The 121,389-nt window shown below is 38.0% G+C and overlaps 4 protein-coding genes and 4 long non-coding RNA genes across 10 annotated transcripts; 4 read left to right on the top strand and 4 right to left on the bottom strand.

The window, feature by feature from the left end:
- Window positions 1-14,468: 14,468 nt before the first annotated feature.
- LOC149616664 (uncharacterized) lies at window positions 14,469-69,764 on the bottom strand. Of its 3 annotated transcripts, none has more exons than XM_089857441.1 (3): window positions 69,592-69,764; window positions 15,313-15,471; window positions 14,469-15,003 (listed from the first exon to the last, which is right to left on the bottom strand). In XM_089857441.1, exons 2-3 carry the CDS (start codon window positions 15,338-15,340, stop codon window positions 14,672-14,674), a joined length of 360 nt encoding a protein of 119 aa, XP_089713567.1. In that variant the 5' UTR covers window positions 15,341-15,471; window positions 69,592-69,764; the 3' UTR covers window positions 14,469-14,671. The 3 variants fall into 3 exon arrangements, with proteins under 3 accessions (XP_089713567.1, XP_089713568.1, XP_089713566.1); XM_089857442.1 differs by lacking the exon at window positions 69,592-69,764 and adding an exon at window positions 15,644-15,962; XM_089857440.1 differs by lacking the exon at window positions 69,592-69,764 and having other exon boundaries at window positions 15,313-15,962.
- On the top strand, window positions 21,290-71,177 carry LOC149616663 (uncharacterized). The gene is made up of 3 exons (XR_016376083.1): window positions 21,290-21,355; window positions 69,864-69,944; window positions 71,003-71,177. It is a non-coding gene; the product is annotated as an uncharacterized LOC149616663 (long non-coding RNA).
- LOC149616666 (uncharacterized) lies at window positions 34,989-39,233 on the bottom strand. The gene is made up of 4 exons (XM_089857101.1): window positions 39,189-39,233; window positions 38,345-39,094; window positions 35,182-35,198; window positions 34,989-35,071 (listed from the first exon to the last, which is right to left on the bottom strand). The coding sequence occupies exons 1-4, from the start codon at window positions 39,203-39,205 to the stop codon at window positions 34,989-34,991; spliced, it is 867 nt and encodes a 288-aa protein (XP_089713227.1). The 5' UTR covers window positions 39,206-39,233.
- On the top strand, window positions 67,947-68,533 carry LOC149616665 (uncharacterized). The gene is made up of 2 exons (XM_089857444.1): window positions 67,947-68,181; window positions 68,264-68,533. Exons 1-2 carry the CDS (start codon window positions 67,981-67,983, stop codon window positions 68,528-68,530), a joined length of 468 nt encoding a protein of 155 aa, XP_089713570.1. The 5' UTR covers window positions 67,947-67,980; the 3' UTR covers window positions 68,531-68,533.
- A 6,653-nt stretch (window positions 71,178-77,830) lies between the features above and the next one.
- On the bottom strand, window positions 77,831-79,907 carry LOC149616662 (uncharacterized). The gene is made up of 3 exons (XR_016376081.1): window positions 79,721-79,907; window positions 79,076-79,381; window positions 77,831-78,098 (listed from the first exon to the last, which is right to left on the bottom strand). It is a non-coding gene; the product is annotated as an uncharacterized LOC149616662 (long non-coding RNA).
- Window positions 79,908-81,992: 2,085 nt separating this feature from the next.
- LOC149616661 (uncharacterized) lies at window positions 81,993-83,489 on the top strand. Its single transcript, XR_016376080.1, has 2 exons — window positions 81,993-82,912; window positions 82,995-83,489. It is a non-coding gene; the product is annotated as an uncharacterized LOC149616661 (long non-coding RNA).
- Window positions 83,490-84,425: 936 nt separating this feature from the next.
- LOC149616660 (uncharacterized) lies at window positions 84,426-86,615 on the top strand. Its single transcript, XR_016376084.1, has 2 exons — window positions 84,426-84,504; window positions 86,440-86,615. It is a non-coding gene; the product is annotated as an uncharacterized LOC149616660 (long non-coding RNA).
- A 961-nt stretch (window positions 86,616-87,576) lies between these two features.
- LOC149616659 (uncharacterized) lies at window positions 87,577-93,757 on the bottom strand. Its single transcript, XM_089857437.1, has 4 exons — window positions 93,314-93,757; window positions 90,271-90,429; window positions 89,626-89,931; window positions 87,577-87,937 (listed from the first exon to the last, which is right to left on the bottom strand). Exons 1-4 carry the CDS (start codon window positions 93,540-93,542, stop codon window positions 87,768-87,770), a joined length of 864 nt encoding a protein of 287 aa, XP_089713563.1. The 5' UTR covers window positions 93,543-93,757; the 3' UTR covers window positions 87,577-87,767.
- Window positions 93,758-121,389: the final 27,632 nt, after the last annotated feature.

The raw sequence follows: 121,389 nt of genomic DNA, 5'->3' as shown, positions 1-121,389 counted from the left end.
TAATTAAATAAATATAATTGATAATGATTATTTTAATCGACAATAATTTACCTTAATTCTAGTTAAATCGTTGTAAGAAAATTTATTTCTAAAATCACATTAAACATAGCTATTGTTGACGTCTGAATTCTAGCGTATGACTCTCTAATAATTTTTGGAAAGCTAAGGTGTATAAGGCGATTTATTCACAATAAATGATAAGACTTGCATGAACCTTTGGTGGAAGCCCGGCCATTGGGAGCCGTGACGATTCTCGTAACCCTTGCCGATCACCGCGTACTTCTTAATCCTAACGATGGGGGTAGAAGCCAAAAATTGCTTTCTGTGAACACGTTTGCTCCGATTTGCCAAATGCAAACGCGGTGACAGACACACACAAAAGTTCAATGTAATACCTCTCCGTGACGTCATCGTCACTCGGAGAGGTAAAAACTTTCCCAAGTGTTACTGATATCAACCAAGCAGTTTGGTCAAATTGTATAATGAAGTGTGATTCAGACATACAAACAAAGAAACCACTTTCCCGAAATATATATAAAATTAAATTTTATACTTACTGATTCCGGCTGATGGGCTGGCACTGTAATCTTTTCCTTTATAATTATGCCCAGCACTTAGGTAACAAGATAAGATCAAAAACAAAATTCCTAAAGTTATATTTCGGCTGCTGAAATTTTTCCAAGTCATTTCCAACAACTTTAAAACTTTACAACAATCGAGAAAATGAACGTTCGCCTTATCGTATGGTTGTAACACGAACGTGCTGGCGAGATCACGAATGTTCATTTTTATATTGTCCAGTCCACAAAATGCAACTACAATCGGTTCACATTTTTAAGTGACAGTCACATCGATTTTCGTTGTAATTTTATTATAATTCTAACGTTGACATTGTTAAGTCACATCGATTTTCGTTGTAATTTAATTATAATTCAAACGTTGACATTGTAAGTCACATCGATTTTCGTTATAATTTTATTGTAATTCAAACGTTGACATTTATGGTAATTTTCTAGTTTTTAAAATACATGAGAAATGAGTTTATATCGTATTGTCGAAGCAATGACTTTATATTGCAAAGTCAAAGCAATGAGTTTATATTCTAATGTCAAAGCGATGAATATATATTGTAATGTCAAAGCAACGAATATATATTGAAATGTCAAAGCAATGAATTTGTATTGTAATGCCAAAGCAAGGAATTTATCTTGTAATGTCAAAACAATACCAAACTTTGAAATTTTTTTGCATAATATCTTTTACACATTGAACGCATTTTCACTAAGGTCACATCATTGAGTTCTAATATATGTATTTCTAGAGTTTTTGTTGAATTTCCTCCTCGCGTACTCGGATTCGTCGAATTTCATTACTTTATCATTAGTCGTTAGCGCCATCTGTCGCTTTACGTGAGAAGCTTAAAAGAATTTCCCACGATTTTGTGGGAAAGCGCCCCGCAAAATCGCCGCAGCTTGAGTTTGAAAATTAGGCTTAGGAAGAAGTAAAGCGCGAAATATGAAAGTTAGGTAATTGAAAAACAGTAAGTGGAGCCTAATAAATAAAATTTGTTATTTAATAAATGGAATATTGATCAATTTCTTTTTAAATGCGTGTTTTTACTTGGGAATAATATGCTATTAGTTATTAAAGTAACACATAATGTGAAAATGTATTAAATTTTAAAATGGGTCGAAAATGCTCAGTAGAAAAGTGTGTCAACACTGGTAGAAATAAAAATGTTTTGTGACATAACGTATAAAAATTAATAAATATTTAGATAGTTCAACCCTATTTGAACTGTACCATTAAGATTCCCTACAAAATAAAAAAACGGAATTACCAAAACAATGGTGTCAGGCCATTAATGGAATTGAATGGACTCCAAAAAAGACATTTGCGGTGATCATTTTTGTCAAGTTGACTATCACGAAAGCTCAAAAATACATATACTATATCGGTTAATGCAGTTCCTTCTCTGTTTTTACTCGAATCTAGCAATTTACTTCCATTCTCATAGCGGTTTCGAAACATTTCCTATCTATATCAAGAAATTATAGCAGACGCCATAGTAACAAATATGTGTTTTTAAGTGAAATAGATGGCGCCACCACCTAATGATAAAGTTATCCGTCCGTCCCATAATTTCAAAAACGATGGTCGCGCGAGCGCGAAAACCCGATATCCAAATAGAACTCTAGAAGGATATATGTTCTGAACTCAATGGGTCACATGGTCGTCTTATAACCCCCCCCCCCCCAAAAAAATAAATAAACCTTTCACGTCCATTGGAACTTTGATAAGGACAGTATATCTTAAAATCTAAGTCACTTTGGGGTTGAAACAAAGTTGTAGCGAAGCAAAGAAATCAGAAATGTGACCTACCGAATAACAAAAATAAGACAAAAACAGTTCTTTCAGCTTTTTCTTGGGGTTGTAGCCCTTTTTATTTTTGGGTCCAACCTCGCAAATGCTAATTTGCCAAATATTGCCAATTTGGCATAAAGTTGCAATCTTCGATATTTTGTGTAAATGTTTTGGGGTTGATGTGGTGAAGGTCCATAAAGACTTCAATATATGCCTTTGTTTCTTTGAAACTATATTCAATACATAGATCTACTCGTGCTAGAATAATTCTACAAATGGAAAATTTTAACGGTAAAGGAAAGGATAAATTGAAATGAGAGTTATTACTATAATAATTCTAATATATTTGGTTAAATTTAGTTCACTAATGATATTTTGAAACAGTACACTAACAAAATTTTGTTACATCAAGTACACTAATAAAATTTCGTTACGTTTAGTACACTTATAATATTTTGTTACTTGAAGTACACTAATAAAATTTTGTTACATCTAGTACCCTAATAACATTTTGTTACATTTAGTACACTAATAACATTTCGTTACGTTTAGTACACTAATAATATTTTGTTACATTAGGACACTAATAATATTTCGTTACGTTTAGTACACTAATAACATTTCGTTACGTTTAGTACACTAATAATATTTTGTTACATTAGGACACTAATAATATTTCGTTACGTTTAGTACACTAATAATAATTTACTCAGAGCCTCCGAAATGATCTAGGCCCGTGCGTGTCGATTTTTATGTGAGGAAATACCCATTTCATTTCTTAAAGGAAATAATTTCACCCTATATATGTACTAGATGGTGCTTTTATTACCGTTGCGACATCCATTTTGGATTATGTACTATCCTTTTTAGCCACATCGTTTGATGTACGTCTAACGATGGGGGTATTAGTTTTACTTGGTCTGAAGAAGATGTAGATGGAGTAGAAGAAGAAGAAGAAGAAGAAGAAGAAGAAGAAGTAGTAGTATCGTTCGTCTTTTTAAAGGGAGAATGAAAAAATTGATTGGTGATTTTAAAAGGGAGAGGATTATGATTTTTCTGTAACAATGCATTGGGAATGTACTCTGCACATATAAATTAATACACTTAGAGTGAAAAAGGGATAAATTGTGTTAAAGTGATATTTTTCATTCATTTGTGATTTTAAAGGAGAAAGGATTATGATTTATCTATGACACTACTATGCGGATGCTCTGTGAGTATATTAATGAACAAACACTATTATCTGTATGTCTTTTGTGAACACAGAAATTTGTCATATTGCCCTACATAAACTGGCAAATTTCATACTCTCTTTAAAACTTCTCACCTTTCAAGTCATAAATATTCTAAGAACCCTAACAACTTTCTATAAAATAAAAACTTCGGAATATACACAAACAAAGAACTCAAGTTCGGTGTTTTACCGAATTCTTTCTCTTTCTAACGATCCTGGACATAGGTCTAGGCTAATTTAATGGACTTCTGGTCAGTGTTAAAAATTTATAAAATGCGATAAGTAAGCGGTAAACTTAAACTTTCTGCGCGTGTACTAATTGAGCGTTACGTGTGTAATAATTTTAGCACTGTTAAAGGTAACTCATCGAGGGGATAATCACTAAAACTTTGTTTTTCTATTAAGGTTCACTTAGATGTCACGGCTAATCATTTAGGCACTGTTAAAGGCGTCGAGGGGCTATGCACTAATTAAAATTTTCGTTCACTGGTGATTCCCATTGATGATTTTCAAGGGGTTAGGGATTAATTAGTGATTTTCATTTATGCTTTGAAAGGGATAGATGATTTAAATTGGATGAGGATTAGGGGTTATGTTTGAATTACGGTTAATCATCGAGGAGCTACACACTAGAAACTCGTCGATTTGAAACGGAATTGGGATTAAGGTATACTTAGAGGTTAAGGGTAATCATCTTAGCACTGTTAAAGACAACGCGTCGAGGAGCTATGCTTTAATGTAATTTTATCTCATTGGGGATTTTTATTAATGATTTTAAAAGGGAATTTGTTTAAGGGTTACTTAGGGGTTGCGTGTAATTATTTTAGAAACGTACGTTGAATGTAGCGCGTCGAGGGAGATACTCACTAAAAAGTCATTGCCGATTTTAAAAGGGAATGGGAATAAGTGTTATTTAGTGGTTCAGGGTAAACATTTTAGCACTGTTAAAAGCAGCGAGTCTAGGGGCTATTCTCTAATGAATATCACTTCGCCGTTATTGATCTACTTCAGCGTCCATCGTTATTTCGTGTAATCAAGGAGCCATTTACGCCTTTAGCTAAGATTACTATTAACAGAAGCCGATTAGGCTTTACACATGAAGTATGTAACATGTGCCTGGGGGAGCTACACGAATTCTCTAAGCTCCTAGGAAAGAACCTCTCCTTACGCGGAGGGAAATTGTTCAGTAACGCGGCTCCTTCGGATTCATCCAATCCTTCCGCCTAAAGAACCGATTTACCACGTACCTAAATTCGAGAACTACTATAAAGACAGAGTAGGGTGTCTAAAATATTCTTTTGATAAAACTATTCACAATACCAAAGATTATTTGGAAGTAAGGCGTTAAAATGTCATCAATCTGGGTAGCTTTTGCTTGGACTATTTAAGACGCCGTGCATCTGTTTTTTAACGAGGTATTTTGCCTCAGCCGCTGATATCTAGCCAAGGCTTAGTGTAGTTTTCGTGTCTAATTTTATTCGCAGAGCTATTTTTCTGTTGAAATTTAAAGAAAATCTTATAATATTTAGTTGAAGACTAAGTAAATGTCTCAAAAAATGTCGAAACTTGAGCTTTAAAACGTTAAATATTTTATAACGACTACGGAACAATACCGCAAATTCACCTTTCGGGCCTCCCGGCGAGGTCGAGTAGAGGTCCCATGCAAGAAAATAGTAATAGCCGTCGCCTATTGGTCTGGCATTAAAGAGATTATATATGGTTAGGGGGCTCATGATTGGTTAAAAGCTTTTTTGTTCGTCTGCTTAGTTTTTACTTCGGGAATATCATGAAATCCATGGCCAAAGCTATGGAAAAGTGGGACTTACGTACTTTATGTGTGAAGCATAATTCGCTTTTGATTATACACTGTGTATAATATATATGTTATGAAATAAGTAATATTAAAATAACTTTTATATGATTATAATGGGTGAGGGTCTAGTTGTCAAATAAGTAATTAGTCAGATATGTTACAGTATTTAAAGAAAATGGTGAGGTAACATAACATTGCCATGGTTTCGCCCGCCTGCAGACGACAGAGAGCTGAACTTTGCTTTTTGTATTGCTGGGTTGAGAATAAGAGAGATTCTTTTGGCTGCCGAGGGCGTGGAGCACAGTCGCTCCCCACTAATTAATGCGATGTATAATTTTTGTGGCGATCTCCCAAAGTGGAACGCATTAGTTATTTTCAAGTATTCTTTTTTTATCAGAAATAGGACAAGGGACTAGAAATAAAGTGCTCTAGAATTGGTAATAGCAAAAGCGGATTATGCTTCACACATAAAGTACGTAAGTCCCACTTTTCCATAGCTTTGGCCATGGATTTCATGACATTCCCGAAGTAAAAACTAAGCAGAGGAAAAAAAAAGCTTTTAACCAATCATAAGCCCCTAACCGTAGATAACCGCTTTAATGCCAGACCAATCGGCGACGGCTATTACTATTTTCTTGCATGGGACCTCGACTCGACCTCGCCGTCGACATAACCGGAAAGCTCGGAAGGCAAAATACCGTAATCGTTCGTTAGTCGTTATGTTATATTGAACGTTTTAAAGCTCAAGTTTCGAAAATTTTCGAGTCATTTAATAAGTCTTCAACTAAATATTATAAGATATTTTTTTTAATTTCAACAGAAAAATAGCTCTTCGAATAATAGTAGACTTGAAAACTTCACTAAGCCTTGGCTAGGTATCAGCGGAATCCCAATTCCCGAGCCGCCGGCGGCTAAGCTCGCCGTAGCCGCGGGAATAGAAGACATTCCTCGCAAAAAACAGATACACGGCGTCTTAAAAGTCCAAGTAAAAGCTACCTAGATTGATAAAATCTTCGTGCCTTACTCCCAAATAATCTTTCATATTGTGAACCCTTACAAAAATCTTCTTAAGAACTCTTAAGAAAATTCCTTGGGAAATTTCTTTGGAAATCCTTAAGGCGTTCTTTAGAAAATTGGGGAATATTGGCCCCTTTTTCTTTGGAAATTACTTTGGAATTTTCTTGGGAAATATCTTTGGAATTTTCTTGGGAAATATCTTTGGAGTTTTCTTGGGAAATATCTTTGGAATTTTCTTGGGAAATATCTTTGGAATTTTCTTGGGAAATATCTTTGGAATTTACTTGGGAAATGTCTTTGGAATTTACTTGGGAAATATCTTTGGAATTTTCTTGGGAAATGTCTTTGGAATTTACTTGGGAAATGTCTTTGGAATTTTCGTGGGAAATGTCTATGGAATTTTCTTGAGAAATATATAGGGAAGATTATGGGTTAATTCATTTAGTCACTTGAAACGAGGATAGTTCTCACATGGAAAACCATATCCCAATACAGGGAGTGTAGTTCTTATATGCTGAACTACACCCCTTATAGCGAGGGAAGTTCTCGCATGCAGTGTGAAATTGCTTATAAAGTCAGACATTTAATCGACTTAAAAACATCCGTAAACGGCAGGAAGCTTTAAACCTGTCCAATTGTATGGGGTACTAAGTGGGTTTTGGAGGCTTTAATGGCCAAGCAGTAGATACAGACGTTGTTGTTAAATTTAATAATGTATATTCACTGAGAGTTTTTCGAGTATCAGAAACGCGTTTAACCTAATTTTCTCTACAATGTTTTTTAAAAAACATTTATTTTGGACTCTAATTACGCTCGAAATAAAGATAAAACATGCCATAAGAGAATTAAGCAAAAATTCCGACTGACAGCTTAGATTCCCTGTAAATCTAAACATAACGATTTTAATTACTCTTATTTTACTTTTAATCTATTTCATCCTTTACAAAAACACCTCACGGATTATTAAAGGCAAAAAAAGATAGAAAAAGAAAACAATAGGTAAATATAACATTCCATTTCAGCGCTTGCTGAGTCTTATAGCTACGGGACAAGCCTTCGTGAAACGTTTTTAATTATTTTAACCATCAAGTTAATGTATATCTAGGAAAACTTTAGCTAAACAATTAGGGTAAAAATATTGTTTAGATAATTATATGTAAAGCATAATTGCAATATATCTTGCCCTTTGAAATTCATCTCTAAAATTCTAAACTAATTTCGTTGGAAAATAAACCCTAGACCTTCTTTTGAAATTTATCTCTTGAATTCCAAACGAATTTCATTGGAAAATAAACCCTAGATCTTCTTTGGAAATTTATCTCTAGAATTCTTAAAGAATTTCTTAGGAAAATAAACCCTAGAGCTTCATTGGACATTTATCTCAATAATTCATAACGAATTTCTTTGGGAAATTAACCCTAGACTTTCTTTGGAAATTGATCTCAAGAATTCCTAAAGAATTTCATTGGAAAATAATCCCAAGAAGTTCTTTGGAAATTTATCTCTAGAATGCCTAAAGAATTTCTTTAGAAAATAGTCCGAAGACATTCTTTGGAAATTTATCTCTAGAATTCCTAAAGAATTTCTTTAGAAAATAATCCCACGACATTCTTTGGAAATTTATCTTTAGAATTTCTAATGAATTTCTTTAGAAAATAATCCCTAGACCTTCTTAAGAAATTTATCTCTATAGTCTGTCAAACGAAAGAAGAGCCCTGAGAAATTTGTCCAAATTGGTGTCGCCACCATCGACCCCATAGTACTTTATCAACGTGTTTTGTTTTGTCAATAGTCGTCTGTAATATAGTCTGCTATATACAGATAGGCTTAATCGCAATAGAACCAATACATTTTGCAATATATATTTAATACGTTTATGTTTCATGGTTTTTTACGATCATCGAGTATTAAAGAATATAAAACAAAATTAACGACAAGAAACCAGTTTTATCTTTGTTGAACTAGCATTGCAATATATTTTAATGACATAAGTTAACGTATCTGTATATAGCAGACTACATTACAGACGACTATTGACAAAACAAAACAAGTTGATAAAGTACTATGGGGTCGATGGTGGCGACACCAATTTGGACAAATTTCTCAGGGCTCTTCTTTCGTTTGACAGACTATAGAATCCCTAAAGAATTTCTTTAGAAAATAATCCCAAGACATTCTTTCGAAATTTGTCTCAAGAATTCTTTAGGAAATTCCAAGGAAGTCTTTGGAAATAGTTTCTTTAGAAAATTATCCCAAGGGCTCCGTAGGGTTCCAAAGAAATTCCTTTAGAACTCTTAAGAAGATTTTTGTAAGGGAATAGTTTTAACTAAAGAATATTTCAGACACTCTACTCAATATTTATAGTAGTTCCCTAATTTCAACAGAAAAATAGCTCTGCGAATTATAGTAGACTCGACGAAAACTACACTAAGCCTTGGCTAGGTAACAGCGGTATCCCGAATTCCCGATTCCCGAGCCGCCGGCGGCTGAGCTCGCCGTAACCGCGAGAACAGAAAACATTCCTCGTAAAAAACAGATACACGGCGTCTTAAATAGTCCAAGCAAAAGCTACCCAGATTGATAAGATCTTGTTCTTTCCCAAATAATATTTGGTATTGTGAATAGTTTTATCTAAAGAATATTTTAGACACCCCATTCAGTCTTTATAGTAGTTCCCTAATTTACGTACCAGGTAAATTGGTTCTGAAGGCGGAAGGATCGCAAGGATCAGAAAGAGCCGCGTTACCGAATTTTGTTCCTCCGCGTAAGGGGAGGTTCTTTCCTAGGAGCTTAGAGAATATCGTGTAGCTCTCCCAGGCACCTGTTACGTACTTCATGTGTAAAGCCTAATCGGCTTCTGGTAATAGATCCTGGCACTAGTGAACAAATTTGAGGATTTTATGCCGTTTCCATGGCGCCTACACCAGAGAGAAATAAATTGGTCGAGTTTCAAAAAATTTCCTATCCCCTTCCCCTCATCATAAGGACGCAGAACACGGGCGCGGGTTAGGCTTTACACATGAATTACGTAACACGTGCCTGGGGGAGCTACACGATATTCTCTAAGCTCCTAGGAAAGAACCTCCCCTTACGCGGAGGGAAATTGTTCAGTAACGCGGCTCCTTCGGATTCATCCAATCCTTCCGCCTAAAGAACCGATTTACCACGTACCTAAATTCGAGAACTACTATAAAGACAGAGTAGGGTGTCTAAAATATTCTTTTGATAAAACTATTCACAATACCAAAGATTATTTGGAAGTAAGGCGTTAAAATGTTATCAATCTGGGTAGCTTTTGCTTGGACTATTTAAGACGCCGTGCATCTGTTTTTTAACGAGGTATTTTGCTGTTCTCGCCGTTACGGCAAGCCCGGCCGCCGGCAGCTCGAGATGCGCCGCTCGGCCTCAGCCGCTGATATCTAGCCAAGGCTTAGTGTAGTTTTCGTGTCTAATTTTATTCGCAGAGCTATTTTTCTGTTGAAATTTAAAGAAAATCTTATAATATTTAGTTGAAGACTAAGTAAATGTCTCAAAAAATGTCGAAACTTGGGCTTTAAAACGTTAAATATTTTATAACGACTACGGAACGATACCGCAAATTCACCTTTCGGGCCTCCCGGCGAGGTCGAGTAGAGGTCCCATGCAAGAAAATAGTAATAGCCGTCGCCTATTGGTCTGGCATTAAAGAGATTATATATGGTTAGGGGGCTCATGATTGGTTTAAAGCTTTTTTGTTCGTCTGCTTAGTTTTTACTTCGGGAATATCATGAAATCCATGGCCAAAGCTATGGAAAAGTGGGACTTATGTACTTTATGTGTGAAGCATAATTCGCTTTTGATTATACACTGTGTATAATATATATGTTATGAAATAAGTAATATTAAAATAACTTTTATATGATTATAATGGGTGAGGGTCTAGTTGTCAAATAAGTAATTAGTCAGATATGTTACAGTATTTAAAGAAAAGGGTGAGGTAACATAACATTGCCATGGTTTCGCCCGCCTGCAGACGACAGAGAGCTGAACTTTGCTTTTTGTATTGCTGGGTTGAGAATAAGAGAGATTCTTTTGGCTGCCGAGGGCGTGGAGCACAGTCGCTCCCCACTAATTAATGCGATGTATAATTTTTGTGGCGATCTCCCGAAGTGGAACGCATTAGTTATTTTCAAGTATTCTTTTTTATCAGAAATAGGACAAGGGACTAGAAATAAAGTGCTCTAGAATTGGTAATAGATCCTGGCACTAGTGAACAAATTTGAGGATTTTATGCCGTTTCCATGGCGCCTACACCAGAGAGAAATAAATTGGTCGAGTTTCAAAAAATTTCCTATCCCCTTCCCCTCATCATAAGGACGCAGAACACGGGCGCGGGTGCTTGAAACTAGTTCGGCCGTCTACCTCCGCGAGCGTCTCACGTTTTGGAGGGAAAACTCAGAAACCGCTACCAGAGGGCCAACCGTTGGTGTGTTATCAAGAATATTCACTTTCGCCAAGTGAAGAATTTGGTTACCTCAATACTTCTAGTCCCTTATCCTACTTCTGTTGTTATTGATCTCAGGATATCGTTCAACCAGTAACATGAGCCGAAGGTATAAGTAATCTCTTTAATTAAGATTCCCAGTCGGAACGAATTAGTCGGAATAGGCTTACCATTTAAAGCCCCCTGTTTGTTTTTAAAACTTAACGTTGTCACGAAGTCCCCCGAATAAAAATAGGATTGACTTACGTCCTGTATCGGAATCCCCCAAAACGACCGGCCAGTAATTAGTTATTCGGTTACAACATTATACCTTAAAATAACGGCCTTTTTCTAAATATGAATGGAAATATAAAAAAATTATCACTTATTACAAAGTAATTAGCATTTAATTAGTCTTAAATCAGAACTTTGGAGGACTAGTAACTTTAATGGATTCACATACCGGATGTTCCGTCTAAAGCCTACATCAAGAAGACGATACTGCGGCTCTCTTTTTGGAAAGAGTATATTACGTAAACATTACAAGAATTCTATAAGGCTGCACGAAAAGCGAAAAAATGTAGTTCATTTTTTAATCCAAAGCATACGTTCGCAAATAAACAAGCAAAAATGGTTTTACGCTTAACCTTTTTTTCGGTAAAGTAAGTTTCAGATTTCCATAATTAATCTGTTTTCTAACGACAATATCTTTACCACTGGACAGATACCCTAACATAGCCTTTTCGTTACGTCATAAGCAAAGAGAATTTTTGCAAATAAGAAAAGGTGGAAGTAAAAAATATTGAGTTTTTGGGAAATATGATGAATTCAAATTCAGGACGGTTCTGAATCCGTAAAATTCCCACCAAAAATAAATACCAATGTTATCAATTTAGAAGTATTTTTGAAATAGTCTTTAAAATTCCTTTTTTTTTTAATCCGTAAAGTCCCAAAAAACGCCTTTGAGCCTAAAAAGTTACCGTTAAGTTATCACTCAAAAAGTTGTAGAATTCACTTTTTCACAAAACGGGTTTTTCCGACCGTAATAATTACGGTTTTCGAAAACCTAACTGCCAAAAAAAGCTTACAGGGTGCAATTATCCTTGGCGATAATTAAACATTCGTTAATCCAAGTAAACTCATTTAGTTATAATATTTATAAATAAAATAGTAAGTAATAAGATGTGCTACCGCCAACGTGTAGCCAAAATCATACATCATCATTATTCGGATTAAGCATATTTTTACGATAATAGTGACCCAAACAATCAGGACTTTGGTGGACTAGTAACTTTTAAGCCCTACCTAACGTCTTTGGATTCACATACCGGATGTTCCCTGTTAACCCTACATCAAAAAGACGATACTGCTGCTCTCGTCTTGGAAAGGGTATATTACAAAAAACATTACAAGAATGCTACGGAAAGAATCATACGGAAAGCGAAAAAAATATTTTAATCCAAAACATACGTTCGCAAATAAACAAGCAAAAATGGTTTTACGCTTAACCTTTATTTCGGTAAAGTAAAATACAGATTTCAATAATTAATCTGTTTTCTAACGTCAATATCTTTAACCCTTGCGAAATTGTTGGACTCTCTTGGCAGCAATGCAAACGCATTGTCCACTACTGCTACAATCTCCGCCCAAAGAAGAGTGAATAGATCTACATTTTTCATCGCAGGCTTTCCAATTTCCTAACAGACATTTATCGCTAGGTGTGCAGTCGATACCACTCTGATCTAAAAAAAATTTAAAAGGTTTTAACTCGATTGATAGTCATCTCGTTTTGCGTGAAAACGAGTATGGTTTTGAAGATTCTTGGAAGCATAAGCGAATAATCCTCTTTAAATGTCATTAGGTCTTTTATGGAACCTCTCCTGTCCCCTTTCAATTACGTCAAATCAGTGGCGGCTCAAGTCAAGTGGAGGCCCCTAGCGGTAACCATTTTGGGGCCCCCAAACTCAAGATATTGAAATTAAATAGTAGTTGTTAGAAGGAATTTATATAAGAAGGCCTAAAATAGCGTCCGGTGCGCGCGTGATAGTCGACAATCCCCCCTTAATGGGTGTGGGGTGGAAAAGGAGCCGGGACTTAATATTTTATCTTATACCGTTTTTTTGGGGTCGCCTGAGAGTGCTCCGAGATCGCTCCAAATTTACGTGTTACGTCATCGCTCTAGCTCGGAGGACCGAATGTAGCTGCTCCGAATGAAAGACAAAAGTTTTTTCAGAGCAGTTTTGTGACGCTTTCTCTAGACCCGGAGCGGTTGGGATCAATCCGGGAGGAAACCGGGAGGGAGCGACTGGGTCATTGTAAGACGCACCGACGTCTCGGAGCAGCTCGTTTTTACCGCAAAGAAAAACGATATATGTTTTCCACCATCTATTTCTTTTACCTTTTCGTTAAGCCTTGGTTTGGTTTTTGGAACTCACGAAATCATAGGTATTTTGATTCGATTTAGAAACAATTACAGAACGAACGATTTTCACGTAGAGACGCATATTCAAAATCCATCAAGTTATGTATGTTCAAAACCTTTAACTAACTTGTTCATGACAATTAAAAGCAGCCGTCGAAAAGTTTACGCACCGCGGGCAGCCTCCATTTTCTGTTTTCTTTGCTCGAGGTTTGCTTTTTCTCTAGACGGAATCATTCGCGTCCGTATGACCTATCCCCATGAGATCCAATGGGAAAGCGCAGAGCAATGACGGGCATGAAAGGGGTGGGGCTTACTTATCCACTGACACCGGCGTAAGATTAGAAGCGTAAAATCTCGCGACTTAGGTCTTCTTATATAAATCCCTTCTTGGTATAATAGTGAAAGGGAAAATTCTCGTCATTTATTTCCTTTTAAAACTATTACTCTCTTCCATTTTTTACTTTGAAAAAAAAATTGTTAATGGAAGAATATTAATTCTGCTCAATACGGGGCCCCTTGGCATCCCGGGGCCCTGAGCGGCCGCTTAGTCCGCTTACCGTTAAACCCGCCACTGCGTCAAATATACAATTTTTTTCTCCCGCTAGCTCCAAGTTCTCAACCTATGTTTTTTACGCGAATCTGTTAAACCTATTCCCTTAGACTGTAGACAACCTTGAAGTATAGGTTGACCATAGCCTACTTCTACCACCGGGGGCCTTAACAGTACGCTCAATAGGGAATTTCTAATTTTGTCCTCTTTGAACTACGCAAAACGCGTCATAGACTTGTTGGGTAACACCTAAGTCAAATCGACATGATGGAAGGGGTATAGCATACAGATGTATATTCATTGTTCTAGAGCTTGATGATTAAAGAGAAAGGAGGGCAAAATACGAGTCGACTCTAGGCTTCGTCCCTCGTCCATTTCCCCACATGACGCATGTGACCGAAGATAATATATAATAATAATCTAGCTTTATTTCGTGTCCATAACACCCAGTGGGCTGTATTTCAATGGGTCACGATTTCAATGCATCGGGTGGTGGCTAGCCCCTATGCCACAGCTAACCGACAGCGTCCTATACTATCTATTAGAATTAACCTCTGCAGGTTTTGATGGAAAGGAGAAACCGGGTTAAACCGCGGAGGAAAACTCCTTTAACAAGTGGGAAGAGAATTTGCAAACTCTACGCGGAAGGGTTTGTACCCAGTGCCACTGTCCGGGATCAAACCCCGGACCCTCTTGTTGCGAGGCGAAATTGCTAACCACTTCACCACCCCAACCTTGACGTTAGCGCTGCTATCAATAAATTCCTCTAACTGTAGATAATGAAGTTCAGAAATAAGTGGGCCAAAATTTCAGGGAAAGTATACTTGGAAATTACTCAGTGGTTTAGCAGCGCAGACTGTAACATCTGGATATCTCATCAAGTCATTCCTGCACTTCAAATCATTCATCATTCCTTTGCGATTTCCGCTGAAAGCGTCGCCTCTTCTTTGACAAGCGACTCCAGCCTCAACATCCTCTTGGGAACAAAAACCAATATCGGCGTGGAAACACACGCATCGTTCTTTTCCCTTTTCTCGTCCTTTAGTGCAATCTCCCGCCAACTTCGGGTGCAGTTCTCGGCAAGCCTTGTCGCATTTTTTCCACTCGTTATCATAGTCTTCAGTGCAAGTACCTTTCGAGACTGGTATAATCATTCGTTAAAATGTTTCATTAGATATTGTTTGTTATTTCAAAATAGCTTTCAACGTAAATTGGTTCTGAATCCCGCAGTCAGGACTGACCATGTTTCAGTGGTGTGATTAATCAGGGAAAATTTGAGGTGAGAGATATGGTAGATAATTTGGGGATAGGGCGTCACCTGCGAGCACGTGGTCAACGCTGATGGGACTGGCTCATCAACAAGTCCCTTAAGACCCTGGCCAGGATTAAACCAAAACCATTTCAGAGTTGAATCGCTAATGTTTATAAAAAATATTAAGGATCTATTTACGTTTTAAAACTCCTCCGCAAATGTTCATGTTGTCGAATCTTACCAAATTTGAATAACATTCAAAACCCCACAGTTTTTCATTTAACTTTTGACTCCATCCTTCGTCTAGGGTGTCCTTTTTTAAGTCATAGCAATGAGATTGCTTCTCCGGACACACGCCTAGAATAAAAAAGTACAAAGACGTCATGGAGAAGTATTATACGGGACGTGTCTGTTTCCCCTAATTGAACGGCTCCTATATGAAGACATCGTGCAAATTAAAATTTTAAAAGCCCCAGATAGATCGGATGATATACGTTATTTCAAAGCAAAAATATGTCAGATGAGTTACCATTTTGGCTAATATAACATATAAACTACAATATTCGTTCCGATCGGGTCTGGCCGAGCCGGGCTTTCCACATTCGAAAATTTCATCGGGCCGGGCCGGGTCGGGCTTTTCAAATTTTGGAAATTAAGGGGCCGGGCCGGGCTTTTCAAATTTTGGAAATTAAGGGGTCAGGGCCGGGCTTTTCTTCATTTTTCAAAATTCAGGCCAGGCCCAACTTGATTCTCGTTTAATCCAAAATTCAAATGAAAGATAATTTAAATGAGTTTAAGCTTCTAAGAACAAATGTGACGTTGTGACGAGCAGTTATCAAAAGAAATGAATAATAATAATGTGTCGGGCCGGGCTTGGTTAATGCGTGTGACGGGCCGGGCCGGAATACCAACTATATACTCGGACCCGGGCCGGGTTTTGCACTTTTTCAAAATGCTAAGTCTCCGTGTCGAGAAGATTATATAAACTTAAGTATCCAATGAAAACGTCGACCTTTTTGCCCTCATCCTTTCCCGCGCTTTGCGCTTCCGCATTTCATCCTTACTCTCAACATTATGTTCCTCCATTTTACATACAAAAATCAAATACTCACAAAAAGAAGCGGCAAAAACCTGCTGGCTCTTTACACCCACTTAATTTGACTTAATATCCAACTTCCAAACACAAATATTTTCTGGTAGATAAATTAACAACCTACAAGCAAAGAAAAATTCTCAAGAATGGCTCCCGCAAATCTAATAGGTCTATTTTCAACTAGGTTGGCGTATCTGATTAGATTTAAAAAATATATTTTTGAAATTTTTGGTCTGGCTGTTATCTACACCGACATGGTTTTCAGTGAAACAAACAAGGAGCATAAACACAATAGTGGAAGCTTCAGTCTTATTTAAAACATGTAAAACAATTATCACCTCTGCAAATAGCTTACACATGTCTTTTTTACCAATGCCTAACCGTTTCGATTTTTCTAAAGCAATCTCAGCAAAAAAAATATTTTTTGATACAAAATAAATGTTTTATATTCTTATTAAGAATAAAACACGAGGATAGAAAAGGTCTGTCCTCTCGTAATTTTTTAAGCTTTTATCATGATTACTCTATACAACAGTAACAAGGAGTATAAACCCATTAGTGGAAGCAGCATTTTTTTTCCGAAACAATTTCGCTTTTGTTTATCCTCTCTAGACTTCGCTAAAAACGTATTACTCCTACGTAAAATATTAATAGACAGGCAAGGATTCATACCATTAAAGAGGGAGCGCAATATTATCCGTATTTTCATTTCATATACAGAGAAAAAAATTATTATGTTTCTGAGAGGGGCTTCCCATTTTGGTTGTTGTTTTGAAAAGTATATCGAAATGCACGGTCCTTGATAGATATAGGAGGCAATGAATGAAATATATCACAATGCACGGGCCTTGATAGATATAGGAGGCAATGAATGAAATATATCGCATGCACGGGCCTTGGTAGATATAGGAGGGGATGATAATCTCTCTCTTTGCAAGAGAGGTTTATCTTTAATATTTAAATAAATATAATTATTTTTAATTATTTTAATCTTCAATAATTAACATTAATAATAGTTAAACCGTTTAAAATAAAGTTATACCTATTATCATCTCAAACTTTGCTAATATTGACGTTTAAAGTGAAGGGTACCCCTCTTGCCCGCTTTCTTCAAATTTTGGGGTATATATACGATTCGTTTCCATTATAATAGTAAGGAAAAAGCGCAATTGCGAAAACCTTTGGTGGCGATCCCACCTTAGGGAGGCTAGACGTTTCTCGTAACCCTAGCTGATCGCCGCGTATATACTCAAACCAAACGATGATAATGGAGTAGAAGCCAATGATACAGATTGGTGTCTATGTGGAATAGAAGGAACACCAGTGGATGGTGGTGTTAGAAGCCAGTGTAAGTGCAGACTGGTGTCAATGTCGGATTGGCAAAGAGCAGAAGATGGTGGTGATTAGAAGCCAGTAAGAACAGACTGGTGTCCGTGTGGGATGGACAAAGACCAGAAGATGGTGGTGTAGAGGAGCCATTTCCGTGACTGTGAAAGCAGTTCGGAAATGGCGAACACGTTTGCTCCGATACGCAAACTGCGAACGCGGTAACGTGGGTGTAACAACGGACAGACACAGACACACACACAGAAACACACAGACACATAAAGACAGACAGACAGACACACACACACAGACCCGGCCGTTACAGAACCTCTCCTGGACTACGTCACACGGAGAGGTAACAAGTTGGGAAAACCAAAATATTACCTCTCCGAGTCAAGAGGTCTACTACTACAAACTTATTTACCTAGATATGGAATTATTTCTCTTTTTTGAAGTAAAAATTTACGAAATATTAAAGCAGTATTCCAAGCATAGCGAATAATACAGTAAAGCAGACGACATTTTACATCCAATAAGGATAAATCTTGGACACATGGAAATCAGTCAATGGGGAAAAGATCAGGAAATGAAGTCTACGCTTCAGCTGTTTACCGTATATTCTGATAGCTAAATTCACAACTGGTTTGCAGTGTAAACACTATCGTCTCGTCTCACCTCAACAATATTCTTAGTTTGCCAATATGAATGTTAACGTTAAATAACACCAAAGCTAAATTGTAGCTAGACGCACTAATAGTCAATGCGCACCATAAAGAGGATAAAAAGTCTGTAGCTACTACCCGTTTACCATTAGCCCTTTTACTATTCTAATTGCCACCATAATCTTTTCTTCTATTATAAAATCTTAACCTGATTAATTAATAGTGTATTTAACTTTCGGCTCACTCTGAACCGTTGATGTCTCTTCATTTCAGACACGAAAATCAAAGCCCAAAGTTTACTTCACCTCAGGCCTCTATTATTTACTCTTTTTTTCACTAAGCCTATTGCGGATGATACTTAATATACCCGCCGGAGTCTAGGTCTTAGTTTTTTTCATGAAATCACTAAACCAAGCATTATTCTGTATACAGATGTAGTATAGCTTAAGTAATATATAAACAGCCATTTCAAATAACAATATTAAAAAAAATCTTTGGAATATCAAAATGAAACAGAGCTTTAAAGCTACAAAAGTACTAAATGCATCATAATTACGAAAAATACTTCCACATATTCACTTTATATTATGGAAAAAAGGAATATTAAGGTTCTGTATGATTTCTTAACACATCAACACAAGGCTAACTGCTAACGCGACGCATTAGTGTAACAATGGACGGACACACACAGACAAAAACATAGACTGCTTTTTAACTCTTTCCGTATTAATTTTGAGTTGAGAAACAAGATTATCTTTAAAATTTAAATAAATATAATTATTTTTAATTATTTTAATCTTCAATAATTAACATTAATAATAGTTAAACAGTTTAAAATAAAGTTATACCTATTATCATCTCAAACTTTGCTAATATTGACGTTTAAAGTGAAGGGTACCCCTCTTGCCCGCTTTCTTCAAATTTTGGGGTATATATACGATTCTTTTCCATTATAATAGTAAGGAAAAAGCGCCTTTGGTGGCGATCCCACCTTAGGGAGGCTAGACGTTTCTCGTAACCCTAGCTGATCGCCGCGTATATCCTAAAACCAAACGATGATAATGGAGTAGAAGCCAATGAGACAGGTTGGTGTCTATGTGGAATAGACGGAAGACCAGTAGATGGTGGTGTTTAGAAGCCAGTATGTACAGACTGGTGTCCAAGTGGGATGGACAAAGACCAGAAGATGGTGGTGATTAAGAAGCCAGTATGTACAGACTGGTGTCCAAGTGGAATGGACGAAGACCAGAAGATGGTGGTGATTAGAAGCTAGTAAGTACAGACTGGTGTCCGTGTGGGATGGACAAAGACCAGAAGATGGTGGTGTGAGAACTCAAGTAGAGGAGCCATTTCCGTGACTGTGAAAGCAGTTCGGAAGTGGCGAACACGTTTGCTCCGATTTGGAAACTGCGAACGCGGTCACGTGGGTGTAACAACAGACACACACACAAACACACAAACACACACACGATCGTTTCAGAACCTCTCCGTGACATACGTCACTCGGAGAGGTAAAAACTCAGATTCCTTAGCTTAATTTCTCAGAACCTAACTAAAAGTTACTAAACTAATTCTTTTTCGAACCGTTCCTAATCTTTTAATCCCTGAAAAGCTTTGAATGAGGTAAAGTGGCAAAACTTAACACTAATTGGGACCTAGCAATTCAGGAATGGCTAAAATAGCAGAATGAAACTAGTAGAGCAGTACATTTAAAAGAAGGCATAGAATAATCAAATTAGCTATAATTTTGCAAAGGTAGTAGAGAGGGTAGTACTGAGAGGGGGTAATTGTGTCAGATTCCTTGGGGCCTATACTTTTAATGGAGCCTTCATCACGTTTAGTACTGTCCTGATGGGGTACCGCGATTTCTTCAGTTTTCCCGGTGCCCACAAAGTCTCAATTGCAAAACAGGTGTATTAAATTTAGCTGCTCAAACCAAACCTGACTTATCTTCAACGACAATCAGACTCCCTGTTGTATTTATGGTTAGCTGGTTAAGTTTTATTTGGGTTAACTTTAGGTTTGACCAGGTTAAAATAGGCATGGAATAGTTACTTAGTCTATGAAATAGGTTTTGCTGGGTCTTTTAGTTGCTCCACCCTCAATGTAACGCATGGGGAAGAGTAGAATTGGTAAGCGTTTATCTGTCTTTTTACAAATAAGTCCTTTTAGAACATTACTATAGTTGTTTATTGAGATATAAAATTAAAATATCTAGTTTCCTTAGCGTTATGTCTCAGAACCTAATTTTTAGGTATTTGCAAAATGTAATGGTAAATCACATGATTTAATAAATTTACAATTTTGACTTAAACTATGTAGAAAAATCTAAAAAACATTTATTTTGGAAATAATATATAAAAAATTGCGAGCGAGCGAAGCGAGCTCCGCAATTTCGGAAATTCTAGTCAAATGTGATGTCGAGAAAAGAGCAACATTTTAAGAAATTTGACGCTAAACTATACTATGTCAAAAACATAGTATAATATAGGACCTTTCATGAAATTATAGAATAACATATAGGACCTTTCACGAAAATATAGGGTAATCTAGGGTATTATAGGGCCTTCAAGGAATTATAGGACTTAATAGAACAGATTCAAAAATATAGGATTTTATAGGAAATATAGGACCACTGGGCTAGTTGCAACACCCAAAGTGTCAGGGGGGGGAGGGGCCTCACAGAGAATTTGGTTTCTCCGAGCCTCCTATTTGTAGTCTTTGATTGGCGTTTCTAAGGGATTTCAGGTGGTTGGTATTATTTCCAGATCCAGCCTGAAAACTTTGAGCACTTCCGTTCTGAAATTAATCGCGCTATACTTTCATAATTAGTAGAAAATGTTTAGTAGGAATGAAGGATATATATAATGATAGTAACGGCTTTGTTGATGTAAATACAGACCTTATCGTAAATAGTGAAATAGACTAAAATAACTCAATTATTACAAAAAGAAATGGCGATTATTACTCATTACAGTGTCAAAAGAGGGCGTGTGGAGCCCCAGACCCAGCCGACTCACAGTGGCCCTAAATTAAACGCGGCTTCCCGGTGAGGGCTCGGGCCCCCACTACCCCCACATGATCGGTGCCCCTGAGAGAGCAAGAATTCAAGTTTGGCTGTATGAAAATGTTAACCTTAAGAATAGAAGGCCATATCATTGTAAGTAGGAAAGCAGTTTGTGAAACCAAACCGAAATTTCCGCGTTCAAGGTCTTTTTTCTATTGAAGCTTTAGTGTCTTCCCAGTATCTCATAAATGAAATAAGGTTTCCCAGGGTTCCTTGAATTAAAGGGAGGGTGAAAAGGCAAAAACAGCTTAGCTTTATTCGGGTTTCATAAAACCTGGAAAACTCTGGGAAATGAATAGTTGACCATAAGCTCGGGGAAATTTAGAATTTTGCCATACTTAGGAGTGAAATTACTATAGTTTCTTCTTACAATCTATTAGACTTTGTTTATGCGCATGTCTACGGCATCTGTTTGTGCACGGGTGTACGGAATATTTTTGTGCAAATGGGTATGTGATATTTTTGAGCATAGGGGTATGGAATGTTTTGTGCATAGGGGTATGGAATGTTTTGTGCAGAGGTCCATGGACTCTTTTTGTGTACAGGCATTATGACATATGATTGTGCATAAGACTACGACATCTATTTGCGCGCAAGTCTATGACAGTTTGCGCGCAAGTCTATGACAGTTTGTGCGCAAGTCTATGACATCAGTTTGTGCGCAAGTTTACGACATCAGTTTGTGCGCAAGTTTATGGCATCAGTTTGTGCACAAGTCTAAGGGGATATGTTTTAAGTATTAGCGTTTATATTTTCTGGAGAAGCGAGTCGGTAATATCACGTGACTGTCTGTCCTATGCTTAATCGTAGTAAGCCTTGGATCGACTCGGCGCCGCAGTGGCAAGAGGAACCACCTGCCTTTCGTCCCGAGCATTCTTCCCCCATTTTTAGCGTCCCTCCAGACCCAATCGTTTCCAAAGTTACGGCGCGTATTTCTCTCAGAATTCGTATCCACCCCCTATTATCCCTGATTCAATGGAATACCGAGGCCCATTCCCAATGAAATCATAACGCTACGAAATTCACGCATGCTCACTAGAGTTTTATTTGATGGAAGATAATCTTGATTAAAGCCCCGCCCCATACATATAACATTATAGGTACTGGACTGTACATACATTCTCTTTTAATCAAAACCTAGATAGCGGTCGTCTTTCAAGGAATGATAATCCTTGGATATGTATAAATACTAACGTGTTATGGATTCCCATCTCATACGTTCCACAAGGCATTTCGCTTTGGCACCCGTTCAGCAGAGACAAAAATATTGCTTACAACCCCCCCCCTCCCCTCCTCGGAACCTTGTGAGGGGGAAGGAAATTGGCATTTTCTCTGTTTGCGCATGTACGTAGTTTCAAACCCACCACTCAGGATTCTCCGGAGAGATAGTTCCTTTTTCCCACTTGACCTAGCTATTTCCAACTATATTTAGCGCTGTCTCACATTCGCGGGTGTAATGCGTATTTGGTAGCTTTTTGACCCAGTTGGGAATACGTTAGTGGATAATCAGCCCGCAGGATTAAAGAGTTGAAATTCTAGAGGAGGTGATTTGTTTATTACTAGTTAATTTGAGCCTTTGGAGGCCTCTCTAATCTACTTTGAAAGAATCCTGAGAATCACGCGTCGAGGGAAAACACAATAACTGTCGCCCCAGTTGCAAACTAGGGGGAATTATGTGCTGGAAAACCAAATTACATTTTACATGTTTGCACTGCGAAAGCTTTGATCATTAAGAAAAGAAATATTCAAACTATACAAAAGCCTCAAAAGTCAGAAGTATTTTCATCGGAGAGAAATTATTATTTATAACTCAATAATGATGTGCAGCGAAGACAGGTTGAACGAAGAAGCTAAAGGCTGAGGAAGAGATAAAGATTTGATTGGAGCATGTCGCAAACCATACGGAAGAGGGCTTCCATTCACTCTAGCGATTCACTTTCTGTTACTTTTATTTGCCATTGCTAAAACACATTCGTTTGTGCCTTAAACAAGCTTTGTTTTGCAAGTCATGATTCTGTTTATGGAGGATTCGTTTAAATTAACAGGGAACTTGTGCGTTTAATAATAATTACAATACAGAATGGTAAGGTTATTGTTTAGACTGGTAATGTATAAAACATTGATTGCAAAGGTTAAATTAAAACTAATCTAGAGTATATTGGCATCTTTGGCCAAATCGTAGAACATAGAACGTTCATTCCTTAAGAGAGCATCTGGAGAGTCAAATTCCATTATTTGTCCCTGATCGAGAACCATCACCCTTTAAAAAGTTAAAAGATATCAAATTAGCGAATCATTTTAAGCCGGTTTAAAAAGTAGTTAAACTAACTTGTCATAGTCCATGACGGTGTTTATTCTGTGCGCGATGGTGATGATGGTGGAGTTGGCGAATTCCTTCTTGATGGTCTCTTGAATGAGATCATCGGTATCCATGTCGACAGAGGCTGTCACTTCGTCCAAGATCAGAATCTTGGTGTTTCTCAACAAGGCACGAGCCAAGCAGACCAACTGACGCTGCCCGACGCTCAGATTCTGTCCTCCTTCGGCCACGGGATGATCCAGTCCCTGCTCGAATGACGCCACGAAGGACTTCAGGTGCGAGTGTTCGAGGGCGGCCCACAGTGGCTGGTCGTCTTGTTTACCGAAGGGATCCAAATTGAGTCTGAGCGTGCCCGAGAAAAGGACGGGCTCTTGGGGGATGATGGTAAGCCGCGATCTCAAATCGAACAAGCCCAATACCTCCACCTCCACTCCGTCAATGACGATCTGACCGCGCACCCCCTCGATGAGTCGGAAGAGCGCCAGCGTCAGCGACGACTTTCCCGCACCTGTCCGCCCCACCACGCCCACCTTCTCTCGGGCTTCGATCCTGACATTAATGTCTTTCAAGACCAAATCCAATCCTTCTCGGTATCTGGTGCTGTAGTCGCGAAATACGATTTGTCCTCCTTGAGGCCACTCAGCAGGCGGTTGATATTCTGGTTTCTGCCACTCGGCCTCGGACTCCAAACGACAAAATTCGTCAACTCTTTCTATAGAGACGACATTTGATTCCAAACCCGTAAGGGAAGCAATAAAATATTTGATGGCCTGTAGAAGCTGGAAGATCAATATACTAAATTAGAAATTTATTTGTAGAAAATAAATAATTGTTCCACGTGATATTAAAAGCCTGTGCAGTCGTTTTTAAAAATACAGGGGAAATTTCTATTAGCCAATTAGATTGAAGATTATAATATCTTTCAAAGATAAGACCTGACAACGACTTTAACGTATGGATAATGGTATATCACCAAAATTATGCATTAAAACAAAGAGTTTCGATCAAGTAGGGTATATTGTGTCTGGCCATACCCGTTTCCCCAATTTCCTAAAGTCTTACCAAGAAGTATTACACGTGAATTTGTAGTACAATTCCATGGCGTCATCGTCTCTCGAACAAGTAAGAAAGGCTTGTCAATAACACGTCATAAAATGACAAGTAAACGTTTTCTTGAACACGTGCCAGAATGGTGACCAAACTAGCTTTTATGTTTATCGAAAATAAACACCCAAAAATGGTATAACCTAATACAGAATGACATAGTCGCTAAACTATAGCTACAGTGATATTTTGTTTCTCTTCGCTAAATCAATCTTCCATTCAAACCCCATACACAATTTCATCTCGAGATAGTCTTTGTTAATTCAGTAACTATTGGTCATTTTTTTATTCGTCCCACTTTAGCGACGTTTCACTATCACGCTTGTATATCAAAAGATAAACGAAAAACCAGAAGAGATTGTAGTTTGTGGAAAAGAACTTCATTTACTCAGTAAGCGCATATGAGGAGATCAAATTCTCCATCATATCCTCCCTTTCAAGACCGGTACCGAGCTGTGGCTTTATTGGTATCATAATTTCGGACATGCGCAATCGGCGCAACAGAGAGGGAAATGACGTCGGAGAAATTTGTTTACGAAGTTTAAGGGCAGTGCCCCTATAATTAGCAACTTTGTTTCTTGTTTTAAATCTACTGTCCCTTTTCTCTGTTTTAATTTTTAACTTCTCAATATTGACAAAAAATGTGGTTATAATAAAATGTTACCATCGCTGTCGAAATAACTCGAGGAATTTAATATCGTCGATACAGTGTCTCATAATAATAGCGGAAGCATAGGCTGTAAAGCATAATCCGCTTTTGATATTAGTACAATTTTTGTAGCAACACCACGCTGATCGCTGGAGTGAACCTCTAATTGCATAACCGTCTTTTCCTATTTACTCTTTGTGAATCTCCTTCTTGACGAATCACGTGACGATTGGCTAATCTGCTGTACAGAGATATCGACTTGTGCCGATATAGTTACATTCCCTCTTTGACTCTCCTCATACGTTTTCACTGATTTACCAGTTTCATTTTCACAAGGAGCGCTTACCCGATCTGCATTAGCCAAGATCAATCCTGCAAAATCAGCTGCCAGAGTCCCTTTGCTAAAAACTATAAAAATTGCGGTGCAAAACATCAAGCAATTGCCCATGATATTGTAGCGTACTGTCAACCATCTGGAAATAAATTGCGTTTAATTGAATTGCAGAAATGAGTAGCGACTTGGAATGCTCCCTTTGCACACCCAAAAAATTTAGTGTTTCTTTAGAGTGAAAATGGTGTACATTTTCAATACACCTATGTAACACCTAACATTTTCACATGAATAACAAAAACAGTGTTATATTGGTATTATAAAGATGACCATTATCTTATACGGGTAATAATTTTATCGAGGACTATTCACTCTTATTTTATGCACGGTAAATCATTTCAGCATTAGAGGGGTTATCCACTCATTTGGGTAGGGTATAGAGGGGCTATTCACTCGTACGATGTGGCTACTATTACGAGCCCTTGGGTCGTCTTGTTATAAATCTTTTAGTTTTGAAATCAGTCAACAGATTGAAAAATCCATGAAAAAACTTAATTGTTCGTATTAAATTAAATATAACAGCATTTTTAAAGATTATAGTATCTTAAGAAAATATTTTTAACCCTGAGTTAAACTTAGCTAAGAAATTGGTGATCAGGTGGTATGGTAGCTTTATAAAACACTGCTCAATATGTTACGTGACACTTTTAAAAGCGTTACGCGACATTAAAGAAAATATTTTGATCCCTCAAATAAAATTAGCTAAGAAATTGGTGATCAAACTTTACGGTTCCTTTATGAAACCCTGCTAAACGTTTTATGGAACACGGTCAAAAGTGTTAAGCGACACTCTGAAAGGTGTTATGCGACACTCTTAAAGGTGTTATGCGACACTCTTGAAAGGTGTTATACGAAATTCTGAAAGGTGTTATACGACACTCTTAAAGGTGTTATGGGACACTCTTAGAGGTGTTATGGGACACTCTTAGAGGTATTATGCGACACTCTTAGAGGTGTTATGCGACACTCTTAAAAATTTTATTTAAACTCGGAAAGAGGCTATACAGTACCCTTAAGAAATTGCAGATCACTCTCAAAAAAGTAAAAAATAACTTTTTTTTCGATTTAAGAGTTTAAATTTCTTGATTCTCTTGACGTAAATTTGAACTATAGACAAAATTTTCATTAAAAATCCATTAATATCTCAACAAGTTACCGGAACATGTTTATTTACCCTAATTCAAATATAAATTAATATGTTTAAGCATCCTTTTGCAATAATAACAAAGGATATGTTATGGATTATGGCTTCATTCACCTTTTCTATATATTTAGATAAGCCTTCAAATGTACCTCCTTGCAACTCCGTTTTTATCGGAGAATAGTTAGCAATGAACACTTTCGTTAAGTGAAGTCTTTTGAGGCTATTCGCCACTTTTCGAAAGCCGCCAAAGGTTCTAATTTGACCTCCCCATTTTGGTTTCGGTCTGTGTCTAATTTGGACTCATAAAACTACTTTTAAAAGTGTTAAAACACTTGTTTTAAGAGTGTAATATTCCTTTTCTGCACTATTTCACACTTCAAGCCAAATTCATGCCATTTGAAGAATATTATAATAACATACAAACACTTTAAGAACACCTTTTCAAAATATGGTTCTTAAAAGGTGTAAGACAAAGCTCTATAAGGTGTAATAAATGTGTCGGTGGAAAATATTTTTAAGATGCAAAGTGTTGAAAATGGGCCATAAACGCTTTCAGAGGTGTCGGTGTTATTTAACCATATTAATGGTGCTGTTTTTGGACCCGTCAAAATTAAGACAAAAGGTGCTAAATATCACACCTTTGGTTTTAAGAGTGTGCTTTGCATTCACATTGGTTTTCAACCCAAAGGTAAAAATGTACTGTAGATGCCGAAAAGCCGTCGTTACAAAACGTAAAAAACGCCATTGAAAAATGCTGCCTTTACAAAACTACCTTTGCGCCATGTTCATCATGTAATTAGCGCCAGTGCATTTGTCAATCAGTTTCAGGAAGTGTCCTTCGAAGTTCTCTTCAGCCTCACACGCCCTGATGACAGTGCTGCCAGCCACTGATCCTACCACGTGCGAAAACAAGAAGGAATTTCTCAAGCTTGTTATCCGCTTGAATTGACGGTTGCTCGACATCAAAAAACGCTGCGAAAGATATGGGAAAATCTTCAGAAGCGATATTACGAAGAAATTCTGCACGGGAGTGGGCACGAGCACGCCGTTATTAAGATGTGCATTTTACTCCCAAATTATTGTGGATCAAAATCGGCTATCCCTCGCTCGATACGAATTCCGTGTTTAACCACGACAATTAACAACAGAGAGTGATACTGAATAATTACTTATGAATGGAGACTGAAATCAAGTTCCTACCTGAAGTAAAATATATCCAACGACAACAACAATACATGGAATTATGAATAATGGTAAAAATATTGCAGTTGCTAACGGGTAAACAACCAAAAATATCAATCCCCAATTGGTTAATCTTAACATTCCAGGTAATTGCTGGTCGAGGGCGTCGATATCTTGGGAGAAACGATTGAGTATCCTTCCAACAGGGGTCGTGTCGAAGAAGGACATGGGAGAACGAAATACGCTGTCGAGCATTTTCCCATGTAGACAGTTTGCCGCTCGCAGACAGCGAAAGACAATGATGCATACGTTAAGAAATGATAGCATGGCTTGGCTTAGACCAAGAACGACAAAGATCGCAATACGGGTTGCCTTTAAATGCGGGTTCGCTATAAAATCTTCCTTGGAGTCCACGCACCACAGAGACAGCCAGTACACTGACGCGAAATTAAGGACTACTGCACTGGTGATTATTGCTTCGAGGATCGCACACCATGTTAAACCGTAGGCTTTATAATATTGTTTGTATTGCGATACGGATACCTGCAAATGCGCAATAACATTATAACAATGAAAAATGTGTGTAGATAGTATTAGTTCACAACAAGGCAAGAAAAGTCCAAACTCTACTCGTATATTAAAGAGCACGTACCTTTCCTTCTTCGAGTGTCTCTTTAGTCATGAGTTTTGCCGTATCTTCCTCCGAGAGTTTTCCTTGGAATGTACGATGAGACCTTTCAACTTCGATAGTTAGCGTACTAAAACAGTGGCATTATCAAAATTCATAAATTAAGAGGAGTAGTAAGCGAGCTAGCTTTTATCCTCCGCGAACCGATCACAGCCTGAGGTTACGAGGTATAATTCAAATTCAATTTAGCTAAAACCGCTCTCCTATATACAGATAAAACTGCTTTACAGTATTTACTAGGGGTATTTTGTGGGGAATTAAATAACCTGTCGGTGAACCGCGTGTGCCTTTTGTTAGTGGCTAACATTATCTGTCGGTGGTCGCGCTTCGTAGCATTGACAGGAAAACTCTCCAAACGGGTGCAGTGTCCTCGACACGGGAGAAACAAATTTTGCAGTGGAAGGCTATCGCTTACCACAAAGCATCCATGTTTAAACTTGAAAGAATCAATTCAAGAAACGTAAAATAAGCGGTATCTCTACAAACAGTATACGCCACATGACGGTTGTCCACCAACAAATTAGTTCAGTGATTTTGATCAGCTAATTTCAACGACTTTAAGCTTTTTCGCTTCTGTTTCGAACTAGCGGTAAAAGTATAGCTCGAAATTTACTCACGACGGTTTTTCTTTATTCTCGTCGTTCACGTCACTCATGTGTTGCGTGAAATAATCTCTGGCCATTCCCTGACGACTAATGATTTCGTCATAGGTTCCCCTCTCGATGATCCGTCCGTTGTTCATAAAGAAGATCTCGTCCACTTCTCGGATGTGGCTCAAGTTGTGCGTCACCAAAACTCTCGTCTGTAAGAGATTGAATTACTATTTGACGAGCGAGCAAGGAACTGCCAAACAGAAGGAATTTTCAGAAGAGAGCGACTCAAAGGGTTTATTTGCGAGTCACTTACAGCACCAGTTTATTTTGATCACTTTTCGAATCACTAACGGAAAAACCTGATATATACTACATCGTTGATTTTGGGTCGCCACTCACTGTTCTTGTCACGGCTTCTAAGGGACAGATATTATTTATTCTAACCGTTTCATATAACACCACTATTTGTTAAAGCGGTAACATTACGTCATGACAGCATCAACTATTAAAGCGGTAATATTATGTCATGACAATTAATTTCACATGTCACAGCTAAAAACTGTCGATTCATATCAGGGGCGTCAACTTCATTATCTTAACACATTTTCTTTACTTTTTATTTTAGCTGACATTTTTTGAAGCTAAAAATAAATAATTTTTGCCATAACAACGAAGTTATGGTAAAAATGTCAGCCGAAATAAGTTAATGCGCTGATTCGCCGCCGTTCGCGTTCATATTCGATTCTCTCAACCTAGGCAGAGAACCTAGGGTAGAGGGTGGAGAATTATAGCAAACAAGTTTTTTTGACAGCCAATGAATGAATGAAAATAATTTAAGTGGTAAATACGATTTTTACGTCAGGCTATGACGTCACTAGCGTAAATTAAGCCACGCCAGTTGTTTCCAAGATCATTTCACGCCGATTAGGATTTGGCCTTAGCCATTCCAACCCCTACTTACATCCCAGGTGTTACCGATAATGAAACGAATCGGAGAACGACGGAGATACGTGCATTTTAACACAAAGAGAGTCCAAGTCTCAGTGCCTTGGAGTTACGAGAATTTTGAACTCGAGCATGTTGATAAAAGAGATACGTGCATTTTAACCTCATTGCCTTCGAGTTACGAGCATTTTGAACTCGAGTACGTCGTTAAAAGATCCCCCACCATGATATACGCTAGCAGAAGTGGATCATATTACAGCTCCCTAGAAGTACTGGACGATATAACATCGCCGTGCATCAGCATTGTCTCCTAGCACTGAAGAGAAAACGGTATATGCGAAACGCAGCGGCGAATTTGTGAACTAAACCAGAGGAATGATTTTGGCGCGAAAGAAATTTTTAATAAGCGGGGCAAGCAAACGGAAGTAAGTGGTAGCTAATGAGGAAAGGTTTGAGAGAGAAGAGCGCGGAAGGAAACAAGTTGTTCCATACAAAGTGTTGGGTTGTGAATATAATGGTAAAAGTCCACTTTACTTTTCCGATTTTAAAAAATAATTGGCGGTCTATTTTTTAAATGCGGTATTTTTTGAACGCTTGTGTTGAAAAGGAAATTAATATGAATTCAAATTATCAAAATAGCCTTCATAATGCTAGAATATTTTTAATGTATCCCTAGTACAGCACTGAGCTTCCACCGATTTGAATGTTTTTAGCGATGATAGTTGGACCGATTTATTACTAATTATAGGTTATGTGAGTAGACATAGAAATTTGTTTTCGTTTTTAAAGTGTGGCAAATCTTTTCAATGATTTAACGTTTTCTGTCAATATTTTTCTGTTTTACAAAACGTTTTAGTTGCTTACGGTTTAGTGCTTTTAATATCACATAGATCGTGTTCAGATGTCTCTTTAATTTGGGCTTGCAACGATTGCAATTAGTTACATTGATCCTACGCGTATTTTCTAATTAGCAAAGAAACATAAGCCATTCTAAATCAAAATTATAACGCGATAACAAGCTTCACACTAATCACGACACTGACGGTGGTCTGACAGACATTATCATCAACCGGAACTTCCGTAGGTTAACCTAACTCAAGATCCGGGTTAATGGGAAAACTATACTTGTAAAACTGGGCTATAGATGGCGGGCTTGGATGTCTTGGAAGAAAACGCTGTTTACAAAAGCATAACCTACGTCCAGTACTTATAGGGAGCTGTAATATGATTCACTTATGACGCTAGATAGACCAACAATGCAGAAAAACTTACGCTCCTCGCTGATTTTAACAGCAGAAGGCTTATTAACGCATTGTTGTTTATTCGCGTGAAGCCGTAGGGTTGCCATTTCTGCACCTCAAAAATACCTACGGTGAAGGGTCCTATTTGCGGCATAAGGGTTATAAACCAATTAGCCTTTATTCGCTTGAAGCCATAGGCCTGCCATTTCTGGGAACAAAAATATCTACTCTCCCATTTTAAAAATTTGGTCGTAGAAAGGCAGGAAACTCGAAGGACCCGTATATATCAGCCAGTATATATATATATATATATTTATATATATATGTAATATATTTATATATATATAAACGAAACGATACGACGACCACTCATTAATGGATGCTAAGCGCTTTCAAAGAAGATATATAGGAGCTTTATTAACTTTATTTCGAAGAAATCCTTTCGGTCCAATGACTTCGTTGAAGAGATGTTTGGCCACGTGCGAATCAACCGCCGCCAACGGATCATCAAAGAGATAAACATCGTCATCTCGATAAATGGCTCTGGCCACGTTGACCCTTTGTTTCTGACCTCCACTCAAGTTGATACCCTATCACGTAAAATTAGTAAACGAACACATTAATTACTAACAAAATCAGCCATCTATGTACCAATGAATGAAACGGTGCCACGCCATGTTTTTCGAGTTCAGCGCATTATATTTAGTCTATTCTAAACTTCTCCTCGATTGTCGTCGAGGTTTTCGTTCTATAATCTCCCTTAAAAAACCATGGTAAAAACTAGTTTCTTTTGCTTTTTTATGGTTCTTAGAGAGAGAGTACCGCGCTAGTCGTGTAAAAAACACAGGTTTGAGATAGCGGTTGGAAAAAGCCCATGCTGAATAGAGAGACGCTAAACTATAAATTTCACCCAAGAGGTACAGGCCACCCTCATATACACTGCCCTCTTAATATGGTATTGACGCCACTAGGAAAATGACAAGTCACGTAAGTAAAATTTCCGTATTAGCTCGGTCTAGTTGGGGATGGAGAGGGCGTGCTAGTTTCGTATGTGCTAATGTAGTACAGCATTCCTGCATTCTAACTCGCTAAGGTAATGTTCGAGATGGCTGGGGTACGTTAAGGTCCTACCATACCAAGCTAAAAATATCTTTACGTCCATCTAACCTCCACACATAAACCACAAACATACACACTCACAGATCATTAACTTAAAAGCCAGAATGTCTTTCACACTCGTATCTTAAAACCTATTACAACAAGATGATTTACAGGGTGTTTGTGAAATGTCCATTGAATTATGGCGGTTAAAACCCATGTCACGTGTTCAGGAAGTTAGGCTTAAAACTAGATGTCATATTATTAACGAAGTAGGCGGGATGTATGAAAGTAGACGGTAAAAAGAGAGTGCAGTTTTCGGATACGACAGTGTACCTGATTCCTCACGAGGACAGGCGAAACCATGAATTTCGCAACCTGCAATGTTTTAGAATGCAAATACGAGGACATATTAACTCCGATATTGGAGATGAAAATTGAACGCATCGCTAAGCCTTGTCATGGGTTGGGGTTTTTAACGCCATGTTGACTTTCGACAACGTGGTGGGAGGGGAAATTATTTATGTTAGGCTTAAAGAAGCGTCATATCATCTTTCGTCAACGTGTTTGAGGGTGCCATGGTAAATACCCGGGTTCTGAGCGTCATGGTAAATTTCCGCTACGTCGTTGATTGAGAAAATACACCCATCATATCTTGGATGTTCTTCTCGCGATAAGATCCTATAAAAGACGCAGTAGTTTAAAAGATAAGTCATTTTACGGCTCTTCAAGCTTTTCACTCCGGCTTACGATATCCACGTGTCATCACTTAGAAATGGACTTAGTTAAATTGTAAGTATACTCCTAACAAAATAGTTAACCCTTGTATGTCCATTTGTATCCAGACTTATAATTAGAGTATTCGGCTAATTTTTTACTCCATCAGGGACGAATCAAAAGCGTTCTTCGAAACTGACAATACGCCGGACACGCCTTCCTGTCCTATCTGTTGTAGTGAGGATGGTAGAGTGAATTCACCCATTACTTTAGAAGCCGCCGTTAGACGAAACAACTTAAGACTAATTGAAAATTTTGGTGCTATCGGATGGGATAAAGATTACGGAAAATCGAAAGGACTACAGATCCCGAAACGGGGGATTTACTAATAAACCCCTCACCGAATGAAGTCTATAATGTAGACGATGGTGAAGGTTATATATGGCAATACGTTAATGGCCCTAATATAAATTTTGGTTTGAAACACTTAGCGATGTACAGATTACTAACTTCTACAGTACAATTACCCGCAGGGTCATTAATTGACATGTTTGCTAGACAGTTTCCGTGTATCATAAATAAGAAGACCCATCAATTCAAATTGGAAGAATTTGCGGGAGATACTATCCTCGTATTTCCCGTACACCTCAAACCACACAAAATGTACGGAATGCCAAACCCAAATATTTGCCATTTAGGGAGTTGTCATCCCCGCAATGAGGAGGAATGCAAATTTCGCACCTTTTATTACGGTGGATACGAATTTCATTGTCCATACCAGTACATAAGAGTTCTGAACTTAGCTCTTCATATGTGTATGTTTATGGTATATAAAACTAACAAAACCGTAAGGAAAAATTATAGTGATGAAAACGACCTAGCTATGCATTATATATTCAAGGCCCTACAGATTTGCAGGTTAGCCGAGTGTCTGTGTGATAACACTCACAGTTTAATGTTTTACGAAGTTCATTATCACATGAGATCCAATGAAGCGAATAATTATTTCGCGAATAAGTATTTCGCAGACTTTCTTTAATTAATAAAACGTTTGTAAGTTCTACATTTTGTAGGCGAAGGATAATGTTAAATGCTAAACATTATTTGTAGAATCTCGAATAAAAAGGAAATGTTTGAATGATATGGGCTTCTAATAATTTTACGTAGGTTTAATAACTAATATTTTAAACCCTGTTCAAATATTTCTTATCTCAGTTCAAACATTCACGATTTCCCTTCAAAGTTTCACTATTTTTGTTCAACTATATTTCCGTTCAAAGTTTCACTATTTATGTTCAAAGTTTCACTATTTATGTTCAAAGTTTCACTCTTTCTGTTCAAAGTTTCACTATTTATGTTCAAAGTTTCACTCTTTCTGTTCAAAGTATCACTCTTTCTGTTCAAAGTTTCATTCTTTTCTGTTCAAAGTTTCACTTTTTATGTTCAAAGTTTCACTCTTTCTGTTCAAAGTTTCACTCTTTCTGTTCAAAGTATCACTCTTTCTGTTCAAAGTTTCACTCTTTCTGTTCAAAGTTTCACTCTTTCTGTTCAAAGTTTCACTCTTTCTGTTCAAAGTTTCACTCTAATAAAACACGCGCCGGGAAAACAGAGATACGCGTGTGGCGGCCCTCCCCTGGTCTTGAGGTTGACAGCCTTAACAACTTCCATCCATTGGCTGTGGTATATCATCCTCTATTGAAACTACGCGTGTCCACCTGTTCTTGCATTGTAGTTTTTCTGTTCCAAAGGAAAATATGTGAAACTTTGGTAAATTCTATGTAAAGTGAGGTACTCTGCCCCTATTCCACGGGGTACATGTTTCAAACACCACACCGGGGGATATAAACCTGTCATGTCACATTCCCTAAAACAAGGGATTCACTTCACAAGATCGTGAAAGGGTTTTCATTTACAGTCACTTAACAACCATTTCAATCCCATTAAAGATGTTTAATATCGCTTTCAAGTGCATTTTAGAGATATGACGTAACTGTTATTTGTTATGTTAGTCATTTCACAACAATTTTTGATGAAATTTATTCATTTGACAACGTTTTCAAAAACCTTTGATTAGACTAACAACACTTTTATCCACTTTATTAGTCATATTAGTTTGCTTTCAATCGATATTTTTGGTTTCACAGCGTTTTAAACTACATTTTAGTAAATTAACATTCCTTTCGGCCACTTTTTTGGACATACAACTTCATTATCGGTTTTATTTCAGTAATAGTGAACAATATTAAACACATTTTAGTTGAATAGCATGGTTTTTATTAGTCATTTAACGAAACGTAAACCAATTTTTTGGTGTTTCGCCAATACTTACAATCGTACTTTTGTCATTTCATGAACGTTCAACTGATTTTTAGTTCCTTTGAATGCGATTTGATCCACATTTTAGTAGTTTAACAAAACTTTTGATCCACTTTCTTAGTCATATTAGTTCGCTTTCAATCGAATTCTTTCATTTCACATCAGTTTACTTTCATTTCGCATAACTTTCATCCGAATTTTATTAACAACACTTTCAACCACTTTTTCGTCATTCAACTTCATTATCAGCTGTTTTATAATAGTCATATATTAACAATATCAGATATATTTAAGTCGAATAACGAAACGTTTACTAAACATTTAGCGAAACGTTAACCAATTTTTAGTGTTTTGCCGATACTATTAATTGATTTCAACTTCTTTTTTAGTTTCTTGTGAACAAATCTTAATCGCAACTCAGTCATTTGAAAACTTTTTCTGTTACGTGCATACCTATAAACATATTAGAAACCAAACTGAAATAATATCAAAACATAAATTAATGTTAATGAACACACGTATTTTTGTTATTTTTAAATTTAAACTTATATATGACGAGATCAGCCGTCCATCTCAGTCGGCTTCATAAGCATTGGGACACCTACACCATTTAAATTAGTTATGTTTCGGTGGAAGATGCTCAACAAAAAGAAGCATTTTCACCCCCTATGCAAAATATCTGATCAAAGCTGGTTAGATATCTTTCTATGGTTTAAAAAAATTACGTTAATGTACGTAGAGGGGTGATAATTTATAGAGCGTGCAGGCAAGGCTTAAGGGCATGGTACCACGTGGACAAGGCTTAACTTCAATTGGTTCTCACAGTTTTGACCTATTTAGAGATCAAATTTCACACACTGTTGAGATACGCGAGAAGTATTTACATCCTTGCAAAATTTATAAAAATATTAAACACATTACTTACAACTGTACTTTTGTCATTTCATGAACGTTCAACTGCTTTTTAGTTCCTTTGAATGTGATTTGAACCACATTTTAGTAGTTTAACAAAACTTTGATCCACTTTCTTAGCCGTATTAGTTTGCTTTCAATCGAATACTTTCATTTCACATCAGTTTCATCCGAATTTTAGTAGATTAACAACACTTCCGACCTCTTTTTCGTCATTCAACTTCATTATCTGTTAACAATATCGGATATAATTAAGTCGAATAACGAAACGTTTACTAAACATTTAGGGAAACTTTAACCAATTTTTAGTGTTTTACCGATACTTTTAATTGAATTATAGACACTTCATGTCACTTTCAACCGCTTTTTTAGTTTCTTGTGAAGAAAACTTAACCGCAATTCAGTCATTTGAAAACGTGTTCTGTTACGTAAATACCTATAAACATATTAGAAAAACTGCAATAATATCGGAACATAAATTAATGTTAATAAGGAGATGGTATTTCATTGATTTTCTGTTATTTAGTCTGAACTTTGAAATCATCCGTTTTACACTACGTATCTTTCACCTTGAAAATTAGTTTTCCGTATTCATCGCATTTATATTACATGGGAATTTTGGTTATGGAACTTTGAAATTCGATTTCAAAACCATAGAAATTAGTAAAGCGATGTAGAATTTCGGAAAAAGTAATTAAATCGCCGAAATAATATAAATTAGGACAGGAACATGAAAAGCTTGGGAAAAAGAATAAATAAACTTGCAACAAAATAAGAAAAGTTTGATACGTTTCAGCAGAAACAACAAAAGTTTGAAAAGTAATAAAAAACGTATCAGCAGAAATAACAAAAGTTTGAACAGTAATAAAAAAAACGTTTCAGCAGAAATAAGAAATGTCTGAACAGAAGCATGGCAAATTGAACAGAAATAGGGAAGTTTGAACATAAATAGTGAAACTTTAAACATAAATAGAGAAACTTAAAACATAAATAGTGAAACTTTGAACGAAAAGAGTGAAACTTTGAACATAGATAGCGAAACTTTGAACATAAATAGTGAAACTTTGAACAGAAAGAGTGAAACTTTGAACAGAAAGAGTGAAACTTTGAACAGAAAGAGTGAAACTTTGAACAGAAAGAGTGAAACTTTGAACAGAAAGAGTGATACTTTGAACAGAAAGAGTGAAACTTTGAACAGAAAGAGTGAAACTTTGAACAGAAAGAGTGAAACTTTGAACATAAAAAGTGAAACTTTGAACAGAAAAGAATGAAACTTTGAACAGAAAGAGTGATACTTTGAACAGAAAGAGTGAAACTTTGAACATAAATAGTGAAACTTTGAACAGAAAGAGTGAAACTTTGAACATAAATAGTGAAACTTTGAACATAAATAGTGAAACTTTGAACATAAATAGTGAAACTTTGAACGGAAATAGTTGAACAAAAATAGTGAAACTTTGAAGGGAAATCGTGAATGTTTGAACTGAGATAAGAAATATTTGAACAGGGTTTTAAATATTAGTTATATTAAACCTACGTAAAATTATTAGAAGCCCAAATCATTCAAACATTTTCTTTTTATTCGAGATTCTACAAATAATGTTTAGCATTTAACATTATCCTTCGCCTACAAAATGTAGAACTTACAAACGTTTTATTAATTAAAGAAAGTCTGCGAAATACTTATTCGCGAAATAATTATTCGCTTCATTGGATCTCATGTGATAATGAACTTCGTAAAACATTAAACTGTGAGTGTTATCACACAGACACTCGGCTAACCTGCAAATCTGTAGGGCCTTGAATATATAATGCGTAGCTAGGTCGTTTTCATCACTATAATTTTTCCTTACGGTTTTGTTAGTTTTATATACCATAAACATACACATATGAAGAGCTAAGTTCAGAACTCTTATGTACTGGTATGGACAATGAAATTCGTATCCACCGTAATAAAAGGTGCGAAATTTGCATTCCTCCTCATTGCGGGGATGACAACTCCCTAAATGGCAAATATTTGGGTTTGGCATTCCGTACATTTTGTGTGGTTTGAGGTGTACGGGAAATACGAGGATAGTATCTCCCGCAAATTCTTCCAATTTGAATTGATGGGTCTTCTTATTTATGATACACGGAAACTGTCTAGCAAACATGTCAATTAATGACCCTGCGGGTAATTGTACTGTAGAAGTTAGTAATCTGTACATCGCTAAGTGTTTCAAACCAAAATTTATATTAGGGCCATTAACGTATTGCCATATATAACCTTCACCATCGTCTACATTATAGACTTCATTCGGTGAGGGGTTTATTAGTAAATCCCCCGTTTCGGGATCTGTAGTCCTTTCGGATTTTCCGTAATCTTTATCCCATCCGATAGCACCAAAATTTTCAATTAGTCTTAAGTTGTTTCGTCTAACGGGGGCTTCTAAAGTAATGGGTGAATTCACTCTACCATCCTCACTACAACAGATAGGACAGGAAGGCGTGTCCGGCGTATTGTCAGTTTCGGAGAACGCTTTTGATTCGTCCCTGATGGAGTAAAAAATTAGCCGAATACTCTAATTATAAGTCTGGATACAAATGGACATACAAGGGCTAACTATTTTGTTAGGAGTATACTTACAATTTAACTAAGTCCATTTCTAAGTGATGACACGTGGATATCGTAAGCCGGAGTGAAAAGCTTGAAGAGCCGTAAAATGACTTATCTTTTAAACTACTGCGTCTTTTATAGGATCTTATCGCGAGAAGAACATCCAAGATATGATGGGTGTATTTTCTCAATCAACGACGTAGCGGAAATTTACCATGACGCTCAGAACCCGGGTATTTATCTCAAGTGTTCGACGTGAGATTAAACGTCGTCATGAGATTACACGCCAATCTGCCCTTTCAGTTCACGCCAAGTCTGACATCACGACATTTCACGTCAATTCTCCCCTATCAGTTCACGCCAATTCCTCACGCCGCTTCACGCCAATTCTCCCCTATCAGTTCACGCCAATTCCTCACGCCAGCCCACGCCACTGTTTGAGTACCGACATAATGTTACTACTAAGGTACATTAAGCCACATCGTTTACGTACTCTCGCTATCCCGCTATAATAAATATACTTCTAGTGATACAGGGTGTTTCTGATAAGCATGTCATAAATTAAAGGGTGTGTTCTTTGGGTCAAACTGAGTGAAAAGTGTCAAAGAACATGGGGTCTACAACGCTTAGTTTCGGAGGTACGGGCCCCCAAACATTGACCCCCAAATAGGAATGGACTTTGTGTTAGAAGCCAGTGTAAGTGCAGACTGGTGTCAATGTGGGATTGACAAAGAATAGAAGATGGTGGTGGTGGAAGCCAGAAAAGTACCAGACCGGTGTTCATTTGGGATGGACGAAGACCAAACATGGTGGTGTGAGAACTCAAGTATAGATTAGCCAAAGGAGAGAAATACAATTTTCCAAATTTCTGTGAACTGTCAATGCGGTCCGGAAATTGGGAACACGTTTGCTCCGATACGCAAACTGCGAACGCGGTCACGTGGGTGTAACAACGGACAGACAGACACACAGACAGACACACAGACAGACACACACACACACACAGACAGACAGACACGGCCGTTACAGAACCTCTCCTGGACTACGTCACACGGAGAGGTAATTACATTGAGTTGATACTTCTTCATAACTTTTAGAGCTGTTAATACTCATAATAGGTCAAGAAGAGTTTTCAAGCTTAACTTCGGAGGCCATTTTCTCAATTTCCCGTGTTACTTCTCTTAACATCGACCAGGTAGAGACCTTAATCTTACTCCGTTGATAGAGGGGAGGAATTTTAACCCACCCAGCCGTTCCTCTTCCTCTCTCTCGTAAATAAAATGCCCCCACAGTGAGCCCTATGGCTCGTTCATAACTTCCCCTAATCCACCTCTGGTTTCTCATATTATGAAACATAATTAGGGACGGGATTTAAAAAGTTAAAATGAATGTAGACTAAAGGGGAAGAGTGTGATATTTTTCATTGCGAAAATACCGCTTTGTTACAAAATGTTAATTCTGGTCATTAATAAGATATTATAATTTTTGTAATGATATATGTTAAATTCTAGGGTAAAAATTTTTTTCTTATCATCATTTAGTCGTATTGCCTCTTAATTTTAAAAAATATGCTAGCAAAAACCGATATTTTAGGTATCATGCATTTTGGCGCCAAAATATCTTTGGCGCGAACTTTAAATTCATTCAAATATTTATACAACAGAAAGTGCCACCTAGCTCCTGGGAGAGGCGGCCGATAAAAGGTCCGGTCCCCTACTCACGATGGGCCTTTATAAATTTAGTCGGCATTGATCTGTTTATATACGAGGAATTTTTTCTGTTCTCGCGGCTAGGGCGAACCCAGCCTCCGGCGGCTCGGGAATCGGGATAACGCTGATACCTAGCCAAGGCTTAGTGTAGTTTTCGAGTCTACTATTATCAAAAGCGGATTATGCTTCACGTAAGGCCCACTTTTCTATAGCTTTGCCCATAGATTTCATGACATTCCCGAAGTAAAATTAAGCAGACGAACAAAAAAGCTTTTAACCAATCATGAGCCCCCTAACCGTAGATAACCTCTTTAATGCCAGAAAAATCGACGACGGCTATTACTATTTTCTTGCATGGGACCTCGACTCGACCTCGCCGTCGACCTAACCGGGAAGCTCGGAAGGCAAATTTGCGGTATCGTTCGGTAGTTTTTATAATATATTCAACGTTTTAAAGTTCAAATTCCGAACATTTCCGAGTCACTTAATAAGTCTTCAACTAAATATTATAAGAATTTTTTTAATTGCAAGAGAAAAATAGCTGTGCGAATAATAGTAGACTCGAAAACTACACTAAGCCTTGGCTAGGTGTAGTTTTTAGGTAAGCTTAGTTTTTACTTCGGGAATGTCATGAAATCCATGGCCAAAGCTATGGAGAAGTGGGGCTTACGTACCATTTGTGTGAAGCATAATCCGCTTTTGCTATTATTAAGAGCAAAATACTTGGTTAAATAGTGTTGGAAAATATATCCACAATGGCGCCTCATATCTTTCCATTTCTAATTTGGTTTTAAACTTATAATTAACTAAAGCTAATTCAAAAACACAAACTACTTGCAAATTTTAGAATATCATATTTTTAAAATATATATTTAAAATTAACATGCAAAAGTGCTGGTCCTTTCCTTCAAAGAGACAGATTATAATATTAATACGTACCCTTTCACCGATCTCAGTTTCGTCGTCAGCGGATAGCTGGTCGAGGTCCGGTTGTAGGGCGCATGCGCGTATAACGTTGTTGTATCTTTCCTGGTCCATTTCGTCGACGAAGAGAATATTCTCCCTCAGTGAGGCGTTCTGGATCCAGGGTTGTTGAGTAACGTATCCCACTCTCCCGGCCACTCTCACCTCCCCCTCCGTCTTCTGCATCTCGGAAACCAAAGCGGACAAGAGAGAAGACTTGCCACAACCCACCGGACCCACCACGGCCACCAAGGAGCCGCGGGACACTTTCAAATTGATGTCCTGAAGAGACGCCATATCTTCGTCTTCCACGTTCCAGTGAAACGTTCCCTTCTGAATCTCAATTGCTGAAATTTTCATAGAAATAAATTGATGTTAACATTGGTCAAATATGACGGATAGTGATAGGTTAGAAATATTTGGAAAGAATATAAAAGCGACTTCAGGTTTTCCTCTTTGAGAACGACATGTTGATTGGTGTATTTTACAAATACGATTTTTAAAAGGGAGTCTTTACGGGGTTTCGTTCAAACATTGATTATCGTGATAAGCCAGAATTCCTTTTTATCTGCGTAATGAAGCTATCACTGAGAATAGGTGAATATATAAAGTGTTTGGTCTTGCTGAACTTGTTGGCTAGGGGGAAGAGATAGTCTGACGTCACGCAGCCCCTCTCTGGTTAGCATTTTTGCTCGTAGAATACTGTTTCCAACCGTTAGGGGGATGAAACTCCAGGAATAGATAGAAGGGTGTGAGGTTTCGGGGTTAGAACTGCTAGCTCCCTATTGGTAGATAATTAACTATCCATTATACACGATATTTTTAATTATCCACAGAACTTCTATGTTAAATCGTATTATATCCACGAATTTGTTTATAAATAATCGGTGATCCACCAATTTGTGGATAATGGATAGAAAATGCCGAGCTCAAATTATTATTATTCTGTTTCGACTAATGTTCCGGATTGGTGGGTCAAGTTCTGAAGAAGTTCCTTCCATTGTCGCTTTCTCCGCGCTAAAATTCGCGCTTCTACCTTTTAATAACAATAATGTTTCAGCTTAAATTTATCTGCTTGCGTGGAAATAGCTGCCAGAAACAGTAAGAGACCCATCTCGTTTTTAAAAGCCTCTATTTTATTGACATACCAAATTGTGCGTCGTTAGCCATCTGCTCCACGTAAAGCTTGTTTTCCCGACGACTCAACAAGTTTGCTATTCTTCTTACCGAGACATGTGTCTGTAAAGAATCACTTAGTGGATTTGCGTCATTTTGGGACCTAAAGAGAAGGTCAAAGTGACAATCTCTTACGATTCTTTATCTAAAACCAATACCTCTTTATTGGGAAAATGTATTTTGCGCTTACTGATGTTTGTTTGAAAAAGATTTTTTTTTCAAATGACGTACCTAAATCTGAGATTGTATGAGAGCTCGACTGCATCAAATACTACTACTATAATAAGGTGGTAAACCGAAATTTTCACATAATATTATCATATAATTGATAATATTCAAAATTATATACCAAATTAAAAATCAAAACACTCCAAATAACTTAAATTTTTCATAAATCCAGAAGCTTTCAAATCTTTGATTCCCGATAAACAATATATTTAGTTGAGGAAGCAAACATTAGATTTGTCTTTTGACCCTCCCTGACCGCGTTCTTACCAAAACTAGGGTGTTTACTAAATCCGGAAACGTAAACATTGACGTTGATAATAATCGTACCAACTGATAGGAGACGAAAGCCTTCCTCGAAGTGAGAACATTATTTTCGTCGATTAATACGTACATCGCGAAACAAGGTGAAGTAATCTGAAAATTTTGAAACTCAAAATCAATATGGAGGTAAAAGAGAGTGTAAGCCTTGAAGTTGAATAGTTAAAAAGTTAATAGTTAGATGACGACCAACAGTAAAACCAAAAGTATATAGATATAAAAACAAAAGTACACTTTGTTGAAACTTGCTGGCACCGTGTAAAATGAGAAGCCCAGCTGCTTTATCCCAGAATAGTGTCGACCCCCCTCTGCGTATGATTACCTTCCCGACAGTGGCGCAGGGAACAAGCCGTGAATAGGCTCATAAAGTAGCGGATGCTAGCTCTAGTATCAAAAATTAACGATTGGATCGCCAGCATCATGTATACTTTCTATAAACCCATGACGTCAAAGAGCTCTTCTCTGATTGGTTAATTCGTGCAGGGGTTTGAAAGGAGCGTAGTTTGCTTTTCAGTTTACATGTCGTCTACCGCCAAAGGCAGGGAATTGTTAATGAAGTGTACTTTTGGTTTTTATATCTATACACTTTTGGTAAAACCAAATGTGGATGAGAGGGAAAGTATGACAATGGCCATAGAGCCTGTGTTAAAAAACGCGGACATCAAAGTTTCGCCAATAACTATTTAGTTTACTAGTGACTGATGGACTTGCAAACTCGCGACTGAAAGTAGTTCAGACATTTATGCTCCTTGGTTTAACCATAGCCCACTCGATCACGCGCATCACGACTCAAGCTGTTCGCGCTATAGCTAAATTACCGAGATTTGTTTTAAACGTATCTAGCTTCATGTGCTCTTCTATTGCTTCGATAAACTTACTTAAATCCATATTATACCTTCAAATACCTTTTAAAACATTACCAGCTACTCTGTCCTGACTACAAACACAAATCGAGGAAGTTCTAGCATACACAATAGCAGACGACGGTAACCGCGAATTAACACAAGACCTATTTTAAGGGAGTAAACAGGCCCAGTATAGCTACGCCAATAGAACGGTCAACTACGGCGAAACTCTGATGACTCTCGACTTTTGGCCATTTTCATACTTTTCCTCTCATCCACTTTTGGTAAAACCAACATAAACCACTGAAATGTGGCGTTATCGCCTTTCTTGTACGCGGCGAAAGCCTAGAGATTTCAGGGGCATCTGCCTTTTAGTGTCGAGTGAGAAAAATAAATACTGAGCTGAGTTCTCTACACTTCTATGTGCCCCCAGGATTGATAATAATAATAATAATCCACTTCTTATAAATATTTTTACGTTCTTACCAAAACCGGTATAAGAGTCGCTATAAATGTGTTTATTCCTTCGAAGAGTCCTTGTTTCTTCATGAGTGCAATTTCTTTCTTCCTGATTTCAAGAACTATTCTCTGGAATGATCTCTCCTAGGCGTACAACTTCAAGACACGGATTCCGTTCAAGATTTCACTCATCATTTTCATTCGGCTGTCCTTCAGCTTCATCAGCTCAATCTAATAAACGTGATAATTAAAGAAACCTGTCACAGAAACTCCAACGCTGGTGATACAAAGGAAAAGTAAATAGGGGGAAGCAGGAGCGCCGATCATTAATTTTCCCAGGGGTTGCTGGGGCCCAAGGCAATACCTGGGACCCAAGCCAAAATTTTTTATTTCTTATAGGAAAATATGAAATATAGGATTTTATAGTAGAAAAAGGGTTGTTTTATAGGAAATATAGTACTAATAATCCTCATATGTAAACCTATTTTAGCTCCGTGTAGAAATATCTCAAAAAAAAAAACAAATCAAATTCTACTTTGAAAAAAAAAGTTAATAAAAATACTATGCGTAAAAATTCCAGAGCGAGCGAAGCGAGCTCCGCAATTTCGCTTTCTTTAAATTTTATCTCGATGAAAGCTAAATTTTGACAAATTTGGCATTTAAGTATACGAAAACTTCGATTATGTCAAGAGTATAGGATATAAGACTATGTCAAGAGTATAGGATATAAGACTAAGTCAAGAGTATAGGCAGGGGTTAATAACGAAAGGAGTTAGAGATGCTAGCTTCCGTAGTGTAGAATACAGTGGGACTTTCAAACGTAGACACAGAAAAGAGAAAACGCCTCGGTCGCGCCGTCTATAATTCAAAACAAGTATGATATTTTCCAACCAATAGCGTGGCAGCAAAGTTTCGAAAGTCATGCTGGGATATCGATTTTCTCCTGTCTGCTAGTGTTCGTCTGGTTACGACTGAGTGACAATTAGGCTTAGAGTAAAGTTTATTTATTAAGGTGCACTTGAATTAGAAACATGCAACTTTAAAGTTGGTAAATTCCTTATTCGATAATGAAATGGAATTAAATGTCGTTTTTGCATCCTTCAATACAGTTTTAAATGTTTTAATTTCTTTAGTCACAGATACAGTCGATGATCCTCATCCCACAGTTCCCACTGGCACTGACTCGGAAAAATCACTAAGCCTTGGCTCACTGGGACGACTCTGTAACCGCGCACTTACGGCAAAACAAGTTTGAACACATTTTGAGGATTTCCCCCGCTTCAAATTGCAAATTGTTGACTTATCTTTATTCTTTAAATCGCTGTTTACTCGCGATTCAATATAATAATTATATTGGGTTGATTTATGAGACGACTTCACAACATCGACAGCCGCCATTTTACTTTACCCAGAATACCTTGCAGCAGAGATTTTAAGGCAAAACTTTTAAGGTTCTGGTCTTATTTACAATACAGTTCCAAAGATGGCACTACGTTAGTTTCAAATTCTATGACGTTTCAAGGTCCCACTGTATTCTACACTACGGAAGCTAGCGTCTCTAACTCCTTTCGTTATTTACCCCTGGTATAGGATATAAGACTATGTCAAGAGTATAGGATATAAGACTAAGTCAAGAGTATAGGATATAAGACTAAGTCAAGAGTATAGGATATAAGACTAAGTCAAGAGTATAGGATATAATAGGACCTTTCATGAAATTATAAGATAATATGGGACAGGTTCAAATATATAGCATTTTTTAGTAATTATAGGACCGCTGGGCTCTCTGCAATATAAAAAGAGTCCTATGGTTCGGCCCAAGGCTCCTGAGAATTCGGTCGCTCCGACCTCCTATTTGCAGTCACTGATTGGCGTTTTTAAGGGATGCCAAGTGCTTGGTATTAACAAGTTGGGAAAACCAAAATATTACCTCTCCGAGTCTAGAGGTCTACTACTACAAACTTATTTACCTAGATATGGAATTATTTCTCTTTTTTGAAGTAAATATTTACGAAATATTGAAGCAGTATTCCAAGCATAGCGAATATACAGTAAAGCAGACGACATTTTACATCCAATAAGGATAAATCTTGGACACATGGAAATCAGTCAATGGGGAAAAGATCAGGAAATGAAGTCTACGCTTCAGCTGTTTACCGTATATTCTGATAGCTACATTCACAACTGGTTTGCAGTGTAAACACTATCGTCTCGTCTCACCTCATTAATATTCTTAGTTTGCCAACATGAATGTTAACGTTAAATAACACCAAAACTATATTGTATCTAGACGCACTAATAGTCAATGCGCACCATAAAGAGAATATAAAGTCTGTAGCTACTACCCGTTTACCATTAGCCCTTTTACTATTCTAATTGCCACCATGATCTTTTCTTCTATTATAAAATCTTAACCTGATTATTGTATTGTGTATTTAACTTTCGGCTCACTCTGAACCGTTTATGTCTCTTCATTTCAGACACGAAAATCAAAGCCCAAAATTTACTTCACCTCAGGCCTCAATTATTTAGGCCTACTCTTTGTTTCACTAAGCCTATTGCGGATAATACTTGATATACCCGCCGGAGTCTCAGTCTTAATTTTCTTCATGAAATCACTAAACCAAGGATTATTCTATATACAGATGTAGTATAGCTTAAGTAATATATAAACAGCCATTTCAAATAACATTATTAAAAAAAATCTTTGGAAAATCAAAATGAAACAGAGCTTTAAAGCTACAAAAGTACTAAATGCATCATAATTACGAAAAATACTTCCACATATTCACTTTATATTATGGAAAAAGGGAATATTAAGGTTCTGTATGATTTCTTAACACATCAACACAAGGCTAACTGCTAACGCGACGCACTAGTGTAACAATGGACGGACACACACAGACAAAAGCATAGACTGCTTTTTAACTCTTTCCGTATTAATTTTGAGTTGAGAAACAAGATTATCATAAATATTAAAATAAATACAGGGTGTATCTGAAATGGACGTAGGAGCGGAAGTATTTGGGTTCCTGGGGCCAATATAAGGCGAAACTGTTCTATGACATTTTGTCGTACGCCAACCCATTTGCAAGTTACTTGAACCTAGCCCTTGCTAGTTTGCATAAATCACAGCATGTTGACTTCGTCTAAAACAGTAGGAATTAAGTTCAAGATAGGATGATTATTGCAAATTAGTGGTTGCCAGCTAAATCAAAAAAGCCTCATAGCCATAGAGTTTATCGTAAATTTTTAAGGAGTAGGAAGTTGTACAGTTGGTGACTCATATCGAACATCATTGTAAAACAACATGTTACGATTAGTTTGTTGAAAGAACTGACCGATACTAACGGGAAACTGACAGCGATAACTAGCGAAAACTAATAAGGAACACCGACATTTTGCTTCATTTTTCAAACAATCGAAAGGTTGTAAAAGCGTTCATTTTGGTTATTGTACAAGACTACATTTAAGTTAACCCTCCACTTTTGGTTTTTTCTCGAATTTTCTTTAGTTTTATTTGCGGTCATCCGTTCGGTTCCGAGGTTAAGAACGAAAATTTCTTCTTAAAATTTTTTCTCTGCTATTACTTTTGGTGGTACCTCGTAATCAGTGTAGGCCAATCACGAGCCTTTCAACCCTTTCTTGAACAAGTTAGTAGTGTGTGATCTTGAGAAGGAATGCTCGGTTTACGCGTACCTAATTTGTTGCGGGTGAAGTTTCGGGTGAGGCACCAAGAAAAATGCCATTACTCCCTCACTGTAATTTTTTGGAGAAAGGAATGTTCCCTTTTTTGGTCACTTTGGACCATAAAAAATTTTAATTCATTTTCAACATTTATGTTTCATCAGTATTTGTTCATTTTTATAAGGGTTTATTTCATTTTCAACATTTAGACTTCATCATTATTTGTTGATTTTTATAAGGGTTAAAGTTTGCAAATTATGCATTTTACTGCTCAGTTTTAACAGGCGTTGCCCAACATCCCATCCCAAACATTCGCCCACTAACATTTATTCATGAATACTGATTTCGATAACTTGCAACATTAACCTAATCTTTAAACTAAATGCAACCTTTCGATTGTTTGAAGAATGTAGCAAAATGTCGGTGTTCCTTATTGCGCTATTTATCGCTGTCAGATTACCGTTAGTATCGGTCAGTTGTGTCAACACACTAAATCGTAACATGTTGTTTTACATTGATGTTCCTTTATGAGTCACCAACTGTACAACTTTCTACTCCTTAAAAATTTACGATAAACTCTATGGGTATGAGGCTTTTTTTCTTTTAGCTGGCAACCACTAATTTGCAATAATCATCATATCTTGAACTTAATTCCTACTGTTTTAGACGAAGTCAACATGCTGTGATTTATGCAAACTAGCAAGTGTTAGGTTCAAGTAACTTCCAAATGGGTTGGCGTACGACAAAATGTCATAGAACAGTTTCGTCTTATATTGGCCCCAGGAACCCAAATACTTCCGCTCCTACGTCCATTTCAGATACACCCTGTATAATTAATATTAATTATTTTCTTCGTTAGTTGTTCGCCTTATTGAGCGTTACATCGTTTTGATAAAGAACAATTAAACATTCTTGAGAGACTTGACTAATATTGGCGTTTGAAATGAAGCATACGACGGTTGCTTCGCCTTATTCAAATAGGTAGTATATAAGGGTTTCGAATCGCAGCTATAGATAAGAACAGCGCAATTGCGTGAACCTTTGGTGGAAGCCCCACCATTGGGAGGCCAGACGTTTCTCGTAACCCTGGCCGATCGCCGCGTATGTCTTAACCATAAGAATGATGATGGAGTAGAAGCCAGGTGTACAGACTGGTGTCCATGTGGGATGGACAAAAACAAAGACCAGAAGACGGTGGTGTTAGAAGCCAGTAAGTACAGACTGGTCACTGGTGTCCATGTGGGATGGACATAGAGCAGATGACGGTGGTGATTAGAAGCCAGTGTGTACAGACTGGTGTCCAGGTGGGATGGGCATAGACCAGAGGCTGTTGGTGTTAGACAGGCAATGGAGTAATAGCCTGTAAGTGTAATAAAATTTTCGAAATTTCCGGAAATTGAGAACACGTTTGCTCCGATTTTCAAACTGCGAACGCGGTCCCCTGGGGTGTAAGTCAATAACAACAGACAGACACACACACACAGACACGTCGAAATTAGAACCTCTCCGTGACATACGTCACTCGGAGAGGTAAAAAATCCAGCCTGAAAACATTTGCGCACCTCCGTTCTGAATATAGTCTTGCTACTTCCATATATAGTAGAAAATGTTTATTAGGAATTTAGGATATATATTCTATATCGATATAAATACTGACCTAATCGTAAAAATGAGAAATAGACTAAAATAACTCTATTGTTTCAACAACAAAAGGCCATTAATATTTTCCTTATAGGGTCAAAAGAGTGAGCATGGGGGACCAGTCTAGGCCGACTCACAGTGGCACCCAAATTAAACGCACAGCTTCCCAGAGGGGGCTCAGGCCCCCACTGCCCCCACATGGTCGGTTCCCCTGGGGGGAAGTACTAAGTAGGTATCTCCAGCTAAAGCTAGTGCAAGGCGTTCTTTTTCCATAAGAAAAAAAACACTGTTTGCGGTGCAAAATTTCAATCCATCCAACCAGAGAGAGAGAGAAATTTTCTTAAATGCGCCACCATACGGTCCTAAAGCTAACAAAATCGTCATCCAGCAGGACAGAAGAAAAGAAAATGGTTTCGGGGAAAGGAATTCATCCGCAACTTCCCCCTAAAAAGGCGCGGAAAAAAAAACAGAACTCGATGCCTCGCGAAACCCCCTTTAATTCGTGCTTCCCCTATTCGCCTGTCGTACGTTTTACTCTCGCGATTATATACAGGGTGTTTCTGATAAGTCTGCCATAAATCAAGGGGCGTGTTCTTTGGGTCAAACTGAGTGGAAAGTGTCAAAGAACATGGGGTGTACAAGAATTTGCAACGAAGATATGGCCCCCCAAACATTGGCCCCTAAAACAAGAAAATATTCGAAAATGTAGACTAAAACAAATTCAGCCTTATCAACTTGTTTAGAAATATGAGACAATTTCAATAGTTTCCCTCTAACATCGTTATTGAACTTTCACCTGGCAGAAGTGTATTAAATGAGTAGAAGTATGCCTACTCTAGTAAAGTAAATTCAAAGTATCATGGTACCTTTCGGTTGGTATTACTTTTATTCTTAACAAGTTAACATGGACGTTACAGGTATTGTTCAAAATGTCCACCAACGGCGTTAAGACAAACATGAACCCGTCTTTCGAAAGATTCTTGGACATGTTGGAAGATTCCTGGCATGTTCCTGATTGTTTGACAACCTTCAATAATTCGTCTTCGCAAGTCTTCCTCATCACGGACTTCATTCTTGTACACGATGTCTTTGAGATGACCCCAAAGATAGAAATCGCACGGATTTAAATCCGGAGATCTGGCTGGCCACGCAACTGGTCCTCCACGCCCAATCCACCTCAAATTAAACGTAGCATTAAGATGTTCTCTAACTGCACGGCTGAAATGTGGGGGTGCCCCGTCGTGCATAAACCACATGTCACGAAGTAATGCTAACGGTATGTCCTCGAGTAGTTCAGGTAAAGTGTCTCTTAAGAACGTGAGATATGCTTCACCATTTAGTCTGGGTGGAAGAAAATGCGGACCTAGTAAATGATTACCGACAATGCCGCACCATACGTTTAAAGAAAATTGCTGTTGGTGACTTCTAACACTAGTTGCGTGTGGGTTTAATTGGCGCCACTCGTGGTGGTTGTGATAGTTCAGAATTCCATCCCGGGAAAAATGTGCCTCGTCGGTTACTAAAAGGACCCGTGGAAATTGATTGTCCTCTACTCTGGCCAAAAACCACTCGCAAAAGTCGATGCGTCTTGGATAATCTGCCGGGTTAAGAGCTTGCACCTTTTGAATATGATACGGGTGAAACTGATGTCCGCGGAGAATTCGCCAGACCAAAACGTGATTAACATGTAATTGTCGTCCAACTTGTCTGGTACTTGTCGAGGGGTCCTCATCGAACATGGTAAGGACGTCTTCCTCGATTTCCTCCATGTCTTCTGGAATGTCTCGCTCTCGAACGTGGTTGGGTTGTACTTGTCCGATGTCCCTCAAGCGCCTGTCAACAGCCTCGAACGTACGACGATTTGGTATGCGTCGTTGCGGAAATTGTTCCTGGTATCGCCGCTGTGCTTCCACTGAATTGCCCTGCGCCAGTCCATACATGAGATGCATGTCTGTATATTCTGCATTGGTATACGCCATACTGTACTACCACACGTTCGTTCGAAGTGATACTGTGACGTTATCAACAACATCGCGTTACTTTATAGCAAACCACCGTTTAGTTTTTACGTTGGCGCCAATTAAACCCACACGCAACTAGTGTTAGAAGTCACCAACAGCAATTTTCTTTAAACGTATGGTGCGGCATTGTCGGTAATCATTTACTAGGTCCGCATTTTCTTCCACCCAGACTAAATGGTGAAGCATATCTCACGTTCTTAAGAGACACTTTACCTGAACTACTCGAGGACATACCGTTAGCATTACTTCGCGACATGTGGTTTATGCACGACGGGGCACCCCCACATTTCAGCCGTGCAGTTAGAGAACATCTTAATGCTACGTTTAATTTGAGGTGGATTGGGCGTGGAGGACCAGTTGCGTGGCGAGCCAGATCTCCGGATTTAAATCCGTGCGATTTCTATCTTTGGGGTCATCTCAAAGACATCGTGTACAAGAATGAAGTCCGTGATGAGGAAGACTTGCGAAGACGAATTATTGAAGGTTGTCAAACAATCAGGAACATGCCAGGAATCTTCCAACATGTCCAAGAATCTTTCGAAAGACGGGTTCATGTTTGTCTTAACGCCGTTGGTGGACATTTTGAACAATACCTGTAACGTCCATGTTAACTTGTTAAGAATAAAAGTAATACCAACAGAAAGGTACCATGATACTTTGAATTTACTTTACTAGAGTAGGCATACTTCTACTCATTTAATACACTTCTGCCAGGTGAAAGTTCAATAACGATGTTAGAGGGAAACTATTGAAATTGTCTCATATTTCTAAACAAGTTGATAAGGCTGAATTTGTTTTAGTCTACATTTTCGAATATTTTCTTGTTTTAGGGGCCAATGTTTGGGGGGCCATATCTTCGTTGCAAATTCTTGTACACCCCATGTTCTTTGACACTTTCCACTCAGTTTGACCCAAAGAACACGCCCCTTGATTTATGGCAGACTTATCAGAAACACCCTGTATGTTTCAGAATAAAAGCCGATATACCATCCGGTCTCGTTTGAAATTAGTACATTTTGTGTTAAATAGAGTAACTCAAGCAAGTAACAGTAACCCAAGTGACTAGAAGTAACTAATCTAACCTCATTCGACCCTCTTTCTCAAGGTATCTTGATTTTCTTCTTTCTATTAATGTAAAAGGCCATTTTATAAATAACCTTTGAACAGGGACGCGTGCGCAGACGCCGGAAGGAAGAATGCCTTCCACCTCTGCTATTTTCCCCGCCTACAGTTTTTCAACGCGTACTTTTTGAAAACTCTTATTAAAAATTAACATTTCATTGGTGCGATCTACTGGACATTGCTATTATTTTATGCGTACGGTTCCGATTACGGTCTACCGGTGTTTTAGTTGGATAAAATTTACCTGCAATTCTTTGTATTTCTTGGTGCTGAGATAGTTCAGTGGAAGAAGAACGACAATAGGTACGATACCAGAAAAGGCTGAATAGCCCAGTTCTTGATACATGAAAGTGAAGCACAGTACTGTTTGTACCAGGATCGACCACAAGAGGCACAGTTGCGGCGACAGAATTTGGAATTTGTTCGTGTCCACATACATCGTGTTCAGTATTTCGCCCATTGTCAGATCATGACGATCGCTGCTCGTCAGTCGAAATATCTGGTTCGACGAATGTCATTAATGAACCAACGTCCCATCACAATAACCCTTACTTTTTTGCACAGAACGTGCATGGTGGCGGATTTGAGTCTCAGTCCTAGTTTGGTGTGGAAAACTGCGCTGCCTTCTTGCAACAAAGATTGCACAAGACCGGCCAAACCGTAAAGACAAGCGTAGAAAATACCCTTCCACAAAGGATCTTCGCTCGTTGAGTAATCAATAATGGGACTGAAAACATAAGTTAGTGAACTGGTTAATTGGGTTTCAAAGTTTACGTAATTTATTGCAAGGTCGCCAGCAACTTGCAATTTCGACCTCTGTTTGAATCAGCTTTAAAGGATATATAGAGGAATAAAAATATCCAGTCAGCTGAACCACAGAAACAGAAAAAGTTATTGCTCAGGTGATTGAACGCTTCAGTATGAGCCAAGAACAATTTGACATCGACAGAGGAACTTAATTTAACGCTTTAAGTGAAACCAAAAACGGATTTATGTACTAAGAACGTCGGATCGTAGCTTTAGCCTCTAGTACCATCCTCGCATACTTTATTGAGAAACTTCGTCTGCTTATATTTTGACTCCACCCACAAATTCTGTATATAGCGACTTCTAGAGATCGAAAATGTCATTCTTATCTCTATTTTCGTGGTTAAATATTTTTTTCCGGAATTGCGCCAGTGGTAAAAAGCAAAGTGGGCAATAATGCGATATAACTCCCCATTTAGTGGAATTAAGTTTTAAAGTTAAGAATATAAATAATTGGTGTTTCTTTTTTTAAGTATCTAAATTTTCTTCAACATCAATTATTTTAATTCTTAACTTAAAACTTAATTCCACCATGAACGAAATAGTGAACAATCCAGGACTTAACAGCCGTACCTTTGTACGTACAAACCGAGGCATCCACTAGTTGTAACAAGAAGGGGGTGGGAAGATAGGCGGAGGGGACAGAAGTTTGAGAGAGAAAAAAAAAATTGGGGACAAATTAAGCTGTTATTTCCGGTTTTGCTAACGCCATCTGCGGGTGAACGAGTAAAGTATAATATATGAAATTTTGAAGTCTATAATCGTAAAACGTATCTCTGGCTCTCATTTCTTAAAATTGTTGAAATTTGGTCGTTATTTAAGTAAAATGGTTAAGCATATGCACTTTGTGTATCTAAATTGTAACAGTGATAGCCGGTATTTATGTCTTAACTCATTTCTCCCTGTTTAAATAAACCGCATTCTCTATTTCGTATATACCGCCATAGATAGCCACCCTCTCACGTGACCTTTAATTCTGTCCCTAAAATGACGTAGTCCCGCTAACCTGAATTTGTCTCAACAGGGGGAACTAGTAGTCGCTTGTTACACATAGTGGACGGGTTTTTTAGGTAGAGGCATGTCCCGGATTGTTCACTATTTCGTTCATGATTCCACTAAATCGGGAGTTATATCGCTTTGTTGTCCACTTTGCTTTTTTACCACTGGCGCAATTTCGGAAAAAAAATATTTAGCCACGAAAATAGAGATAAGAATAACATTCGTCGCTATATACAGAATTTGTGGGTGGAGTCAAAATATAAGCAGACGAAGTTTCTCAATAAAGTATGCGAGGATGGGTAGTGAATTTGCTACGTTCAACGCGTTTTTGGTGAAACCCATGTATGCCTACTATTTCCCAAAAATATTCACTTATAACGTTGTGACGTTTCTTATATGGCTGAAAAAGAAAAACTATTTACCCTGTCAAAAGGGCAGGACCGAATGACACTACGTCGGACAAAACTTGTAAGAACACTCCAGCTATCAAACAAGATCCAACTGTCCTCAACAAGGGCCAACTGATGGATTTGCATGGATTTTTGGTTCTGTTTCGTTCTTCCGAAAATCTTTTCATTTCCATTTCATCCCTGTCATTTTTGGTCTTAGCTTGTAGTTTCCAGTGTTCTTCGAAAAGACGCGAGACAGTCAGCGCTCGCTCCGCGTCATTCAAGTCGTACACATCCGATATCTCAAGACCTTTCTTCCAGCCTTTCCACAGGGCGCTACAATTCGTAAAAAAATACATTGAGCGGCGCTGTAAAAACTTCAAGGGTAATATATAGGAACTTAAGAAAGGGACCAGATTTACCTGGTAAGCCATGAATGAACCATGCGTGAACAAAACGATGCGTCATCTTCCCTTGATTTCTTATTGTATGTATGAAATTAATCATAAAAAAATATAAAGGCATTTTAATAGAAAAAAGTGCGTCTGTTCAATAACATACATCTAATAGGAATCATTGTGAAGTAATTTTCTCATAGTTTATAGGCGGATTTTGTGGGAAGAGCTAGACCATAATCATGCAAGACCATCTTGTTTCTCGCTGCACGTTGAACCTTGCGCGCGCACGTAACCAAGAATGTGGCACAGTTAGAAAGACCTGAGAATTTTGAGGCGTGAAGGATAGTACTCGAGCCTTGGAGGAACCCACTATGCTTTAGTTTACTTGGGTCTAAGACTACAGCGCCATCTATCACAAGCGTCAGTTCTCAGCCAAATTCGTATGTGTGAACATAAAAAACATCGCTATTTTGTCCACTAGATGCCACCTGACGAGTAAGCTCACGCTATCGCGAAGTATGCTGTGTTTTTTAATGTGTTTTTAACTTCCAACCATGAGTGCAAGATCACTCTGTAATGGGTTTAGGATTCTCACCCCCAGTCAAGCTGGTTCTCCCAAGCTCGAGTCCGGCCCACAAAACACGCATAGAAATTAACATGGGATATTTGGGGGTGCAATGATTTCTATTCGCTGTATGCTATTTTGTTACTAAAACTTTACTGACAGCTAAATCTAGATAAACAAGCGAGAAGGATAGAGCTTCTAATAACCAGAGTCAAACTTACGTTACATAAATAACCTATAAATAGATGGGATATTACCATTTTAACTTCGATTGCGTACGTATGTTTTTCGTAGTTCGGAGAGGCGTCACTCAGTGTGTGTAATACGAGGGTAATTACTACTAAAGGGTAAATTACCGACTCAATTACCAACCCGAAATAGTCACCTTTGTTGTTCTGAAATACTTCACGTTTTTATTTTGCCGTGTATTATTATTGTAAAATGTAAAAAAAAACCTTGGCTTACTTGTAAATAGTATTTCATAATGGTGGATCTCAGTGTGATAGTTTGCGTTAGTGTTAAGAGAAACCAAAACATTGTCAAGATTCCAGATAACGCTGTTCCACCCCTTCTGCCGTAAATTATGAGGAATAGCGCCAAGATCTGCAATACGAGAGTACATTTTATTTCATCAAAAGTTTCAAAACGCTATGGATTTTTGATTTGACTTACGTAAGTTCCAAATTGAAGGACGACCGCCAAATTGTCAACGGCTTGAAAATCGCCGTAGTATAATTGTTTACCAAATTTTAAGACGCTAATTGCGGTCAATAACAAAACTGAGAGCTGAAATACAGTGGCAAGATCGCGCACAGATGTATAATCCGTACTGCTTGAGCAATTATGCTCTGCGGTGTAAAAGTACTTACACATTTTGTAATGAAAAGATAAGAACAATGGACGCTTTGCTGTGGCGACTTGGTGATCAGTGCCACTTCCAATGGAAGGAACAACCAAAGTATCGCGCATGGCACCCAGACCAAAATGGTCTTTTGAAAACAAGGAGTTAGGTCCGGATTATCCGAGTACCATGTCAAATTGGCGTCCTATTTATAATAATATGCACACGCCAGTATTAAACGCAAGCGTGAAATTTTGAACCGTATTATTTCGCTATCAAATGCCATGATCAGAGTCCTGGTAAAGTAAATAAACAACATTTAACACACCCAAAATGGAGTTTCGCAAAAGTGATTGAGAATAAATGAATCCATTTGAAGGTTGTTAAATCTTTGTTAAACTAAATTTGAGGAATTTTTTTTAACAAACTAGTCGCTGTGATGTAATTGAGCATCTGACTAAAACTCTGTTTTCCTATAAACCGCAATGTTGATAGCGTACAACCCTACATTAAATGACCTTGATCGAAACTAGCTCGAAAAACACAAGTGTATTTCAGAAAAATACGTTTACATTAGAAATGAATAGAAAAATAACAGACTTTTATGGTAACAATCCTTCGTGCGCTTTTATGAACAGTACATTTTCTCGTCGAAAGATTGTCCTTAGTGTTAGTAGGAAAAACTATATAATAATCTTGTGGTGATACGCAATCGTTGATAACAACCAAAAATAATAAAAATTATATATAAAACGTATCATTCTTAAGATTGCCTAATCTGAAATTAATTGAAGCCTTCATTTATAATTGAGTGAAGAAACGTTAGGCCAACTTACCACATTACGGAGACTCATTAGAAAGAAAATGGCAACCACATAAAAACGGCCAGAAACTTATGATCGCGACTGTACTTAACCTAGTTCTTGAAAATTAAAATTCTTTGGCTACTATACTTTGATTTCTAGTCACCCCCTCCTCCCCCCCCCAAAAAAACATTTACAAAGCCGATATTTTGTTTCATGTGTGCTTTACTCTCTTCAACATTATGATGAAATAACTAAGCTACCCTGCGTTGCTCTGGGACCGAAAACCATGCAGGAAGTATTTTTATTTACATCTTCCAATTACCGAGAACCCAACCTTGGGCAACTCAACCAAACCAGTTCTAAAACATACTCCTGGTGTTACAATAAATATTTAAGATATGTTACATAAGTTTGACACTACCTAATCATATATAAGGTTAATTCGATAAAACGACGTTTACTTAGGAATTAATCACAAAACTAAAATGTTGCGGATCTAAATAATAGCGTGCTTTACATACTTAACGGCCAGGACTTCGTAGAACAGCTTTATGCAACTCAACCAACACTTACAAAATCTTCCCTAATAGTACTGATATACACCATTCGATAGTTGTGACTGTGCATAAAGAAGAAACAAACCCCTTTTTCATATACCGTGTGGAAAAGATCAGAGTAACACCTACCTTTGTGGAAAACCCCCAAAACCCCTGATGGACTACTTCACTGCAGTACATTTTCGAGCTCGTATACAGGTGTGACATGTGTCATTGTATGCAAATGAGAACGTGCAACAAGTATCATAGTGAATATCGTTTAATGATACGCACTTTGAAACATTAAAGACCTACGATTAAGCTTAGGAACTAAGGCATCACACTACAAATTAAAGGGCTTTGGTAAACCCATCAGCGTAAATGTTCGATGTGCCTACCGTCGTGGTGTAGGCACTCTTCAAGACGATTGTCCATGCCTTGTATTACGTTTTCTAGCATTTGAGGAGTGATTCGTTCAATTGCGCTTCGAATTCTGGCCTTCAAGTCGTCTACATTTAAAGGTTCTGTTGCATACACCTCCCCCTTAACATATCCCCATAAGAATAAATCAAATGGGGTTAGGTCAGGGGATCTTGCTGGCCACGGAATTCGTCCACCTCTACCGATCCAACGGTTTGGAAAGTGCTCAGTTAGCCATTGGCGAACATTGACCGCAAAATGTGGTGGCGCACCATCCTGCTGGAACCACAGGTCCCATATCACTGCTAATGGTAATGCGTTTATCGCATCACTAAACTCGTGGCGCAGGAAGTGCAAATACCTGTCACCAGTAATGTTGTCCTCGAAGAAGAAAGGTCCGATGATTCTGTTCCCCAGAATGCCACACCAAACATTTATCTTCCATCGAATTTGATGGTAATGTTGCCGTAACGAGACGAGTGTTTACACTGCAAACCAGCTGTGAATGTAGCTATCAGAATATAGGGTAGACAATTGGGCCTTTACGAACACATAAAGGTTATATCTTTCCAATATTTATACACTTCATTTCCTGTTCTTTTCCCCATTGACTGATTTCCATGTGTCCAAGATTTATCCTTATTGGATGTAAAATGTCGTCTGCTTTACTGTATATTCGCTATGCTTGCAATACTGCTTCAATATTTCGTGAATTTTTACTTCAAAAATGAGAAATAATTCCATATCTAGGTAAATAAGTTTGTAGTAGTAGACCTCTTCACTCGGAGAGGTAATATTTTTGTTTTCCCAACTTGTTTTAGAATCTAAACCCGATTATTTAAATGTGTATTTAACTTCCGGCTCACTCTGAACCGTTAATGTCTCTTCATTACAGACTCGAATATCAAAACCCATATTTTAATTCACCTCGGGCATCAATTGCTCGATTCACTAGGACTGTTACGGATATTACAAAATTTAGCCGATAGAGTTTAGGACGTCATTTTTGTGACCTCTAAAGCAAGGATAATTCTATATACAGATGTAGTATAGCTTAAGTAATATATAAACAGCCATTTCAAATAATAATATAAAAAATGTGCTTGGAATATCAAAATGAAACAGAGCTTTAAAGCTACAAAACTACTAAAGGCATCGAAATTACTAAAAATATTTCCATATATTCACTTTATATTATCAAAAAAGGAAATATTAAAGTTTTGTAGGATTTCTTTACTGCTAACGCGGTGCACTAGTGTAACAACGGAAGGACAAACACACAGACTTATGTTTAGCTCTATGGATGAATGGACAAAAGTCCGGATGATGGTGGTGTTTAGAATCAATTAAGTACAGACTGGTGTCCATGAGGGATGGACAAAAGACCACATGATGGTGTTAGACAGACAATGGAGTAATAGGCCGTGTAAGAGGAATACAATTTTTCCAACGGAAATTGAGAACATATTTGTGGTGTAACAACAGACAGATAGACAAACACACAGACAAACAAACCCAGACACGTCAAAATTAGAGCCTCTCCGTGACATACGTCACTCGGAGAGGTAAAACAAAGACTGCTTATTTACTCTTTTTGTTTTAATTTTGAGTTGGGAAACAGCATTATCTCAAATACTAAAATAAATATAATTAATATTATACATTTTCTTCGTTAGTTATCCAGGTTTTTGGGTGTTAAAAAAAGGGACAATTAGCGCAATTGCGTGAACCTTTGGTGGAAGCCCCGCCATTGGGAGGCTAGACGTTTCTCGTAGCCCTAGCCGATCGACGCGTATATCTAAAACGTAACGATGATGATGAGAGAAGCCAGTAAGTACAGACTGGTGTCAATGTGGGATGGTCAAAAGACCAAATGGTTGTGTTTAGAAGCCAGTAATTGCAGACTGGTGTCATCTGGATGGTGGTGTTAGACCGACAATATGCCATGAGTACAATTTTCAAAAATTTCCTGGAACTGTAAATGCGGACCGGAAATTGAGAATACGTTTGCTCCGATTTGGAAACTTCGAACGCGGTCCCCTGGGGTGTAACAACAGACAGACTTTGGTGGTGTTTAGAAGTCTAATGCCTAAGCTAGCATGAAGAACCCGCTCTTTTTTGAATTGGGATTTGAGTGGTCACGTGATGCGCGTAATCAAGGTTACCAGGTGCACGTGCACGAATCTTCAATCGGAGAGACTGAAACCTGAGCTCTAAGTACACTAGTACAGGGAGTCGAAGACTCCATCACCCCTATATCCTCCTAGGACAAAGGACCAGATAACGGTGGTGTTTAGAAGCTAGTTAGTACAGACAGCTGTTCATGTGGGATGGACAAATGGCATGGTGTTTAGAAGGCAGTAAGTACAGACTGGTGTCCATGTGGGATGGACAAAAGACCAGATGATGGTGGTGTTTAGAAGCCAGTAAGTGCAGACTGGTGTTCAAGTGGTACGGAAAAAGACTAGACGATGGTGGTGTTTAGAAACCAGCAAGTACAGACTGGTGTCCTCTGGATGGTGGTGTTAGACCGACAATGGAGTAATTGTAAGTGGAGCACAATTTTCAAAATTTCCGGGATTGAACATACGTTTGCTCCGATTTGCAAACTGCGAACGCGGTCCCCTGGGGTGTAACAACAGACAGACTGACAGGCACACACACAGACAGACAGAGAAGTCGAAATTAGAACCTCTCCGTGACATACGTCACTCGGAGCGGTAATTAATAAAAACCGTCTTTGTAGTCAAAGGCGCGAAAAAGGTAAAGATATGTCTACAAAATTTATTGCCAAAAGTACCCGATATTCAAATTTTCACTTTTGAAGACATGATCATAAAACATCGATTATTTGAAACAGTTTCTTATCTTAGTTCACCAAAGTTCCATATGACGAAAATATTTTTCAACATTATTTAGTTCTAGAAAAAATTACATCTTGAAGAATATTTTAAGGTATAGTTATGTTTATTTTCGAGTAACATTTGTTTTAGGAAGTTCAAACGCTCGGATACCTGAAAAATTGAGCTCGATGAATTTAAATTTTGATATTTTAAAATTGAAAATATTGCGAAACGGAAAATTAAATACTCAGTATGACTGTGATGTAGTTAATAGAGTACGAATACGATCTGTAGCTTGATCCTAATCTTTAGCTTTACAACACGAATTTTGAATCTTCAAAAAATTTAAAATTAACGAACACGATTTGTTAAATTTTCATACTAATTTTATGTTGCCTGCTATCAACGAATTTCTGCCCATTTTATTACCTCTCCGTGTGACGTAGTCCAGGAGAGGTTCTGTAACGGCCGTATCTGTCTGTCTGTGTGTCTGTCTGTCTGTCTGTCTGTCTGTCCGTTGTTACACCCACGTGACCGCGTTCGCAGTTTGCGCATCGGAGCAAACGTGTTCGCCATTTCCGAACTGCTTTCACAGTCACGGAAATGGCTCCTCTACACCACCATCTTCTGGTCTTTGTCCATCCCACAATTACACCAGTCTGTTCTTACTGGCTTCTAATCACCACCATCTTCTGGTCTTCGTCCATTCGACTTGGACACCAGTCTGTACATACTGGCTTCCAATCACCACCATCTTCTGTTCTTTGTCAATCCCACATTGACACCAGTCTGCACTTACACTGGTTTCTAACACCACCATCCACTGGTCTTCCGTCTATTCCACATAGACATCAATCTGTATCATTGGCTTCTACTCCATTATCATCGTTTGGTTTTAGGATATACGCGGCGATCAGCTAGGGTTACGAGAAACGTCTAGCCTCCCTAAGGTGGGATCGCCACCAAAGGTTTTCGCAATTGCGCTTCTTCCTTACTATTGTAATGGAAACGAATCGTATATATACCCCAAAATTTGAAGAAAGCGGGCAAGAGGGGTACCCTTCACTTTAAACGTCAATATTAGCAAAGTTTGAGATGATAATAGGTATAACTTTATTTTAAACGATTTAACTATTATTAATGTTAATTATTGAAGATTAAAATAATTAAAAATAATTATATTTATTTAAATATTAAAGATAAACCTCTCTTGCAAAGAGAGAGATTATCATTGCCTCCTATATCTACCAAGGCCCGTGCATGCGATATATTTCCTTCATTGCCTCTTATATCTATCAAGGCCCGTGCATTGTGATATATTTCATTCATTGCCTCCTATATCTATCAAGGCCCGTGCATTGCGATATATTTTTCAAAACAACAACAAAAATGGGAAGCTCCTCTCAGAAACATAATAATTTCTTTTCTCTGTATATGAAATGAAAATATGGATAATATTGCGCTCCTTCTTTAATGGTATGAATCCTTGCCTGTCTATTAATATTTTACGTAGGAGTAATACGTTTTTAGCGAAGTCTAGAGAGGATAAACATAAGCGAGATTGTTTCGGAAAACAAATACTATAATAATAATAATAAAGTTTATTGACGGGTAAAAAAGAAAGCCAGAGGCTTATTGTGGCCCGACTCAGGTACAAACAAATTGGAAAAAAAGTAATAATAATAATAATAATAAATAAATTAGAACGGAGCAAAGGGGTTAAACAAATGAAATAAAAAAAAACCAAATTAAATTTAAAAACAAAACAAAAACCAGAAAAAAAACAGAACAAAATAAAACAAGAAAACAAAACACAAAAAAAGCAATGACACGACTCAATGGACGAATTTGGCCAACCGAGCCTTGAACGCATGGACGGACGAGTCCCTCTTCACCTCACTAGGGAGACCATTCCACGAGTTAATAACCCGTTGCGTGAAAAAGACACGCCGAGGCAGGGACGTACAGCGGAACTTGGAAAGAGTGGGCGCCCTCCTCCCAGTCCAGCGAACGGTAAAAAACGCGGTGCACGTCGTAGTGGCCATGGACCAATTTGAAGGTTTCCACCAAATCCTGACGCAGCCGCCTATCAGCTAGGGACATAAGGCCCAGCCGTCGGAGGCGCTCCGGATAGGGCAAAGTTCGTAGGCCAGAAACAAGTTTTGTGGCCCTGCGCTGGACCCGCTCAACATTCTCAATGTCCCTGACGAGGTGGGGAGACCATATGCTTGAACAGTAGTCAAGATGAGGGCGGATGTAAGTTCTATACAGGACGCCAAATGACCTGACGCTAAAATGCGAAAAGGAGCGCTTTAAAATGTAAAGAGCACGGGAGCCACGGGCCGCCGCCACCCTACTATGGGTATCCCCCAGCATTCCACCAGCCAACATAACCCCGAGGTCCCGCACAGCAGACTGAGCCTCAATAGGCCTACCCGCTTCCACTAATCATGATAAAAGCTTAAACAATTACGAGAGGACAGACCTTTTTATCCTCTTGTTTTATTCTTAATAAGAATATAAAACATTTATTTTGTATCAAAAAATATTTTTTGGTGCTAAAAGGCATTGGCAAAAAAGACAAATGATATTTTTCAAATATAATGAGATAACGCCCACCTAGTTGAAAATTGCCCTTTTTTATCCGCGGGAACCATTCTTAATGAGAATTTCGATGCTAGTAGGTTGTCAATTAAACTACCGGTATATTATTGTTGTTGGAAATTGGATATTAAGTCAAATTAAGTGGTTGTAAAGAGCCAGCAGGTTTTTGCCGCTTCTTTTTGTGAGTATTTGATTTTTGTATGTAAAATGGAGGAAGATAATGTTGAGAGTAAGGATGAAATGCGGAAGCACAAAGCGCGGGAAAGGATGAGGGCAAAAAGGTCGACGTTTTCCTTGGATACTTAAGGTTATATAATCTTCTCGACACGGAGAGGTAATATTTTGGTTTTCCCAACTTGTTCCCCTTATAAGGCCGAATTTTTAAGACAAAATTAAATTTAAACGCGTACTTTTTTTAAAATGATGTACATATTTCATGAAAAAATATTTTACTGAAGGAATTTTGGTGAAAAAATAATAATTTATGTTTTATAATCATGTCTTCAAAAGTAAAAATTTGAATATCTGCTACTGCGGGCAATTAATTTTTTCGACTTATCTTTTACTTTTTCGCATCTTTCTCAACGGCATTGATGTTGTTTAATTATCCGTTAAAGACGTCATGGAGAGGTATTATACTGGACGTGTCTTTTTCCCCTATTTGAAGAAATAAATAAATAAAATTTTAAAAGCCCCAGATATATCAGATCGAATGAAATACGTTATTCCAAAATAAAATTATGTCAGATGAGTTACCATCTAACATAGAATATTATAACTTTGGCTAATACAACATATAAACTACAATATTCATTCCGATCGGGTCGGGCCGAGCCGGGCTTTCCACATCTGAAAATTTCATCGGGCCGGGCCGGGTTGGGCTTTTCTTCATTTTTCCAAATTCAGGCCAGGCCGAACTTGATTCTCCTTTAATCCAAAATTCAAATGAAAGATAATTTAAATGTCGAGTTTAAGCTTCTAAGAACAAATGTGACGATGTGACGAGCAATTATCAAAAGAATTGAAAAATACACGACGCATGCAATGTGTCGGGTCGGGCTTGGATAATGCGTGTAACTGGACGGGCCTGTATACCAACTATATACTCGGACCCGGGCCGGGTTTTGGACGTTTTCAAAATGCTAAATCCTGATAAACTAAATCCTGAAAAATGAACGTTCGCCTTATCGTATGGTTGCAACACGAACCTGCTGGCGAGATAATATCAGGTGCTTCGTTGTTCATTAATATTCGTTCAATTTTCAATTTCTTGCTCTACGCCTAGAGGGGATGTCACATGAGTTCTTCAATATGGCTGTGGAAATGGTCATGAATTATATGTACCTAACGCCCTGATGTTTTTGAGGAGATAAAAACCGGAAAAAGTTTCCTAAACACTAAATTTTCTTTAGATACAATCGTATCGCATGAACTATACCATACGCATTATGTTTTTAACAACTTTCAAATTCAAAAAAATGATGTTGAATTAGAGGTTAATAATAAAACTCAACTGTTACGGGGCTTGAAGACAACGTTCCTAACAGGCTTAATGACAAGGGGTTCGAAACTGTCCAAACTTGCGCAACTCAACTAAACCAGTACTAACAAGTTGGGAAAACCAAAATAAACCTCTCCGAGTCGAGACGGAATTAAGAGGTTTTCTTAAATAATTAAATAAATATAATTGATAGTAATTATTTTAATCGTCATTAATTTACCTTAATTCTAGTTAAATCGTTTTGAGAAACTTGATTCCTAAAATCATTTTAAACATAGCTATTGTTGACGTTTGAATTCTAGTGTATGCCTCTCTAATAAGTTAGGGTGTTGATTCACGATTACTGTTACGAAAATCCGCAATTGCGCGAACCTTTGGTGGAAGCCTGGCCATTGGGAGACTAGGCGTTTGCTTTCTGTGAACACGTTTGCTCCGATTTGCCAACTGCAATCGCGGTGACAGACAAACACAAAAGTCCAATTTAATACCTCTCCGTGACGTCATCGTCACTCGGAGAGGCAAAAACTTTCCTAAGTGTTACTGATATCAACCAAGCAGTTTGGTCAAATTGTATAATGAAGTGTGATTCGCATAAAGAACAGACATACAAACAAAGAAACCATTTTCCCGAAATATATATAAAATGAAATTTTATACTTACTGATTCCAGCTGATGGGCTGGCACTGTAATCTTTTCCTTTATAATTATGCCCAGCACTTAGGTAACAAGATAAGATCAAAAACAAAATTCCTATAGTTATATTTCGTCTACTGAAATTTTTCCAAGTCATTTCCAACAACTTAAAAAATTTACAACAATCGAGAAAATGAACGTTCGCCTTATCGTATGGTTGTAACACGAACATGCTGGCGAGATCACGAATGTTCATTTTTATATTGTCCAGTCCACAAAATGCAACTACAATCGGTTCACATTGTTAAGTCACATCGATTTTCGTTATAATTTGAAACGTTGACATTGTTAAGTCACATCGATTTTCGTTATAATTTTTATTATAATTCAAACTTTGACATTGTTAAGTCACATCGATTTTCGTTATAATTTTAGTATAATTCAAACGTTGACATTTATGGTAATTTTCTAGCTTTTAAAATGCTTAAGAAATGAATTTATATCGTATTGTCGAAGCAATGACTTTATATTGCAATGTCAAAGCAGTGCGTTTATATCGTATTGTCAAAGCAATGCGTTTATATTCTAATGTCAAATCAATGCGTTTATATTCTAATGTCAAAGCAATGAATATATATTGTAATGTCAAAGCAATGAATATATATTCTAATGTCAAATCAATGAATATATATAGTAATATCAAAGCAATGAATTTGTATTGTAATATCAAAGCAAGGAATTGATCTTGTAATGTCAAAGCAATGCATTTATATTGCAGTGTCAAAACAATACCAAACGTTGAATTTTTTTGTTCTTTTAGATATTAAACGCATTTTCACTGAGGCCACATGGTCGTCTTATAAGCCCCACGAAAAAAAAATAAACCTTTTACGCCCATTGGAACTTTGATAAGGACAGTATATCATAAAATCTAAAGTCACTTTGGGGTTGAAACAGAATTGGAGCGAAGCAAAGAAATCAGAAATGTGACCTACCGAATAACAAAAATAAGACGAAAACAGTTCTTTAAGCCTTTTCTTGGGGTTGTAACACTTTTTTATTTTTGGTCAAGTCTCGCCAATGCTAATTTGCCAATTTGGCATAAAGATGCAATCTTCGATATATATTGTGTAATTGTTTTAGGGTTGTTGTGCTGAAGGTCCATAAAGATATGCCTCTGTTTCTGTGAAACTATCTTCAGTACATAGATCTACTCGTGCTAAATATTTCTACAAATGGAAAGTTTTATCGGTAAAGGAAAGGATTAATTAAATGAGAGCTATTACTATAGGTACATCGACAATAAGAGAATGAAAGTCGAGATTGCCTGTTTGAACGTCCAAACGCAACATATTAACAAACTGTTGATGTTGCAATTAAACCATAGTTCCTCGACTTTCAAACTGGCCATTAACGTGTTGAAGTTAGTCAAAGATCAACAGTTGCTTTTAATGGTTAATGGGCGCTTAAATGATGACCTGAAAAGAAAATACGAAAATCTTCTGGACCAAGTACGCGTCTACTCTTCCTGTTCTACCAACGAAAAAGCGTTAAGGTATATATTCTTCACATAATTTTTTCTCCACCGTTTAGGTTAAGGTACCCAAGGAAGTGACGTGGGCTGATCAGGCCAACTTCAACCCCGAACCGGAGGAATATATAAGCAACTACATGCTGCTTAAAGTTCTACAAGTCGCTCCTTGGAATCGTCAATCTCAATCGGGGCTTATTTGTAATCTATTTTCCTCGACGCCCGGCACCGGGGTTACGAAACCAAACTTGGTTTCTTGCCATAACCTCGATGAACCCGGTGATCATTCTTATATAAGAGTTGATAGTTTTCGATCGAATGATCGGTAAATGGAGAAAATAGAGACTCCGGTAATGAGTATCTCTCCGGTTGAAGGGGTTTAAGTAAGAAGAATGGACCAAAATGATACGCCTCCATCACCTGGTAAGTTACGTTGAAGTATTTTTAGTATTGACGCGCGTTGAAGATTAATGTTTAAGTAAAACATTACCCCTAAAGTATAACGTAGCTTGAAAGAACGGCTTTTCTCTAAATATTATAGGAGAAATATTAAAATGATCTCTTATTACAAAATAATTAGCGTTTATTTAATCTTAAAAACCAGGGCTGCTGCGCCACCCGCCTTTGGTTTAGTGGTGTCTGATAGCCCGAACCCATTACCCCTTTGTTGAAGCAATCTATTGTGGTTTCTGGCTAGCTGACACCACTTAAACAATGGCTTCAATTCAAACCTCAATTTTAGAGAAGTGTCTCAAAATTTTTGAATTGTTTTTCTTTAAAACGATGTAACGCACAATGATGTGAATAACTAACGAAGAAAATGTATAATATTAACTTATTATTTCCTCCATAGCTACCTTTCATACTCTAAGCTGCGATTCGAAACCCGTTTATACTACCGATTTCTGTGAGGCGACAAAAGTGGCATACGCTGCACTTCAAACCTCAATTTTAGAGAAGTGTCTCAAAATGTTTTAATTGTTTTTCTTTAAAACGATGTAACGCACAATGATGTGAATAACTAACGAAGAAAATGTATAATATTAACTTAATATTTAATATAATCTTGATTTTTGTCTCAAAGTTAATAGAGAAAGAGTAATAGAGCCTTTCGATATAATTAAGAGGAAAATGCAAGGGGCTAAAATTTTGCTTTCCGTATCACTTTTTGACGCCGGCGCTATAACCCTTTTGAATCATGAGAATGCTCAGAGAAGGCAGTGTATCTACCCCTAGTATGTCCCAATACAGAGGGTTGTCTACATCGAAAAGGTTTCAAGTTGGTGTAGTGACGCGCCCCATAAATACCATGCAGAAAATACATTTAGTCGGTTTAGTCCACAGAACGATCGTGTAAAAAATCCATAAGCTGCTGATAATTTACTCTTACTGATTTAAGAGATACCCACAGCATCCGCCGGCCCTGCATAGAACATTTTTGACTCGAAATCAACCATAGAACCCACTGTACTTCAGTCCTACCACCATTATTGGAACTTCCTTTGTGTTCATGAGAGTTCAGAGAGAATCATGGACACTTTTTGAATGTTTTCATTCCCCCACAAGAATTATCTTCTTCTCAACCTGGAAATTTCAGAATTAAATTTAATTTGAAAATCTTAAACCAGATTATCTGAAGGAGGTTTGTTTGTTTTAACCTAGGGTTTTGATGAATACATGAATTTAGTTCTGGATGAAGCTGAAGAAAAATTCACATGAAGACCAAGCAGCGGCGTAGTATAGGTAAAATTTCAGTTCTTCCACTATCAAATGTGAAGAACCAATATTTGTCAGGTCGTGGTAGAAGTTGGAATCCATTGATAGGTCCATGGCCTATTCTAGTTTAGTCATTGTATTACTAAACTAGCTTTTGACCTAGGCCTACATTTTAACAACCACCTCCTGATTTTAGATTGTAATTTTTTATACTTAACTGAAAAGTTAAGGTAACATAACATTCTACCTTCAAAGAACTGTCCTTTTCTAAATATAAAAAAAAATACATAAAAAGGATATTTTATTTCAAAATAATTAGCATCTAATTAGTCTATATTAAAAGGAGGAGTACTGAGCCATCCGCCATTGGTTTAGTGGCGTCTGCTAGCTTGAACCTCTAACCCTAAGTCCCTTACCTCTCTCAGCCTGTTAGAATTCAACCAATCCCTTTAGGGGTAAGTGGTTCGATTTAGCAGACTAATGGCGGGTGGCGCAGTAGTCCTCGCTTTTATGTCTACTAATTAAATGCTAATTTTTGTAATAACAGATAATTTATTTTTTTTAATCTAATTCCGTTTATATTTAGAAAAAGGCCGTTCTTTTAAGGTACAATGTTATGTTATGTGAGCTTTCCCTTTAATCTTAACTTGAATTAAACTTTAAAAATGTATTTTCAAAAATGAATGTGGGGAAACTTTAAAGGATCAACATAGATCTTATTGTTACCAAGAAGTGATATCTAGATTATTAGGGAGAAAGTATAAGATGCCTAAGTATTCGCGCGCCATAGTCCCAGTCTCACTTTCAAAATACAAGGGGGGACGTAAATGAGGCCGGGCTATTTCGCCTCTCCTCAGTCGGAACCAATGAGGTGCTGGTTGTAATTTAGAGGCGGGGATTAACTCCGGACCTACGTTTGGACTGGAGATAAAGCTGGAAATGTGGCGAATTTATACCTTCTCCCTAGTAAACTAGATATCACTTCTTGATGTTACAAAGAGAACATGAATATTATTTTTTAAATCTACTATTGTGTTCAAATGTTTAGGCACATTATCACTAACATTTTTCTTTTTTAATGACAGGACGTATATTACTGAAGGGAGAAAACATCACAGTGATTATGAGCACGCAAAACGCCTAATTCTGTACCCAGCTTTCATCATTCATAGTTTTGGTTCATCAAACTCATTTCCATATTAATTTTTTCCACTGTACTTTTTTAGTATGTGATTAAAATTTTCATATTAACAAATTATACACTGTGTATAATATATATGTTATGAAATAAGTAATATTAAAATAACTTTAATATGATTATAATGGGTGAGGGTCTAGTTGTCAAATAAGTAATTAGTCAGATAAGTTACAGTATTTAAAGAAAAGGGTGAGGTAACATAACCATAGGCGTAGAGTTTCGTAAATGTTTGGTGGGGCCCGGCCCAACCGGCCTAGACCAATACATAGATAGCATCATGCATGATGCATGCACATGATGTATATAAATTCCTAACGAATATTAAGTGCTAAATTTATATATTCTACATTATAAAGTATATTTATTAAGTATATCCATGTGCTATGTTTTCCTCTAAAGATAATCTAGGCCGTTTTAAACAAATTTATCCGTATTTGCGCATTACAATGCGAATGTAAAAATCCTTACAAACATTTCGAGACCACTTTCAAAACTCGGGAAAATCATCAACTTAGGAAACCATGAGAGCGACTTAACCCATAAGACTAATTTATACTTGTGCCTCGAACAACATTTTGAAAATTGTTTATCTACTCTATGGAGTTGGCCAGCGCCGCGTCTTACCAGGGATACTAGATGTTTAAAGAGGGATGATCAGCTCGAGCCTTTTCACTTACGTTCAGACGAGACTGCGGCAGAGGGTTTTTTATCGGGGATATATAACGTGCGCCGTCTTGTTTTTCCCTATCAAGGACAAATTGAATTCCTATTCCGAGTAATATAATTAATATAAATAATTTTCTTTTATGTTTTATTTTTATTAAAGATGTTTCGGGACGAAATTCATCTTTAGATATAATAAGGAAAAAGTTTGAAAATTATAACTTAAGTAAATTTATTGAGTGATTGCGCTGTTAAAGAATTCGCAACTTCTATTTTTGTGTTGCACTATTGGAATAATAATAGAAGTAAATAAATTGACGTTAGAATTTTTGTGTTGCACTATTAGAATAATAATAGAAGTAAATAAATTGACGTTAGAATTAAGGGTAATCGTTATAGCATAGTTACGGCTATTCACATAAATTTTCTATACGCCTTTTAAGTTCGATACGATGTGGCTACTATTATGAGTCCATCTCTGGACCGTTTTTTGATAGTAATATTAGTAATTCGACAGTTGCCGTGCAAAAGTATAACCTGTGCCCAGCCGGGCACATCTTGTTTGCGTTCCACCGGACCTAAGCCGTTCCACAGCGCGCCTATTTCTCTCGGATTTCGCATTCTCCCGCCATCATCCTTGATTTGGCTTTGAATTGCACTAAAATCTAGAAGTCCGGTAGACTGTACTGCGCATGACACGCCGATAACTCTGTCGCAATTTCCGTCTCCTTTCGAATCCCTCTTAAAGCTAGAGCTCGGCATTTTCGATCAATTATCCACTTTATTTTATCTTTATCCATACCCGAAAATTATCCACAGAACTTACATGTTAAATCGTATTATAATCCACAAATTTGTTTATAAATAATCGGTTATCTACCAATTTGTGGATAATTGATCGAAAATGCCGAGCTCTACTTAAAGCATCTAGTATCCCTGGCCTTACATTCGTCGTACTATTCCAAAAGCGGATTATGCTTTACACATAAAGTACGTAAGTCCCACTTTTCCATAGCTTTGACCATAGATTTCATGACATTCCCGAAGTAAAGACTAAACAGACGAACAAAAAAGCTTTTAACCAATCATAAGTCCCCTAACCGTAGATAGCCTCTTTAATGCCAGACCAATCGGTGACGGCTATTACTAATTTCTTGCATGGAACCTCGACTCGACCTCGCCAGCGACATAACCGGGAAGCTCGAAAGGCAAATTTGCGGTATGGTTCGTTAGTCGTTATATTATATTAAACGTTTTAAAGCTCAAGTTTCTAAAATTTTCCTGTCATTTAATTAGTCTTCAACTAAATGTTGTAAGAGTTTTTTTAATTTTAACAGAAGAATAGCTCTGCGAATAATAGTAGACTCGAGAACTACACTAAGCCTCGGCTAGGTATCGGCGGTATCTTGATTCCCGAGCCGCCAGCGGCTGGGCTCGCCGTAGCCGCGAGAACAGAAAACAATCCTCGTAAAAAACAGATACGCGGCGTCTTAAATAGTCTAAACAAAAGCTACCCAGATTGATAAGATCTTCGTGCCTTACTCCCAAATAAATCTTTGGTATTGTGTATAGTTTTAACTAAAGAATATTCAGTCTTTATAGTAGTTCCCTAATTTATATGTACCTAGTAAATCGGTTCTTAAAGCGGAAGGATCGCTAGGACCGAAGGAGCCGCCTTACCGAATTATGTTCCTCCGCATAAGGGGGGGGGGAGTTTCTTTCCCAGGATCTTAGAGAATATCGTGTAGCTCCTCCAGGCACAATGGCACATGTTACGTACTTCATGTGTAAAGCCTAATCGGCTTCTGACTATACTAGACTAGAGAATGCTAAAAACAGGTTATTTTCAGAAGACCAGTTGCACTTTTCAATCCCATCCCTCATTCCTTCCTATTATTTGTGTCAACGGTCAACGAAATTGTTGTAGTATCTAAATTGAATTGACGTGAAAACCATGAAAACCAGTCAATCTGGTTAGGATGGGCTGCCAGCCGCTGCTGCCTTGACCGGTCAATTCACTTTTTCAACGAAATGGGAAAAAAATCTTTTATAAACTACACCTTTTAGCCACATCGTATGATGTACATCTACGATGTGAATATTAGTATGACCTGCCCTGTTGGCGGTAGCATTGTATGAGTATCTTTGTACTGCCTTTGGCGGTATAAAATTTTTCGTTCCTCACTGAAGGGAGAGTCAATGGGACCTGATGGGAGAGGATTGTGCTGAGGTGATATTTTTCGTTCGTCATTGAAGTAAGAGTGAATATGAGAGGATTAAGCATTGCATTAAATTGTACTAGTAAGGTAAAGCATTGTTTGTTTCACATTTGCTGTATGTTTCAAGCGAGAGAGAGAGAGGATTATTATATAGCCTTAAAATGGAAGGTTTTATACTCCCTTTAAAATTCCTATCACCCGTCGACATGTATTTCACGCTTTCAATCCCAATCCCCTATTTCAACATTCAAAGTTCTCTGTTTATGTCGCCCTATTACAAATATAACAGAAGTAAATTTCAAGTTCCCTGTTTATGTCGCACTATTACAATGTGGCTACTATTATGGCCTAGCCCTTGGGTCGTCTTGTTTACATTTTACAGAACAAAATAAAACTATTCAGTTTGGAAAACACTGCTCTGGTTTTAATGGATTTTTGCAGTCAGTTAAACGCAAAAAATATTTTTATGAGATCACTATCTTCATGATTTCGGTATTATGGATGACAAATTTTTGGAGGGGCACGTGGCCACGTCTAAAATTTTTGGAGGGGCTCGGGTCCCACGGGCCTATAGAACTCTACGCCTATGAACATAACATTGCAATGGTTTCGCCCGCCGACCAGGTGCAGACTTTGCCTTTTGTATTGACGGGTTGAGAATAAGAGAGCTTCTTTTGGCTGCCGAGGGCGTGGAGCACAGTCGCTCCCCGCTAATTAACGCGAAATTATGGAACGCGATGTATTTTTGTGGCGATCTCCCAAAGTGGAACGCATTAGTTATTTGCAAGTATTCTTTTATTTTTATCAGAAGTAGGATGAGACTAGAAGTAAAGAGCTCTAGCATTGGTAATAGATCCTGGCACTAGTGAACAAATTTGAAGATTTTATGCCGTTTCCATGGCGTCTACACCAGAGAGAAAAAAATTGGTCGAGTTTCAAAATATTTCCTATCCCCTCATCCTAAAGACGCGGAACACGGGCGCGGGTGCTTGAAACTAGTTCGGCCGTCTACCACCGCGAGCGTCTCACGTTTTGGAGGGAAAACTCAGAAACCGCTACCAGAGGGCCAACCGTTGGTGTGTTATCAAGAATATTCACTTTCGCCAAGTGAAGAATTTGGTTACCTCAATACTTCTAGTGATTGTCTACCATTGGGTCGAATCCCATTGGATCGAATGTCTCGTTCGACCGAATCCCATTAGACCGAATACCGCAATCTGGGCGGTTTTCCAATCATGAATTTTCCTTTCAATCCTATTTTTCTATTGATTTTCCTATTAAACTTCTTGTTATTGCAGAAAATACTAAACCAAACGTAACCTAATATAACAGTAATGTTTTGGAAAAGGCATATTTTTGGAGAAGTCAATGAAGCTAAATTTCAATATTTTGGAAAAGGCGTAACATTGTTAAATGATTTATAAATTATTACTAACCTAATTTAACCAAACCTAACCTAACATAGAAGTAATGTTTTGGAAAAGGCATATTATTTGAGAAGTCAATGAAGCTAAACATCAATATTTTGGAAAAGGCGTAACATTGTTAAATGAATTATAAAATATTACTATCCTAACCTAACCTAACCAAACCAAACCAAACCTAACCTAACCTAACATAACAGTAATGTTTTGGAAAAGGCATATTATTTGAGAAGTCAATGAAGCTAAACATCAATATTTTGGAAAAGGCGTAACATTGTTAAATTAATTATAAAATATTACTAACCTAACCTAACCTAACCAAACCAAACCAAACCTAACCTAACATAACAGTAATGTTTTGGAAAAGGCATATTATTTGAGAAGTCAATGAAGCTAAATTTCAATATTTTGGAAAAGGCGTAACATTGTTAAATGATTTATAAAATATTACTAACCTAACCTAATCTAACCAAACCTAACCAAACCTAACCAAACCAAACCTAACCTAACCTAACCAAACCTAACCTAACCAAACCTAACCTAACCAAACCTAACCTAACCAAACCTAACCAAACCTAACCTAACCTAACCAAACCAAACCAAACCTAACCAAACCAAACCAAACCTAACCAAACCAAACCAAACCTAACCTAACCTAACCAAACCAAACCAAACCTAACCTAACCTAACCTAACCTAACCTGACCTAACCTAACCTAACCTAACCTAACCTAAACTAAACTAAACTAAACTAAACTAAACTAACCTAACCTAACCTAACCTAACCTGACCTAACCAAACCTAACCAAACCTAACCAAACCTAACCTAACCAAACCTAACCAAACCTAACCTAAACTAACCTAACCTAAAAATAAAATTGATTTTCTTATTAAACTTCTTGATACTGCAGCAAATAATATGTGTTCACCAATAACATTCTTCAATAAATTTCAGAAAATAACTTCCATTTTTGGAAATTGTCTAACCCTAACCTAACCATACCTAACGTAATCTAACCTTACCATTAAGAGATCTCCCTCCCAAGTACTGACGGCGCTCGATGCTGCTTAACTTTTTCGATCATCCAAATCACTTTATCCATTGCGCTACTGGAGCCCGGCAACTCAAGGAAAACGCTATGATTTTATATGTGTAAACCCATCCCATTCAGTCGAAAGCTCTTCCATTTAAATATTCCCATTCAGTAGAAAATCGCTCTTTGGGCTATAAATTGTTTTAAATTTGGCTACAATTTTAGAAATTTGAATTCGATCCAACGGGATTCTATCCAATAGGATATTACCCTTCTAGTCCCTTATCCTACTTCTGTTGTTATTGATCTCAGGATATCGTTCAACCAGTAACATGAGCCGAAGGTATGAGTAATCTCTTTAATTAAGATTCCAAGTCGGAACGAATTAGTCGGAATAGGCTTACCGTTTAAAGCCCCCTGTTTTTAAGACTTAACGTTGTCACGAAGTCCCCCGAATAAAAATAGGATTGACTAACGTCCTGTATCGGAATCCCCCAAAACGACCGGCCAGTAATTAGTTAATAAGGGAACATTCGGTTACAACATTATACCAGAAGTTTACGACTGGGAAGTATTGGACTCTAACCATATCCGGAACCATCTCTGTTAGCCAACTTCTTATTAGGTCCGATAACCGCGCCACCTACGGCGTTTCTCTCATTTTGTGCTGGAAGGCCGATTTGCGCGCCAGCAGCGGGCAAGTAACGAAACTTTAAGGTGCATCCTGTGGTTTGAGGTAACGAATCAGAAACGGTGACAAGAACAGCTGTTGATAGAGTTTGCTAGAAATTCCGTTCAAACTAGTGTGGGGTCCTAGGCCCACGGATTGTAATGGACAGACGGCTTTTCAACGATTGGCGCTGAAGAAGTTTTGAACACGCCCCAAAGTTTGAGAGCCACAGCCTCGCGGAGTGGGATTTTTTTCAGTAGACTAGATCGTTTTCCTAGTGGGGAGGAAACTTTCGACCCTCTTTTACGAATGCCATAGGCAATTTTGACTAGCAGGGATGGATACTATATAAAGCCTTAGTGTCCAATACTTTTCAGGATAAGAAGTCATTAACTTCTGATTATACCTTAAAATAACGGCCTTTTTCTAAATATGAAAGGAAATATAAAAAAATTATCTATTATTAGTTAGCATTTAATTAGTCTTAAATCAGAACTTTGGTGGACTAGTAACTTTTAAGCCCTATCTAAGTACGTCTTTGGAATGGATTCACATACCGGATGTTCCGTCTAAAGCCTACATCAAGAAGACGATACTGCGGCTCTCTTTTTGGAAAGGGTATATTACGTAAACATTACAAGAATGCTATAAGGCTGCACGAAAAGCGAAAAAATGTAGTTCATTTTTTAATCCAAAGCATACGTTCGCAAATAAACAAGCAAAAATGGTTTTAAGCTTAACCTTTATTTCTGTAAAGTAAGTTACAGATTTCAATAATTGATCTGTTTTCTAACGACAGTATCTTTAACCCTTGCGAAATTGTTGGACTCTCTTGGCAGCAATGCAAACGCATTGTCCGCTACTGCTACAATCTCCGCCCAAGGAAGATTGAATAGATCTACATTTTTCATCGCAGGCTTTCCAATTTCCTAACGGACTTTTATCGCTAGGTGTACAGTCGATACCACTCTGATCTAAAAAAAATATAAAAGGTTTTAAATTGATTGATAGTCTTCTCGTATCTTTATCGTTTTGCGTGAAAACGAATATGGTTTTGAAGATTCTTGGAAGCATAAGCGAATAATCCTCTTTAAATGTCATTAGGTCTTTTATGGAACCTCTCCTGTCCCCTTTCATTTACGTCAAATATACAATTTTTTTCTCCCGCTAGCTCCAAGTTCTCAACCTATGGTTTTTACGCGAATCTGTTAAACCTATTCCCTTAGACTGTAGACAACCTTGAAGTATAGGTTGACCATAGCCTACTTCTACCACCGGGGGCCTTAACAGTACGCTCAATAGGGAATTTATAATTTTGTCCTCTTTGAACTACGCAAAAAGCGTCATAGACTTGTTGGGTAACACCTAAGTCAAATCGACATGATGGAAGGGGTATAGCATACAGATGTATATTCATTGTTCTAGAACTTGATGATTAAAGAGAAAGGGAGGGCAAAATACGAGTAGACTCTAGGCTTCGTCCCTCGTCCATTTCCCCATATGACGCATGTGATCGAAGATAATATATAATAATAATCTAGCTTTATTTCGTGTCCATAACACCCAGTGGGCTGTATTTCAATGGGTCACGATTTCAATGCATCGGGTGGTGGCTAGCCCCTATGCCACAGCTAACCGACAGCGTCCTATACTATCTATTAGCATTAACCTCTGCAAGTTTTGATGGAAAGGAGAAACCGGGTTAAACCGCGGAAGAAAACTCCTTTAACAAGTGGGAAGAGAATTGCAAACTCTACGCTGAAGGGTTTGTACCCAGTGCAACAGTCCGGGATCAAACCCCGGACCCTCTTGTTGCGAGGCGAAATTGCTAACCACTTCACCACCCCAACCTTGACGTTAGCGCTACTATCAATAAATTCCTCTAACTGTAGATAATGAAGTTCAGAAATAAGTGGGGCAAAATTTCAGGGAAAGTATACTTAGAAATTACTCAGTGGTTTAGCAGCGCAGACTGTAACATCTGGATATCTCATCAAGTCATTCCTGCACTTCAAATCATTCATCATTCCTTTGCGATTTCCACTGAAAGCGTCGCCTCTTCTTTGACAAGCGACTCCAGCCTCAACATCCTCTTGGGAACAAAACCCAATATCGGCGTGGAAACACACGCATCGTTCTTTTCCCTTTTCTCATCCTTTAGTGCAATCTCCCGCCAACTTCGGATGCAGTTCTCTGCAAGCCTTGTCGCATTTTTTCCACTCGTTATCATAGTCTTCAGTGCAAGTACCTTTCGAGACTGGTATAATCATTCGTTAAAATGTTTCATTAGATGCTAGTTGTTATTTCAAAATAGCTTTCAACGCAAATTGGTTCTGAATCCCGCAGCCAGGATGCGATTGACCATGTTTCAGTGGTGTGATTAATCAGGGAAATATTTGAGGTATGCTCAAGTGGTGAGAGATATGGTAGCTAATTTGGGGGATAAGGCACCACCTGCGAACACGTGGTCAACGCTGATGGGACTGTACCATCAACAAGTCCCTTAAGACCTTGGCCAGGATTAAACCAAACCATTTCAGGGTTGAATCGCTAGTAACTACCATATGGTTATAAAAAATATTAAGGATCTATTTACGTTTTAAAACTCCTCCGCAAATGTTCATGTTGTCGAATCTTACCAAATTTGAATAACATTCAAAACCCCACAATTTTTCATGTAACTTTTGACTCCATCCTTCGTCTAGGGTATCCTTTTTTAAGTCATAGCAATGAGATTGCTTCTCCGGACATACGCCTAAAATAAAAAGTACAAAGACGTCATGGAGAAGTATTATACTGGACGTGTCTGTTTCCCCTAATTGAACGGCTCCCATATGAAGACATCGTGCAAAATAAAATTTTAAAAGCCCCAGATATATCAGATCGGAAAGCAAAAATATATCAGATGAGTTACCATCTAACATTTTAGCTAATATAACATATAAACTACAATAATCGTTCCGATCGGGTCTGACCGAGCCGGGTTTTCCACATTTGAAAATTTCATCGGGTCGGGCTTTTCAAGTTTTGGAAATTAAGGGACTGGGCCGGGCTTTTCTTCATTTTTCAAAATTCTTGCCAGGCCGAACTTGATTCTCGTTTAATCCAAAATTCTAATGAAGGATAATTTAAATGAGCTTAAGTTTCTAAGAACATATGTGACGTTGTGACGAGCAATTATTCAAAGAAATGAATACTACACGACGCATGCAATGTGTCGGGCCGGGCTTGGTTAATGCGTGTGACGGGCCGGGCCGGAATACCAACTATATACTCGGACCCGGGCCGGGTTTTGGACTTTTTCCAAAATGATAAATCCCAGACCGGGCTCGGATCGGGCCTGAAAAACTCGGCCCGTGCAGGTCTCTGATTGGTGTTAATATTAGGTGCTTCGTTGTTGAATAATATTCGTTCAATTTTCAAATTCTTGCCCTACGCCTAGAGGGGATGTCACATTATTGATAAATTCGTCAATATGGCGGTGGAAATGGTCATAAATTATAAATACCTAACGCCCGGAGGTTTTTGAGGAGATGAAAGCCGTGAAAAGTTTCCTAAACACTAAATTGTCTTTAGATACAATCGCTACGCTATTCGCATTATGTTTTTAACATCTTTCAGATTCAATAAAATGATGCTGAATTAGAGGTTAATAATAAAGCTCAACTGTTAAGGGTCTTGAAAAGAACGTTCTTAACAGGCTTAATGACCAGCGGTTAGCCTCTGTCCAAAACTTGCGCAACTCAACTAATACTTACAAGTTGGGACACACTAAAGTCCAATGTAATACATCTCCGTGACGTCATCGTCACTCGGAGAGATAAAAACTTTCCCAAGTGTTACTGATATCAACCAAGCAGTTTGGTCAAATTGTATAATGAAGTGTGATTCGCACAAAGAACAGACATACAAACAAAGAAACCATTTTCCCCAAATATATATAAAATGAAATTTTATACTTACTGATTCCGGCTGATGGGCTGGCACTGTAATCTTTTCCTTTATAATTATGACCAGCACTTAGGTAACAAGATAAGATCAAAAACAAAATTCCTATAGTTATATTTCGGCTACTGAAATTTTTCCAAGTCATTTCCAACAACTTAAAACTACAACAATCGAGAAAATGAACGTTCGCCTTATCGTATGGTTGTAACACGAACATGCTGGCGAGATCACGAATGTTCATTTTTATATTGTCCAGTCCACAAAATGCAACTACAATCGGTTCACATTGTTAAGTGACAGTCACATCGATTTTCGTTATAATTTTATTGTAATTCAAACGTTGACATTGTTAAGTCACATCGATTTTCGTTGTAATTTTATTATAATTCAAACGTTGACATTGTAAGTCACATCGATTTTCGTTATAATTTTATTGTAATTCAAACGTTGACATTGTTAAGTCACATCGATTTTCGTTGTATTTTTATTATAATTCAAACGTTGACATTGTTAATTAAGTCACATCGATTTTCGTTGTAATTTTATTATAATTCAAACGTTGACATTGTAAGTCACATCGATTTTCGTTGTATTTTTATTATAATTCAAACGTTGACATTGTAAGTCACATCCATTTTCGTTATAATTTTATTGTAATTCAAACGTTGACATTGTTAAGTCACATCGATTTTCGTTGTATTTTTATTATAATTCAAACGTTGACATTGTTAAGTCACATCGATTTTCGTTGTAATTTTATTATAATTCAAACGTTGACATTGTAAGTCACATCGATTTTCGTTGTATTTTTATTATAATTCAAAAGTTGACATTGTTAAGTCATATCGATTTTCGTTATAATTTTATCATAATTCAAACGTTGACATTTATGGTAATTTTCTAGTTTTTAAAATGCATGAGAAATTAGTTTATATCGTATTGTCGAAGCAATGACTTTATATTCTAATGTCAAAGCAATGAATATATATTGTAATATCAATGAAAATGAATATATATTGTAATGTCAAAGCAAGCATTTGTATTGTAATATCAAAGCAAGGAATTTATCTTGTAATGTCAAAGCAATGAATTTATATTGCAATGTCAAAACAATACCAAAACGTTGAATTTTTTTGCATAATATCTTTTAGATATAAAACGCATTTTCACTGAGGCCACATGGTCGTCTTATAAGCCCCACAAAAAAAATAAACCTTTCACGCCCATTGGAACTTTGATAAGGACAGCATATCATAAAATCTGAAGTCACTTTGGGGTTGAAACAGAATTGGAGCGAAGCAAAGAAATCAGAAATGTGACTTACCGAATAACAAAAATAAGACAAAAACAGTTCTTTAAGCCTTTTCTTGGGGTTGTAACACTTTTTAATTTTTGGTCCAGTCTCGCAAATGCTAATTTGCCAATTTGGCATAAAGATGCAATCTTCGATATATATTGTGTAAATGTTTTAGGGTTGTTGTGCTGAAAGTCCATAAAGATATGCCTCTGTTTCTGTGAAACTATCTTCAGTACATAGATCTACTCGTGCTAAATATTTCTACAAATGGAAAGTTTTATCGGTAAAGGAAAGGATTATTTAAATGAGAGTTATTACTATAGGTACATCGACAATAAGTGAATGGAAGTCGAGATTGCCTGTTTGAACGTCCAAGCGCAACATATTAACAAACTGTTTATGTTGCAATTAAACCATAGCTCCTCGACTTTCAAACTGGCCATTAACGCGTTGAAGTTAGTCAAAGATCAACAGTTGCTTTTAATGGTTAATGGGCGCTTAAATGATGACCTGAAAGGAAAATACGAAAATCTTCTGGACCAAGTACGCGTCTACTCTTCCTTTTCTACCAACGAAAAAGCGTTAATGTATGTATTCTTCACATTATTTTTTCTCCACCGTTTAGGTTAAGGTACCCAAGGAAGTGACGTGGGCTGATCAGGCCAACTTCAACCCCGAACCGGAGGAATATATAAGCAACTAGATGCTGCTTACAGTTCTACAAGTCGCTCCTTGGAATCGTCAATCTCAATCGGGGCTTATTTGTAATCTATTTTCCTCGACGCCCGGCACCAGGGTTACTAAACCAAACTTGGTTTCTTGCCATAACCACGATGAAACCGGTGATCATTCTTATATAAGAGTTGATAGTTTTCGATCGAATGATCGGGAAATGGAGAAAATAGAGACTCCGGTAATGAGTATCTCTCCGGTTGAAGGAGGTTTAAGTTTGGTACGTTTTTCGCCCGTTCAATGCAAAGACAAACCTCTAGCACGAAGAATGGACCAAAATGATACGCCTCCATCACCTGGTAAGTTACGTTGAAGTATTTTTATTATTGACGCGCGTTGAAGATTAATTTTTAAGTAAAACATTACCCCTAAAGTATAACGTAGCTTGAAAGAACTGCTTTTCTCTAAATATTATAGGAAAAATATTAAAATGATCTCTTATTACAAAATAATTAGCGTTTAATTAATCTTAAAAACCAGGGCTGCTGCGCCACCCGCCTTTGGTTTAGTGGTGTCCGATAGCCCGAACCCATTACCCCTTTGTTGAAGCAATCTATTGTGGTTTCTGGCTAGCTGACACCACTTAACCAATGGCTGCACTTCAAGCCTCAATTTTAGAGAAGTGTCTCAAAAATTTTTAATTGTTTTTCTTTAAAACGATGTAACGCACAATGATGTGAATAACTAACGAAGAAAATGTATAATATTAACTTAATATTAATATAATCTTGACTTTTGTCTCAAAGTTAATCGAGAAAGAGTAATAGAGCCTTTCGATATAATTAAGAGGGAAATGCAAGGCGCTAAAATTTTGCTTTCCGTATCACTTTTTGACGCCGGCGCTATAACCCTTTTGAATCATGAGAATGCTCAGAGAAGGCAGTGTATCTACCCCTAGTATGTCCCAATACAGAGGGTTGTCTACATCGAAAAGGTTTCAAGTCGGTGTAGTGACGCGCCCCATAAATACCATGCAGAAAATACATTTAGTCGGTTTAGTCCACAGTACGATCGTATAAAATGCCATAAGCTGCTGATAATTTACTCTTACTTATTTAAGAGATACCCACAGCATCCGCCGGCCCTGCATAGAACATTTTTGACTCGAAATCAACCATAGAACCCACTGTACTTCAGTCCTACCACCATTATTGGAACTTCCTGTGTGTTCATGAGAGTTCAGAGAGAATCATGGACACATTTTGAATGTTTTCATTCCCCCACAAGAGTTATCTTCTTCTCAACCTGGAAATTTCAGAATTAAATTTAATTTGAAAATCTTAAACCAGATTATCTGAAGGTGGTTTGTTTGTTTTTAACCTAGGGTTTTGATGAATACATGATTTTAGTTCTGAATCAAGCCGAAGAAATTCACATGAAGACCAAGCAGCGGCGTAGTATAGGTAAATTTTCAGTTCTTACACTATCTAATGTGAAGAACTAATATTTGCGAGTTAGTGGTATAAGATGGAATCTTTTTATAGGTCCATGGCCTATACTAGTTTAGTCGATGTATTGCTAAAATCTCCTATTTTTATTTTTTAAGAGCTTTTAACCTAACAACCATCTCCTGATTTCAGATTATATTTTTTTTAAATAACTGAAAAGTTAAGGTAACATAACATTCTACCTTCAAAGAACTGTCTTTTTCTAAATATAAAAGAAAAAATACATAAAAAAGGATATTTTATTTCAAATTAATTAGCATCTAATTAGTCTATTAAAAGGAGGAGTACTGACTACTGAGCCATCTGCCATTGGTTTAGTGGCGTCTGCTAGCTTGAACCTCTAACCCTTAGTCCCTTACCTCTCTCAGCCTGTTAGAATTCAACCAATCCCTTTTAGGGGTAAGTGGTTCGATTTAGCAGACTAATGGCGGGTGGCGCAGTAGTCCTTGTTTTTATGTCTACTAATTAAATGCTTGTCATTTTGTAATAAGAGATATTTTTTTTTAAAGGAATGGGACACCCATAAACTTTTTTTTGCTGTAATCCCTTTAATTACACCCAAAACCAAGATTTCGAGAGTTGAAAAAATTTTACACTAAGTATATTTTAAATTAAATCAGAAAAACGAATTGCATTGAGGACCTTTTGGCGCCTGTATGGTGATTTTCCGCAAAGCCAGCGATACGTCACTCTCATATATTAATTCAGTCCTCCATCTTATTGGCCGAGGTATCTATAGAACAAGCTTCTACTGAAAAGTAAACTCTAGTATTACGCGTTTGAGCGCTAGACCGTCGACAAGGTACGTTGGCAGCGCCCGTAGAGATACTATGTTAGAGCCGTAGTCAAGCCGTAGACCGCCGGCCACCATAGCCAAGTCCTAGTACGCTAGCGAATCGTGGCTTATCCTAACCATTTTGATGCACTATAAGGGTACTTAAAGTGATCGGGAACAGTATGAAAACTAACCGCACACCTAGAGTTAATACTCTGACAGTCTTTTATAATACAACTTGGCATTTCGGCAATTAATTTTGATTCAAATTGATCAACGAAACGACTAACGAGAGCTAAACATACTTGAAGACGAAATTGTCAGACTCAAAAAAAAAACCCGGACCTAAATTTTTCTGCTTGAAGTGCTAAAATCTCATCGGCTAAACGTCTATTTAAACCAGCCAGTCATCTGGCAGGTCTGGCCAAGCATGACAGTAAAGTTTAGAGATAGGGGTTAATGGTTTTGTCCATATAAAATTTTATTTAATTATAAAATGAAAACTATCACTTATAATTTAATTTCAGTAGTACCACCATCTTTATAAAAGTACTATTGACGCTAAAAGACAAAAAAAGTTTATGGGTAACCATTCCTTTAATATAATTCCTTTAATATAATTCCTTTAATATTTAGAAAGACCATTCTTTTAAGGTATAATGTTATGTTATGTGAACTTTCCTTTTAAGCTTAACTTGAATTAAACTTTAAAAATGTATTTACAAAAATGAATGTGGGGGAACTTTAAAGGATCAACTTGGATGTTAATGTTACCAAGAAGCGATATCAAGTTTACTAGGGAGAAGGTGTAAGATGCCCAAGCCTCTCCTCAGTCGGAAAATACGTAATGTTCGTCATTCGCGTCGCGCTGACGTGCACGAGTTTTCAAGAACCAATAAGATCCTGGTTGTAATTTAAAGGCGGGGATTAACTCCGGACCTACGTTTGGACTGGAGACAAAGCTGGAAATGTGGCGAATTTATACCTTCTCAGTAGTAAACTAGATATCACTTCTTGATGTTACAAAGAGAACATGAATATTATTTTTTAAATCTACTATTTTGTTAAAACGTTTAGACACATTGACACTAAAAATATTTATTTTTTTATGACAGGACGTATATTACTGAAGGGAGAAAACATCACAGTGATTATGAGCACACAAAACGCCTAATTCCGTACCCAGCCTTCATCATTCATAGTTTTGGTTCATCAAACTCATTTCCATATTAATTTTTTCAGCTGTACTTTTTTTAGTATGTGATTAAAATTTTCATATTGACAAATTGTACACTGTGTATAATATATATTTGTTATGAAATAACTCAAGTAATAGTAAAATAACTTCAGTATGATTATAATGGGTGAGGGTCTAGCTGTCTGGTAAGTCATTAGTCGAAATAGTATTTAAAGGACAAGGTTGGGTAACATAGCATTACATTCTACCATAAAATAAGGGCATTTCTCTAAATATAAAGGGCTATCTGACTAGAGGTGTGCGGGTAGTGATTTTTCAATTACGAATCGGGTTCAGCCTCAGTTCGGGTAATCAAAAATATTGATCTCGGGTATCGGGGCAGGTACCGAATTTTTGTCGGGTACTCGGATAATCGGGGGGGGGGGGGTAACCGAAATTTTTCGGGTAATTAGGGTTAAAAAAATTCCCTTAAGCACACAATCCTTACAGTTAGATCTCAATTCTAGGTTCTTCAAATATATCTCGGAGGGTCCGCTTCAATGTACGGTCCTTCTTAATTTATTTCTTTTTGATGATTTCTCTAACTTTTGGTTCCGCATTCTCCTTAACCCTTAGTCTTATTTCAACACAGAATACTGGCAATGGGATGATATATGTGTGTAGAGGTGTGTCGCGCTGCTAGGTGATTCTAGTCTTTCTCAGAAAGAAACTACCACAGAACGTTTACCTTATGTGAACTAAATTTCACCTTGAAACAGTGTATCATGGAATTTCGACATTCTTATAAATTTCTTCTTTCAAAACTGGACAGTGGGTGGTCCCCCTTTCACCTCTGATTCCTATTTTTATATCCGCAAATAACCCGACAACCTGTTTCAGTTTGACCCGGGTAGTTTCGAATAGTTGGATAAGTCATTGTCGTGTATCGGACCGGTCCACAATCAGGACTTCAGTGGACTAGTAACTTTTAAGCCCTATCTAACGACTTTGGAATGGATTCACATACCGGATGTTCCGTCTTAAGCCTACATCAAGAAGACGATACTGCGGCTCTCCTTTTTGGAAAGGGTATATTACGCAAACATTACATGAATGCTATAAGGCTGTACGGAAAGCGAAAAAATGTTTTAATCCAAAGCATACGTTTGCAAATAAACAAGCAAAAATGGTTTTACGCTCAACCTTTATTTCGGCAAAGTAAGTTACAGATTTCAATAATTAATCTGTTTTCCAACGACATTATCTTTACCCCTTGCGAAATTGTTGGACTCTCTTGGCGGAAATGCAAACGCATTGTCCGCTACTGCTACAATCTCCGCCCAAAGAAGAGTGTATAGATCTACAGTTTTCATCGCAGGCTTTCCAATTTCCTAACGGACTTTTATCGCTAGGTGTACAGTCGATACCACTCTGATCTAAAAAGTATTAAAGGTTTAATCTCAAATGAGTCTTCTCGTATCTTTATCGTTTTGTGTGAAAACGAATATGTGGTTTTGAATATTCTTGGAAGCATGAGCGAATAATTCTCTTTAAATGCCATTAGGTCTTTGGTCGAACCTCTCTTGCCCCATTCATTTACGTCAAAAATACAATTTTTTCTTCCGCTAGCTCCAACCTATTTCTTTTTTTACGCGAATCACGCGATACTTTTCCACTGATGTTTAAACGTTTCGAAATAAACAAGATGGCCCAAGGGCTGGGCCTTAATAGTAATTTTACACGGCTCACGTGACCCCCCGTATAGTTGATCTCCAATAAATCGTACAACTAAAAACATTTCTGAAACGCAATCGTGTATCCCCTTAATTTCTAATAACGTCACATTTCAAATAATATTAATGAAACTAAATTGTGCACCCCACTAAAGTATAATTTTTAAAAACCATACGAATCAAATAATGTATCTAAAACCAAATCCTGGATCCCCTAAACCAGAAATCACTATGACCGTAAACCGTCCCCTCTATTTTACGAAACCTAACCTAACCTAACCATTCAGCATAATCTCTGATGTATCACGCGCACAAAGTGCAGCAGTGCACGAAAATTATCAACTTGTTTCTTTCACTCAAAAAAGCCCGCGAGATTTAAACTACCTTTCTTTCCTCTCTCTCCTCTCCGAGCGGGATGCCCCCTCTCCCTCTACCCCCTCTCACTAAGCAGCGGAGCTTCGTTTCCCTCCGATCTGGGTTCCATCTCTCTTCGTATCGCCATCGCGTACGCTAGCGATCTCTCTCTCCCCGCACGCTTTCGTTTTCCCTCTCTCTCTCCCATCGTAAGCGTACGCGAAACCGGTTTCGCGGACGCGTCCGGCACAGGGGATTGGTGCCCTTTCTTAAATTTTAACGGAATAAAATTCCGTGTAAAATTAAAAACCAGGGCAAAAGGCGAAAAAGTATTTATAAATGGTTTTTAAGCGATCATGCTTTTGCGTGTAAACATTTTGGGGTAGAATTAAAATAGGGAACGAAAACCTCAACGGCAATCAAGGAGAAGTTTTTTATGGCCCATCTGCTGTCAAAATAAGAGTGCACTGAAAGGAAACCTTTACGGCGGTAGTCTTGTGGTGAGACGGATTATAGACTGCAGAATAGATAACATTCAGACCTAGAAACTTAATGGTACATCATAAATTTATGACTACGCGTATAATTGTCATGGAAACTTTTAGACGTCTAAATTTAATAGTAGATTATCAATTTATGTTGGAAGTCAGCCATCAGGCGATTTTGTATGAAGCCGCTTTTCTGTACTCCCTTAGACCGTAGACAACCTTGAAGCAGGTTGACCATAGCCTACTTCTACCTTTGGGGGCCTTAACAGTACGCTCAATAGGGGTTTTATAATTGGATCTTTGAACTATGCAAAACGCGTCATAGACTTGTTGGGTAACTTCTAAGTCAAATCGACATGATGGAAGGGGTATTCATTGTTCTATGGTTTAATGATTAAAGAGAAAGGGAGGGAAAAATACGAACTTCATCATATGAACCAAGTTACCGAAGATAACCATTTGTAAGCGCTACTATCTATACATTTCTTCAACTGTAGATAAAGATGTTCAGAAATAAGTGAACCAAAATTTCAGGGAAAGTATACTTACTCAGTGGTTTAGCAGCGCAGACTGTAACATCTGGATATCTCATCAAGTCATTCCTGCACTTCAAATCATTCATCATTCCTTTGCGATTTCCGCTGAAAGCGTCGCCTCTTCTTTGACAAGCGACTCCAGCCTCAACATCCTCTTGGGAACAAAACCCAATATCGGCGTGGAAACATACACATCGTTCTTTTCCCTTTTCTCGTCCTTTAGTGCAATCTCCCGCCAACTTCGGATGCAGTTCTCTGCAAGCCTTATCGCATTTTTTCCACTCGTTATCATAGTCTTCAGTGCAAGTACCTTTCGAGACTGGTATAATCATTCGTTAAAATGTTTCATTAGATGCTAGTTGTTATTTCAAAATAGCTTTCAACGCAAATTGGTTCTGAATCCCGCAGCCAGGATGCGATTGACCATGTTTCAGTGGTGTGATTAATCAGGGAAATATTTGAGGTATGCTCAAGTGGTGAGAGATATGGTAGATAATTTGGGGGATAAGGCACCACCTGCGAACACGTGGTCAACGCTGATGGGACTGGCCCATCAACAAGTTCCTTAAGACCTTGGCCAGGATTAAACCAAACCATTTCAGGGTTGAATCGCTAGTAACTACCATATGTTTATAAAAAATATTAAGGATCTATTTACGTTTTAAAACTCCTCCGCAAATGTTCATGTTGTCGAATCTTACCAAATTTGAATAACATTCAAAACCCCACAATTTTTCATGTAACTTTTGACTCCATCCTTCGTCTAGGGTATCCTTTTTCAAGTCATAGCAATGAGATTGCTTCTCCGGACATACGCCTAAAATAAGAAAGTGCAAAGACGTCATGGAGAAGTATTATACTGGACGTGTCTGTTTCCCCTTATTGAACGGCTCCTGTATGAAGACATCGTGCAAAATAAAAATTTAAAAGCCCCAGATATATCACATCGGATGATATACGTTATTTCAAAGCAAAAATTTGTCAGAAGAGTTACCATCTAACATTTTAGCTAATATAACATATAAACTACAATATTCGTTCCGATCGGGTCAGACCGCGCCGGGCTTTCCACATTTGAAAATTTCATCGGGCCGGGTCGGGCTTTTCAAATTTTGGAAATTATGGGACCTGGCCGGCCCGGGCATTTCTTCATTTTTCAAAATTCAGGCCAGGTCAAACTTGATTCCCCTTTAATCCAAAATTCAAATGAAAGATAATTTAAATGAGTTTAAGCTTCTAAGAACAAATGTGACGTTGTGACGAGCAATTATCAAAAGAAATGAATAATACACGTTCCTAACAGGCTTAATTACCAGGGGTTCGCCTCTGTCCCAAACTTGCGCAACTCAACTAAACCAGTACTAACAAGTTGGGAGACCAAAATAAACCTCTCCGAGTCGAGACGCAGTTAAGAGGTTTTCCTTAAATAATTAATTAAATATAATTGATAATAATTATTTTAATCGACAATAATTTACCTTAATTTTAGCTAAATCGTTTTAAGAAAATTTATTTCTAAAATCACTTTAAACATAGCTATTGTTGACGTCTGAATTCTAGCGTATGCCTCTCTAATACTTTTTGGAAAGCTTGGGTGTATAAGGCGATTTATTCACAATAAATGATAAGAATTGCGTGAACCTTTGGTGGAAGCCCGGCCATTGGGAGGCTAGACTATTCTCGTAACTCTATCCGATTACCGCGTACTTCTTAATCCTAACGATAGGGGTAGCATCCAAAACTTGCGCAACTCAACTAATACTTACAATTTGGGACACACACAAAAGTCCAATGTAATACCTCTCCGTGACGTCATCGTCACTCGGAGAGATAAAAACTTTCCCAAATGTTACTGATATCAACCAGAGCTGTGCTAATTAATTAGTTAGCTAATTGAATTTCTAATTAATTAGCAAAATTTACTAATTGAAAATGGTAATTGTATTTTAATCAGAGCTGTGCTAATTAGCTGACAACTAATTGAATTAGAATTAGCAATTAGGGAAATATTTATGAACTAATTAATTAGCCAATTAGCAATTAGACATAGAAACTAATTCAATTCAATTAGAAATTAGGCATTTATTTATCAAACTAATTAATTAGAATTACTAATTTCTAATTAATTACTTGTCTAATTAAGGTAAAAAAGAGACCATAAGTAAACATAAAAGTTTAAAAGTGCCCATGGATTTAGTACTTTGGTAATGCAAAGTTTAATGTTTTAATGTCATTGAAAAACGGGTACGGAAGCCATGAATTATTCTCGAAAAATGAGACAAGCCTCGAGCCTTCCGTCATGTTAAAATTTGTCTCATTTCTTCATTTTCTTCCCACAGTTCCTATAATGGACCCCTGAGTAGTAAATACATGCACACTGCTATTAATTCGAGTAGGTAAAACAGTCGAAATTTCGAAATGGGGCAGTTGCGAACTACGAAATTTTCTACTAGTACTAGTATTCTCTCATGTTTGAGGAGCTGAAAAATTTAGAGTAGCACTAAGGTTTCCTCATCGATATAATAAGGCTTTTTCATATTCAAATAGATGAATCAAGAGTTAATTCCTCGATTTTTTTACAACAAATTGGCGTAAAAGATTAATTGAAAATTCAATTAGCTAATTAGTTAATCCTAAATCTAATTATATTTTAATTAGATAATTACCTTTCCGATTCATACTAATTAATTAGAATTACTTCTCAATTAGCACTAAGGTAATTAAAATACAATTACCATTTTCAATTAGTAAATTTTGCTAATTAATTAGAAATTCAATTAGCTAACTAATTAATTAGCACAGCTCTGATTTTAATTACCTTAGTGCTAATTGAGAAGTAATTCTAATTAATTAGTATGAATCGGAAAGGTAATTATCTAATTAAAATATAATTAGATTTAGGATTAACTAATTAGCTAATTGAATTTTCAATTAATCTTTTACGCCAATTTGTTGTAAAAAAATCGAGGAATTAACTCTTGATTCATCTATTTGAATATGAAAAAGCCTTATTATATCGATGAGGAAACCTTAGTGCTACTCTAAATTTTTCAGCTCCTCAAACATGAGAGAATACTAGTACTAGTAGAAAATTTCGTAGTTCGCAACTGCCCCATTTCGAAATTTCGACTGTTTTACCTACTCGAATTAATAGCAGTGTGCATGTATTTACTACTCAGGGGTCCATTATAGGAACTGTGGGAAGAAAATGAAGAAATGAGACAAATTTTAACATGACGGAAGGCTCGAGGCTTGTCTCATTTTTCGAGAATAATTCATGGCTTCCGTACCCGTTTTTCAATGACATTAAAACATTGAACTTTGCATTACCAAAGTACTAAATCCATGGGCACTTTTAAACTTTTATGTTTACTTATGGTCTCTTTTTTACCTTAATTAGACAAGTAATTAATTAGAAATTAGTAATTCTAATTAATTAGTTTGATAAATAAATGCCTAATTTCTAATTGAATTGAATTAGTTTCTATGTCTAATTGCTAATTGGCTAATTAATTAGTTCATAAATATTTCCCTAATTGCTAATTCTAATTCAATTAGTTGTCAGCTAATTAGCACAGCTCTGATATCAACCTAGCAGTTTGGTCAAATTGTATAATGAAGTGTGATTCGCACAAAGAACAGACATACAAACAAAGAAACCATTTTCCCGAAATATATTTAAAATGAAAATTTATACTTACTGATTCCGGCTGATGGGCTGGCACTGTAATCTTTTCCTTTATAATTATGCCCAGCACATAGGTAACAAGAAAAGATCAAAAACAAAATTCCTATAGTTATATTTCGGCTACTGAAATTTTTCCAAGTCATTTCCAACATCTTAAAAACTTTACAACAATCGAGAAAATGAACGTTCGCCTTATCGTATGGTTGTAACACGAACATGCTGGCGAGATCACGAATGTTCATTTTTATATTGTCCAGTCCACAAAATGCAACTACAATCGGTTCACATTGTTAAGTGACAGTCACATCGATTTTCGTTGTAATTTTATTGTAATTCAAACGTTGACATTGTTAAGTCACATCGATTTTCGTTGTAATTTTATTATAATTCAAACGTTGACATTGTTAAGTCACATCGATTTTCGTTATAATTTTATTGTAATTCAAACGTTGACATTGTTAAGTCACATCGATTTTCATTTAAATTTTATTATAATTCAAACGTTGACATTTATGGTAATTTTCTAGTTTTTAAAATGCATGAGAAATGAGTTTTTATCGTATTGTCGAAGCAATGACATTATATTGCAATGTCAAAGCAACGAGTTTATATTGTAATGTCGAAGCAATGAATTTATTTTGTAATGTCATAGCAATGAGTTTATATCGTATTGTCAAAGCAATGAATTTGTATTGTAATGCCAAAGCAATAAATTTATATTGCAATGTCAAAACAATACCAAACTTTGAAATCTTTTTTGTATAATATCTTTTACACATTAAACGCATTTTCACTAAGGTCACATGGTCGTCTTATAAGCCCCCCCCCCCAAAATAAAATAAACCTTTCACGTCCAATGGAAGGACAGTATATCTTAAAATTTAAGTCACTTTGGGGTTAATGTTAATGTTAATGTTGAAGGGGGTGATGCGTCGCCACGTCGAGCACCGATACCAAAGGTATATTGTGCACCCCGAGCTGGTTAGACTGCGAAGAGTCCTGTCGCCTCAATGAATCGGAGAACCCGATTGGCCGAGACAGTAGAGAACTGGTGAGGTTCCATAGTATGCATGTCAAAATGCTCAAACCTCATGGCCGCGAGGTAGTTGCAGCTGCAAAGGATATGGGAGAAGGTTTCCTCTGCCTCCCCGCAGAACCTGCATAGTGGGTCATCAACGATGCCCAATAAGTGCAGGTTGTCTATTCAGCCGGCAGTGTCCAGTAAGGAAACTGGTAACCAGCCTAATTGTACTTTCGGTAAGGTCAAGCATTTCATTTGCCCTAGTAATGGAGGGACCCAGGACAAACTCCTTGGCTTTTCTCTGTCCATCCATGTCAAGTCAGAGCTGCAGTTGAAGTGCAGTCATCCGGCAGTGAATCCTTTGGCGAATGATGCCATGGGGGATGGGAACCACAGGCTCAGGTCCGAAGAACTTCGCCTCAGCCCCCCCTTTTTGCATACATATCAGCCCTCTCATTGCCCAGGTATCCGCAGTGTTCTGGCACCCACAGAGAACGGGCAGCCAGATAACCCAGTAAATCCAGACAACTGAGGACTAGTCTAGAATCAACAAGGCACTGATTCAGTGCCATGAGGGCGGCTGACTATCCGAATAAATCTGAATCGTCCGTCCGCGGTAATTTTTCTAGATGCAGAAATCCGCGCATAAACAAATGGCCATGATCTCCGCTTGAAAAACACTGGCAAAATTGCCGAGGCTCTCGTAAAAACCAAACTTCTTGGTCAAGCAGTAGACCCCGGCAACTGCTCCAGAGTCCGTCTTAGAGCCATCCGTGAACCAGACGGTTTCCCCCCAGTTCCAAGGACTGGGGTGGTCTCCCAAACAGCGCGACTAGGAAAGTGCACGCTGAAGGGCTTGTCGAAATGATATGATACAACAGACTTATCCGAGACCATCGCAAGTGATGACTCGAGACTGCTGTACTCACTGAAGAGCTTAGTGTGACTGAAGTCCCAGTGCTTGGGCTTCCACCAGCCGTGGTTGTTGAGCCTATAGGCTCCCATAATAGCTTCCTCCTCAATAAAGAGGTGAAGAGGAAGCATATTGAGAAGGATTTCCAGAGAGGTCGTGGGGCTAGTCCTCATGGACCCGGTGATACTGATGCACGCAAGCCTTTGAAGTTTGCGTAGTTCATCTTGGGCCGTTTTAAGGCGAACCCTGGACCACCAGACAAGAGCTCCATAGGAGACTACCGGCCTGATGATCCTAGTATAGATCCAGTTCACGGCACTGGGGCTTAAGCTGACTGAACTTCTTATACGCCAAAATAGAATTTTGGCCTTCTTGATGCTGAGATCAAGATGGGATTTCCAAGTAAGCTTGGCATCAAAGGTCACACCAAGGTACTTGACCTCGGTGGACTTCTTCAAAACCTGTCCAAAGAAGGATATATCATTTTTTTTTTTTTTTTTTTTTTTTCTAAGCTTGGTCTAGGAAGGGATATCCACACTAAGTCAACTCGCGACTTATTTACAGGTGGGCCCCTTTACAATGCATAGAGGGGTGGTGGCTAGCCCCTATGCCACAGCTAACCTACAGCGCCCTATACTAACTATTACCGTTAACCTCAGCAAGTTTTGATGGAAAGGAGAAACCGGGTTAGACCGCGGAGGAAAACTCCTTTTAACAAGTGGGGAGAGAACTTGCAAACTCTACGCAGAAGGATTTGTAGAAGGATCATTGAAGAGGTCATTGGTCCTTTTCCGGGTAAACGGTATAAGGACAGTCTTGTTGGGATTGACGGTGAGGTTGACTCCCCTACACCATTCCTCAACATCATGCAATACAGTTTTCATCAGTGCAGCGATAGTTGCAGGGAACTTCCCTGTAACAATCACTGCGATGTCATCCGCATAGCCAAAGCAGTGACACCCCCCTCCCCGAGTCAACCCAGCAGCTCATCCACCACCAGGCATCAAAGAAGAGGGGAAAGAACCCCTCCCTGTGGACAGCCACGGTCGGTGGAGATCTCCAGGGATTCCCCGAGAAGAGACGCCGTCACCCTACGATTCGTGAGCATGGAGTGTATCCAGCGACACAAGGTGTCGTCAATACCAAACCGCTCCGCAGCGTGAAGAATAACTTCACTAGAGACCCTATCAAAGGCTCCCTCAATATCAAGGAAGATGGCTAAAGACATCTCCTTGAACTCGATGGCCCTGTCAAGGCAATTCAAAATGCCATGGAGCGCCGTCTCCGTAGATTTGCCTTTCTGATAGGCAAACTGAGCAGTGGACAGGGGAGTGTGGGAAAGAATTCCATCCCGCAAATACCTGTCCACCAATTTCTCTGAAATCTTTAGGAAGAAGGAGGTAAGACAGATAGGTCTAAATGCCTTGGCCTCAAGATAGCTCGTCTTCCCAGGTTTGAGAATAAAGATAACCTTCGAGCGCTTCCAGATATCCGGAATATGCGCCAGAGCAATGCAGGCCCTAAATATCCTGCACAAGTGGGGACCAATGGCGTCTATACCTTCCTGAAGGAGGGCAGGAAAGACGCCATCTGGGCCAGGGGACTTATAGGGCTGAAACGAGATAACAGCCCACTTAAGTCTAGGGTATGTGACTATCTTATTGGCAATGCCCCAGTCCGCCCTGTGTGCTGTCCGAAAGTGCACGGGGAGAGCATCGGTGCATGTGGGGACAAACACCTTGGAGTCCGAAAAGTGTACCTTAAGCATATACTCTAGGGTATCAGTCCCTGACTTGGTAAACTCACATTCTGCCACCTTGATGGTGCTGAGCTGGTGAGTGTTATCATGAGCCAGGATCTTCATGATCTTGGCAGTATCGGAGCATCGGAGATACTACCACAAAAGTCCCTCCAGGAGTTCCTCTTGGCCTCCCGGATGGCTTTATTGTACTTGTTAAGGGTCTGTCTATAAATAGTCCAGTCCCCAGTCCTCTTGGCTCTGTTAAAGAGTTTACGAGTGAGCTCGCGAAGCTTGCCAAGTTCCGTATTCCACCAAGGAACGAGCCATGGCCGGCTGGCAGGCTTCGCTGGACAGTTATGGTGGTAGGAGTTGATAATGGCTTGTTGCATGAGATCAACAGCCAAATCAAATTTCAGCGCCGAGGTAAGCTTAGGAGTATTACCTCTGAGTAGGAGGCAAAGTTGCTCCCTGTAGCCGGACCAATCGGTCCGACGGGGGTTACGCAGTTCCGTCTTAACCGAAGTTGACTTGACCGCGACCGAGAGACAGATGTGCCTATGGTCTGAGAGAGACGGTTCATTAGACACATGCCAGTTAGAAACCGACAGATTGATATTGTCTGTGACATCAGGAATGGATGGAGGGGTTGGAATGGCTAAGGCCAAATCCTAATCGGCGTGAAATGATCTCGGAAACAACTGGCGTGGCTTAATTTACGCTAGTGACGTCATAGCCTGACGTAAAAATCGCATTTACCACTTTAATTATTTTCATTCATTCATTGGCTGCCAAAAAAACTTGTTTGCTATAATTCTCCACCCTCTACCCTAGGCCCTCTGCCTAGGCTGAGAGGATCGAATATGAACGCGAACGGCGGCGAATCAGCACATTTAACTTTAAAAAATATAAAAGGTCACTTCTGCCATGCCTTTTTTAACGATTCATGACATTTTTCGACTTCGGTCGGCAGCTAAACAGACGTAGGGGGAGGAGCTACACTTTTCAACAAAAAAGGACTCGCCTTATGTTTCCACCATCAAGGGTACAACGAGAGCCCCTTAGCCATTCCAGCCCCTCCATACATTCCTGGTGACATCAATGACCTCCTTTCTGTTAGAAGTAACAAAGGTTGGCTCATTGTGCCTATTGAGAATATGCAGGTTCGTACCGACCAGATATTCAAGCAGTTCATCACCACGTTTGTTGCAGTCGCTGCTGCCCCACGTGACATGATGAGCATTGGCATCACAGCCTAGAATGAGCCTGTCCCCCTGCCGCTCACAGTGGTCGACAAGAGCGGCAACCTCCTGTGGTGGGGGGGAGTCCGTGGCATTATGGGCAAAGTAAGCAGACGCTATGATAAGGCCAGTTGCGTCTCCTAAAGAGGAGGGCATTACCTTAATCACAGCAGTATCCCTAGTGAGGTAGTTCGGGGTAGGTAGGGTGTCGAGACCCTTCCTTGTCAGGACACACGCCCTGGGGTTGAGTGAGGTAAAATCATAAGAAATGTTACCTGCATTCTTCAAACCAAGATTTTACCATTATGGATCCAAGGTTCCTGAATGAGGGCAAACCTCCGACACAGAACTTCCGAGGCTGCTTTGCAGTGATGCAGGTTGATCTGGATCACCTTGATGCTCATGCCTCAGAAAGAGAGACGGCCCTAGCAGCTTGGAGTCACGGTCCAGGACCAGTATCTCCTTCGCCATCACCAGCAGCAGTCCCGGCCGCCATCTCCATCCCAGCATCAGGAGCGTAGGACCTCTCGGTGTCAGTACTTCAAGAAGTCGGACTCTGTCCCGAGGTCTATGTCCGTGCCATCTGGAAAGGATGGCTCCAAATTAATTTCAGCAATGTTTGCTGCCAGCTCCCCACCCACGCTGGCTGCGGTATTGCCTTCTACATCAGAAGCCTCAGAGACATTCTGAAGAGGGTCCTGTGGTGCGTTCAGGACTTTGAAAGTCCCGACATCAACACCAGTGAGACCCTCAAAGCCGGCCTCCTTGATGGCCTCCATGGAGGAGCCATCAATTAGGAATATCCAGCGTCTGGTGCTCTTCTCATCGAACGACTTCAGGCACCGCCAACAGTCGGTCAGAAACCTTCCGTTGTAGTCCTTTAGTCGCCGGAGAAGAGCCGCCGGATCAGTGGTGCGACGCTCCTTGGTCCGGTAGGACACCTTGAACGGCTTCGGGAGTTCACTGGCTTTCATCACTGAAAGCCGTGTTCCCCCTATGGCACGCTCATTGTGGTGCAACACCTTCACGAGCCAATCACCGGTCGCAGAATCTCCACATGAATAGATCATGGCCCCAGCCATGATGTGGAAATTTAGGGGACGCCGCAGCGAGCTTCCGAGGAAAGCTCAGCGTCCAGTGCGTCAAGTATGGCGGCCTGGATGGGAACGACGTCCGCATCCGTGACCGCATTAGTTGGATAGCCATTTTTAATGGTGGCCATCTTGACAATGCTGGCGACGTCGCAGTAAGACTTGGTCTTCTTTGGCGCCACCGCTTGTGAGCTAGGCGAGGGATCTGAGTCCTCCATCCCAGAAAAGGTGGTAGCTTCTCTTGCACCAGGCGTAAAGTCCGTACCCGGGACGTTACTCCCAGCACCCGAAGGTACAGGAGTCCCATCACGGCCCGTATCTCTTGCACCCAGTGCAGAGTTCTGGCCACCTTGGAGGGCTTGTTTTTTTCGGCGGTTGGCCTTTCGCCTCCTATTAGCCTCACTCATCTTGGTAGAACCCAGTTGAGGAGCAGGAAGCGATTTTTGGCCTTCCGCCTATTGCGGGTGGGTGCTGCCGGAGGCAGCAACTCGCCCAGAAGCAGGTTGGGAGTTGCCTCCTTCCCTGAGGGAAAGCTGGGTACCGGCTAACTTTGGGGGTAAAACAAAATTGTAGCGAAGCAAAGAAATCAGAAATGTGACCTTCTACCGAATAACAAAAATAAGACAAAAACAGTTCTTTCAGCCTTTTCTTGGGGTTGTAACCCTTTTTATTTTTTGGTCCAACCTCGCAAATGCTAATTTGCCAAATATTGTCAATTTGGCGTAAAGATGCAATCTTCGATATTTTGTGTAAATGTTTTAGGGTTAATTCTAGAGGGCCGGTAGGCCCTTCTAGATAAGATCCCACACCCTCCCGTAATGTTAAATGAAAATTCACAGATTTTCGCCGATTTTCCCATAGGAATAACATGGGGTTTTGGTGCTCCTGTACATCGAATCATTTAAAAACTAAAGCGAAGTTACGTTTCGGAATACTTTCAAATTAACAAGTAACTATTCAAGGTGTGCCTTTTTCAGGTTTCATCAAAATTAATTAAGTCTAAGTATGTTAATTTAATTAAAAATGTAAGTACCTCAAAAGATTATTCTACAGCAGACGACGCTAATTGTTCATTACTCTACAGTAGACGACGCTAATTTGCCATTTCACCGCCTTGAAACTTTAACTTGATATTTTTCAATAAATATAACACTATATTTATTAAAAATTTCTCTGGCGGGTCTATTTTTCGTTTAATTATGTGTATTGGTTGAAATTCTATACTTAAGATACCTTTTTAATTTATATTTTAGATGTTAGTTTCGACCAAGGCTTAAGTTGCCTTACTTAGGCCATGGATGATGGATTTATAATAGAAGCTTACGCTTCATGGATATTTCACTGTAGCCTCCAGTAAGGCATAAGGATAGATGGATCAGTGTTGGAAATAAGGATTTTTTTAAAACTGGACCTGTGGCCTAGGTATTTTAATTAAAATAACTGGCCACGGTGCCACTCGCTGTAAACGTACAAGGGCAGTGAACGCAATGTCATGGATAATTGTAATCGTAGAGTGGACTGTAAAAGATACGGATTTGATAGTTTAAAAATCGTGGCAGGATGTTGGTTTTGAAGTTGACTATTAAGCTCGGGTTCTAAAACGAATTGTGAGCAGGGTTGTTGATTTTTTTGATTTTTTCAAAAAAATCAAAAAAATCGATTTTTTTTATTTAAATCGAATTTTTTTGATTTTAATTGATTTATTTGATTTTTTTGATTTTTATTGAACTAATAGGTAGTAAATTACCAACATGAAAACTTTTGAGTCAAAAATTAACCAAAAGCAAAATAATCATGACATTTAAGCAGCTATTGGATATTATTACTATTCAAATGCTTGTATAAAAAGACTAGCTTGACTGCTATTCATTTCCTAGCCTTTCCAGCAAGACAAACTGGAGTTCTGGGAAAAACTTACTGTGAAATATACCAAAACCATGATTATTTTAATTTTGGGTCTTTTCTAGTTAAGTTTCTTCTGTTCTCGAGTTTCTTAAACTACTTCTTGGAATCTTAGAAAACATTTTTTAAAAATAAAAATATATTCTTGATTTTAATCAAATGATTTTTTTAAAAAAATCGCTTGATTTAAATCATGATTTAAATCAGTGATTTAAATCAAACTGATTTAAATCAAACAACCCTGATTGTGAGCCGTATCTTATAAGAATTAGTAGAAGTGTAGAACCTTTTTTAACCTCGTCCTAGAAGTGAAAAATTTCGCATTTCAGGCAAAAAATTATTTTATAATAGATTAATACAAATGCAGACTGAAGGAACAGATATTATATAAACAAGATGGCCCAAGGGCTGGGCCTTAATAGTAATTTTACACGGCTCACGTGACCCCCCGTATAGTTGATCTCCAATAAATCGTACAACTAAAAACATTTCTGAAACGCAATCGTGTATCCCCTTAATTTCTAATAACGTCACATTTCAAGTAATATTAATGAAACTAAACTGTGCACCCCACTAAAGTATAATTTTTAAAAACCATACGAATCAAATAATGTATCTAAAACAAAATCCTGGATCCCCTAAACCCGAAATCACTATGACCGTAAACCGTCCCCTCTATTTTACGAAACCTAACCTCACCTAACCATCCAACATAATCTCTGATGTATCACGCGCACAAAGTGCAGTACTGCACGAAAATTATCAACTTGTTTCTTTCACTCGAAAAAGCCCGCGAGATTTAAACTACCTTTCTTTCCTCTCTCTCCTCTCCGAGCGGGATGCCCCCTCTCCCTCTTCCCCCTCTCACTAATATACCAGGCAGGCAGCGGAGCTTCGTTTCCCACCGATCTGGGTTCCATCTCTCTTCGTATCGCCATCGCGTACGCTAGCGATCTCTCTCTCCCCGCACGCTTTCGTTTTCCCTCTCTCTCTCCCATCGTAAGCGTTCGTTTCGCGTACGCGAAACCAAACCGGTTTCGCGTACGCGTCCGGCACAGGGGTTTTGGTGCCGTTTCTTAAATTTTAACGGAATAAAATTCCGTGTAAAATTAAAAAGAACTTGGTTTGCCCAAGCCTGAAAAACAAAACGATAAGAGTTTTTTCCAGTTGACTGAAGCGCGGATATTTTATTTTTACCTCTCCGTGTGACGTAGTCCAGGAGAGGTTCTGTAACGGCCGTGTCTGTGTGTGTGTGTGTGTGTGTGTCTGTCTGTCTGTCTGTCTGTCCGTTGTCACACCCACGTGACCGCGTTCGCAGTTTGCGTATCGGAGCAAACGTGTTCGCCATTTCCGATCTGCTTTCACAGACACGGAAATGGCTCCTCTACTTGAGTTCTCACACCACCATCTTCTCGTCTTTGTCCATCCCACACGGACACCAGTCTGTACTTACTGGCTTCTAATCACCACCATCTTTTGGTCTTCGTCCATTCCACTTGGACACCAGTCTGTACATACTGGCTTCTAATGACCACCATCTTCTGGTCTTTATCCATCCCACTTGGACACCAGTCTGTACGTACTGGCTTCTAATCACCACCATCTTCTGGTCTTTGTCCATCCCACTTGGACACTAGTCTGTACATACTGACTTCTAAACACCACCAACCTTCTTCCGTCTATTCCACATAGACACCAATCTGTACCATTGGCTTCTACTCCATTATCATCGTTTGGTTTTAGGATATACGCGGCGATCAGCTAGGGTTACGAGAAACGTCTAGCCTCCCTAAGGTGGGATCGCCACCAAAGGTTTTCGCATTTGCGCTTTTTCCTTACTATTATAATGGAAACGCATCGTATATATACCCCAAAATTTGAAGAAAGCGGGAAGAGGGGTACCCTTCACCTTTAACGTCAATATTAGCAAAGTTTGAGATGATAATAGGTATAACTTTATTTTAAACGATCTAACTATTATTAATGTTAATTATTGAAGATTAAAATAATTAAAAATAATTATATTTATTTAAATATGAAAGATAAACCTCTCGTGCAAAGAGAGAGATTATCATCGCCTCCTATATCTACCAAGGCCGTGCATTGCGATATATTTTTCAAAACAACAACAAAAATAGGAAGCTCCTCTCAGAAACATAATAATTTCTTTTCTCTGTATATGAAATGAAAATATGGATAATATTGCGCTCCTTCTTTAATGGTATGAATCCTTGCCTGTCTATTAATATTTTACGTAGGAGTAATACGTTTTTAGCGAAGTCTAGAGAGGATAAACATAAGCGAGATTGTTTCGGAAAAAAAATACTGCTTCCACTAATGGGTTTATACTCCTTGTTACTGTTGTATAGAGTAATCGTGATAAAAGCTTAAAAAAGTACGAGAGAACTGACCGTTTTTATGCTCTTGTTTTATTCTTAATAAGAATATTAAACATTTATTTTGTATCAAAAAATATTTTTTGTGTGCTTTAAAAAATCCACACGGTTAGGCATTGGTAAAAAAGACAAATGATATTTTTCAAATCTAATGAGATAACGCCCACCTAGTTGAAAATTGCCCTTTTTAATCCGCGGGAGCCATTCTTAATCAGAATTTCGATGCTAGTAGGTTGTCAATTAAACTACCGGTATATTATTGTTGTTGGAAATTGGATATTAAGTCAAATTAAGTGGTTGTAAAGAGCCAGCAGGTTTTTGCCGCTTCTTTTTGTGAGTATTTGATTTTTATATGTAAAATGGAGGAAGATAATGTTGAGAGTAAGGATGAAATGCGGAAGCGCAAAGCGCGGGAAAGGATGAGGGCAAAAAGATCAGACCCTGAGTTTAAGAAGAGAGAAAATGAAAGGAGAAGAGCTTTAGCAGCTCAGAAAAAAGCTAAGGTTGATGGTACAGGTTCTAGTACGTCTAGTCCTAGTACTAGTTTTCCCATTACTTCTATTACGCCGTCAGTTGGCCACGATGGTAGTAAGGTTGAAGGTACGGTTTCTAGTATTTCTAGTCCTAATTTGTTTGTTGGTTCTATTGCGCCGCCAGTTGGCCACAGTAGAATGAAGGATAATGTATTAGACGTTAGTACAAGTGAAGTTGCTGAAAACGTAGCGTTAATTACTGACGACGAAGCGATAAATTTAGTTAGTATTATTTCAGATAGTTCTGTAATGGTAGCGAACGATGAACAAGTACCTTCTACGTCTCATGGTAATGTTTATCCGTTAGAGAGAAAGAGAATTTTGAGACAGAATGAAGAGTATAGAATGAAGGAGGCGCGATCAATGGCGAAAAAGCGGGAGAATGAGGCTTATCGTGAAAGGGAAAATCAGGTTGGCATTCTTACCAAGAGAGTTAAAAGGCTTGATGAGTGGTATAGAGCAAGCGAACGAGTAAAGGACCAGTTGAGTAAGGCAAGTAAACGCCAAGATGCAGAGTACGTTGAAGCTGAACGTGTTAGAAATCAGTTGTGTAAGGCTAGTAAACGCCAAGATGCAGAGTACGTTGAAGCTGAACGTATTAGAAATCAGTTGAGTAAGGCTAGTAAACGCCAAGATGCAGAGTACGTTGAAGCTGAACGTATTAGAAATCAGTTGAGTAAGGCTAGTAAACGCCAAGATGCAGAGTACGTTGAAGCTGAACGTGTTAGAAATCAGTTGAGTAAGGCTAGTAAACGCCAAGATGCAGAGTACGTTGAAGCTGAACGTATTAGAAATCAGTTGGGTATGGCTAGTAAACGCCAAGATGCAGAGTACGTTGAAGCTGAACGTGTTAGAAATCAGTTGGGTATAGCTAGTAAACGCCAAGATGCAGAGTACGTTGAAGCTGAACGTGTTAGAAATCAGTTGGGTATGGCTAGTAAACGCCAAGATGCAGAGTACGTTGAAGCTGAACGTGTTAGAAATCAGTTGGGTATGGCTAGTAAACGCCAAGATGCAGAGTACGTTGAAGCTGAACGTGTTAGAAATCAGTTGAGTATGGCTGGCAGTCGTGCAAATGTGGAGTTTAGGAACCCTGAACGTTCTAGGAATAGATTGTCTGTGGCAGAAAGAAGAACAGATCCTGTGTTTATAGAGCAGACGTATTTTGAAAGCATAAAAGAAGGTCCAACGTGGCCATGTGAAGGGTGTTCAAATCTTTTTTTTAAAGCATCGGGTAGCTTAGTTCAGTCTAGAGTGTTTTTGGCAGTTCCTGGGATTCACGGTCGTGAATTGGGTGACAAAGTATTTTTATGTAGTGCTTGTAATAAAGCTGTCAAGAAGAACGAAATCCCCAAGTTTTCCAGAGAAAATGGATTTGAATTTCCTGAAGTTCCGTCAGAACTAGTCAATTTGTCTAATTTGGAGGAAAGGATGATTTCACCACGAATTCCTTTTATGCAAATAAGAAGGTTGGGTTGTGATCAAGAAAGGGGGATTAAGGGAAACGTGGTCAACGTTCCTATAAATGTCGAGTCTACAGTGTCAGTGTTACCACGGTTACCTCGTGAAACAGATACTGTTCAAATTGAGTTTATGAGGAGAATGCAATATAACACACCATATTTGTATGAAACTGTTAGGCCTAAAAAAATGCACGAAGCTCTTAAGGTTTTGGTGAAAACACCGTTGTATATTAAGCATGGAATATCTGTAAGAGTCGATATATTGGATCCAATTCCAGAAGAACTTGAATTTATTGTTGACGAAAATGACCGTCAGTTAAATCAAGATGATATATTAAGGGAAAACCCAGTAGGGTCAGTGAATTTAGCGAACGAAAATGATAGCGATGATATGTGGAATGAAGTCAATGAAGCTAACGAAGTTAATTTATTACCAGTTGGGAATCAAGACACGTTGTTAGTGTCATTGTCCGATTTCCTTCCGACTAACACCATGCATGTTAAGTTTGCTCCTGGTGAAGGTCAAACGCCAATGTCTTTGCTCTATGACGAGGACGCTGAGGAATTGTCATTCCCCAGTATTTATGTCGGTCAGAAGAGAAACCTTAAGGTGAAAGGTAGGTTTGGGGATATTGCCAAGTGGGAGTTTCGTAATGTTGATCGACGTTGTGCCAAGAATGTCTCAAAATTGTTTTACGCTTTTGTTAAGTTGGAAACAATGAAAGTTAGTGAATCTATACAAGTGTGTATGAGAAAAACCAAGAGAAAAGATGGCTCTAATTACACTGCTGGGTTTTTATCGTCTGCTGGTGCACTCGATTCAATTGTTAAGCAGGATGATGGTTTTAGAGTTTTAGAAAATTTGCAGTCCTCGCCTTCATATTGGCAGCATAGGCAGAAAGAGTTAATGGCTATGATTAGGCAGCTTGGTACGGCTACCTTTTTTATAACGTTTTCAGCTGCGGAAGGCAAATGGCCTGAGCTTTTGAACATACTGAGAGTGACCTCAGGTCAAGAACGCTTAGCGGATAATGAAATTAGGAATTTAAGTTTTTCGGAAAAGGCCAAGTTGATTCAGAATGATCCTGTTACTTGTGCTAGATATTTTGACCACCGTTTTCGGGCTCTGCTTAAAGCTTTGCAAAAACTAGGTCCCCTTGGTGTTATTGAAGATTATTACTTTAGAGTTGAAATACAGCAAAGGGGGTCTCCCCATCAACATGGGTTGATATGGATTAAAGATGCGCCTAAGCTCAAAGATGATTTGTCGAATGTTAAAGAGGTAGAGGACTTTATTGATAAAGTTATTTCTTGCGCTGGTAAATTGAACGATGATAATGGGGATTTGTTAACGTCTTTGCAAATGCACAAGCATACGACAACGTGTAAGAAAAAGGTAAATAACAGTTCAGTTTGTCGTTTTGGAATTCCATTTCCTAACATGCCTAGAACTATTGTTTATGATCCGAGTTTAAGAGAACCCGGTACTCTTGACGAAGAACTGAAATGTAAGAGGAATTCCAAAAAATTGAATGAACTTTTGCAATCGAAAGAAAAGGAATTTTGGGTAGATAGTTTCGAGGAGTTGTTGGCAAAGTTGCGAATGAGTGAAGAGGAATATATTAAGGCAGTTACGTATGACATAAAAAAGAAAGTTGTTTTATTGAAAAGACACCCTAAAGATACTAGGGTTAATCCGTACAACCCGTGCACTTTGCGCCTTTGGCAAGCGAACATGGACATTCAGTTTGTACTTGATCCTTACGCTCTGGTTATGTATATTGTGTCTTATATAGGAAAATCTCAGCGTGGCATGTCAATGATTTTGCGTGAAGCTGCTAAACGAGCACAGTCAGATAAATGTACGGTAAAGCAAAAGTTGAAAGTGATAGCAAATCAGTTTTTGAATGCGCACGAGGTAAGCGCGCAAGAAGCAGCATATAGTGTTTTACAAATTCCAGTCTCTAGATGTAGTCGAGCCTGTATTTACGTTAATACAAATTTGCCCGAAAATCGAGTCCATATTCTCAAAAGCAAAAGTGAGCTTGAACAGTTGTCAGAAGATAGTATGGACGTTTTCGCTTCTGGAATGTTGGACCATTATGTTCAAAGGCCAGATGATTTAGAGGCAGTAACGTTAGCTCAATTTGCGACGTGGTACGAGTTTTCCAAAAGTCGTAGAGTTGCGAAAACCCAAAGTCATATTGATGACAGTGAAAACCTTGAAGTTGAATGTGGTAAATGGTTGAAACTGAAAAATGATTCAGGTTTTATTAGAAAACGTGGTCATTCTAAAATTATGCGGTATCGGAGATTCAATTTAGTGAAAGAACCCGAACAGTATTATCGTGAGCAAATAATGTTGTTCTCGCCTTGGCGCGATGAGAGTAGGGACATTTTGACAAAGGATCTGAAATCAGAGTATGAACTTAAACTTGAGATTATAAAGGAATGTAGAAAAGAATTTCATAACGAAATTGACGAAGCGGCCATTGAACAGGCTGTCCGAGATTTCGAAAGTGAAGCTATTGAAGCTGATCTTACTAATATTCAGCCTGAATTGGAACATCGAAATGAAATAGATAGATCTTTAATTGTTGAAGATTCTGAATTTCTAATTAATACGGTTCAGGAGTCTATAGGAAATATTACCCGTGATATTCTTGATGGTAATGCGGAAAGAACTATTGCTCCGTCAGTGACGTTAGTCAATGATTCTGAGTACAATGTACTTGTTAGAATGCTGAATGTGAAACAGAAAGAAATATTTTATGAAGTTCTGCATCATTTAAAATGCAAGGAAACGCCTTTACGGCTATTTGTTACCGGTGGCGCTGGTGTTGGAAAAAGCGTTTTGATAAGTGCCATATTTGAAGCTGTTACTAGATTTTACAATAAGCAGCCAGGGTCTAATCCCTCGGAAGTTAAAGTTTTGCGATGCGCACCTACGGGCAAGGCTGCCTTTAATATAGGTGGCGCTACTTTGCATAGTACCTTTTGTCTACCGGTTAGTCAATTTGCCGGGAATATTTCCAGGCTAGAAAGTGAAACTCTTCACAATTGTAGATTGATGTATGGTCAAGTGAAATTGGTAATTATTGACGAAATATCAATGGTTGGAGCCAAGGTTTTTAACCGAGTTAACGCGAGATTGCAAGAGATAATGGGTTGTCCAGATTATTTCGGTGGTGTATCTGTACTGTTAGTTGGAGATTTTAACCAACTTAGACCAGTGCGCGATCATTTCGCTTTTCAAGGTCAAAGTGATACTGACAATCCCTATGCGGCGTTAATTGGTAACCCAATATGGGAAGAATTCCAGTTTGCAGAGCTTGAAGAAATTATGAGGCAAAAAGATGACAAAAGATTTGCGGAAGCTTTGAACAGAATGGCTGTGGGAAGTATGAATCAGGATGATATTGACTTTTTTGTAAGTTTAGAAGTGAATAGAGAGCGTGTACCGCCAAAAGAAGCGATACATCTTTTCCCTACTAACGTTGAAGTGAACCAATTTAACGAAGAGATGCTTTTGAACATGAACACGGAAAAGTCTATTTCCGTTTCAGTAGATGTTGTAAATGGTGATCTTACTAGCGAAGTTAGAAATAACATTCTTTCTCAAGTTCAAACGTTGGCAACGTCTGATACGTATGGTCTGCCTAAAGAATTAACGCTCGCTTGTGGCGCCAGATACATGATGACTAACAATGTTGATACGTCTGACGGACTTACAAATGGGGCAACAGGTTGGTTAAGAAAAATAGAGTACGGCAAAAATAGGCTGGGTGAACAAATTCCGTTTAGGGTATGGATTGAGTTTGCTGATGCTAATGTTGGAAAGTTGTTGAGACAAAAGAGTCATGGGTTATACGAGCAGAATAACTTTAACAGGATTTGGACTCCTGTCGAGAAAGTTACTAAGGCATTCAGTAGAAAATGGAGGCAAAATAATGTTTCGGTCTCTAGGAAACAGTTTCCTTTGGTCATTTCTGAGGCTATTACGATACACAAGAGTCAAGGTGATACCTATTCGTCTGTAGTAGTGCATTGTAATCAAAGAAAGAAATTAGAGAGAGCTCATTTATACGTTGCTTGTAGTAGAGCGAGAAACGCCTCTGGTTTGTATATTGAGGGTAAATTTCAAGTTCCAAATGCGCCTAAAAACAAACAAGTTGAATTGGAACTTAAAAGATTACGAGATACGAAGAGTATTGCGTTACCGTTCTTGAACGAACCCGTTTATATTTATGTTCACAATGTGCAGTCCTTAAACGCACATTTGGAAGATATTTTAGCAGACACCGTAATAAGAAATGCCCAGTTATTATGCTTTGTTGAAACGTGGAAGAAAGAAAATGATGAGTTTCATGTGCCATCCTTTAGGGAAGTGGGTGGTATTTATCTGCCAAGAACGGCACGTAGAATTGCATTTGGTTCTTCCATTTATTTAAAAGATACACCAGAAAATGCAGTTAACGATTTGAATAATAGGGTTTTACGAACTGATAGACCTTTCAGAAATTCGCATGTGGAACGTTGCTGGTTGGATGTATCCATTGAAAATGAACCGATGACTGTTGTTTTGTTGTACAAATCGCCTGGAGCGAGTTTGAGATCAGTTTTTGAGGATTTTAATCCTTTATTCGATATTAGATATGATGCCTCTATTCCGACAGTTGTTGTGGGAGATTTTAACATACATTTTTTAAAAAGTAAAACGGCACTAAAGATGTTCTTTGATTCCTTTGATATGACACTTATGCCTGGCCTTGAAGAGAAAGTTTCAACAGACTATCATTGCCAGTTAGATTTAGCGTTCGGAAACAAACTATTCCGAGACAGATTCGAGGCCTGTTACAGAGAAACTTACTACTCGTATCATAAAGGAATATGTTTTGTTAAAAAGGAATAGGGGTGTCTGTTGTCCTAGCTGTAATAGCTTTGTTAATTAATAGTTGATGGAATTCCTAGCATTGTTACCTCGTCTCAAGTGAAAATACTCAACAGATTATAATTGCTAATTATATTTATGCTTTGAAAACAGAGCTTTATAGACCGATACGAAGCCTTTTATATAGAAAACTTTTATTCTTATCACAAAGAAATATGTTTTGTCGAAAAAAAAAGAAGTTTAAAGCTGGAAGTCTTGGTATCTAAAGATATATTTATCAAGCGACTATTCATAGTAAAACCAGTAGTAGATAAAAGTGGGTGGAGAGGGTGGCTTTATCTACTTGGCTTACCCGGGAGGGTCTTAGCCTGTAATTAATTAATAGAGCGGTGGCGGTAAGGTAAGATGAAACGTCATACCTTTCTATCTCTTAGTCCGCCTACTGGGCGCTTACAGTTTCTTCTCTTACAAGAGCGCGACCAAAGGAGGGGATACATAGTCTACTTTCCTCTCTACCGCCACTACTCTATTACACGTCATGCCTGTATAAAACTAAGTACATGGCTTTCCAAAACGCCCTTTAACTCTGGGGCTCCATTAGCCAAGTTGCTAAATGACTTGCAAAAACGCCCTTTAACTCTGGGGTTCCATTAGCTAACTTGCTTAATGGCTTGCAAAAACGCCCTTTAACTCTGGGGCTCCATTAGCTAACTTGCTTAATGGCTTGCAAAAACGCCCTTTAACTCTGGGGCTCCATTAGCTATCTTGCTTAATGGCTTGCAAAAACGCCCTTTAACTCTGGGGTTCCATTAGCCGACTTGCTAAATGGCTTGCAAAAACGCCCTTTAACTCTGGGGCTCCATTAGCCAACTTGCTAAATGGCTTGCAAAAACGCCCTTTAACTCTGGGGCTCCATTAGCCAACTTGCTAAATGGCTTGCAAAAACGCCCTTTAACTCTGGGGCTCCATTAGCCAACTTGCTAAATGGCTTGCAAAAACGCCCTTTAACTCTGGGGCTCTATTAGCCAAATTGCTAAATGGCTTGCAAAAACGCCCTTTAACTCTGGGGCTCCATTAGCCAACTTGCTAAATGGCTTGCAAAAACGCCCTTTAACTCTGGGGTTCCATTAGCCAACTTGCTAAATGGCTTGCAAAAACGCCCTTTAACTCTGGGGTTCCATTAGCCAACTTGCTAAATGGCTTGCAAAAACGCCCTTTAACTCTGGGGTTCCATTAGCTAACTTGCTTAATGGCTTGCAAAAACGCCCTTTAACTCTGGGGTTCCATTTGCCAACTTGCTAATTCAAACAAGGACGATCCTTGATTCAGATTGCAATATTCCTGTGTGGAATAAGGAATTCTGTGTTAATTCAAACAAGGACGATCCTTGATTCAGATTGCAATATTCCTGTGAGGAATAAGGAATTCTGTGTTAATTCAAACAAGGACGATCCTTGATTCAGATTGCAATATTCCTGTGTGGAATAAGGAATTCTGTGTTAATTCAAACAAGACAATCCTTGATTCAAATTGCAATAATTTTGTGTGGAATAAATCTTATTGGGGTTGTTCGCGAATTACGTGTCAAGATCAGGGTTGGAGCGGAAGGAGGGCCCAGGCAAATGTTACGTAACAAATCATAATTTGACACAAAAACTTGGTAGCATAATTAAAGATGGTGTGAATGGAAGGAATTTTCAATGAGGTTTAACAGTAAAATCTCCACTGCCTTATGTCTTATGATTAAGAGGAATATAGACGTAGTCAATATAGTAGTATACAGGGTGTTCAAAACAGTTTGTTACGTAACTAAGGGAGAGCAACCCCGACGGTTGATTTTTGTTCCGAGAGGAGGGAGCGGTAACGTAAGATTGCTATTATACAGGGGAGTCAGAACAGTATGTAACGTAAATAAGGGGAGAACCCTAACGATTGTTACTTTCTGTTATGGGGGCTGGGGGTTATGTAAATCTGCAATATTCCTATGTGAAATAAGGAATTCTGAGTGAATTCAAACAAGGACGATCCTTGGCTCATATTGCGATATTCTGGTGTGCAATAAATATTTTTGGGGCTATTCGCGAATTACGCGTCAAGAAAAGGGTTGGAGGAGGGGGTTCCAGGCAAATTTTGCGCAACAAATCATACGTAACAAATCATAATTTGACCCAAAAACCTAATAGACATTCTAAACAGTTTGTTACGTAATTAAGGGAGAGCAATCCCGATTGTTTCTTTTGGTTCCCAGAAGGGGAGAAGTAGCGTAAGATTGCTATTATACAGGGGAGTAGATTTTTTTGTTACGTAATTAAGGGGGAGAAGACTCCCGATTGTGTACTTTCTGTAAGGGGGTTGGGGGGTGGTTATGAAAATTTGCAATATTCCACACAATTTTGCGAGAATTCAAACAAGGACGATCCTTGATTCAAATTGCAATATTCCTGTGTGGAATAAGGAATTAAATGTGAATTCAAACAAGAACGATCCTTGATTCAAATTGCAATATTCCTGTGCGGAATAAATAGTTTTGGGGCTGTTCACGAATTACGTGTCATGTAAAGGGTTGGAGGAGGGGGGGGGTCCAGGCAATGCTACGTAACAAATCATAATTTGACCTAAAAACCTATTAGATAGTATATATTTATTATGGAAGACATTTCTTATTAGGATTACCACTAAAATGTCGACTAATTTCTTATGATTTTGAGAGAAATAGATCAGGAAGTTTTATAGTCTCAAAATACTAGTAAACAGGGGGTTAAAACAGTTTTGTTACGTAATTAAGACGGTGAACACTCCCGATTGTTACTTTTTGTTGTGGGGGCTGGGGGTGGTTATGTAAAGTTGTTATTCAATTGTTTTCAGGTCTCATTTGGTTTCATGGCGCTACCTACTGGGAGTTCTGTATCAATGAACGTTGTTGTTGTCCATCAAGTTCTGTTGTCTAGATGTATGTTAATGTCTGGAATTTGAACAAATTGAGGATTTCGAGGCGACTGATAGTGGATTCAAAATTGATAAATTGCGTTTAATTGAAAATAATTTACTGCTTTAGTCGATGTGCGACAAAAATTACGTTCACAACCATTTCCCAAACGATCCCGTTTAGTAAGTCTTGGCCAAAAACCGAGCTTCGGGCAAAGTCACTGGATGTGTGGTATAAAGTGACGGTCACAGCCATTTCCCAAACGATCCCGTTTAGTAAGTCTTGGCCAAAAACCGAGCTTCGGGCAAAGTCACTGGATGTGTGGTATAAAGTGACGGTCACAGCCATTTCCCAAACGATCCCGTTTAGTAAGTCTTGGCCAAAAACCGAGCTTCGGGCAAAGTCACTGGATGTGTGGTATAAAGTGACGGTCACAGCCATTTCCCAAACGATCCCGTTTAGTAAGTCTTGGTCAAAAACCGAGCTTCGGGCAAAGTCACTGGATGTGTGGTATAAAGTGACGGTCACAGCCATTTCCCAAACGATCCCGTTTAGTAAGTCTTGGCCAAAAACCGAGCTTCGGGCAAAGTCACTGGATGTATGGTATAAAGTGACGTTCACAGCCATTTCTCAAAAGATTGCGAGAGAGGAAATTATCAAAACGTAGTAACATTGGTGCGAGTGTAAAATCTAAATGGCATTTTGTCTTCAGGAATGTGTGCCAATTCTGGGATAATAGCATGATAGATCCACTATTGCAGTAAATTACTTGTGACGTCCTTTTACGATATGAAAGTATCTTTATTCAGTTAATATTGGGTTGGAAATCCCTATTTGTTTTAAGTACCAACATTCATTCCTCTAGAGAACAGAACTTATCAGGAAGCAACAATTATCACCAGGGCTTCATTATTGGCTTCTTTAACATCTGAAGCCATGATATTAAAATTTGTTGTTGAATGTATGACTTTGTTACTAAATTATTGATGTTGCGCAATTAATGCCTTGTTACTAAATTATTGATGTTGCACAATTAATGAGTTTGTAGTATAATTGATAAGTTCGTTGTACTTGGTCCAGTTTAAATGGTTACGAAAAGAAAATATTAATATAAATAAATATAAATTGAAATATAAAATCATTGTCTTTCTATTGAGCTTTAAATGGTGGTACGAGTGGAATATTACAGCTTAATTTTATTAAGGTTATATAATGTTCTTGACACGGAGAGGTAATATTTTGGTTTTCCCAACTTGTTCTATATAATTTTAAAGACAATCCGTATTTTACTACTCTTTAGAATTTAATTCAATCTCCCGATTTTACTGCTAATGGATTTATTTCCTATAAATTAATTGAAATAAAAAATTACTTATCTCAGATTTTTCAACAATTCCATTTAAGTAAAATTTTATCATGAAAAATCTGAGATAAGTAATTTTTTATTTCAATTAATTTATCGGAAATAAATCCATTACCAGTAAAATCAGGAGATTGAATTAAATTCTAAAGAGTAGTTAAATACGGATTGTCTTTAAAATTATATAGAAAAATAAAATATCCGCGCTTCAGTCAACTGGAAAAAAACTCTTATCGTTTTGTTTTTCAGGCTTGGGCAAACCAAGTCCTTTTTTATATAATGTGGTGAAGGTCCATAAAGACTTCTATATATGCCTTTGTTTCTGTGAAACTGTATTCAATACATAGATCTATTCGTGCTAGAATAATTCTTCAAATGGAAAATTTTAACGGTAAAGGAAAGGATAAATTAAAATGAGAGTTATTACTATAATAATTCTAATATATTTGGTTTACATTTAGTTCACAAATGATGTTTTGAAACATTCAGTACACTAATAAAATTTTGTTACATCAAGTACACTAATAAAATTTCGTTACGTTTAGCACACTAATAATATTTTGTTACATTAAGTAAACTAATAAAATTTTGTTACATCTAGTACCCTAATAACATTTTGTAACATTTAGTACACTAATAGTATTTCGTTACGTTTAGTACACTAATAATAATTTACTCAGAGCCTCCGAAATGATCTAGGCCCGTGCGTGTCGATTTTTATGTGAGGAAATACCCTTTTCATTTCATAAAGGAAATAATTTCACCCTATATATGTACTAGATGGTGCTTTTATGACCGTTGCGACATGGGTCTTCCATAAATGATCGTTGATATTTTAGGGGCCAATTTTAAAAATTTTATGAAAGAGAAAGGTTTCACCCTTAAATTAAAGTAATAATTTTAGGGGATATTCACATTTTATTGAATCTATGGTTAGATTGTAAGGACAACAAAATTATTTATGAGATTTTAACATTGTTGTTTGTTTTAGAAAAGTAAAACTTCCAGAAGTTGCAAATTCAAAGTTTTTACCTCTCCGAGTGACGTATGTCCCGAAGAGGGTCTAATTTCAACGTGTCTAGGTGTCTGTGTGTTTGTCTGCTGTTACACCCCAGGGGACTGCGTTCGCAGTTTGCTAATCGGAGCAAATGTGTTCTCAATTTCCCAGAAATTTGAAAAATTGTATTCTTCATACACTGGCTATTACTGCATTTTCTCTCTAACACCACCATCTTCAGGTTTTATATTATATAAAAAAATTTTATTGAGATAAAGTTGAAATAAATACAATGAACGAAAATTAATTATGCAAAAGGTTCTAATAAATTAGTGATTGTTTAATTGGTGCTATCATTTTGGATTATGTACTATTCTTTTTAGCCACATCGTTTGATGTACATCTAACGATGGGGGTATTAGTTTGACTTGGGCTGAAGAAGGTGTAGATGGAGTAGAAGAAGAAGAAGTAGTAGTAGTAGTATCGTTAGTCTTTTAAAAGGGAGAAAGAAAAGATGGATTGGTGATTTTAAAAAGGAGAGGATTATGATTTTTCTATAACAATGCATTGGGAATGTACTCTGCATATATAAATTAACACACTTAGAGTAAAAAAGGGATAAATTGTGTTAAGGTGATATTTTTCATTCATTTGTGATTTTATAGGAGAAAGGATTATGATTTATCTATGACGCTACTATGCGGATGCTCTGTGAGTATATTAATGAACAAACACTAGTATGTCTTTTGTGAACACACAAATTTGTCATATTGCCCTACATAAACTGGCAAATTTCATAGTCTCTTTAAAAATTCTCACCTTTCAAGTCATAAATATTCTAAGAACCCGAACAACTTTCTATAAAATAAAAACTTCGGAATATACACAAAGAAAGAACTCAAGTTCGGTGTTTTACCGAATTCTTTCTCTTTCTAACGATCCTGGACATAAGCAGAAGTCCATTAAATTAGCCAAGGAAGTAAACAATTACAAATGCTGGTATAGCGTACGTCTCTGCAGGGGTAAGAACTCCTTCTTACTCCCTGGATAAGGGGTTAAATTTTTCCCCCTTTCCTAACACTGTTAGAAATCTCGAGCTCCTCTCTAGGAAGTCTTTCTTGACGTGAGCGGGGCGTGACTTCTTCAGCCCATGAACGATGGATCTCTAAAGGGTAGATTGTTTGCTTTATAAAAAAAAGGAACGGCCAAGGTCGTTAAATAGTTTTTTTTTCAATAGGTTTATGCAGAGTCTTAAAATGTGAATGACCTTGACTGTTCCAAAATTCACACCCCCATCCCTTCTCCTGATTCTATGCTAAGGAGGGCTCGGTTTTCAGTGGGATAGGGCGTTTTCCGATCCCTTTAGAGATACAGTGTTCATTTTCAGCCAATAGTTTTTCTCTCTCGGTAGGGCAAATTTTGGCGTACAAGTCGCAACTAAACCGGAGATCTGAGAAAATTTATCGCAAGGTGGCGAATGTGTCGCCCTTCTTCAGTATTGCTACACAAGAGAGGGGAGTCCCAAACCTCGCTTTTGGTCACTTCCTAGGCTAATTTGATGAACATCTGACATAAGCAGAAGAAAATAGGGGAAGTACGTATTCGTACCTTTAGCTAGTGCAAGTCGTCCTTCTCTCCCAGAAACAAGCTATCGCTTTAAATTGGCCAATCAGAGATAGGCAGAGAACCGATAGAAATTTTTGAAGGTGCGCCACCATACCGTGAGAAACCGAACTACAGAGTATAGACGACGATTTCCGTCCTTCTTTCGCCCGGGTAGATTGACATTGAAAGTTATCGTTCAATTAAGAGTTAAAAATGGATAGTTCTGTCCAGTGTAATTTAGTATATCGTGAAACTAGTGACAAGAAAAGCCAGACAAGTTTTAAAGGCAAAACTAAAGGTATTCAAGTAGAATTTTCGCCAAATTCGAGTGACTCGTTAAGCCTCGGCCATAGTAAACTCAAGAAGTCAGGTACCATAACAAAATCAGCATTCAGCTGGATAGCAGACGAACCTTCGAAGAAAATAGTTTCTTGTATTCATCCGCGGTTTCCCGCCAAAAAAAGCGGATATTCAGTGGCGCGAAAAAACCGATAAAGTGACGTCTCGCGAAATAGCTAAGAATACGTACTTCCCCTATTTTCTTCTGACATAAGTCAGTGCAGAAGTCCATTAGATAGCCTAGGCTAATTTAATGGACTTCTGGTCAGTGTTGAAAATTTATAAGATGCGATAGGTAAGCGTGGGTAAACTTTCTGTGCGTGTATTAATTGGGCGTTACGTGTGTAATAATTTTAGCACTGTTAAAGGTAACTCATCGAGGGGATAATCACTAAAACTTAGTTTTTCTATTAAGGTTCACTTAGATGTCACGGTTAATCATTTAAGCACTGTTAAAGGCGTCGAGGGGCTATGCACTAATTAAAATTTTCGTTCACTGGTGATTCCCATTGATGTTTTAAAGGGGTTAGGGATTTATTAGTGATTTTCATTGATGCTTTGAAAGGAATAGATGATTTAAATTGGATGAGGATTAGGGGTTATGTTTGAATTACGTTTAATTATCGAGGAGCTACTCACAAGAAACTCGTCGATTTAAAACGGAATTGGGATTAAGGTATACTTAGAGGTTAAGGGTAATCATCTTAGCACTGTTAAAGACAACGCGTCGAGGAGCTATTCTTTAATGTAATTTCCACTGATTGGGGATTTTTATTAATGATTTTAAAAGGGAATTTGTTTAAGGGTTACTTAGGGGTTGCGTGTAATTATATTCGAAACGTACGTTGAATGTGGCGCGTCGAGGGGGCTACTCACTAAAAAGTCATTGCCGATTTTAAAAGGGAATACGAATAAGTGTTATTTAGTGGTTCAGGGTAATCATTTTAGCACTGTTAAAAGCAGCGAGTCTAGGGGCTATTCTCCAATGAATATCACTTCGCCGCTATTAATCTACTTCAGCGTCCATCGTCATTTCGTGTAATCAAGGAGCCATTTACGCCCCTTTTCATTTCAAAATCGCAATTTCGACGCTATTTACTTTACATTATATATTCATTACCTCTCTTGAAAACCGTCGTTCAATAACACAAAGTGCTAATAAAGATGGCATTCATGTATTTTCTTTTAATTTGTAACATCTGGCAATAGCAGGGTTCATTCAAGGCTTTGATTGGTAAGATTTTTGATCGAATTTATGTTGTCTATTAATGTATCGAAGATATTTGATTTGTTTCTTTTTGCTTTAAATAAGTTCAAAACTCCAGCACCTTGCTTTATACCTAACTTCAAAAGATATGCTCCATAAGTTTGCCACTGGTCATTTAGAGCTTGTCACGAAGTGAAGTAAGTGAAATGTTATAGATTCTCGTAAAGCGAACTTTAACTCAACCCAGGGATTAGATTTAATTTTAGAAGTAGGAATGGAGAACATAGTAGTGTGTGCGCACGTCAAAGTTCCGGACCCCTTCCACGGGACGGAGGGGTATGAAAGAAGAGGCGGGTCATAGCGACAGAGGTAAAATAGAGCTATGTATTTTTACCGTCCCCGTCAGAAACGTCACTAAAAGTAGTTTATGTGAGCCAGTAAGATAATTTTAACTTTTCGTTACGTGTTGGAGGGAGGGGCTCTATACTGGGCTATGAGTCGGACAGAAGTAAATACTAACCGTTCTCCATTCCTACTTCTAAAATTAAATCTATCCCTGCTCATACCATAGCGCCAATGCACTTTTTCACATTACGAGCTCCAAGGTAGTAGCGCTAGGATCTTGTATTAATCGGTGATTATGAAAGCCTGTTTTTGGTGTACCCTGGTTAACAAACAAACAACAGTATCGCAAAATCAGGATCAATTATTTTTCTAGATGGTTTAAGGATTATGCTACGGCCATTCTAACCTGCACCCGAAAACCGTACGTTTACTATACTATCGCACGTGGAGTTAACGATAACAGCAAAGAGAAGTTATGGTAGTTATGCACGAACGGTATGTGGAGACTAGACCATATGTACTCGTGAATTTATTCGCATACACCGTGAGTATACGTTAATCTCCTCTGTTTTTCAAAACAGAAGTACATACGCTTTAACATTTTTTGTCGCGCGTGATCCACATTCAAAAGCGTAAACAAATTAATTCATAATAATGAACTGTATGTAGACGAACTCTGACGGAGTAGAAAATTTGAAAAACAAGCAATAAATTATGAAAAAACTTAATAATTCACTATCTCTCGTCAACAAGAACACTGTATAAAAGGCCATATTTCGCAGGTGGAAAAATCATTCCATTCGAGCACTTACACCTCAACTTGAAACTCTACGCTCGTCAACTTGAAACTCTACGCTTTTCAATTTGTTGCTGGTAAGAAAACTTTTGACTTTATTTCGTCAAGCATTTTAGTTTATGATTTTAGAGATGGGCACAAACAGATATGATATCGGTAGCGGTGACCGGTATGGCACTATAACCGATTTATTGGATAATTATCGTAAAAATAAGTCGATGTGGCTAAAAACATTTAGGTTGTTCCGTTTTAAAGGGTTAAGAATTAGGTTTTATAGGAAAATATCAGAATAAATTTTCTCATTCCAAAAAAAATACCCAGGTGTTTTATTGCGTTTTACTCACCAAAAAACCCACTTAATAAAACCAATCATTAAAAATTTTTTAAATGTTGATGAATTTAAAGCTAAAATAATTTGTTTTTAAAGATAGTTTAAGATATTTATTGTTTCAACTTAAAAAGTATTTATTTAATATTTTTTATGAAACTTTTAAAATTTTTGAATGTAGGACATAATCCCCCGTCATAATTATGGAAGAAGAAGAAATGGACATAATCCCCTCACGTAGGCGACAAAATCCCCCGGAAAATTTCCCCCCGCGTGGATGTCGAGGACAAATTCCCCTCATCCAGGTCAAATTCCCCCCAAATTGTGATTGATAGGTAGGGAAATATATAAAAATAAAGAACAATATGGTGCAAAAAGGAGTAATGTTATATCGCAAAAAAAATTTAAAATATAATTTTTTGGAAAAGGCATATTATTTTGGGAAGTCAATAAAGATAAACAACAATATTTTGGCAAGTCAATAAAGATAAACAACAATGTTTTTGGGAAGTCAATGAAGATAAACAACAATATTTTGGGAAGTCAATGAAGATAAACAACAATATTTTGGAAAAGGCGTAACATTTTAAGTTATTTATAAAATATTAGCAACCTAACTCAAACCTAACCTAATCCAACCTAACCCAACCCAACTTAACCTAACCAAACCTAGGCAAACCCAACCCAACCCAACCCGAGTAAAATTGAAATATTGTCAAACTGAACGTAAATATTGAATGCCATTGACACCACCAGTTAACAATTCCAAAGCAAAACTTATATTTGCAAATTTTCACCATATTTACGCTAATAACTTTGACGTAAAACCAATTATATCCTAGTAATGAATGAAAGACAACGAAATAATCAGAAATAAATCATATTTTATGTTTATAATATTTTCTGACGTTTCTAGGAATCGAACCCACGATCTTTCACATCGCTGTATAACGCCTTATCGCTGAGGCATTTAATGTTTTAGATAACTTAATTTTTA

Source organism: Phalangium opilio, unplaced genomic scaffold (assembly GCF_054372755.1).
Source record: "Phalangium opilio isolate 3A_F unplaced genomic scaffold, DU_Popi_V2 ptg000217l_1, whole genome shotgun sequence".
In the NCBI taxonomy this organism is placed as follows: Eukaryota; Metazoa; Arthropoda; class Arachnida; order Opiliones; family Phalangiidae; genus Phalangium; species Phalangium opilio.
Note: the sequence above shows the minus strand (reverse complement) of the source record. Positions and strands in the feature narration are given on the sequence as shown.

Coding starts and splice junctions, on each gene's coding strand:
- LOC149616664 (XM_089857440.1), bottom strand. CDS start 15,499: ATGACGTCTTTGTACTTTTTTATTCTAGGCGTGTGTCCGGAGAAGCAA. Junction 15,004..15,312: donor TTGCGGAGGAGTTTTAAAAC/GTAAATAGATCC, acceptor TGATTATACCAG/TCTCGAAAGGTACTTGCACT.
- LOC149616665 (XM_089857444.1), top strand. CDS start 67,981: ATGAAAGTCGAGATTGCCTGTTTGAACGTCCAAACGCAACATATTAAC. Junction 68,182..68,263: donor ACGAAAATCTTCTGGACCAA/GTACGCGTCTAC, acceptor TCCACCGTTTAG/GTTAAGGTACCCAAGGAAGT.
- LOC149616659 (XM_089857437.1), bottom strand. CDS start 93,542: ATGAACATTCGTGATCTCGCCAGCATGTTCGTGTTACAACCATACGAT. Junction 90,430..93,313: donor CAGCCCATCAGCCGGAATCA/GTAAGTATAAAT, acceptor TTCTTATTTTAG/GCGTATGTCCGGAGAAGCAA. Junction 87,938..89,625: donor CTGCGCTGCTAAACCACTGA/GTAAGTATACTT, acceptor AATACTTTTTAG/ATCAGAGTGGTATCGACTGT.